The sequence below is a fragment of the Oryx dammah genome, unplaced genomic scaffold, assembly GCF_014754425.2.
Source record: "Oryx dammah isolate SB20612 unplaced genomic scaffold, SCBI_Odam_1.1 HiC_scaffold_26, whole genome shotgun sequence".
Lineage (NCBI taxonomy): Eukaryota > Metazoa > Chordata > Mammalia > Artiodactyla > Bovidae > Oryx > Oryx dammah.
The window spans coordinates 34,707,289-34,851,467 of NW_024070210.1; the positions used below are offsets into that span (position 1 = coordinate 34,707,289).

General features: G+C 37.6%; 1 protein-coding gene across 5 annotated transcripts; it reads right to left on the reverse strand.

Annotated features, from left to right (window-relative positions):
* Nucleotides 1-14,522: 14,522 nt before the first annotated feature.
* Nucleotides 14,523-121,261, reverse strand: KTN1 (kinectin 1). 5 transcript variants are annotated; one of them, XM_040226382.1, is made up of 44 exons: nt 120,884-121,261; nt 92,709-93,261; nt 89,466-89,603; nt 87,922-88,092; nt 86,247-86,377; nt 79,173-79,289; nt 77,228-77,368; nt 74,197-74,303; nt 73,237-73,369; nt 71,428-71,515; nt 68,718-68,884; nt 68,235-68,303; nt 66,943-66,980; nt 66,035-66,125; nt 65,596-65,664; nt 64,695-64,732; nt 64,468-64,549; nt 63,599-63,667; nt 56,324-56,358; nt 55,813-55,903; nt 54,799-54,867; nt 54,162-54,199; nt 53,399-53,489; nt 53,181-53,249; nt 51,939-51,976; nt 51,278-51,368; nt 51,132-51,200; nt 50,635-50,672; nt 48,758-48,848; nt 45,454-45,522; nt 44,421-44,458; nt 42,853-42,943; nt 40,774-40,860; nt 37,164-37,253; nt 32,735-32,815; nt 31,535-31,624; nt 31,321-31,413; nt 30,153-30,224; nt 29,849-29,932; nt 29,600-29,683; nt 26,571-26,654; nt 24,625-24,717; nt 23,672-23,792; nt 14,523-15,598 (listed from the first exon to the last, which is right to left on the reverse strand). In XM_040226382.1, exons 2-44 carry the CDS (start codon nt 93,229-93,231, stop codon nt 15,594-15,596), a joined length of 4,074 nt encoding a protein of 1,357 aa, XP_040082316.1. In that variant the 5' UTR covers nt 93,232-93,261; nt 120,884-121,261; the 3' UTR covers nt 14,523-15,593. The 5 variants fall into 5 exon arrangements, with proteins under 5 accessions (XP_040082316.1, XP_040082317.1, XP_040082319.1 ...); XM_040226383.1 differs by lacking the exon at nt 120,884-121,261 and adding an exon at nt 120,115-120,171 and having other exon boundaries at nt 15,122-15,598; XM_040226385.1 differs by lacking the exon at nt 40,774-40,860 and having other exon boundaries at nt 15,122-15,598; nt 120,884-121,027.
* Between the last annotated feature and the right edge of the window lie 22,918 nt (nt 121,262-144,179).

Consider the following 144,179-nt stretch of genomic DNA (forward strand, 5'->3'; position numbering starts at 1 on the left):
ATCTTCCACTGCCTCCAGGCTAACGGCCCTCACATGGTGCCTCTTCTGTTATCCTTGCTCTTGGGCTGCATTAATTGTCTCAGAAATCTGTTAGGCACAACCCTCCCGAGGCTCCTACTGTGTCCTACAATAGCTTACAATTCTTCACATTAAAAATGAGCATCTTCAGCTCTTCATTTCTTACCCTCAGCCCCCTGGGACATGTTTAAAACAATAATCAAAGCAGCAAAACCAGTTGACACAAGTCATGAATAAAAGCAGCCTGTACCTAATGCCATTCCTCTTGAGAACATTAAATGCTTTCAGTCTCACTTCATAAATAAAGCCTTTCTTTCCAGGTGTTTAGCATCACTCTCCTAGCTACCTGGCCCTTCCTTCTCATTCCTCCTGCACCCCCCTTCTGCTTACTCTCACCTCTCTCAACAGCCTCCTTAGTCTCTCGCTCTCCTGCCCCAACATTGCCAATGACAGTGACAACTGATAACAGCTATGGAACATCTGTGATGAGCTAGGCTCTGTTATGAAGAATCTACAGGTGCTAAGCACCCCACTCCAGTGCTCTTGCCTGGAGAATCCCAGGGACGGGGGAGCCTGGTGGGCTGCCGTCTATGGGGTCGCACAGAGTCAGACATAACTGAAGCGACTTAGCAGCAGCAGCCACAGTAAGCCATTTCCCTCCTACAACAAACCTGAGAGTGTGTTCAGTTCAGCTCATTTGCTCAGTCGTGTCCGACTCTTTGCGACCCCATAGACTGCAGCACGCCAGGCCTCCCTGTCCATCACCAGCTCCTGGAGTGTGTTGCTGTTATCCTATTGCAGATGAGATGACAAAGGTGCCAACATGTCTGAGTAACTAACCCAAGATCAGAGAACCAATGGACACTCAAACCCACTCCATATTAAGAGGCTCTCACCCATCCTTGCGGAGAAGGCAATGGCACCCCACTCCAGTACTCTTGCCTAGAAAATCCCATGGATGGAGGAGCCTGGTGGGCTGCAGTCCATGGGGTCACTAAGAGTCGGACACGACTGAGCGACTTCACTTTCACTTTTCACTTTCATGCACTGGAGAAGGAAATGGCAACCCACTCCATTATTCTTGCCTGGAGAATCCCAGGGATGGGGGAGCCTGGCGGGCTGCCGTCTATGGGGTCGCACAGAGTTGAACACGACTGAAGCGACTTAGCAGCAGCAGCAGCACCCATCCTTGAGCCTTCTCCCTCCCTCTCTTCCCCAAGTTCTTACTAGGTCCTGTCCCTGCTGTCTCCTGAATAACCCCTGAATCCACCCTTTCTCTTGTCTGCACAGTCCTGCTTTAGCTCGCACTCTCATTGCCTCTTGCCTGGACTCTCCCTGCTACAACCTCTTCCCTGGTCTCACTACCACTCATGTCTCCTTCCCCACATCACCCTTCACATGACTACATTTCGCACTCAGTTCTTCACTCACTTAACAAAGTGTTACGAGGTGGCTATTATGTGCCAGGCACTATAGTAGATTTGGGGTCCCTGACCCAAAGGAGCCCACAGTAATGGGAAAGTCAGACAAGCAAAAAATAATAGTCAGTGATAGTGGAATACAAGACGGCAAAACATGCGAACAGAAACTCAGAGGAAGGACTACTAGATTCTGCCCAGCATTGTGCAACAGGATTGCCTTGGGCTGCAAATCAACCAAAGTGGTTTAAACAAATTGGTTTTTGTTTCTGTTTACATACTCAGAAGTCTGAAAGCGAGATGTCACAGGGAAAGGTAAGAATTGCAAAGATTTGGGAGCCCTTGGTGCCATTTCTTTGGCTTGTCTTCCATGTCACAAAACGGCTGCTGCATCTGCAGCCACTGTGTCTATATTCAAGGCAGGAGAAAGGGGAAAGGAAAAAGGGTGGGACCAGAGCATGTGCTTGCTTGCTTTCTTTCTTTCTTTCTTTTTTAATAAATCAAGAGAGAACTTCTTTTCTTGGAAGCCCCTCTTATAGACTTCTACTTGGGGTTCACAGCCCAAATTTGGGTTACATGGTCACTCTAAGCTGTAAGAAAAGCTAGAAAAGTATTTGGCTTTTCAGCACCTATAATAGGAGGCAACAAAAGAGAAGGAAGTTGGGTGTGGCTTTTGGGTGGGCAGGCCACACATGGTCAGGAACATTTCAGAGCAGATATCATGCTTGCTATGGTCTGAATGTGCCCTCCCAAAATTCATATGTTGAAACCTAAGCCCTGAGGTGACGACATTAGAAAGCAGGCCTCTGGGAGGTGATTAGGTCATGAGGAGGAGCCCTCATGGATGGAGTTAGTGCCCTTATACAAGAGACCCTTTGCCCCCCTTCTACCACGTGAAGACACAGTGAGGAGTCCGTATGTGGCCATGGGCCCTCACCCCACCATGCTGGCACCCTGATCTCAGACTTCCACCTCCCAGAACTGGGAGAAATATATTTCTCTTGTTTCTAACCTACCCAGTCTGTGGTGTTTTTGTTACACAGTCTGAATGGGCTAAGACATGCCAAGTCTTGATTCCTAACTTGCAATCCATAAATGCGATTTATTTTAAAATGTGATTGCTCTGGTTCTCATTCAGAAATGCTTTAAGAGTGAAATTCTGTGTACAGAATTGTCATGTCATCATTACCACATACCTGCCCGACAATAGGAGGGGAGAGCCATTTAGATGAAGGTAGAAACATGCCTAAATCATCCATCACACTCTCCTATACCTCCTGCTTCACCCCCTCACCCCCTCACCCCCTCATACTACTCTGCCACACCCCACCCTAAATTCCCTTCTCTGCCTGTACCCTCCATTTCAGGCCTTAGCCGAGACCTTGTATTCTCCTGGGAGCCGTCCTTGACCTAGCTCAGGGGCCTGTCACTGGACTTTCCATGATCTGGAACCCCCATGGCCCCCTGAGCTCCGTAAAGATACCATCATGTCTCTCATTCCCTGCTCCCTAGACCTTCAGCCTGGTTCTTAGAAGACGTACAATAAAAACTTATTGAATGGATGAAAGTCACATATACCCCATAAACATCCTGTAACATACCCATATTTTTAGGAAGTACCTTGCTCCTACATCAAAAGCAGGCACATAAGCAAACAAAAACCATCCCAGAAATGAATTCAAGAAGGAATGGGCTTAACCGTGATGTAGCCAGTATAAAGACGCTGCTTCGTGTTCAGATTGGTAGATAGCTACAACACTGACACCCAAATTAGAAAGAATAAGAAAGACACACCAGCAAATGAGGCTGAGACATGTACTCAGGGAACCTAAACAGGCTTTCTGGCAACAAGGACTCAGTTCCTGGCCACAGATGTACTTCAGCACACATGCTGGTGCCTGCGTGCTGAGGGAGGCTCTGGTTCACTGGGAGGGGCGCGCGGGATCTCCATTATCAGGCCAGCACCCCGCTCTTCTCACCACAGCCCTCTAGGGTGAGAGGCTTTGCTGTATGTGGTGAGTAATAAGCCCTGGCAGCCACACTTGACAGCAGATCACGCTCCCTGTCCACACCGCATGCCGTGGGATGGGCTCTCTTCTGCATGGCTCTCCCCCAAACGCGCCTGGGGATCTGAGCTCCTTGGTGCAACTCTGCCAACCCCAACCTTCCCTCCCTGCCTTGGAGGTCATACGCCTGCACTTGCCTTTGAGGACGGGAAGTTGCTGGTTGCTTCTTCCTCAGCTCATAGGCCTCTGGTGGTATCTGCAGTTTGGTCTGCTGAGTCTTCTCTGGGCAGCATCCAAGGCAATCCCCCTGGATTTCTGCCTCACGTGGCTCATGTCTGGTCCATGGCACACACACATATCCTGCGTTCTGAAAAATGTGAGTAATGCAGACAAAATGAAACACTTAGCGTGTGTTGCAGCGAATGCTGGAAAATACCGTTCAACAAATGTATGTAATTATTACAATGCTATTATTCTTGTATTATGTTATCATTGATAAAATGATATGGTTAATTAGTTGCTTTATAGGGGCATCGGTCATAATCCAGTTAAAAGTTCGGTGGTATGGGCTACGTGAGCATATGTTCTAGGGTGCTGGGTAATGAATTTAAGGTGGTAGAAGTAGTTCATCCTTCTCTCCTCAGCTACTCAGAGTGACTGGAGAGCAGGCCAGTTGTTTCAGTATGGCCAGCCAGTTGCTGGTATGTCTCAGAGTATGCAGGCTACTCACAGCATTCAAACCAGGTACTCGACACCTATGAGAAAGTTTTGTATTTTCCAGGCAAATGTCAGAAGAAAAAACCCTGTTCCACCTGACTGGACACATTCATCTGTTTTAACAGAAGATCCAGTCCATAGAAACTGCCCCTTAAGGGAACATCAAGGCAAAGAGTCTGTAAGAAACTTTATACCTGGGTTTCTGTATTGTACTCACACTGTTGAGGACATAAGTCATCCTATCCTTGGTATCAAAAGTGAGAAAAACTTGTTGTCTCATCTAACTTTATTCCAACTATGTCTTCCTTTCAAGGGGCTACAAATCATAACCCTGGTCAATGGGAAGATAGCATTCATGTCTATAAAGAAAGTCACCAAAGAGGAGACAATATTCCTTGTGTGGCATAACCAGGAAATGACAAGAAAACCACCAATTAGCACTTCACCTTTTTTAGGCCTATTTTGGGAGAATTTGGTTTTCAACATGTTAGACTGAGTACAGGCTGCAATCTCTCCCTGCTCAAATTTGTAGAAATTAGAAAAGTAACATAAAAATATATTAGTAAATATTTAGCAATATTTGAAACTAAGAACTCTCATTTGACAGAAAAAAAAAACTGTGAAGAAATTAGAAAAAAAGGAAAGAAAATTGAAAACCATAATGCATGATTTTCCAAAGTTTGGTCCCCAAATCAGCAACATCAGCGTCCCTTGGAACTTGTTTGAAATGCATTCCTGAGGCAACCCAGAAATGATAAACTAGTAACACAGCTTGGGAACCATGGGAATTAATAAATTTGAATTTAACAGATAGAAAATACCCGTTCTTTTCAATGGCTTGGAACACTTACAGATATTGACCATGAACTTGGCAATAAAGTAATTGCTGAAGAATTAGATTTCATTTAGATTAGAATTTACTAGAGCCACAGTTTTATTTTACTGGCACAGCTAGCAAGAAGGAAAATGAGACACACAGGTTGAAAAGCCTGCACAATTTAGGTGGTGATGAACACACCTTAACACAATTCATAGTGTAAGTGAAGTTCCATTTTCTACAACTATAGTCTATGAATTACAATCAACAATACCATACTTCAGATATTTTGAAAAGAACACTGCATTCAGTAGATAAATGAAAAATTTGTACTTGGCATTGAATGAAATCTCAAGAACTTCATATTGAATAACTCAGGAAGAATCTGCTCTTTGCTCAAAAACTCATGATTTCTTGATTTTCCATAACAAAAACATCAGACAATGCATAAATATAAATGTAAATAAGACATTTCTCCACCTGTTTGACTCTGTTTCCTGTGTTCCTGAGATCACTAGAAAATAAGTATTCAACGTGCATGGCTCTCTCGTTTTCTAACCAAAGAGAATAACAACTAGCCTGGTAAAGTAAAGTGAAAATTCAAACTACTCTATAGATAAAATAATTTCCCACCAAATCTTAGCAGTCTTTCATATAATCTCTTTTGTTTTAAACCAAAACTAACTAATTTTTTTTTGGTTTATATTTTTCTTTCTTCTGAAGTCTCCACACATTCAGGAGGAAAAAAACAATAACCAAGTCTATATGACTTGTCATATAGATCATGTTCACTGACTTAAATGCAGTAACATTCAAAAACTATACTTTAAAAATCCATGATGTGGAAAATATACAGCTCAAAAAAAACAAAAAATCTCCCAGCTTAAAGGAAATCAAAACAAAAGTTAACATAAAAATGTCTATTGGCAGAGAAATGTACAAATATATTGTGGCATAGCCATGGTTAAAAATGAATGAATAAAAGCTGCCTATATGAATTTTAAAACTAATTCTGACCAAATGAAGCAAATGACAGAATGATTTATATAAAGTTTGAAAACACTATTACATGTTTCAGCATACATGCATATGTATTAAGCATATAGCAATATGAAATTAAGTGATACATATACCCCAAAACAATTAGAACTACTAAATGAATTCAACAAGGTTGTAGGATACAAGATTAGTATATAGACATCTGTTGCATTTCTATACAATAATAATGAAATATCAGAAAGTAAAAAAAAGAAACCTTTAAAAATTACATTAAAATATTAAAATATTTAGGAATGAAGTTAACCAAAAAAACTAGAGACCTATACTGTGAAAACTATAGAACACTGATGAAGGAAACTGAAGATGATTCAAAGAAATGAAAAGATATCCAGCAATCTTCAAATTTAATGCAATCCCTATCAAAATACCCATGACATTTTTCACAGAACTAGGACAAATAATCCTAAAGTGTATATGGAACCACAAAAGACCCAGAATTACCAAAGCAATCTTGAGAAAAAAAGAACAAAGCTGGAGGAATAACCCTCCCAGACTTCAGACTCTACTATAAAGCTATAGTAGTCAAAATATACACTCTTACTACTATATAGAGGGCTTCCCTGGTGGCTTAGCTGGTAAAGAATCTGCCTGCGATGTGGGAAACCCAGGTTCGATCCCTGGGTAAGATCCTCTGGAGAAGGGAATGGCTGTCCACTCCAGTATTCTTGCCTGGAGAATTTCATGGTCAGAGGAGCCTGGTGGGCTTCAGTGCATGGGGTCACAAAGAGTCAGATATGCAAAGAGTCTGACTGAGGGACTAACATTTTCACTATGTATAAAATAGATAACCAACAAGAACTTACTGTATAGCACAAGAAACTTACGCTCAATGTTTTGTAAAATGTATAAAGGAACAGAATCTGAAAAAAATAGATATATATGTATGTATAATGAATCACTTTGCTGTACATATGAAACACAAAATCAAATATACTTCAATAAAAAATTTTTTAATAAAAAAATTTAAGTTGCACAAACTTCTCGGATGATACAAAAAAATTTTTTTGTTAAACAAAATAGCACAGTATTAACACAAAAATAGATACACAGATCAACAGAACAGAGAGCCCCAAAATAAACCCACATACATACAGTCAATTAGTCTACAACAAAGGAGGCAGGACTATACAGTAGAGAAAGGACACTTTCTTCAACAAGTGGTTCTGGGAAAACTGGACAGGTACATGTAAGACAATGAGATCAGAGGACTCCCTCACACCATATTAAAAAAAGAAATGCAAAATGCTTCGAAGACCAAAACCTAAGACCTGAAACATAAAACTCCTAGAAGAGAACATAGGTGGAACACTCTTTGACATAAATTATAGCAATATTTTCTTGGATCACTCCCCTAAGGCAAAAGAAATAAGCAAAAATAAATAGTGCCTAATTAAACTTTTACAAACCTAAAAGTACCTTAAAAAAACCTTCAAACTACCGAATTAAAATTTTACAAAATTGATTACAAACATTTGTACAGCAAAGGAAAGCATGAACAAAATGAAGACAGCCTAGTGAATGGGAGAGAATATTTGCAAATGATGCAGCTAACGAGGGGTTAATATCCAAAATACATAAACAGCTAGTACAATTCAACATTTAAAAAAGCAAACAAAAAATCGGCAGAAGGCCTGAACAGACATTCTCCAAAGAAGACACAGGTGACTAATAGGTGTACAGAAAGGTGCTTGGCATTGCTAACCATCAGAGAAATGCAAATCAAAACCACAAGATACCACCTCAGACCTGTCAGAATGGCCATCATCATATTTTTTTGAGATCAGAGTTGGAGAAGATGTGGAGAAAAAGGAACCCTCTAATACTGTTGGTAGAAAGGGAAATTAGTACAGCCACTGTGGAAAACAGTATGGAGGGTCCTTAAAAAACTAAAATCAGAACTATCATATGATCAAACAATTCCACTCCTGAGTATATATCCAGAAAGAAAGCAAAAACACTTATTCAAAAAAATACATACACACCAATGTTCATAGCATTATTTACAGTAGCCAAAACAGGGAAACAACCCAAGTGTCCATCAACAGACAATTGGGTTAAGAAGATCTGGATGTGGGAATATTACTCAGCCATAAAAAAGGAATTAAATACTCCCATTTGCAGCAACATGGATGGACCTAGAGAATATGCTTAACGAAGTAAATCAGACAGAGAAAGACAAACAGTATACATCATCTATATAAAAAGCAGCGACATTACTTTGCCAACAAAGGTCCATCTAGTCAGGGCTATGGTTTTTCCAGTGGTCATGTATGGACGTGAGAGTTGGACTATAAAGAAAGGTGAGCGCTGAAGAACTGATGCTTTTGAACTGTGGTGTTGGAGAAGACTCTTCAGAGTCCCTTGGACTGCAAGGAGATCTAACCAGTCTATCCTAAAGAAAATCAACCCTGAATATTCATTGGAAGGACTGATGCTGAAGCTGAAACTCCAAAACTTTGGCCACATGATGGGAGATACTGACTCACTGGAAAAGACCCTGATGCTGGGAAAGATTGAAGGCAGCAGGAGAAAGGGACGACAGAGGATGAGATGGCTGGATGGCATCACCGACTCAATGGACATGAGTTTGAGTAAACTCCGGGAGTTGGTGATGGACAGGGAGGCCTGGCGTGCTGCAGCCCGTGGGGTCACAGAGTCAGCCATGACTGAGCAACTGCACTGAACTGATATGTAGAATCTAAAAAATAATACAAATGAATGCATACACAAAACAGAATCAGACTCAAAGATACAGAAAACAAACCTGTGGTTACCAAAGGGAGTCAGGAACAGGGGAGGGTTAAATTAGGGGTATGAGGTTAACAGATACAGTCTACTATATATAAAATAGATAAGCCACAAGGATTTACTGTATAGCACCAGGAATGCCCATTATGTTACAGTAACTTACAATGGAAGATGATCTGCAAAAATACTCAATCACTATGTTGCACGCCTAAAACTGACACATGGTGTACATTAACTATACTTCAAAAACAATTAAATGATAAACCTTACCTTGAGTGCAGTGGCTACCTCAGGAGAGGGACAGAAATGGGATCAGGGAGAGGTATACAAAATGCCTCGACTGTATCAACTGCTGTGTTCTTTTTATTTAAAAAAATATGATGTTAATATTTTATATTGAGTGGGGTACACAAGTTTTTTCAATTATTTTCCATGACTTTCTGTATATTTGAAATATTCATGATTGTAAAAACTGAAAGACAAAATTCCCACATAGCAAAATCCGTGGGATACAAAGAAATCCAAAAGAAAACTTAAAGCCTCTAAAAGGAAATAGAAAATAAGAAAAATTGGAAATAAATGAATTAAAATTTAAAGACAGTAAGTTGACAAAATGCAACAAAAATAAATGCAAAGAAAGTAAGAAGACTGATAAACAATAAAACCAGATGATTTAAAAATAAAATACAAGAAAGTGCTGATAGAACTGCCCAGTGTAATTTTTAAAACCATTGAAAAAGAATAGTATTCTAGACCAGTAGCCATCAAATTTTTTGTCTCAGTACTCCTTTACACTTTTAAAAACGTTTTTCTTATTTCTATTAATATTCAATGTAGTAAAAGTTAAACCAAGTAAACTCAGTTCAGTTCAGTCGCTCAGTCGTGTCTGACTCTTTGAAACCCCATGAACCGCAGCACACCAAGCCTCCCTGTCCATCACCAACTCCCAGAGTGGGTGATGCCACTCCAATTGAGTGGGTAATGCCATCCAGCCATCTCATCCTCTGTCGTCCCCTTCTCCTCCTGCCCTCAATCTTTCCCAGCATCAGGGTCTTTTCAAATAAGTCAGCTCTTCGCATCAGGTGGTCAAAGTATTGGAGTTTCAGCTTCAACGTCAGTCCTTCCAATGAACATTCAGGACTGATCTCCTTTACGATGGACTGGTTGGATCTTCTTGCAGTCCAAGGTGTTCTTAAGAGTCTTCTCCAACACCACAGTTCAAAAGCATCAATTCTTCAGCACTCAGCTTTCTTTATGGTCCAACTCTCACATCCATACATGACTACTGAAAACCATAGCCTTGACTAGATGGACCTTTGTTGGCAAAGTAATGTCTCTGCTTTTTAATACACTGCTTAGGTTGGTCAGAACTTTCCTTCCAAGGAGTAAGCATCTTTTAATTTCATGGCTGCAGTCACCATCTTCAATGATTTTGGAGCCCCAATAAATAAAGTCGGCCACTGTTTGCACTGTTTCCCCATCTATTTCCCATGAAGTGATGGGACCAGGTACCATGATTAGTTTTCTGAATGTTGAGTTTTAAGCCAGTTTTTTCACTCTCCTCTTTTCACCTTCATCAAGAGGCTCTTTAGTTCCTCTTCACTTTCTGCCATAAAGGTGGTGTCATCTGCATATATGAGGTTATTGATATTTCTCCCGGCAATCTTGATTCCACTTTGTGCTTCTTCCAGCCCAGCGTTTCTCATGATGTACTCTGCATATAAGTTAAATAAGCAGGGTGACAACATACAGCCTTCATGTACTCCTTGTTCTATTTGGAACCAGTCTGTTGTTCCATGTCCATTTCTAACTGTTGCTTCCTGGCCTGCATACAGGTTTCTCAAGAGGCAGGTTAGGTGGTCTGGTTTTCCCATCTCTTTCAAAATTTTTCAGTTTTGATCCACACAGTCAAAGGCTTTGGCATAGTCAATAAAGCAGAAATAGATGTTTTTCTGAAACTCTCTTGCTTTTTCCATGATCCAGCAGATGTTGGCAATTTGATCTCTGGTTCCTCTGCTTTTTCTAAAACCAGCTTGAACATCTGGAAGTTCATGGTTCACGTATTGCTGAAGCCTGACTTGGAGAATTTTGAGCATTACTTTTCTTGCGTATGAGATGAGTGCAATTGTGCGGTAGTTTGTGAATTCTTTGGCATTGCCTTTCTTTGGGATTGGAATGAAAAGTGACCTTTTCCAGTCCAGTGGCCACTGCTGAGTTTTCAAGTAAATAACAAACGTTTATTTTAAAATAACAAGGAACATGTTCTCAAGAAATGTAACTTCATTTCCTAAAACAAATAAATCAAAAAGATGCACTGAGAGGACCAGCACTGCTTTACATGAAGACACCTGTTTCTATTAATACACTGAATCTGTTGTGCAAGTCATTTTGTTTGAAGTATATGAAGAAAATATGGCCTCACACAGAAATGTCATTGGAAAACTGGCAAGTAGCCATTTCATATGTGGCAATTTCTTAAAGATTATTGTAATACAGAGTCTGAAAGTCTATCAATGAACTTTTTGCACTCTGTTACATTAAAATCCATTTGTTTATCTTGTTTTTTCAATGAATCCTTACCCAAGCTTGGTTTTGTAACATTGTATGTTGGTCATTTGTAAATTTATGGTTCACCTAGTTATGCAGATCTTCCAAATGTTGACACATTTCATTATATATACCAAAAAAACACCTTCATTAATACCACTACTGATCTCATCAGAAAAGACAGTCTTCAGTGAATCCAACAGTGTCTTTATGGGAGCGAATAGTGGTGAAAATACAGTAACTACTAACACAGTTTGGAGTCACTGTTTTGATCCTTGCGGAAGCACCAGCAGTTTTACCTACTTGTTTTAACGCCATCAGTGAAAAAGGCAAATAACATCTTAGCATTATCAAAGTAGTTTTGACCTTTCCGAGTTCTGGAAAGTACCTCAGGGAAGCCCAGGGCCCTGCAAGTCACACGTTTGAGAATCACTGAGGTTGAAAATCCCTTGGAAAGCACAATGAAGAGAAAAATGAGAAGGTATATAATAACATCAGGAAAAAGTAGGGTTAAAAAACTATACAGTATTTCTTCAATTATAAATTTATATTATGCACATAATTACACACACATATATATGTGAATATATTTAGCAGTGTGCCAATAAGAGAAGTAGGCCAGAAAGTTTATGTTGGAGGATGGAATCCTAGTTCTTCATCAGTAGCTGAGAGACCTTGTTTAATTGTCCAAACCGCCACCGCTGCCCCCACCCCCAGCATCTGTGTCTCAACTTATTTATAAAATGGGGATGATGATAAAAGCGCCCCCTCAATAAATTTTGGTGAGGATTAAATGACTTAATGCAAGTAAAGTGCTTTAAAAATGTCTGGCATGTGCCAAGTTGTATAAGTGATTATGTATCAGCTGTCATAATTGAATGAATATGAAATTTCCCAATTTCCAAGAAAAACAGAATCAAGAAGCTGAGTCAAGAAGAAAGAGAAAAATCTATCAACCAGTTGGTAAAAGGGCTTGGATCTGGCCTCAGCCTCATTTTCCCAAGCAGCATCTTCGAGCAGCACTTCCCTCTTCTCTCAAGCACATCCCGAGCACATCCCGACAACTCTCTTGTAACTGCAGTCAATTCAAGTACAGGTGAGTGTCACTGGCCTTACTGGCAACAACAAGGAATGTTAACTCCTTGTTTGCTCTGCCTTCTCTGGGGACCCAGATGATGAATGCCGTCAAGGGACACACACCTCTTTCCTCACATGAGGGTGCAAGTGCAGCCCTCCTCTGATGATCACTGCTCCTCCTGTGCCTCCGCCGACAGCGGTGCCCCAAGTGGCAGATGCCCATGTGCAGTTCGCCCGGGGATGCAAGATGTGTGGAAAATCTGGTCCTGGCTCAAACCCTCCATGGGCAAACACAGCTGCCTCCTTGCAGCTGGGGTGAACCCAAGCCTGGATGATTTACACAGTATGAGCAACCTCCCAGAAATATACTAGCTTTGCTACACCAAACTGAAGGGTATAGCCTGCTTCTCAGGTATCCCGTCACTCCCTTCCACAACTCTCCATTCTTTTTAAGGATCAAGATGCCTCTGTCAACTACACTGGTCATTCTCCCCTCCCAGCAGTTATTGCCCTTCTGACAGATTTTCTCAGGGCTCTGTGCCTCAATTGGCTACAACAGTGACAAGATGAGCCACTAGAGTCTGAGGACACGGATGCCCTGCTTTGATGCTCTCGCCCTTTCCCAGCGATTGGCATATAGCACACTGGGGAAGGAGGAACAGCTGGGAATGGGTAAGACAAGAAGGTTTGTTTAGCCTTTCATCATTCAGGACAACTAAGGAATTGAGGATATTTAACCTAGAGGGAAATGGACTTCAGAGAACATGGAGCTGTCTTGGCATATCTGAAGAACTCAAAGGGAGTGTGATAAGATTTTCCTATGTGATTCTGGAGTACGGAAGTAGGACAAACTGATGTAAGTAACAGGAACCAAACTTTCAATACAATAAATAACCACCAGCAATTACAACTACACCTAACTGCAAACTGCTTGCCACCTCAGAGGCAAAAAGATGAATATGAGATGTTGAGGGAGGGGACAGAAATTAATAAGAGATTACACCAAGTCCTCAAAATCTCTTGCAATTTTTTTTTCCAAATCAACATACGTAACACAATTGCGCAGTTCTGAGAAAATAAGCTCTGAAAGGACAAAAATAGCAAGAAGTTATAACATGGAATGCTGGATTTGTTTCTTCAGATGGCAGAGATATGAATACTTTACACCATGCTATGCCAAGCTAAATCGCTTCCAACTCTTTTGCGACCCTATAGACTAGAGCCCGCCAGGCTTCTCTGTCCATGGGATTTGCCAGGAGATAATACTGGAGTGGGTTGCCATGCCCTCCTACAGGGGATCTTCCCAACCCAGGGATGGAACCCGTATCTCCTGCAGCTCCCGCACTGTGGACAGATTCTTTACCACTGAGTCATGGGGGAAGTAAAAGCAATGGCAAAAGGAAAAAAGATAATGATGAGACGGTATCTGGCTGGCCTTCAGACCAATTTCCCATTCGTTTGCTGAAAGCAGCCCAGAAAGGCCTGGGGTAGCCCAAAGGCCATGAGCAGTCTTTTCAGTTTACCTCCACATACATTAAAAATACTATCTGGCGCGTGTGCTATGTGGTGAAGGCACCACTTTAGATAATCCTCAAGGTATAAAAATGAAGTTGGGCACTTTCCTAGTGATCCCGAGGACTTGGTGCTTTCACTGCACGGTTTGATCCCTGATCAGGGAACTAAAATCACATAAGCTGTGCAGCATGGCCAAATAAACAATAAGAATTAATTTCACCCATTCATTCATTGAAATATTTGAGCACAGTTAAAACAGGCACTTCCCCAGGGCTTGGGATAAAGCAAAGAACAAGAGAGATTATTCTGGCACTCCTGGAGCTTACTTTCTGATAGAGACGGGAATAGGGAATGACCCAGTATATACTAGAAGACCACTAATGTTATAGACCAAAACAGGCAGTGGGATATGGTAGAGGGGCATACTAGATGATGGTGAAGATCTGATGAAAAATGTGACATTTAAGCAGATTTCATGATGGTGAAGGAACAAGCAAAGACTGATATCCAAGAGAAGAGAGTTTCACCAGGAAGAAAACAAAATGGAAAGGCTCCATGATAGAAGCACAGCTGAACCAGCAAGGAGGTCACCATATGGTCAGCAGCTTCTTTAATACTCAATGGCATAAGACATTTGCCAATGCTTAGTTAGCATCTAAATGCTCAGTGTTTTCACCTAATTGTTATTATGTTATTATTTCTTTTACTTTATTTTGCTTTACAATACTGTATTGGTTTTGCCATACATTGACATGAATCAGCCACGGGTGTACATGAGTTCACCTAATTATTAAAAAGGAAAACAAAAGATAAAACATGGTATCAACTAGTCCAAAACAAAAAAGATAACATGTGTAGTCTGCGTAACAGTATCTGATAAGAAGGAAACTAAAAAGTTAATTATTACTTGAAATAACAATAGTAATAAAAATAAAGTAGAGCTCTTCTACCTAAAGTGAGGGTGGATAACCTGAAAGCTTAAACACTTGGCACCATCCTTTCTATAAGCCACAGAACTTCAGGCCACAATTTACATGGCATACAACCACAGAGAAGACCCAGAGCTCCAGCTGAGAAGGCACACACGCAACAAACCGACCTTGTCTGAAGCTGCGATTAATGACTGTGCTCTAAACTATGTTGCTCTGAAGTGCTAATGAAATGTGTTAAAGCCCAATGAAAATCAGAACACATTTGAATAATAAGCATCCCTTTATTTGCTGACGCCATTACAAAAACCGATTACATTAGCAACAAAAAGTGTTTTCTTGAGTTGAAGTCAGAGGCAGTTACTCCCCAAAATGTTAAGTAAAACAGTGTACAACATCAGTATTAAAATGTTAAATTTTACATTGTCTTTACCACTTTTCATCTTCTGAACAATTTTATTGAGCAAAATAAGGTAAAAGATTACATGTTTATTTTATCTTCAGGAATGTAAAGGTCTAATTATTCAAACAGTTTTTATTATAAAACTAAACTCTGAAGGTGTCTACAGAGTTGGCTTTTTTCTCTCTTTAAATCAGTAGTCTAACAAGGATTAGAAAAGACAAAACTCTGTTCAGTGTTTCTGACAAAGTAGAAAGGGTGAAAACATAAATAAGGCTTTAATTTGGCAAAATATAATACAATGCCTTCTGTTATCCTTGAATGAACAGCTTCCCAATTACTTCACTCTGCAAAAGATCAGAAAGAAACAAATTCATTTTAAAACAAAGAAACAAAAGATAATCAGAAGACATCTGTCAAACACCAAAGGTACATATTCCATTTGATCTAGCATGGTCCTTTCAACTAAAATCAGAACAATCAATATGAATGGTAATCAAAAATAAGAGAAAAATCTCAGGATTCAGAAGAAGTTTTCAGATGGATCTTAAAATCAGTTCAGTTCAGTTCAGTCGCTCAGTCGTGTCCGACTCTTTGCGACCCCATGAATCACAGCACGCCAGGCCTCCCTGTCCATCACCAACTCCCAGAGTTCACTCAGATTCGTGTCCATCGAGTTGGTGATGCCATCCAGCCATCTCATCCTCGGTCGTCCCCTTCTTCTCCTGCCCCCAATCCCTCCCAGCATCAGAGTCTTTTCCAATGAGTCAACTCTTCACATGAGGTGGCCAAAGTACTGTAGTTTCAGCTTTAGCATCATTCTTTCCAAAGAAATCCCTATGTGAGCCAAAACCTCAGACCAAACTGAGAATAATGTAGGGATTTTGAACCCTATTTAGAAAACATTTAAGTAAACAACATTGGGAATCCATCTGTATTACTGCTCCACTCAAGAGACTATAAAGCTAATAAGATGAATCAACAGCACTGAAAAGAGACTGAAATTTAGAACTCTCCACCCATGAATAAATAATTTAAGTTTTAGAGATTTTCTAAGGCCTTTTGAAGCTTTCCAAGTCAGATAAAATGACCACTTAAAAGGCATTAAAAAAACTAAAAGGATTTAACCTTATGCAACATGTGAAGGTTGACTGGATCCTGGTTTGGAAAAAATTAAGTAAAAAGATCATGAAAAACACTGGGCTGGAAGAAGCACAAGCTGGAATCAAGACTGCCAGGAGAAATATCAATAACTTCAGATATGCAGATGACACCACCCTTATGGCAGAAAGTGAAGAACTGAAAAGCTTCTTGATGAAAGTGAAAGTGGAAAGTGAAAAAGTTGGCCTAAAGCTCAACATTCAGAAAACGAAGATCATGGCATCTGGTCCCATCACTTCATGGGAAATGGATGGGGAAACAGTGGAAACAGTGTCAGACTTTATTTTTTGGGGCTCCAAAATCACTGCAGATGGTGACTGCAGCCATGAAATTAAAAGACGCTTACTCCTTTGAAGAAAAGTTATGACCAACCTAGATGGCATATTCAAAAGCAGAGACGTTACTTTGCTGACTAAGGTCCGTCTAGTCAAGGTTATGGTTTTTCCTGTGGTCATGTATGGATGTGAGAGTTGGACTGTGAAGAAGGCTGAGCCCCGAAGAATTGATGCTTTTGAACTGTGGTGTTGGAGAAGACTCTTGAGAGTCCCTTGGACTGCAAGGAGATCCAACCAGTCCATTCTGAAGGAGATCAGCCTTGGGATTTCTTTGGAAGGAATGATGCTAAAGCTGAAACTCTAGTACTTTGGCCACCTCATGCGAAGAGTTGACTCATTGGAAAAGACTCTGGTGCTGGGAGGGGTTGGGGGCAGGAGGAGACGGGGACGACAGAGGATGAGATGGTTGGATGGCATCACCGACTCGATGGACGTGAGTCTGAGTGAACTCCGGGAGTTGGTGATGGACAGGGAGGCCTGGCGTGCTGCGATTCATAGGGTCGCAAAGAGTCAGACACGACTGAGCGACTGAACTGAACTGAACTAAAAAGATATTTCAGGTATAAGTAGAGACACCTGAATATGCGCTTAAAAAAGGGGTGATATTATAGAATTGCTGTTTTTGTGATTTTGGATGTGACAGTGATACTGCAGATTTATAAGAGAATATCTTTGTTCTTGAGATGCATACTTAATTGGTTAGAGATAAAAGATCATGTTATCTTAAAGTTACTTTCTAATGGTTTAACAGCAACAAAATATGTATACAAAAATAAAAAGATGAAGCAGTTGAAGGGTGACTGAGTATTATATATTCTTTCAACTTTCACTATGCATGAAATTTTTCAAAAAGTTGAGATGAAAAGAAGCAATCAGAAAGTTAAAAGTAATCACTGGCTATCACATACTATAATTGAAGCAAGATTAACAGCTGATCAGAAAGTCTATGTAGGCCACTGGTATACATTAAACTAAGAAATGCTATGTAAACACATTACAGAAAATGAAGATCCATATGACAATCAAGTGTAAAGTATAGAAACAGAAGTTAAGTCTTTATCTGAAACATTAACTCTCATACTTCAATACACCAAAAAAGAACTTTTTTCTTTCAGAAACAAAAGACAATTGTATCATTTAAAAATCTATTTGTTTTTTTTTTAATGTATTTATTTATTTTTTATTTTACTTTACAATTCTGTATTGGTTTTGCCATACACTGACATGAATCCACCACGGGTGTACATGCGTAAGGAGGGCACATATATAACAAACACATAAACAAAATTTCACCTTTTTCCTGGATACCTTAAAAGTCTCTCCAATTCACTACTGACAAACTAAATATCAACTTCAGGAAAAAGCCAGGACTGAAGGAAGAAACTAGAAGAGGCTGGCAAGAGAGGGTTAGATAGAATGAGGAGAAAAGAAAGCAATGACAACAAGGATCAGAATACACAGTGCTTGAAGTAGGGAAGAGAAAAGTACAGATTAAGAGCACAGGACCTTGGCTCAGACCACCTTGATTTAAATCCTAGCTCAACTAGTTCTAGCTATGTGACTTTGGGCAATTTACAGAACCCCTTTGGCTCTCTTGTAAAATGGGAATTATAATATAATAAGGGATTATTATTAACAATCCCTACCTGGGTGTTCTTTGGAAGGAATGATGCTAAAGCTGAAACTACAGTACTTTGGCCACCTCATGCGAAGAGTTGACTCATTGGAAAAGACTCTGATGCTGGGAGGGATTAGGGGCAGGAGGAGAAGGGGACGACAGAGGATCAGATGGCTGGATGGCATCACTGACCTGACGGACATGAATCTGAGTGAACTCTGGGAGTTGGTGATGGAAAGGGAGGCCTGGCGTGCTGCGATTCATGGGGTCACAAAGAGTTGGACACGACTGAGCGACTGAATTGAACTGAACTGAACCTATCTACTGCACTGGGTTGTTGTGAATATTTAAATGAATGACCACATGTTAGAAGCATGTTCATTCTCAGAGGAACACTTACAAAGTGTTAGCTATTAAAACCATCATCCTTCTTCCACATGATTCCACAAGCAGGTTCCAGGTAAGGGATCCTGGGTGTTTTGGTCTCAATATTTCTGTCTCCCTCTCCCTCAAAATTCCTATGTTAAGAATCTGACCCCCATGGTAATGGTATTTGGAAATGGGGCCCTTAGGAGACTCCACTCATGAATGGGATTGATATCCTTATAAAAAGAACCCCCAAGAGTTCCACTGCCCCTCTTGCCAGGTGAGGAGAGAAAAGAAGATGGCCATCTTTAACGAGCAAGTGGGTCTCATCTGACAGAATCTACTGGCACCTTGATCTGAGACTCCCCCAGCCTTCAAAATTGTGGAAAAATAAATCTCAGCTGCTTAAGCCAGTATATAAGATTTTTGTTATAGCAGCAAAACAAAGAAACTAGGGTAATATAGTTTTCTGGTGTAGTCAGATATACATTTGGAACACTTAGAAACCAGGCAAATATACAACATAAGAAAAAGTAGCTATCCAAAAACAAAACAAAAAAAAACTTATACTACAGAATACTAGTGTTACCAGTCCAAAGCTATAAAAAACAATTACTTTAAAAAGCATGGGGGAGGGACGTCCCTGGTGGTCCAGTGGTTAAGAATTCGCCTTCTAATTCAGGGGACACAGGTTCAATCCCTGGTCTGGGAACTAAGATCCCACATGCTGCAGAGCAGCTAAGCCCATGTCCGCAATTAGAAAGAAGTCAGAGTGCTGCAACTGAGACCCAACACAGTCATTAAATAAATAAATATATATATATATATTTTAAAAAAGCATGGGGGAATGATAGCCTTCTTTTTGGAGAGGTGGTGGGGTGGGGAGAGAAGAGTAGATGAGTAGGCAGATCTCCAAGAGAAAAGAAAGGTTAATGTTTTCCAAATTAAGGATACAAGATAAATATACCTACCCCTACAGTTCACAGAAATGCTAAGTTCTGTGTATTAGGATTTAGAAAACTAAATTACTACATATTATTTCTCTCATTTTTGCCTTTTAAGAACAGCTTTTCCCATACTGAAAATGTACAGCACTACCTTAAACAGTTCATATGTACTTGAAATACATACTAAGAAGAAGTAAGATTCCTGGTGGGAATGTAAATTGGTTCAGCCAATACGGAAAACAGTATGGAGGTTCTTCAAAAAACTAAAGAGTCAACATGTTATTGCTGTTGTTTAGTTGCTAAGTTATGTCTGACTCTGCAACGCTACAGACTATAGCCCACCAGGCTCCTCTGTCCATTTCCCAGGCAAGAACTTCATGGCAAATAGATGGGGAAACAGTGGGAACAGTGGCTGACTTTATTTCTTTGGGCTCCAAAATCACTGCAGACGATGACTGCAGCCATGAAATTAAAAGACGTTTACTCCTTGGAAGGAAAGTTATGACCAACCTAGATAGCATATGAAAATGCAGAGACATTACTTTGCCAACAAAGGTCCGTCTAGTCAAGGCTATGGTTTTTCCAATAGTCATTACGGATGTGAGAGTTGGACCATAAAGAAAGCTGAGTGCCAAAGAATTGATGCTTTTGAACTGTGGTGTTGGAGAAGACTCTTAAGAGCACCTTGGACTGCAAGAAGATCCAACCAGTCCATCCTAAAGGAGATCAGTCCTGGGTGTTCACTGGAAGGACTGATGTTGAAGCTGAAACTCCAATACTTTGGCCACCTGATGCGAAGAGTTGACTCATTTGAAAAGACCCTGATGCTGGGAAAGATTGGGAGCAGGAGGAGAAGGGGACGACAGAGGATGAGATGGTTGGATGGCATCACCAACTCAGTGGACATGGGTTTGGGTAGACTCTGGGAGTTGGTGATGGACAGGGAAGCCTGGCGTGCTATGGTTCATGGAGTCTCAAAGAGTTGGACATGACTGAGTGACTGAACTGAACTGAATTTAATGGAAAAGATATTAAAGTGTATGTGTGTGTGTGTGTGTGTGCGCACGCTGTATACCATAAATTAAAACAAGATTGTAAATTAACTATACTTCAATGTTTAAAAAAGTAATAAACTATACCTAAATAAAATAGAGGGAAAAAAGAGAAGATTCTTGACATCAGACATTAACCTATAAATTCTGATGATTAAGAAATTTGTATTTCTAATTTAATCATACGGTAGTATTGATAGTTTTAAAAGAGTTAACAAGAGGGAGTATACATTGAGCAAAAATGATGGCTGAAGTTAAAAAACTAAGGCTAACACAAACATTTAAAAGGCACAAAGAAAGCTGCGGGAACCAAGGGATCCCTACAGAGGGGTAATCATTGTCAGTGCTGGATAGAACCTATGCAAGGAGAGTTCTCAAGTGCTAGCGGCCCTCTAAATTCATACAATCCATCTAACCTGCATGATACACTACTGATCACTCAACCGCCCTTTCACTTGCCAAACGTGGACTTATGTTCACCAGCTGACAAAAGAATGCTGAGTTATCACTTAGATAAGCTTCCTACCAAACAACAGTTCAGTTTCAGTTGTGTTGCCAGGGTATATATATTTCTTTTAACAAATTACACACTGTAATTTTACGAACCAGGAAGAAAAAAATCTGAAAAATAAAAGTGTTATTATTGATGATCAGTGTAAGGCTCAAATTTTGTATCAATAAGACCAAAGTGGAAACAGGCAGGCAAGCCAAAATGGTTCAAGACCACATGTCTGAGAAAAAAAAAAGAAGAAAATAACTAGAGAATACTTTTGAGATGCTAGTGAGATATTATTGACAAGGCTTAAAGGAAAAGGGTAACAGGACAGCTTATAATTTTGCAGGTTCTCAGAAATGAAACCCTTCTATGGACTAACCTCACCATATTTAGAATTCATAACTATTTGCAGTATCTTATATGCAAAAGAAGATCCTGTATCAGCTCCAGCAATTAGGCAATCACTAATGAATGACACAGAATGACAGGTCATTTCATCCAGTTCCTTGAACAGCAGAAAAAGAAGTCTTTCTCCAGAGCAGAGAGTAGCAAGTAAAGAAGTAGATACTGTGAGGATAGTTACTTCTTTTAAAAATTTTTAAGCAGTGAAATTAAAAAAAAAACCTAGGATGGTATCCTGAGGCATAAAGTTAAAATAAGATATTTGAGCATGTTTTCAAGACTAAACAGAAGCAGTACGTGGAGAAGAAAACAGGACTGAAGATGTGGGAAAGAAAGCTGCCCTGGGACACAGGAAGCAAGGTTATTTTCTCAGTTAGGGGAGGGTGGTAAAGTGGTAGAAGTTTAACTCTACGCAACTGAGAAGTCAGCTTACCAAGGATAAAACACTGGGATATAATTCTTGTTGTTGGCAAGTTAGAAGAATGAGTTATGTGCAAAGTCTTCTTAGAGGTAACTGACCTGAAATAGCAGTTTAAAGAAGAGTATGTACTAAGGCAGGCAAGAGGACAATCAATCTACAAGTGAGAGAGAATGCCCCTGGAAACAGGACGGAGGTCCCTCCCAACTTTTTCAGGGCACCCAACCTATCCTGGGTCTTCCCTGGGGGCTCAGTTGGTAAAGAATCCACCTGCAATGCAGGAGACCTGGGTTTGATCCCTGGGTTAGGAAGATTCCCTGGAGAAAGGAACAGCTACAAAATGGTATTCTGTGGATTGTATAGTCCATGGGATCACAAAGAGTCGGACATGATTGAGCGACTTTCACTAACCTATCCTGAGGACTTTGCATAAGCTAAGAGTTTGAGTGCTGAAAGGGAGAATTCAGTGTAAGTTGCCCCATGGCATTGCACAGGCCACTCCACTGATCTCCAGGACAGCATGCTTATTATAGAACAAACAGCTTCAAAAGAAGAATACCTAAAATATTTAGTGCATACCAGAACATCTTAATTACCAAAGGCATTGTGACTTAAGTCATTCTTAAAACAGGTAAAACCCAGGAACCAACAATGAATTCATCAACATGCATTCTCAGGTCATATGGGCAAAAAATTTCATAACATAGTTTGGCTAATGATGATTTATTTATCTTCAGCTAAGACTCTCACTGCAAGAATTAAACAATGTATTTCTTTGATTACCCATAAGCAACCATAAATAAAACCCAGCTTCCAATGTAAATTGTGATGACAATTTTTCAGTTCAGCATCTTATGTGAAAGGTCAAAGAAGAAAAGCATTTCTATATGAAAATATTAATTCAAAAGGGTATATACACAGCTCTGTTCATTGCAGCATTATTCACAATAGCCAAGATTTACAGAAACAACCTAAGTGTCAACTAATGAATGAATGGATAGAGAAGGTAAACACACACACACACACACACACACAATGAATTACTACTCAGCCATAAAAAAAGAAGGAAATACTGCCATTTGCAACAACATGGTTAGAACTTGGAAGTATTATACTAAATAAACTAAGTCAGAGAAAAAGACAAATAACATGATTTCACTAGTTTATAGAATCTAAAGAAAACAAAAAAAACAGACAAAATAAGACAAAACAAAAACTCACAAAACAGAACAGCTTAGTGGTTACCAGAGGGGAAGGGAGTTGGAGGGTGGGCAAAAGTGAAAAAGGAGGTCAACTGTACGGTGACAGATGGTAACTAGTCTTGTGATGGTTATGACCTTGCAATGTCTACAAGTATAATGCTATAATCATGAAACTTATATATACTTTAAAAAAAAGGTATGTATTTTCTTCTCTAAACTACAAGATCTAAGTGTGCACAAGATGGAAGTAAAACTCCAAGAAAGCTAAAGTTGTCACTTGGAGGTTTTGAGAGACACAGAGGGAAAATCTCCACTAAGGTAACAAGAGTTTCTGTATTTATGGTAAATACACACTGTATTATACATTCACACACACTATGTCAATTATCCATGGACAGACAGCAATTCTTCAGTTATTCTTACCTAATACCTGATAGTGTTCTTTCTCCTTTGTGAGCTGTTGGTTTACTGCCTGAAGCAACTGTTGTAACTGTGTTACAGTCTGATTTAGACTTACAGACATTGTCTCCTTCTCAGAAGACTCCTAAGAAAAAGATTAAAGAGATGAAAAACCCTAAGCATAAGGAAAAGGCATTTGCAACCAAAAACAGAAAATATTTTATTGCTGTTTTACACACAGATACAAAAAATCTGAAAGATGACATGAAAATTGACAATAAAAACCACATAGAGCAATAGTATTTGCTACCTAGTAGTGCAAGTTAGTCTGCACCTAAGAAGGCTTAATGTTATATAAATGTTGTCACTAGGCTACAAAGGGAAAAATAAAGAATCTATGAATATCAGACAAAAATCTTTTTCTGCTTTCATAAAAAAATGTACAAAGAGCCAAAGGAGAATACACTCACAACAACAGGAAAAAAAACATATATTGAGCTCTTACAAAATTTGAGGCACTGTTAGGTTACCCACTATTCTAACTGTTTTATATAGTAACTCATTTATTCCCTTCAACAATCCTACAAAATACGTACTATTATCATTACCTTTTATGGAGCAACTAAAGCCCAGAGAGGCTAAAGAGTTTCCCCTAAGTCAACAGAATCAGGATTCAAGTGCAAGAAGCAGAGTCTACAGTCTTAAGTAGTATACCATAATACCTCCCAACTCAAACCTAAACATTAATGTAATATCTCACCAAGCTTTAAAGTGAAAACAAACATTAATAAAAACACAGAATTTCAGATAAGATACCCCAAAGAAAAGATGACCTTGAGTTAAGAATGCAACAAAATTGATGGAAGCACATTACAAAGGCATTTTTTCAGTCAGAGATGGATCTTGTACATTTTTCATTCTTCACATAATTTATAAAGTAATTAGCCCAGAGATTTGGAGCTAAAGAAAATGCATACCGTTTCTTGGGAAACATCACTATTCTCAATAACAGTAGTGTCTCCAGCAGCTTTTACTATTTTTGACTGGATAAGATCTAGTGACTGTTGAGCCTGTAAGGAAAGCAATATAGAGCCTATCAATACTACAATTGATAGATAACTATATATATATATATGTATATGAAAAATGAGTGATTTCCTTATATATTTTGTATAAAACTAAAGTTCTTCTCACAATACAACATAAAAGTCAACCTGTTCAAGTTTTTTCTCCAAAATCAAATAGCTGTCTCCCCTACCAGATTATAAAAACACACGCTCACAAACAATGAAGAAAATGTATAAAGAAATTAAAAGCAGAAATAACCTCAGTGGTATCTAGGTTAGATCAAGATCACATTAGTGATATCAGTCTAGATCAGAGGCTGGCCAAATCTAGCCACACTCTGTCTTTGTACAGTTTACAAGCTAAGAATGGTTTTTACATTTTTAGAGAGTCATGTTAGACAAAGAGTATGTGAAAGAAACTATAGGTGGGCAGTAAATCCTAAAACTTTTGAGTTTGTTGATTCATGGTGTGAATCCCTCATCAGTGCGTATACGTCCTAATGGAAGATTGGTAGAAAATGTTCTGTAAGTGGGCTTTTAACATACACATTACTTCATGAAAAATTTTGTTATCTTTTTACATGTCAATAAATATTTACATGCATTTCCAATCACGAGTTACACAATATTTCTATTATATAGATATGGGGCAGTTCACGATCAACTACTGTTACCATTTTATGCCAAACAACATGGCATATCAATATCTTTGAGCACCTGTTTAATATCTTTAAAGCACCTTCTGAGAAAATAAATTGTTAGGCTAAAGCTGCATGTTTTATTAGTTTGTCCAATGTCAAAACACTAAAATCAAGTATCAAAGTAAATTAGATTGCTCAGTCTTGACAATGTATTATATATATCTAAGGCAGAGCTCCAAAATTTTTTAAGTTCACATTTTCTCTACTGGCCACAACATCAAAGAAATATGAACCAACTCTAGAGTCCTAGACTTTTGCATAATAATTATAAGCTATAATCATATAGAACCAACAGAAATTTTTCCTTCATTCTTTCAGAAAGTGACATATTTGTTTTGCTGACTATATATCCTAGAAAACACAATCACAGCTCGAAAGCAGCTCTGATAAAAGCATATACAAATTACACTATTAAAAATCTCAACAGAATTAAAAATAACTTGTCAAACTAATGCAAAGAATAAAAAACGTAATCCTAAAGATCATCCATCTACATGAGATTAAGAGAAACATACTTTTACAAAGAAATAAAGGTATAAATTTCTGAAACAGCAGAGGTCTACACTTCTCTTAGATACATGAAGTGAGATGAGGTGAGGTGAAAGTCGTTCAGTCATGTCCGACTCTTTGCGACCCCATGGACTGTAGTCTGCTAGGCTCCTCTGCCCGTGGAATTCTCCAGGCAAGAATACTGGAGTAGGTAGCCATTCCCTTCTCCAGGGGATCTTCCCAACCCAGGATTCAAACACAGGTCTCCCGCATTGCAAGCGGATTCTTTACTGTTTGAACCACCAGGGAAGCATGAAGATCCAAAGAAATATACTTTGTAAATGACTTTATAAGCAAATCCCAATGAAAAATATATAAATGTAACCAAACTTTTTAAGAGTAATATCAATTGAATTCAAAATGTAATCTGTATACAAAGCAATTAATTATATAAATATGATGAAAAGAAGTGAATTAAGAAAAATGGAAAAACAAGCCAAAAAGTCTAGTTCCAAATATGTAACTATGTAGCAAACAGCTTAAATTTAAGAACAAATTAATGGGATGATGCAAAAGAATAAACCAAAGTTAGCAGTATGTCAGCTTAAGACTCAAAGTACAAGACGTTATAATGATATGGCATCTCCAGGACAAGGAGGGTCTCACCTTATGCAAGTCACCAGCTACTTTCTGCCTTTCACTTTGTTCAGTTCTAAGTTTTGCGTGCGTTTCATTTAACTGTTTCTTTAACTGTAAAAATAAAGGAACACCACAATTAATTTAATTCACATCCTTCTGTGATTATGCTGAGATCCCTAGGACTGAAGAATGAATGAGAAAGAATGCGATCGCTAACAGTTATTATGCACAGTGGATTAGCCAATATGCTGCACCAGATGTATAGGAAAGCTGTAAGCAGTGGAGATTCCAATCTGTAAAGCTAAACTTAAGAAAAGCTACAGAAACCAACTAGAGTTTAGAAAACTGCAAATATAAAAGCAAAACCATAAAATTACAGTCGAGTATTACTATTTTAAGTACTGTTGTTCAGTCACTTAAGTCGTGTCCAAGTCTTTGGGACCCCATGGACTGCAGCACACCAGGCTCTCCTGTCCTTCACTATCCCCTTCACTAGCTCTGGAAGAAAGTGAATCAAGCTGTTTGAACAACAGCTTGCTCAGACTCATGTCCACTGAGTGAATGAGGCCACCCAATCATCTCATCCTCTGTCGGCCCCTTATCCTTCTGCCCTCCATCTTTCCCAGCATCAGGCCTTTTCCAGCAAGTCGGCTCTTCACATCAAATGGCCAAAGTACTGGAGCTTCGGCTTCAACATCACTCCTTCCAGTGAATATTCAGGACTGATTTCCTTTAGAAATTGACTGGTTTGCTCTCCCTGCAGTCCAAGGGACTCTCAAGAGTCTTCTCCAACACCACAATTCAAAAGCATCAATTTTTAGCAGTGCTCAGCCTTCTTCATGGTCCAATTCTCACATCTATATATGACTACTGGAAAAACCATAGCTTTGACTATCTAGACCTTTGTTGGAAGAGTGATGTCTTTGGTTTTTAATACACTGTCTAGGTTTGTCACAGCTATTTTAAGTATTATTCACTATTCATAAAGCATTTTATTCACATTTATTTCAAATTAAAAGGCAAGTAATAAAGTCTACTAATTGTTTAAAGGTTTTCTTAACCTATATAGTTAAGAATTATGTAATATTTTTAAAAACACTGAACAGAAAATGAAACCTTCAAAAATCCAGTAAAATGAAATCTTCAAAAATTTAAATGTTGTTCATCCTTTAAGATGTCACTAGAGAGATGAGTGCAAGACCACACTGACTTAACTATACCAACAAGAAACATCTTAACATATACATCTCAACCAACTTGTTGAAAGAGTTATAAAGTTGTATCAAATTCCAGCATCAATACATACTGCCTCTTCTCTCGGTAACTATTCTGAATAATTATGAATGAAGGAAATGGACTGACAAAAAATAACTTTTTAAATTAAACTCATCAAATTAATTGAATATGCCTCTTACCCATAAGCAAAGCATTCCAAAGAGTTCTGGAAACCCCATAGGGGAAAAATATAAGACACTGGCATTTCAAACATGTAGAAAGAATCAATGCACGCACAACATGCCATTTGCAAATTGATTTTGCAAACTCTATTCAAAATGCTTCAGTTTCGCTCCTTTATTTAACTCTGATTTCATACATCAGAGAGGTTATTCCTTTGGCCCAGGAACATACAATATATAAGCAAAAACAAAATTACTTCAATATATCTTAAAATGTGGAAGTTACCCTGAGCAAAAAACAAACAGAAAGATTAAAATGAAGACTCCAAACTCAAGGCAAAAAAAAAATTCTAATACCGTTCAAAATGACCTTTTGACAGAAGGGTCAAAATATACAAAGAAAGCACCAGGCTAAATGGAGACTCAACATAATCCTTGGGTTTGAAGCTACTATTGGAGTCAGCCACCAAGCACCAAAGTTAAACATAAAATCTCCAACAACTCTAGTTAGAAATGGATTTTTTAAAACCACATTATAGGATAAAGCTGTAGCATACCACAGTACCAATCTGCGCAATATATAGCAAGTGTACCTAAAATTAATCTTACATTGCAGTGGAAATGATTCAATTCAGGTAAAATGAAGGTAAATTTTATTTTAAAACTAGAAAGGGGTGTGTGTATGGACAGGGGGTCAGGGTGGGGACTTGATATGTACATTTCATAGACAGCCCTACTCTGAAAATTGATTCCCATGGATCACTGCTGTAACACTGCTGAACATGAATGAGTTAAGAAATTTTCTTTGGTATACAGCAATATTAAAAAGAAAATTCCCAATTTGGCAGCACCAACTTATAGTAAGGAGACAATCAGCTTATTGCGATTGTACTAGAGTTCATTCAGGTACTTTTTAAAAATCTAGTAACATTTTTAATTTTTAAAAGTCACAGACAGACATAATGACTATTGTTTGAAACATACAATAAGATAGTCATGTTTATGTAACAAATAAGCCTGTCAATCAGTGTAAATTTCCAGAAAATTTAAGAATGGGGGTACAGTATACTCTATGTCTTTATACAACATTTAGCTAACTCTGAGACTGTAGTTTTAAAATTATTATGCTCTGAATGATATGATGATGGTAAAGAATTCCATAAGCTTTGCCTTATATATAATGTATAGAAATGCCAGTTAAAATAAGAAGCTAGATTTGGATCACTGCCCTTGAAAGAAGAGTATGTATCTTCCACCTTCAATAATCTCCTTCCATGTTAGAATATAAGAGGCCCAGTTAACTATGGTAATTCTGAGAAACTTTACAATGCAGCCAGTCTTTACATTGTTTGTTTAATGTCTTTATTCACTGAAAATAATGCTGTTGAAGAAATTTGGTTTTATAAAACACAGAAAACTTTTTTGAAAAAGAGTTGCAAGCCATACATGCCATTGTTAGGAGCTAAGAAAAGAAGGATCATCTTAGGAATCAAGAAAAGACAGACCATCTTGAATCATCAGAATATGAAGATTATCTAAAACTTTAAAAATGCCAAGCTAAGGGTGTTAGCAAGGAGAAAGGTTTGGATGGCTTCTCCACATGTCAACACAAGTGTATTCAGAGCCTACTTGATACACAGTGGAGAACAAGCTTCTTACCAAATTTAGCTCTTCATTCTGTCTTACTGCTTCAGAATATGAATCATCAAGTTTTTTCTGCAATTCAGTCAACAGATCTTTCAGCTGCAATGAAGTTTAGAGTTTAAGATTGATCTCCTTATGATATCCCATGTTTGTATGCTACTTGGAAGCTCTGCCACAAACAACTTACACTGAGATATTTTATCATTCTGTTATAAATTTAACTTCACCTGAGAAGCAAGGTTGAAAAAATTCTATTGTAAGTACCTCTCTGACTTCTGTAACATAGGTAGATCGTTCCATTTCTGCTTTCTCTAGTTCCATTTCCAAATGCTCTCGTTCTCTTCTCAGCTAGCAATGCAACAAAGAAGGAAAAGTTAAGAAACATATTTAAGATACTTCTCTACAATGAAAAGTTACAACACTTACTGAATCCAAAACTATACCATCTCAATAAAGGTACAACAACCACATCATTAGATAAAAGAAATCTTAAAACACAGCCTGTAACAGAACCCTTAATGCTAAAAATGAGGCCATAGGTTACAAAACAATCAATGAGATAACATACATTTTCAGTATCTTTATTTTCTCTTCTTAACCGATCCAGCTCTTGCTCCAAAGATGTGAATGACAACTGCATCTGAAATGTGAAATAATTATAGGACCAAGTCAAACCACCAATGAATGATACAAAGGCTTTTCTATCTTGTAGACTTTTAATCAATTAGATACTTCAGAGGTGTTTTTTGGTTTTTTTGGAGGAGAAAGAGTGACTTTATTTCTTTGCCGGGCCAAGGGAAAAAACAGTAGGCTACTCCATCAAAAACTATGTCCCCAGAGGTTTTCGTTTTTTTTTTTTTAATGTATCTCATTTAAAGCCATAACTTAATTTTAAAAGCCCTTAAAAATGAGAGTGTCACATATAACTTGATTTAAACTGTGATCAAAACCTACCTCATTTGTATGACATTATATGAGGTCCAGCTAAAGTGCTTAATTTTTTAACAATTAACTGATAATCAGCTTCATCCATCCCCAAATGTATCATTACAGAATACCATCAACAATCCTAGATTCTGCACAGGTTGGCCCAGGAAAACAAGTGAGCAAGAGATGGCACTCTTTACCACACCCAAGTACTACTATCCATTTTATATGAGCATTCAAGATACTAGATTTGGGCATCTTTGAAGATTCTGAAACCACTTCCCTGATGGATATAGAGGGAAAACTATAAATAGAAGAAAAGCTAAGACTACATTAACAACATTCAGGTCCCATGAACAGAAAAAGGACTATTTCTTAAATACTATATCATGAGTCACAAATCAGTGTTTTAAAACATTGTGAACATCAAATTATTTGCCTTACATTATTGCACTGTGGTTCTTCAACACCACTTTACATTCTGTATCACTGTATCACTTTACATTCTGTATCACTCTACATTGGACGTCGGAGGCGGGGAGCTCTTTAAAACAGTGTTTCTAAAACTCTTTAAAACACTGTATCCTTGCAGGGGGTTGCTCTTTGAAATTCTGTGCTGGCCCCAGAGAGTTTCACCCTCAGTAAGCTATGGGTGAGGGCTAAAAGCATTTCTAACAAGTTCCCATGTGGTCCCGATGCTGCTGATCCAGAACCTCCACACTGAGAACTGCCAGTCTGTTTGGATTTTGTTTTTTTCAACAGTTCACACAACTCTTACTTATTTTTTTCCCTAAGCTTTCTTTAAATACCTGTTTAATAGTCTTCTGTGATTCATCAACCTTAACTTTCCATTTATTCTCTTCTTGCTCCACACTTCTCTGTAGCTTCTGTAAAATTCCTTCCTATGAACACAGTATAGTTGTTCTGAAAAAACTCAAGTTCTAATACAAAAATAAACTACTTAAGCCACTAAGTAATAAATTAATAATTATTTTAAGATGTAGATTAAAAATCATTTCCTACTGTTTCTGCAAGGACGGATTTGTATTTTTCACACTCTAGTTGTAATAATGTGTGCATTTCATCAGCTTCTTTCAACTTGTGCTCCAAATCCTGCAAAGAATAATATACATAAAAATTCTCTAGTTTTACCAGAAAGTTTTGTGCCTCAAATTTGTTTCTGTACTTATTGATTTATTAAGATAAATGGCTTCTGTTTTATCATTAATCACTACATTTCAACCTTCTCAAGTAGCAGCGAAATTCAATGACACTGTTAAGTCATTTGATTTTCCTAATAAAACTCCCAGTCTGGGACTTCTCTGGCAGTCCGGTGGTTAAGGCTCCATGCTTCCAATGCAGGGGACACAAGTTCGAACCCTGGCCAGGGAACGAAGATCTCACACGCCAGGAAAAAAAGTTTAGTCACTCAGTTGTGTCCGACTCTTTGTGACCCTAAGGACTGCAGCCTGCCAGGCTCCTCTGTCCACGGGATTCTCCAGGCAAGAATACTGGAGTGGGTTCCCATTCCCTTCTCCAGTGGATCTTCCCAACCCAGGGACTGAACCCAGATCTCCTACATTGCAGGCAGATTCTTCACTTTTCTGAGCCACCAGAGAAGCCAGGAGGAGTGGCCAAAAGATAAAATTTCTAGAGTACGTTTAATACAAAATATAATCATACAATTTTATATAAATAGGTTTGTCACTGTTTAGTGAGACAGTAAAATCAAAGCAGATCCTCATATGAAATAAAGTCACAATGCCACAGGGTTATATTCATGGCACTTGTGATACAAAAAAAAAATGAATCTCCCAAATTTTAGCAGTCAAGCATAAAAATACATCTAGGTTCTGAACACTCCTGAATAGTGTATTTGAGGATATGTTAGTAAACCAGTCAGGTTCTACCTATTAACTGATCTTTACTTCCTGAACACAAACTAAAAAGAGAATCAGAGATAAATATTCAGTTTTATAAATGACTAAGAAAATAGAGCTAAAGAAATGACAAACACCAGCTTTGTACACATATCAAATATGAGGAAGACAATAGCATTTGCACCAAAATGTACACAAAATGAAATCACCTTATACTTTCTGAAAAGATCACTATTCTACTCATAATGTAGTTATTACCTTTCCCAAACTTAAAGACAAATTCTGATTTATTCTTTTTTTCTACATTTGTTTAAAATATACATACTTTACTTCTTGAACTAACCTTAACCTCCTCTGAACCTGAAGCTCCAGCCACACATTCTTTTGCCTTCTTTTCAAATCCATGCAACCATTCACTATAACTCTGTGGAGAAAAAAATCAAATAACTAATTTTAAAAAATACCTAAATGAAGTAAGTAAAAGAAAGGTAAATAACCAAATTGAAGATTATAAAAAGAAATCTACGTAGACAAACACCATCCCTGTGGAAATCTCAAAAAAGATTATAGTTGTTAAGTAAGTTGTACATGACCTGGTCTTGAAAATAAACACTAAAAATATGCCTGTGTACTATATTACCATCAAAATCAAATATAAATTTATTTACCCTGTCCAAGGATATTTGCAAATAAATTCAGGCCATACAGGTAAGATTTGGGCTCAAACTAGCCTCTACCACTAACCAGTACTGGGACTAATAGATTTAATCTTTAAGACAGAGAAAGCCTAGATTAAGCAATTTTTCAAACTTTTTTTTTTTAGGAGATAGTTCCACAGAGATACACTAGTTAGAAGATTTCAGATTCTATGAAGGTATTCCAGGCATTATGAAAATACTTGAAAATAAATATGAAACATTTTAAACATCATAATGAGAAATAAGAATATACAAACATTTATGTGTTGAAAATCAACAAAAATTATATTTGTACTGTAAGGTTAGCTGAGGCAAACATAGGCATTCTTATAGTTTTAGTCATTATTCCAAATTTTAAAATAAATTATTCTATATTTTTTATGCTTCTTGTCTAAATTTTAAACTCTGATAAAGAGTGTTTGGTAGATACTTTAAAGCAAATTTCCTCTTAGGTCTTTTAGGTCTTTGAAAGTAAAAGTGAAAGTCACTCAGTCATGTCTGACTCTTTGGCACCCCATGGGCTATACAGTCAATGGAATTCTCCAGGCCAGAATACTGGAGTGGGTAGCCTTTCCCTTCTCCAGGGGATCTTCCCAACCCAGGGATCGAACCCAGGTCTCCCGTATTGCAGGCAGATTCTTTACCAGCTGAGCCACAAGGGAAGCCCTAATACTGGAGTGGGTAGCCTATCCCTTCTCCAGCAGATCTTCCCCACCCAGGAATCAAACTGGGGTCTCCTGCATTGCAGGCAGATTCTTTACCAACTGAGCTATCAGGGAAGCCCACTGATAGGTCTTTGGTTTAGTTTAATTCAAGATTAAAAAAACACACACATGAAATTTCTATTAATTGCTCTAATTAAAAGCTTTACTTATGTGGCTGAATCAGGATTCTCTATATTTCATCAAATAAAAATAAAAAACAAAGAAAACTGGATGCTGAGACCACCCTGTAGTGCAATATCCCATAGTACATATTAATCATAAAAGCCTCTTCATTTAAAAAGCCACTGAGCCACATTTCCCTGTGGCTCAGTGGTAAGAAATCCTCCTGTAATGCAAGAGATGCAGGAGACGTGGGTTCAAATCCTGGGCTGGGGGAGGAACTGGCAAACCACTCCAGGATTCTTGCCTGAAAAATTCTATGAACAGAGGAGCCTGATGGGCTACAGTCTATGGGGTCGCAAAGAGTCCGACATGACTGAGCACAATCATAAATTTGACTGATGATGTAAAATCCTACTTAGCTTCAAATACTAAAATTCCATATAAATTAAATTCAGTTGAAAAATTGTTTAGACACTAAAAGTATATAAACTTCCCTTCAATCTTGGTCATATAGTTTAGATCTCTTCTCTGCTGATTTTCTTAGCAAAAAAGCAATAGAAAACAGTTTATAAAAATTACTTCATGTATAAAAGCCCTTTTATATCTACTCACTATATTAATTCAATATTAAATTTAATTATTATTGCTTTATCTTAAGGTAAATAGTCTATTATCCATCATATCTCTAAAAACTTATATACTAGACTCTAAGTAGCACACAGAAACTTAATATATTTCTTAAATATAGACTACATGCAAAAGTATTCAACTTTTAACAAGCGGATGAATAGACACCAAATATAATCATCCATGTCTTACAGTGATTCATAAATATTTATAGTGTAAAAAAGGTTTGGTGGTTGTAAGTGGGTAATATAGCTGTTAAGAAATAATTTGTTACATTAAAAAGAATTTTTTAATTCTGGTGATCTTATACATTCTTTAAAGAAGAGAAATATAAAGCATGAACTCTTCTGGCTCATAAAATACTATAAACAAATCTCCCAATTTCATTATTTCATTAATGAAATATAGAATAGGAATACAGAAATAAAAATGACTTATGGCTACAAAGTAAAAAAAATATGAAATATAGGAAGAACAACTCCTCCTTTGTTTATTGTAAAAACAGCACTAGAACTGACAATTTATCCATATTGCCCAGAACAAGGTATTTCATCAATTCAACCAATTATCTATTAAGTGAGCAAACCTGAATATATCCTCAACAGTTACAATGAAAACAGAAGCATTTTTGCTTCTTCTGCAAGTCAGACATAGAATATACACAGATAAAACCTAAGAGAGCAAGCAGCTAAACTCAGACTGCACAGAGAACAGGTCATTAAGTTTACTTACACCACACCTGCCACCCAAAGCCCTCTCCTTGGAGAAATATCCTGATTCAAAATTTGGGGCAGGAAATGCATATGATAAATTCAGGAACATCTTATCACACCACTAAGCAAAGAAGCTACCAAAGATTAGCAGTGCTGTGTCAAAAAGATTTGGTAGACTAAATAGGCTCCAAAGGGCCAAAGAAGCACAGGCAAACATTGTTGTTGATTAGCTGCTAAGTCATGTCCATGTTCAACTTTTTGCAACCCCATGGTCAATAGACTCCTCTGTCAACAAAATTTTCCAGGCAAGAATACTAGAGTGGGTTACCACTTCCTTCTCCAAAGGATCTTCCCAATCCAAGGATCAAACCCACATCTCCTGCACTGGCAGGCAGATACTTGATCACTGAGCCTTATGACCCTCCTAATGGAAGTGCACAACACTGCTCCTGAAATAGTCCTACCTCCACCCTGTCGCACCCCTGAAGTGCTGAGTCTGAACCTAATCAGGCCTCCAATGATTACCAATTTACGAGATACACAAGGACAGAGGAACATACTGACATTATAGGGATACAGTCAGCTAAATCCAGACTGGGAAAATGAACTTGAAACCACTACATTATTAAAAAACAAAAAGTGGGAGAGAAGGTATGCTGACAAAAGGGGACCTGTGGAATAAAAAGGATCTAAGAGACATCTTAGATGTCTTAAAGTCACATGTTGACTTTATTTGAATCCTGACTAAAACAAACTACAGTAAATTGTTACTATTTCATTAAAATAGATTGTATCACAACTGAAGAAATCCAAATATTGTAGATGTAGGATATAAGAAATTTTTTAAAAATATAATAATAATATTTTTTGAAGGAATCCTTATTATTTAGAAATATTCACTGATGAAATGCTCTGATGTTTGACTTCCTCCAAAATAAAACTGTCAGTATCAATGCATGTCATATAGGTAATTGTTAAGGTGAGATACGAGGTACATCAGGCTCATTATGCTATTCTCTCTACTTTTGACTGTATGTATAATTTTCCATTAAAAGAAAAAAAGACCTATATTATCATTTTAGAAAACTACATGAACACTCACTGGCTTTCTTTCTCTGCCCTAAAATATTCATTATATTCTCTGAATCAAGCAAACTTTTCTCTCCCATTTAAAACACATACAATCTCAAATAAAACAAGTTATTTCGAATCATCGTCAAGACTTTCGCTTAAAAAGTTAACAGATGACCAAAATCTTAAGTTTTGAAATAAAAAGAGCCTAGTTCTTAGTATTAAATACTTTTAAAAATAAAGCGCTCCTAAAATTAAGAAGGAATCACCTAAAATTAAGTTCTATTTTTAATAAAGCCATTAAGAATATTACTGATTTATTAACCACTACTAAGTCTTCCCTGGTGGCTCAGACAGTAAAGCGTCTGCCTACAATGCAGGAGACCAGTGTTTGACCCCTGAGTCGGGAAGATCCCCTGGAGACAGAAATGTCTACCCACTCCAATATCCTTGTCTGGAGAATTCCATGGACAGAAGAGCCTGGTGGGCTGCACTCCACAGGGTTGCAAAGAGCAGCACACAGCTGAGTGACTAACACTTTCACTTTCAACCACTACTGACTTCTGAAGAAATATTTCTTTCCCATTTATGATGTTTATAACCCAAATAATGTCTTATATATAAACTTTATAGATTATAATAAAGTAGCAATTGAAACAACATAAATTATTTAGAACCAAGTTAACTGATTTTAAGTCCTCAAGACACCCTAGGTTAAAAATGGGAAAGACTGATAAGCACACCATTAAAACCAAGCGCAGAGTGCAAATGCTACTTATTCACAACTTCCTTAAATAATGATAAAGACGTCATGTTTTAAAAAATAATAATCTTACCAAATTAGAAGGGACAGACACCTTTGGAAATAATTTTTTGAGAACTTCTTTAGCTTCTAACTCAACAGCTTCCACGTGTTGTTGTCTTTCCTAAAGCAGAGGAAGCACCAAATCAAACTCAGAAGATTACAGAATTGAAAAATAAAAAAGCTACAGTCTTTTAAGCTTAAAGGAAGAAAAGGCAAATGTATTTTTTAAATTCTTATTACTGACAAATGTTCAAATTTCCCATTCTGAAATATCAAAATGCTTACATAAGAAAAAAATCTGCAAAATCTCAAAAGCATCCTAAGTAACAAGTAATGTCTTATATTAATCAAGCTAAGCCAATATCTGACAATATGAACATTTTCCTTGCCATCAAGTGATACCCCTCCAGGAACAATTCAAAAACCAAACCAAAACAAAAAACACTTCCTACAGCTAAAACAAGCTACATGCAAAAAATATGCATCTGAGTGATATAACTGAGGCTGGTAAGTCTCTTTCCAAAAAATACATCACTGATGGACAATAATACCATGGGATTAAAATGGCAACTTTGATACTTCCAGTTTCAAGGTCATGTGAAGCTATTTATGCTAAACAAAAGGGGAAAAAAGAACCACCAAAATTTGACAAGTGTACATATGAGAAAAGGAGTAAAGAGAAAGAGGAAAAATTAATGGTATACTACTTCACCAATGCCATACATCAAGAAAACTAATTCTGACACATATTCATGGACTCTGTCAGCTATAAATTTAAAGATAAGTATTACAAATGCATGTCTAGATTTGGTGATTTCAAATCCAAGTGTAATGGGTATCAATGATTAATTCAAAGCTGCAGTTTGTCAAAATTAGGATAATGATTTGATCACACAAAAAATAATATATAATATTCAAATTATCTCTACAAGATTAAAAAAAGACATCTATAAAAATACACATCTAAACAAAGCCAAGGAAATCATCTCAAAACACTGGTGAAGTTCAACAGGTGACAAGAAGGCAAGCAAGCTAGCAAGATCTCAAGCCTATCTTTCCCCCATTATTTAAACTGATCTTTCAAATCTATTATAGATTTAAGATCTGTTACAGATTTAAGATGCACACACTTCAATTTAAGAAAATCTAATAGTATAAAAAATTTAAAGTTATACAATAAGAAGCTAGAGATTAATCATATTCTGTACATACAAAATGCTGTTACTTTACTCAGAATAGTGGCAGGATTTTAAAAATGGAATATTTAATAGAGTATTTTCAATAATTCAATGAATTTTAATGGAATATTTTCAATAACTCAATAAAGCCCACTATTTTTCAGAAATATACCCATCTAACTGCATAAAATAAGGTACATTCATTTAAGGAAAATGATTAACAGCTAATTCAGAAACAATCAAGAGCTCATTTCCATCATCTGACCATAGAAGTGGTGGGTTTCCCTGATAGCTCAGCGGGTAAAGAATCCATCTGTAATGCAAGAAACACAGGAGACAGGGGTTTGATCCCTGGGTCTGGAAGATGCTCTGGAGAAGGAAATATTTTTGCCTGAAAAATCCCATGGCCTGAGGAGTGGTAGGCTACAGTCCATGGGGTCACAAAGAGTTGGACATGACTGAGCAACAAAGCATAGAAGCAGCAGAGCAACCTCTAAAGGAAATCAGTTAGAAAGAGAAACTGTGGGACAGAAAATTTTTTGAAAATTCCCCAAGGAAAAAATAATCTAAGTGAAGGAAATAGGTGTCTAATTTGTAACTAACAAGAACAAAGGTGTACTAACAAGTTAGGTAAAAAGTTTTCATTTGACGTAGTAGTTTGGTTGTGAATAGCAATTTCCATTCCACCTTAAAATCTGGAAAAGATAGAACTGAAAATTGCATCATTATCATTACTTCCTTACTATTACAATTTCCTTACTATTTTTATCTAAGTGTAATAGTGTGTGAAATGTCTTTCATGTGAACCTGTCATTTACAGTGGCTCCTCAAGAACATTTACTCCTTATAGTACAACTTGTAGTCTATAGGTTCATCAGTATCACTTTATACCTATGCTATCTCAGGACTGTCTAAATACACATATTAAAACAGAGAAAGAGTATAAAGTCTATGCTCTATAGATCACTAGCCATGCAAGAGGCCATCATGCATTTGGTGATGAGGTTTGAAACATGGATAAATTCTTATAGTCATCAACAAACACATGGTAAAACAAATTCTAGTTTTCTTTTGGAATCATAACATGCAAGAATGCCTATGACAAGTGGTATATAACTTCTTGTAGGAATAGCATGATATTAAGAGTTTAGCACTTTGTAGATAACCAGCCTCATTAACAAAATAAAAGCTAAAAGGGAGCTCTTAACAGTGAAAACCAAAGTTATAGAAACAATCAGAAACTATACAGAGCCCCTACTGCTGAGAGAGCTGACTGGGGCCCGACAGGGAAACAATAATGTCCAAGCTGGCCTGGATTTCTCTGTTCTCTGGCCTGGATTTCTCTGGTCCCAGTATTTGCTAGCTGTCTCAAATCAAGGTTTTAGTGAAAATTAGGGCCTGATGAGTAAGTATATAACTAAACACAAATCCATTACACTAAGGGAAATATAACTACAAACATATATTTAATTAAAATTTTTATTAAAATTCTACTCTGCTTTAAAAAAAAAGTCCTTCAAATGTCATAAAGAACTACATTTAAAATTCAATGTATTACCTTAGCACACAAAATATGTGCTAAGATACTTCTAGAATACTTCTAGATACTTCTAGAATGCTGAATTGAATAACATAATGAACTTTAACCCATAACAAAAATTCAATAATTCTGTTCCAAATTTATTCTTGGTAGGAATTTTCAAAATTCTTGAAACTGCCCCATTTATTTCTCTCAATCTTTAAATTCAACTTCTCTATTATAATTGATTAGAAATCTTCAAATCCATGGAACAACTTGAACTCAGGGAGCATTCTTAAATCATTTGTAAGACAGGGGGGGATATATGTTTCAGGAGTACTTTATATACTCCAGTTAAGAAAATTATCCCTTATACTAATACTGTATATTAAACACATATGCATCATTACTGTCCAGCCACTTAAAAACCTAGTTTAATTTCATCTCTTCTAAGGGACCATGCCCAACAACACACCCAAAATTGATGCCTTCCCTGTACTTCTGAAGACTTTCATCGTTTTCCACCTTGTTTGAGTCATCTTGGTATGCCTCAGAGAATCTAGCAGAGTCCACTGGGTGTGTGTTTGTTAATTAGATTAGATCTTTTTGGCTCAGAGTTTTCACCAAGTTCTCTTAACCAACCCAAGAGGTACACTCTGTCTGACAAGTGCTTACATGGGTAGCATAGGCCTCCTGAGACTCTTAAGCTTAAAGCAGTAATCACCAAAGCTCAAAAAATCAGGTAATCACAACAAAACCGCATGCCCAAAATTAAAGCTTCAAGGAGTAGGCGAAAAAAGCAGAGATGAGAGAGGTGGTAAGTATGGATGATAAGGAGATTTTATATTTAAATTGCAGTAAAATTAAATGCTTTAGTCGGATTTTAAGACAAGCTGCAGATTTTCTCTGTTCAATGGATCGTTTCTAGGAGTTAGCATTACAACCTTGGAAGTCTTGTTCACTTTGTCCTGCAGCAATTTTTCAGTTGATGCCAATGCTTCCATTGCTTCCCAGTTTTTCTCCCGAAGGTCCTAATCATTTTTAGAAAGAATGATTTCAGTTTATCCATTATTGAAATATTTTTGCTTTTTGCTTCATCAGTATTTTGCACTGCATTTAAATGCTGGTTATTGCAAAATTATTTCAATGGGAAAATATGTATATTAGCAAAAAAATAAAAAGCAATGTTTAGAAGTTTGAATGAGAAAATAAAGATGCCCACTTCCCATGTTTTAGTATACACACCAAATATGCCAGCTTTAAAGTAATTACTATGCACACAAGACAAAGAAGAAAGCATTCAAAAGTAAGCACAGAAACCAAGATTACAAATATAATTTCAGGTACATCGAATATCAAAGGATTAAGGACAGAACAAATACACAAGTATTACAAAAGGCTTTAAATATGATTTTTAAACAGGACCCAGTATCATTCATGGGACTTTCTACTGCAGCATAACAATTTTTCTTCTAAATATGTTTTATTGATTTAACAAATTTCAAGTCTACCTAGGAATGACATAGGAATTCACTGTATTTCTCTATCTTTCTTGGCATGGTCAAATGTGCATACCAAAAAACAACCTGACAGGAACTGCACAAGCTACTTGATCAAGGCAAACAGGAAGGCTAAAAAGCTATAAAACCCATTCTTCTGTAAGAGAAAGAAGTTGAGCTCTGAAAGATCTATTTTAACAGCATTTCATTAGCAAATAGTACTAAGGACAATCTGCTATATTTCCATCTTTCTTCAGATTTAGAAATCTAAAAAGATTAAAAACAAAAACTAAAAAGCCAATAACCACTATGTATTGAATGCTTACTTGTGTGTCCAACACGGTACCTGGCACTTCACATAAATTTTCATTAATCCTCATAACAATCCGAAGAGGTACGTATTCCCATTTCATAGATGGCAAAACCACAGCTCAGGTAAGTTAATAAACATGACCACGTGTACAAGGCAAATGAGGAGGCCGAAATAGAACGGACTGACGTCACAATCTGCTGGCCTCCAGTGTCCTGGCTCTTTTCACATGCTGCAATGCCTCCAGCACTGCTGCTGCTGCTGCATTAAACTGGCATTACTATGCCTTCCTTATCTTACAATTCCAATCATAAAACACAGTTAAGATGTCAACAGTAATACTGGCAAATTCATCTCAGGTTTTTTGGCCAAGCAATGCTATTAGTAACGTTACAAACACACAAAAGGCAATTCACGTACCTAATTTTGACAAACTCAGGGGAGCAGAAACATGTCAACTTGTTAAATTAACAAATTAATGCAAACTTTGAAAAATCAAATTTCATTAGAAAATACTGGCTTAGATTTCAATAACATTTCTAATGTTGCTTAAGTCTTAACAATGAAACTTGTGTGTGCAAAAATTCTTCATCTAGCAAAAATGCTTGTATTCTACTTAAAAGTGTTGTCTTCTGATCAGAGAGACTTAAAGAAACTTATCTAAATTTACTATTTGTCAATATTTCTCAGGGCACTATCCCATCCATTCTAACCTAAATGTATTCAGGTTGTGAGGCCTCTAACATGCTTAAATCACCAAAATTTGAAAACACCTCTCAGTTTAAAAAGGGAAGTGCCAGAGACTTCAAAAGATACATAAATATTGAAAATACTAAGTTTGAATTCTGGCATTATTTTTATAGTTTACAAAAAGGCTAGCCCAGTCAAAAAAAGAAAAGCCTTTAAGATAATGAGCTGAAAGAATAATTCTCCAGTAAAAGTTCAACAGAAAGTAAACTATAGGGTTTTTTTTTTTAAGCTGAAGCTATAATAATTCTAACTTGAATATTTAAATATTCAGATGTGTACAAATGGACTTTTCACTTATTCATTTAAAAAAAAAATCTACTCTCTAATAAAGTGATTTCCCCAATAATGTTCTCAAAAAACCTACACACAAAACAATACTTTCCTACAAAGATTAAAAGAATTCTAATCCATGGATTTCAGTGAAATAATAATAATAAGCTTTATTCTGATAAAGACTTGCTTACATTATTTTTCTTCCTCTGGTGTTCAACAGCATCCTTCAAAGAATCTAACTCATTCTCGAGATCAGTTATTTCCTTCTCTTTTTCTGAAATTCTAAACCAGAAAATGGATTTATATAACAGTATTTTAGGTAAACAGTGAACATAGTATTAGTTACTACAAAATAAAAACAGCAAGTAGGTGATGCTTTGAAAAATGCAGTAACCTAGGCAAACTCTTTAAGCTTAACTACAGTTACCACAGAAAATCCATTTTCAGAAATAAATAAAACTTTACAGTATGATATGTTGACATTTATGCTAAAAAGAAATCATCCCCTAAGAAACAGTTCATGAATACATGAACTGCTATAGTTGTAGTTACTTCTATTTTTAACTAGGGCAGTGAAGTAGCTATTTTCACAAGAGTAAAAAGTGATGTAGGTGCACTCCCTTAAATGTTTTTGTTCAGAAGGTAATGAAATGAATTATGACTTTCAGTGGCTAACTCACAATAAAAGTATGACATTAACGTAAGGTAGGTGTTCTCTTTTCACTTTCATAACAGTCTTAAGATTCATGTTATTTTGGTTCTGTCAAATGACTTAGTTACTTCCCAGAAATGCAGGAAGAAATGGCAAAGATTTACACTCTGATTCTGTTATAGCTGAGAAGTAGCTAGGGTAGAAAATTAAATTACAAATACCTCTTCCCTAAGAATAAGGCTCTATATAAGGGGTTAATAAACTAGAGTTCTGGGCAAGACCCACAGTCTAGTTTTGTATGGACCTCAAGCCAAGACCTGATTTTATGTTTTTAAAGAATTGTGGGGAATAAAGGAAAAAAAGAGTATGAAACTATGTGGCCCACAAAGCCTAAAATATTCACTATCAGGCCATTTATTAAAAAGAAGTTTGCTTGCCGACCCTTGCTCTACATAGACAAACTCAAGACCCAATTTAACAGTAAATAATTCTAAACTAGTAACTTTGTAAACCACCAACTTTGTAAACAAGTCAAGATGGAAGAACGTATAGATATATCAATGAATATACTTAATGTGGCTGACATTTAACATGTTGAAGCATACCAACTTATCTGAAATGACCTTAAATATAGTCTTTTAGAGAAAAATACAGACCCACAATAAAAATGTTTCAGCTTAAAAAAAAAAAAAACAACTCCTTAAAAGAGAGCAACCATAAAGATTACAAGATTTGTTTTTTTAATGCAGAAGCTAAATGAAAATTTGCATGGTTCAATTCTATAATGATACCAGTAGAATAAGTAAGATAATTTAAGGTGACTTAGCAAAGGCTTCAAAGTATAGCTATATGTGATTAGATATTTTCTGAATGCCTGAAAAACCAGTATCACACTCAACAAAATGTTCAAAGAAATCCAAATATTTAATACCATAAAAGGTACATTAGCTCAGCCAAAGACATAGCTAAGGTCTTTGATCTACTATCCAAGAAATCCAAATAGACCTATAGGGGAGTATTTGCAATTACATTAAATTGCTTATCTGAGAACTATGTAGTAACAAAAATTTACCACTTTTCAAATTGTGAATAAAAATTATTACTTACACTTTTAACAGTTCTTCATGAGAGGGAAAAGAAGATGCCTATTAAAAGAGTTCAATGTTACTTTAAAACAAAGCTTTCCAGAAGACTGCAAATAATTAAAACTCTTCTCAGACATAAATTAAGACAACACCAAAGGTAAAACTATAGAATAACTGATATGCCAACAAAAAGTAATTTTAATAAAAACATGTACACATTTATGAAACGTACTGAATGTTAAATCAAATCTTCATTGTCACTATATTCTTAAAACTTTTCACTTAAATATATATTAGTTTCCTATCAGATGCAAAGCACTAGCTAATACTTTAAATTTTCCTAATGCACAATTCATATTTGACTATGTTAAGTTTCCAAAAGTAAAAAAAATAAAACCATTAATGAAGGAAAGCTTAGGTAACTTGCATATAAAAAATTTTGCATAATATTTATATATTATGTACATAGTCCTTCATATACAGTATTCCTAATGACAATCTCCCAAACTAAACTACTATAAACTTCTTGTTGACAAGGATGCTAATTCTTTTGTCCTTCAAAACATACATAAGATAAATTAATTTAAAGACTATTTTGGTAACATTAATTTAAAAAAATACACATCATATTTTTACCAAACAGAATTATACTTTGAAAAAGTATTTTGAATAGTGGTAAATTATTACTTATAATATTACACATTTCTTAGTTTCTCTCCCATTGTAGATGTTCTGAGAAAAGGGGAAGAAGTAAGGCATACACAGTTTTAAACTGACCTCTAAAGGATTTTATCTGATTTCCTAAGGAAAGCATTCTAAAGGATCTGAAAACATAGACACAGATACAAAACAGAGCTGGAATATATATATATATATATTGTGGATACTTTATAAACTATAGATTACCATATCTTGGCTATGACATAGCAAACTGCTTTATATTTTAGGAAATTTGATAAACAGTTATAAATAAATAAAACAATGAAAAGGCAAAAGTCATGAGTCATAAAATTTTTACCACATAAATAAAAGGCAAGGCATCTAACAGAACCTACCTGTTGGTAGTTTTGTTGCTTAAGCTCCTCAATTTGGGACTTAAACAATTTGTTTTCATCTTGTACTTCCTATTTAAACAAAAATTAAACATGAATACAAAATTTTTTATTTTCAATATAAACTTTAAAACATATCACACAAGCCAGGGAAAATCGAAAATAATAAAGATTTTCAAACAGTATACTAAGCCCTATATTAAAACACTTTATAAAATTAGAATAGGGCTTCCCAGGTGGCAAGATGGTAAAGAACCTGCTTGCCAATGCAGGAGAGAGATGAGAAGCAGGCTTGATCCCTGGGTGGGGAAGATCCCTTAGGCCCAAGGACATGGCAAGCCACTCCAGAATTCTTGCCTGGAGAATCCCATGGACAGAGGGGCCTAGCAGGCTACAGTCCATAAGGTCACAAAGAGTCAGATGCTACTGAGGCAATTTAGCACACACACATGCATAAAATTGGAATAATTAAATTATTCTGTACTATCTGGGGAGTGAGTATGTCTCAATGGAAAAAATCCAGAAACAAACCCAAACACCTGCAGGAATTTACTACAGGGTGATACCTCAAATCAGTAGGGCAAATTCTACTGAAATTTTATACTGGATATGTCTTTGTGTGGGGTTTCTCCATTCTAAAGGAGATCAGCCCTGGGATTTCTTTGGAAGGAATGATGCTAAAGCTGAAACTCCAGTATCTTTGGCCACCTCATGAGAAGAGTTGACTCACTGGAAAAGACTGATGCTGGGAGGGATTAGGGGCAGGAGGAGAAGGGGACGACCGAGGATGAGATGGCTGGATGGCATCACGGACTCGATGGACGTGAGTCTAAGTGAACTCCGGGAGTTGGTGATGGACGGGGAGGCCTGGCGTGCTGTGGTTCATGGGGTCGCAAAGAGTCGGACACGACTGAGCGACGGAATGGAACTGGACTGTCCTACAGACTGTAGGGTGTTTAGCAGCATCCACAGCCTCCAGCCACTAGGTGCAGCAGCACTGCTCGACCAGCTGTGACAGCCAGAAATGCCTTCAAATACTGGGGCAAGGGCCGGGGGGGGACCAATGCAGTAAAGCAATAACAGATTACTTAAAAATGTAGCTTGTTTTTTGTTTTTTAAGGTTGAAATGCTAATCTCATAACTTAAATTACATGTGAATAAAACATCTAAGCAAAAATAAATAAATTATAAACAGTATTAGAAAAAAACATGTGAAAACATTCTTATGATCACAGAAGGAGAGATAAATTCAAGACTTCAAACTCAGAAAATTACTTATATCTGAGTACATAAAAGTTTTAAACTTCTAAGGTGGCGGGGGAGGGGACAAAGGAAGTCAAAAGAAAAACTTAAATTGCCCCACATATGACAGAAGGCTAATTTCTCTTATTATGTAAAAAGGATCTTACTAAATTAGTTTTTAAAAAAGTCAACCAAGAGGAGGAAATTAGGAAACTCGTTTACAAATACTCATATACAAATGAAGAGTGCTTAACTTCTCTCACTCTTGTTTAGTCACTAAGTCAGTGGTAGCATCCATGTCCAACTCTTTTGCAACCCTATGGACTGCAGCCTACCAGGCTCCTCTGTCCATGGGATTTCCCAGGCAAGAATATTTGAGTGGGTAGGCATTTCCTTCTCCAGGGATTGAACCTACGTCTCCTGCACTGGCAGGAGGATTCTTTACCAATGAGCCCACCTGGGGAGCTCTACTTCTCTCACTAAACTAAAATAAATTAAAATAATCTAACCATCTTTCAAGCAGAATATCAAATCCTTCATCTTCATCAGTATTGACGAGGATGAAAAGGAATGGCTCTCTGTTGCAGAATGTAATTTAGTTGCTGTAGTTCAGTTGTTTAATTGAGTGTAATTTAGTTGTTCAGTTGTAATTCAGTCTATTGGAGAGTGTAAATTAGTAAAAATACTTGAGAGGGCAATTTAGCATCATCTGACAAAATTTTAAATGAATCTACTTGGGAACAAAAGGGAATGTGTCAGAACCAACCCTTGGAGCAGAAAATGTGAAAACAAGTATGTGAGACAACGTTGTTGCTGCTCAGTCGCTCCGTCGTGTCAGACTCTTTGCAACCTGTGGACTGCAGCACACCAGGCTTCCCTGTCCTTCACAATCTCCCAGAGTTTGTTCAAACTCATGTCCATTGCATTAGTGATGCCATTCAACCATCTCATCCTCTGTCATCCCCTTCTCCTCCTGCCTTCAATCTTTCCCAGCATCAGGGTCTTTTCCAATGTGTTGGCTCTTCACATCAGGTGGCCAAAGTATTGGAGCTTCAGCATCAGTCCTTCAAATGAATATTCAGGATTGATTTCCTTTAGGATTAACTGGTTTGAAGGGACTCTCAAGAATCTTCTCCAGCACCACAGTTCAAAAGCATCACTTCTTCGGCGCTCAGCCTTCTTTCTGGTCCAACTCTCACATACATGCACGGGACAATGCAGACATCTCAAATCTCCTATCACTTCAAAACAAAGGTTTATCACGACTTTCAATACTAACTCCATGAAGATGACGTGATACTACTTTCTATTTTAATTATCACTTTCAAGACGAGAAAAAACCCTCTGCATAAAACTTTCACCCAAAAGTTCACTTGCAGGAATTTTAAATACAGATCAAGTACTGTATAAGACCCAGCCTGCCAAGGCAGGAGACATAAGAGACGTGGGTTCAATCCCTGTGTCAGGAAGGCCACCTGGAGAAGGGAATGGCAATTCACTCTAGTATCCTTGCCTAGGAAATCCCAGGGACACAGGAGCCTGGTGGGCTATAGTCCCTAGGGTAGCAAAGAGTCAGACACAACTGAAACAACTTAGCATGGCACTGTAAGTACAGAAGGTATGTGTATTAAGGATACTCACCACAGAATTGTTTTAATAGGAAACACAACTCTAAATAATCTAAGTGTTCATAAACTAAGACTGGTGGTATAAATAATAATACAATCATACAAAAAATATACCAACATCATTAAACATTAAGATAAAAATGTGCTTATGTGGGAATATCTCAGAAAGATTACTAACTGAGTGAGCAGAGAAGCAAAATACAAAAGTGTGTATGATTAAAAATACAGTGTATTTAAACACACACACACATTTTATGCATGGGCACTTACTCAAAAGATATATAAACAAGTGACAGTAGTTATCTGAGGAATGAGACCCAGTATCTGGGTGGGAAGGAATGTCATTTTGTATTCTATCTTCTTCTTTAGTAGTTAAAATTGTTTTCAAACATGCAAAGACAGTAACTCACATGATAATTCTAAGTAAATACATGTACCTGTAACAGCTTTGTTTTGCTAGTAAGATCACTCTCCCTCTCTTTTAGCATAGTTTCTAATCTCTTCATTTCATTTTCCTTTTCTTTCAACCTAGAATATTTACAAAGATGTTTTATTTAGTTAGGTGAACTGGAGGAGCATGGAAGAATTTCAGAACAATGAACTTTTCCTTTTATGATTCTATAATGATAGACACATCATACATTAGCCAAAAACCTACAGAATGTATCACACAAAACTGAACCCTAATGGATATTATGGACAGTTAATAACAATATACTGACTTCACTCATGAATTGTAACAAATTACCACACTAATATAAGATGTAAATGAGAAGAGAAATGAGAGGGGAGGGTATACAGAAATTCTCTGTATTGCTCTCTCAATTTTCTCTGTAAACCTAAAAGTGCTCCCCCAAATATTGCATTAATTTTTTAATGTGAGGTAGAAATAAATCTAAAATCATACTTTAATGATCTATATACCACTAAGAGGGCTTCCCTTGTAGCTCAGTCGGTAAAGAATCTCCCTGCAATGCAGAAGATCTGGGTTCGATTCCTGGGTTGGGAAGATCCCCTGGAGAAGGAAAAGGCAACCCACTCCAGTATTCTTGCCTGGAGAATCCCCGTGGACAGAGGAGCCTGGCAGGCTACAGTCTTTGGGGTCTCAAGAGTCGGATACGACTTAGTGACTAAACCACCACCACCATACCACTAACAACAGGCCTGAAACATGTCTCTCAGCTTTCTATTTGCAAATGACACAAAAGCACCTTGACAGTTACACAAGCCCACAAGATAAACAGTTGTACAAATGAGCAATATTAGTGCCACAAAGAGACATCCCCTTTTTCTTCAGGAAGACAAAGACTTAATAAATATCTTCAATATTTTACTTCTTTAAAGATAACAGCTTCAAAGAGCCACTTCTTAAACAACAATAAAGACTGAAAAGATCATATCTAAGCAAAAATCTCTTAAAAGTAATTAATAGAAGGCCAAAAAGATTAAGTCCAGATATACTTTTTACCACTTAGACCAATTTAAGAGAACAGACTTCATAGGATAAAAATTTTCTAGTATGAACAGATTAATACTTCCTTTGCTCACTGCATGTACGCTGCTGCTGCTAAGTCACTTCAGTCGTCTCTGACTCTTTGTGCCCCTATGGACTGTAGCCTGCCAGGCTCCTCTGTCCATAGGATTTTCCAGGCAAGAATACTGGGGTGGGTTCCTGTTTCCTCCTCCAGGGGATCTCCCTGACCCAGAGATCGAACCCACATCTCTTCTTGTCTCCTGCCTTGGCAGGTGGGTTTCTTTACCACTAGTGCCACCTGGGAAGCCCATGCTTTTTAGATTAAATATTTTTACTATTCGGCTCATTAGACTGAATATTCTTACTATTTGGCACAATATGACTGATGTGACAAAAGATACTACTTTCCCCAAAGTGCAAGTTACTTTTATAGAAAGATTCCATGTTGACTATCAAGATTATGGCTAAGATTATCTTCTGGTTAATTCAGAGATGTTGATCTCTCAAGTAATAAAAATGATTTTAATTTGAAATAAATTTAACCTCTCTTTATAATAATTTCATACTTCATTCAAAAATAGGGAGAGACAGAGAACTTAAAACCAGTCTATATTAATAGAAAATGCATTTGAAGAGTTTGGAAAGGATAGTCTCCAGGTATCTGAAAGCACTTGAAAGGTCTCTGTTTTATTACACCAAACAGATTTATTTACCCTTGGATTATAATTCCTACCTAACAAGAAAGTTAAAGACTTAGAAGAAACTCATCATAATATTCAAGGACATTCAAGAAAATATTGAAAATTTCCTCTTTAAAATGCTAGCTAAAAGTATACTTACACAATCTGAAGTTCTTCAAATTGTGATGCAGAACATGCCTAAGAAACAGATTTCACATTTTTAATTCTAATGTCAAAAAGATCAGATTCTACAACATATTATAGAATCAGTCACCAATAAAATAAAAACACAACTATCTGTGGTAGATTTAAGACTGAGCCATTCATAAAACAAAGAATGAATTTTCTTTAATTTTTAATATCCATTTGTTAACAGATTACAGATTAATACACCACTTAAACAACAAACACTTAAAAAGGAGAATGAGAGTCCATCTGAAAAAGTGAGGAGAGGAAATGCCTTTAGACTCAGGTTCACAAATGAGGCAGTGATAGATCTGACAGGAATAAAAGTTAATTTTATTTTATCAACAACAATAAAACTACGATACCACAGTAATTTTTATGGCAAAAAAAAAATCTCAGGAGAATATATTAACTTCTTTATTTTCTAGTACATTTTTTATAAAATATGCTGGCAATCTTTTTATATTATACCTCTTGAAACTTATGCTGTGCAAATTCCTGAACATGAGTTTTTAAAGATTCGTTTTCTTCTTGAAGATCCTGAAAAAGAATAAGTCTGAATAAAATTGATATTGAAATGTAAAAAAGGATGTTACCTTTTATCTTTAACTTCTCACCTGTAGCCGTCTCCCTCTATTGTGTAGGTCTCTCTCCTTCTCTTCTAAAACAGTCTTCATGTGACTCATCTGTTCCTCCTTTCCTTTTAATCTAGCAGTAAGTTAATAAGAACTATCAATGAAAATGTTACATGACCAAAGACTAAACAAAGTAAAAGTACTGGAGATTGGAAAAGTATATTTCAGATTGTACTCATAACCCAAATTGATTAAATAAGCTAAAAAAGTAAATATCTTATGTATAAAGGCATATAAGATTTTGGAGACATCAAGCTGAGAAGCAGCTCTATTCCCACCCATTAACACATTGTTTAAGTCAATACCAGCAAATTTAGCTTATTATAACTAGTCTGGGTATGAAATATATAACCAGTTTCACAGTGGCTATTAAAATGAGCAAAGAGCAACATATCAGTTTAAGGTCATATTTAGATTATAAACCAGAAAAATAAGACTTCCACTGTATCCCCATTCCCATCAGTAAACCTGTAGGTTAAAGTCTAATGAAAAATTTAAGACCTTGAGGCCTTTAAGATATAATTTGATGTTCTTTAAAATATTACTTTAAATCAAATAAAAAGGAGTTAGGATTTTCATTATAATTTTATATTTAACTTGTGGGAAAGAAATATTAAAGGGAAGTGAGGAAGATGATACTTACAAGTTCTGAAGTTCCTGAACTTGAGAAGTGATAGATAACTGAAATGCAAAGCAGCAGAAAAAAAGTAACTCATTTTCTTTCAGTTTACTTTACTACACTTATGATAAACCTTAAAATGTGTACATTTCAAATCACAAAGATCCTAGTTGAATTGTTCATGTCAAAATGAGATGACTTGATTTCACCCTCTCCTGACTCCAATGACAGTAAGAGTGAGAAATTTTACAAGGGTGTGTAGGGGGAGAAGAGACAAGCAATACGGTTATGAATGATAAGTCTAAGGCAAGTGACACTTCTAAAACTGTGAAAATTAGAATATTAACTGTCCACATACCTCCCACAATGTCAGAGCACTTTTCCCTCCCAGTCGCCAAGGCCAGCTCCTCAACAGTACTTTACGTAAGTGTGTGCTTAGTCTCAGTCATGTCCAACTCTTTGCGACCCCATGCTCTGTAGCCCGCCAGGCCCCTGTCCATGGGGATTCTCCAGATAATAATACTGGAGCATTCCTTATGCTCTCCTTCAATCTCCTCTTCTTATCATACCCAATACAACAGGATCTTTTATTCCCCACTGTCTTCTCACAGTCCCTTCAGATATTGGCTTAGGTATCAGCTCCTCAGGAGGGGGCTTTCTGAATTCTCAGTCTCTGTTAGGAGTTTAATCATTTCCTCATACCTCATTTCACTCAACACATTATCTCCAACAAATAATACTTGGTAAGTAGGAGGAACTGAATGAACATTTCTAAATTAATCTGTTGGATAAATGTATGAATCATCTCTTCCGTGCAATCTCAGTATTTCTTTCAATGAAACCTGATCAGATTAAATTCACCGAAACCACACATTCATTTCCAGTAACCACATCTACCTCTGAAATACCGCCATGAAATCTGTACTTTATTCTATAGGCAAAGGTTGAGTAATACATATAGTAAAAATATTTTGGAACATGCATTTAAAAAAAAAAGTTTACCAAAGTGTTTTGTTAAGTTGGCAAACTAAAATAAACATTACTACAGAAAACTTCCCAGAAAAAGAACTTTAACAATTAAAAGGTATATTGATTCAAATATTAAGAACATTTTCTCAAATCAGGCAAAAATAATAAGCACAAAACTCAACATACTTACAACACACTACTAAAAAGTTTTTTTCTGAGTAACAAGAAAAAAACCAAATAGTTCATAAATACGTATACACTAATAAATCTGTCATGCTATGGCTCTGGGATTTTTACCTGTTGAGCCTTTTCAAGCTGGATATTTCCTATTTCTTCTTTTAGAGCCTCTATTTCCTGTTTCAAATCCTTGACAATGACAAAACAGACAAGATTGGACAATGGAAACACAGAAATTGACATAAAATGCAATGTACAGACAAACACATGAAATTAAATGGTATTCACTAAAGTTGATAAACAAAAAAACAAAACACAGGTTTTATCTCTCTCAATACCTGAATAGTTTTCTCCTTATTAGCAACTTTGAGCAGTTCAGCTTCCAAAAGCTCTTCCACAGACTTGATCTTTCCATCTTTTTCATGGATCCTTAAATAAGGAAATGCAGTGTTAAACGTGGACAGAAATCATCAAGACCCACCACTAAGATACAAAAACAGCACCAAATCATGAACAAGTTCACCAAATCAATTCTCCCCATTTTAAGTAAAAGAACAACTTGCAGCCAGGAAAAAACACTTAAGAGTTCTTCCTAAACAAGAATTAAGCAGTAACTACTAGACGGTTGAAGCCTATACACACAAGGAGAAGCTGGTGACATGCTTCAAAAGAGCACAGGGAACCTAAGATTTGTATTCCAAAGAATACTGGAGAGAACTGAGTTCCTCTCAACAATATAGGCTTCTAGAGAGCTCTGAAAGCTATAGCAGAACTTATATACAATTATAGCATTAAACCTTACAGATACTTCAAGAAAACAACACATATAAAGAACTGACCTCTATTCAATATAACCTGTTTGTTAATAGTTCTTACTGCATTAAAAAATTAACAATTTGATACTCTAAGTTAATAAATGGCAGTCCATCATGGAAACCGATTTTTAACAATCACAAATTGCACTGGGAAAGCACAGCTAAGTGTCCTTATTCCAACAATGAAAAAATCCTAGCCACCTCAACTGCACAATAAAGTAAGACTTACGACCACGAAGAAAATGGAGCAAAAGAAAAAGCCCAGCTTAATAATGTCATTACTTACACTTTCTTAAGTTCTTCAACTAGAGATGCAAAGGAAACCTAGAAATAGGAGGGTATCCTACTTAGTAATATGCTCAAAATATAAATGGGCCATAAATAGAAAAGTATGTTATTTTTCAAATTAAAATTTCTACTATACCAAAATCTGGGAAAAATAAACCTGGGAATTAATTCTTTCCAGATTTTTTTGAATGTCAGAATTATGAAAAGCACTTTGAAAGTAAGGTGCTTTAAAGCTACTTATGGTAAGTGTAGGTCAAAAGAAAAATCAGTATATAAATATTAAAATTATTAACTCAATGATCCTAACCATATAAGGAGAAGATAAGTAACCTCTTTTACTATTATTTAGAATTTTTACTTTACATATGTATATTCAAAACCATCTATCATTACAGTAATGAGCAAGGACATGCTATCTAGAGTACTCTATCCAGTGTTTGCCATAAAGTCAGCGTTTACTAAATTGCAGCTCCTATTACTCACAATCAAGTCACCAATCAATCACAGATTAAAACTACAAATGACAAATGCCATGTTGGGGAAGGGAGGAACAAACAAGAGTTGCTACTGTATTTGATACCAGGTATGCCCACTGTTTAAAAGAGAACACTTATAGGGTCTATTTAACATATTACCTGATCATTTTGCTTGGCCTTTAAATCTTGAACTTCTTTTGTCAAAGATGAATTTTCTGCTCTTATTGCCTTTTTCAAAGACACATAAGTACAACATACTTTAATTTTCTGAAAAAAACAACTACCTTCAAAATACAGTAGCTTCTCATTTTTCTCTAGCTGCTTCTTTTCCCTTCTGAAGGCCCAGAAATCTCAGTTGCTCTACATGTCTACAATTCTATAACTTCCAGAGCCAGCCAAATAGAGTTTTAATTTGATTATCCTCTCAAGTATTTCTACTTATGTTTCCACAACCTGAAAACCACAAAGTATACCACTTGTCAAGTTACTTCGTGCCTTAAAATCAAATACACTGTTTACCCTATTTCTTCCAGCAATCCTATTCAAATTAAGTTACTTAAGGCTAACGATGGGGCATCCCAAGTGGTGCTAGAGGTAAAGAACCCACCTGCCAATGCAGGAGACATAAGAGATGTGGGTTTGATCCCTGGGTCAGGAAGATCCCCTGGAGGAGGATATGGCAACCCACTCCAGTATTCTTGCCTAGAGAATCCCAAGGACAGAAGAGCCTGGTGGGCTACAGTCCACGGGGTTGCAAAGAGTCAGACATGACTGAAGCAACCTAGCACACACTCAGGCAAGGCTAATGATAACCGTAAAATGGAACTTCATTCTCTCCTTTCTCTGGTCTCTAACACTATTTCATGAACGTATCAACTCCACTAGTTACTATTATAACTAGTTACTGTTTGGTTATAATTCAGGCGTGGGTGGAGGTGGGAAAGCACTAGAAACCATACTAACAGTATGTACTTCATTAAGGCAGTAAATGCTACAGTCAACCACACATTTTTCTATTTATAATAAAATCTTAAATTTAATGAAAAAAGAACATCATATAAATTCATTAAATGTGGGTAACTAAAAGCTATGGGAAAAATATTACACATTACAGCGAAAACTCTTCATGTCACTAAATAATCACAGGTAAAACAAATACACAATTTGCTTTACATTCAGCTCCTCCTCTTTCGTGGCCACCTGAATAAGTCCAGTTTCGAGTAATTCTTCTACAGTCTTCAACTTATCATCTTTCTCCTGAATGCTGAAATAATAAATTTAAAACACATGTATGAACTATATTTCAAGGAAAAATGACATGATTTCTAAATAAATATTTGACACGGATTAACTCTTATGCCCATCCTTCTTTATAAACTTTCAATTCTAGAAAGGTTTCTGATGATCTTCAGTCCTGGTCCAAGGGTTCTTCCTCTTTGCCAATAAATAAAATGTATTCAAGTAATGCATGCTCACATGCTAGCCTAAACAAGTAAATCATGGCCATACATGACTGTCATAAACCTAATGTAATGCCAAAGCAATCAAGAGTACATCACTCTCTTCCCTTTATGAAGTACAAAGAAAATTTTAAGAATTTACATTAATATAGTTAATCATTCTGTTATCTCAGACTTGGTAGAAATGAGTCATTAAAATATTAAAAATAATTTTAATCTCTTACCATCTTTCCATTTGTTCCAAAACATCTTTATTAGGCTAAAACAAAATCACCAAAAAAAAAAAAAAAAGATACTTTTACCAAGTTTGCATGAAATAAAACTACTTTAGAAATAGAATTCTATGAAAATTGTTTAGTATTAAATAGATCCAAAATTTAGGAAGATGATCCATATTTAAAGACTGCTAATAGTTAAAGAATTTTTTCATTCAGAAAATACAAGAGACGAGCTACACAAAAGACAAAGATGAAGTATAAAATGGGCTGGAAATGCCCAAACTTACCCTTGTGAGTAAGCTTTTATTTACCATAAAAGAAAATCTTAAGAATAAGAAGAGAATTTGCCTCTCCTTTACATTAATTCTTCAAATCTAAAATTCCAAGGCTCTAAGGCCTTGTAAGCCAAGAAAGAGGCTTTGCTCTTTTTCATTTTTGTTTTTCACCTAAGGTGTAACGCAAGTGTACAAAACCCGTGTTCAATTAAATGAATTTTTAACATGCAGATTTCACATAACCACCCACCACCTAAGTCAATATACAGAATGTTTTAAAATTGACTGTCAAGCGCAGAAGAAACACAAGCACATAGTCTCCTTGTTACATTAAAACATGACATGTGAGCTGGTCCCCATCTTTGACCCATCTTCTAGTATTCCCCCAAAACACACAAATTCCTCAATGTTATAGTTTACTGTATGTCCAGAAGTGGGGCACCCCCTTGGAAGTCCTAGGCCTTCAGGCAGCTAAGTAACTTGACAGAACAGGTTCAGGGTCTTTTTCCCTTCAACATTCTCTTCTACCCATTCTGTTCCCTACCTGCTTTCTCCTAATTCTACTAGTTTTGTAATTTTTTCCCATTTTACTAAAACCATTATTACAACCATTTTTCACAACTACTATTAATTTTTCTATTACCAAATCCTAGTCCTAAGATTCCATTTATTAAATATTTCTAAAATTAACTGTTTTCTTCAATACCTTAGGTTAAGTTTCCAGCTTTACACATCTCAAATATCATAATACCCTGCCTCTAGTTCACAAGGATTATATTGTGAGGGGTACAGGAGAACTTCTCAATGGGAAAAAAAACTTTCCTACCACTAGAAAGGAAAGAGATGTCAAAAATATATTAAATCATGATTGTAAACTGAAAACTAAATCATGCAATAAGTTTATAAACCTTTCATCAAGATGACTTTTGTCCATCTTTATTTTTCATGAATCCTATCTCACATAAAAACAATATAAAATTTGCGACCATGCATGATGATAGATGTTAACTAGACTTATTGTGATCATTTAACAGTAATACAAATGTCAAATTATTATGTTATACACCTGAAATTAATGTCAATTGTAACTCAATTTTAAAAAGATACTATTAAGTCTTAATTATATGTAGCTTAATCAATTAGTTGTACTACACCTTTAGTTCTGCATACTTCACTACCACATAAATTTAAACACCTCATGGACACCATTATGATTCATCTAACATAGCAGACAAATGCTTATTCATTCTTTCAACATTCTTCAGCAGCACAGCCACATAACAGATCAAGCTCATGGTCCTTACACAGCTTTCATGATCAGGCCCTAGCAAGCTCGTCTCTTCTTACACCTCCACAATACGCCCTGAATATGCCAACTTTCCACACACTGCCATGACTTTTAATACTGTATTCCCTTAGCCCTGATTTCCACTTAGCTGCTCAGCAAATTCTTGGCTTTTTTCAAAATCAGGTTTAATTGTCCCCTCTCTGCCTCTTCATCCTTATTCTCCTTCAGACAGAATTCTCTCTTCATCTAAACCTATCCACATTTTAACAATTTTTGGAAAAAAAGAAGAATTTTATCCATCACAATTTTCTGTGTATACAGCCATCTCCACCCATATTCTCAAACGCAGGAATCAAGTCTTATTCATCTCTATAGCCTTAGCATTAGAGCACAGTACCTAGCATACTCTCAGTAAAAATTTAGTGGACTGGATATACTTTAACAAGGTTACAGTTTAAGTACTCTTCGTCAATTGCTCAATGAATATTCAATTGTATTAAACTGACCCAATTTAGTATCAATCCAGTATTTTAACTTTATATATTATTAATCTAATCCAACCCAGTTTTCTCCTCCTTGGATGATCTTCAAAACTACATCTTATACAGTATGAAATTTTCTTCAATAAAATACAAGGCTGCAGGGCAAAAGAGGAAAAAATATTCTACCATCTTTACTTAATGATCTTGTTGTGGGTGTGTGTGTGTGTGTGTGTTAGTTGCTCATCCCTGTCCGAGTCTTTGTGACACCACGGACTGTAGCCCACCAAGCTCCACTGAATCTGGCAAAAGTACCAGAGTAAAAATAAAAAGTCATACTGTTCCTTTGCTCCAACCATCTCATCCTCTGTCGTCCTATTCTCCACCTGCCTTCAGTCTTTCCCAGCATCAGGGTCTTTTCCATAATGTGCCAAAAAAAAAAAAAAAAAGACAGCTCAGGACATTCCCCACCCAAAAAAAGTTTTGTTTTATTCTGAATAAATGAGATCTTAGTGACTGATTTATTTGTGTGATCTATTCACAAGATTGGGGGACTTCCCTGGTGGCTTCCCTTCAGATGGTAAAGCGTCTGTCTACAATGCGGGAGACCCGGGTACGATCCCTGGGTCGGGAAGATCCCCTGGAGAAGGAAATGGCAATCCACTCCAGTACTACTGCCTGGAAAATCCCATGGACAGAGTAGTCTGGTAGGCTACAGTCCATAAGTCTTTTCTTCTTTAGTATACAAGCAGGCTACCTTACCTGGTATTTGTTATCTTTCTGCTTCTTACACCCAAAGAAACAACAACTTGGTACCATTGTTGGTTTCTGCTTCAATAAGCTCAACCTTTTCCTCCAGGATAAAAATCCATGGGGCAAAGGGACTGAAATTTTTTCTTATAACTAAACTGCTCATCTCTCAACTGTCACTTGGAATTCTGACTGCTGGGTAGGAAGGGGTTAAACAAGGGTGGAAATGAAAGAAATTAAAATTATACTAATCTTTTATCTCTTCTTTCACTAGCACTGACAATAAAAATGACCAGAGGAAAAAACCAAACAGGTGGCTCTTTGGTCTGCCAAGATAAGACAGAAGTCATAACAACCAAAAATATATCACAGTCATATGCCTTTTTATTGTTCAGCCGCTCAGTTGTGTCCAACTCTTGGCGACCCCATGGACTGCAGTACACTAGGCTTCACATTTTCCCAGAGCTTGGTCAAACTCATGTCCATCAAGCGCTGTTGCCATCCAACCATCTCATCCTCCGCCATCCCACTCTCCTCCTGCCTCCAATCTTTCCCAGCATCAGGGTCTTTTCCAATGAATCAGTTCTTCCCATCAGGTGGCCAAAACATTGCATTTCAGCTTCAGCATCAGTCCTTCCAGTGAATCTTCAGGACTCATTTCCTTTAGGACTGACTGGTTGGATCTCCTTGCAGTCCAACAGACTCTCAAGAGTCTCCTCCAACACCACAGTTCAAAAGCATCAATTCTTCGGCGCCCAGCTTTCTTTATGGTCTCACATTCATACATGACTACTGGAAATACTGTAGCTTTGACTATATGAACCTTTGTCAGCAAAGTAATGTCTCTGTTTTTTAATACTCTGTCCAGGTTTGTCATTGCTTTTCTTCCAAGGAGAAAGCATCTCTTGATTTCATGGCTGCAGTCACCATCTGCAGTGATTTTGGAGCCCAAGAAAATCAAATCTCTCACTGTTTCCATTGTTTCCCCATCTATTTGCCATGAAGTGATGGAACCAGATGCCATGATCTTACTTTTTTGAATGCTGAGTTTTAAGCCAGCTTTTTCAATCTTCCCTTTTGCCTTCATCAAGCGGCTCTTTAGTTCTTCTTCGCTTTCTGCCATAAGGGTGGTGTTATCTGCATATCTGAGGTTATTGGTATTTCTCCCAGTAATCTTGATTCCAGCTTGTGCTTCATCCAGCTCAGCATTTCGCATGGTTTACACTCTGCAAATACATTAAATAAGCAGGGTGACAATATACATCCTTGATGTACTCCTTTCCCAATTCTGAACCAGTCCATTGTTCCATATCTGGTTCTAACTGTTGCTTCTTGACCTGAATACAGGTTTCACAGGAAGCAGGTAAGGTGGTCTGGTACTCCTATCTCTTGAAGAATTTTCCACAGTTTGTTGTGATCCACACAGTCAAAGGCTCTGGCATAGTCAATGAAGCAAAATTAGATATTCTTATGGAATTCTCTTGTTTTTTCTATGATCCAACAGATCCCAGCAATTTGATTTCTGGTTCCTCTGCCTTTTCTAAATCCAGCTTGAACATCTGGAAGTTCTTGGTTCATGTACTGTTAAAACCTAGCTTGGAGGATTTTGAGCATTATATATGCTGTCTAGACTTTTAAGAGTTTTCAGAACAAGAGAAAAAATTCTAAAAATTAGTCAAAGAGCAAATCTTAAAACATGAGTTTTCTCTGTTATCAAACAGTTCTTTTAGATAAATTTTAAAATGTGGCTATGGAATTCTCTTCTTTGGACTGTTCTTCATAAAACTCAACTTTACTTAAAAGGAAAAAAAAAAAACAACCCATCTTACGCTCAGTGTTATGTTAACAGAATATCTAAAAATACACAGAAGCTTTATAGAAGGAAGCCTGACCCAATAAGAAGATTAGATAAACAAGATCCTATTGTATAGCACAGGGAACTATATTCAATATTGTGTAAGAAACTACAATGAAAAAATGTAAAGAATATATATATATGTATAACTGAATCCCTTTTATTTACACCAGAAACTAAAACAAGTATAAATCAGCTATACTTCAATAAAAAGTATTTTAATAAAATACAATTCAAACCCCCCCAAAAAAGAAAGAAATTGGGATTTTAAAAAATATTAACTCCACACATACGATAGGGAATTTTATGTAAGATGTTAGAATGGCAGTTCTTAGGGTATCATGTTATCTTAAGGGAAAAAAAATTAAGGCTAATGGTTTTACTCTTATCTACTGATGAAGAGTATCATGTTAAACACAGAATAAAACTGAAAAGAAAAGATCCAGGTACTCTGTTGAAACCTAACTAAGAATCACCAGCACCTTAATTCTAGGGCAGATTGAAGTGGAGAAGGCAATGGCACCCCACTCCAGTACTCCTGCCTGGAAAATCCCATGGTCGGAGGAGTCTGGTAGGCTGCAGTCCTTGGGGTCACTAAGAGTCGGACACGACTGAGCTACTTCACTTTCACTTTTCACTTTCATGCACTGGAGAAGGAAATGGCAACCCACTCCAGTGTTCTTGCCTGGAGAATCCCAGGGATGGGGGAGGCTGGTGGGCTGCCGTCTATGGGGTCGCACAGAGTCGGACACGACTGAAGCGACTTAGCAGCAGCAGCAGGGCAGATGGAAGAGTTTCTAAGTATTTATTTTACCTCCCATGAAATTAATTTTAGAAAGTTTAAAATTTTACATATTAAAATAGATGTTTCAGAATCTCTGACAACCAACTGAAAAAAAGAATTACATTCTGCTTTTCTGGATAAGAATTAAGACAACCAAAAAATATCTATCATATTTTATCTAATCCAAGTCACCAATGCTATATCTCACAACTGGGAGAATCTTTACATAACACTAAAAATTAAAGATGGCTTCAATTAAACTGTAACCAGAGACTAAGATACATCCACCCTTCAGGAGATAAACTGAGAAGGAAGAAAAAAATCTGTAACTGATGAAATATTACATTTGTTAAAAGCCATACCACAACAAAAGGAAACAGGAGTAAGATTTAAGAATAAAAATGAAATACCAATTGAGCATTACATTGGCATGTAGTTACCTCCCTGCACTAAACATTATTCACTCAGCATTTTCTCTTCTATTACCTTTAGTTGGAAAAGATAAAGCATAAAGTAATAAAGCATATGCAAACCACTTAACATCATATTTAATGGGGAAGGAAAATAAGAAATAATGGATTAATTCTCAACAAGCCAAGTGGATGTTAACAAAATACTTCCAAGATACTTCCACAGCATTTGGCACAGCCACTTACACCAATTCAATACTTGCATAGATGTGAATTTTAAAATAAAAAGAAAGCAAGCATCTGCTAAAGGAAGTGCTATTATTACATTTCAGCTTCTAATAAAATGTGTCCAAATTTAACAGTAATAGAGAAACATGCAAGGCTTCTATCTTAATGTGTCATATAATATGACGTGTTTCTAGAATACTTTTAAAAACCAGAATTTGAAGAATTATATTTAGAAGAGTATGAATGCAACTCTTAGGAACAGCCATAGAACAGACATCACCTGGGGCGCGAGTTTATGGAGCCATGCTTATTCAGGCTGCTATAGTTTTGATGGCTTGCTATAAATACAAAAAGAAGTACCATGGCAGAAGCAGGTAGAGATGAGATGGGAAAAATAAATATTCTAAAGGAAAAGGAATTAAGGCTTAAGATGTCTGCTATACACAAAGCACTAGGCTACTCAACTATATATAAACTCCCCCATTTAATTCTAACGAGCTTAGAATGTAAATAAAATCTCAATGTAAACGACTTGGAATGAGAGGCCTTAGAAAAATTAAACAATTTGATCATCACTGCTTTTAAGTGCTGGTATTGGTTTCAAGGTCTTCCCAGGTGGCTCAGCAGTCAAGAATCCTCCTGCCAATGCAGGAGTCGAATTTGATCCTGAGCCAGGAAGATGCCCTGCAGAAGGAAATGGCAGCCTCCTCCAGTATTCTTGCATGGGAAATCCCATGAACAGAGGAGCCTGACAGGCTACATACAGTCCAAGGGGTCACAAAGAGAATCGGTCTCAACTTCGCAACTAAACAACAACAAAGTAGGTTTCAAACATATTCTCTTTTTAAGAATCCACACTGTTTGAGAGGAAATAACTGAAGCTCCCAAAGTCCAAGGATTATTATCCTGAGAGCTAAAATGTATCAAACTGATTTAAAGAAATTATTTTTATGCATCCTATTAAACTTTTTTTTTTGGTGTGGGGGTGGTGCTTATGAACAGGTTCACATTATAGCTTCTTCTAAGGAAGAAAATGTAAATTTTCCTCAATTTAGATACTTGACTAGCACAAGATGACTAGAAATGCAATTAAAAGACATATCTACATTTAAATGAAATTCCTAAAAATGAATGAGTTGATTACTATTTGAAAAGAAACATATCTTGTTATACATTGGATATTTCTAACTTATAATTCATGAAAAGCCATACCTGTTCAGAAACAAGAGTCTGTAGCATCTGAACTTCTAATTGTAATGCTTTGTTTTGGTCACTTAGAATCTAAAAGAAAGAATCTCAATTTACTGCTTTATTAGGAAAAATTAACAAAGCAACCATTTCAGTAAGTTTTTAAAAAATCAAAGCCATAAAATTACTATAAGCACTTATAAAGTAAGAGGTGAATCATATACTGACCTAAGAATGCAAATCTCATGGTGGCTTCATTTTTTGGTTTCAATGAATATATTTCCAGGGTATAGGAATACAGTAATGGTATAAAGTACATGTATGATATCTAAAAAGTAGTTTCTACTAAGCCCCCCTAATTCAGTCATGTGGTTTATCCCAAATGTTTTAACACTAGGCTTAGAACCCTTTCATATGTATTAAGTTTAACAATTTGTCCCAATGAATTCTGGGAAACCCTGCTTTCATAAGAGAGTACTTACAGGATTACTTAAGTAAGCAAAAAAAAAAAAAAAAACCCCACAAATTGAAAAAAAAAAAGCAAATCTTACTGCATGCAGAGATGCACCCATGCAATCAGAATACTTTACGGTAATACTCAAGATATTTGGCCATGAACAGAAACTAGCACTACATCAGCAGCAGAGGCAAATAAAAGCACCTCAAACTATCAGCTAAAAAGTGTAGAGAAGAAGGCTCGGGCAAAACAAGCATCGAAAGTCTACTATAAGAACAGAGCAATCAAAATAATAGATTAAGTCCCCAAGTAAACTATAGAAATACTATAGTTCAGAGTGATTACAGATAAAAAGTAGTTATTTCTACACTCACTTCAACTAAAAATTATACAAGGTTGTTCAAAGAAAGCTGAGTTGACAAGTTTAATTACACACCTTAAATTCTTCCATTTTGTTTGAAATTTCACACTGTAGCTGCTCTTCAAGCAATCGTATTTTATCATCCTTAACATGAATACTGTGAGAAAAAAAAATACTTCATACATTCAGAAAGCTTATGTAAATTATGTGCACAACCATCAGTTATTAGCAGTAATATTTTCTTCAATTACACTTCAACATAAGCGTATGAATGGCCTAAAGTACAGCAACCCTTTAATCACCTTTTCTGCATCTTCTCCAGTTCATGTGCAGCAGCAGCCTATGTTGGGAATGAGACGAGAATTCTATTATTTCTCAGGAAGCACTCAAACCTATTCTTTTACTTAATTTTACTTATTAAAGTTATATTTCATATAGAGTAAATATTAATAGTAAAATGAATATCATACATTACTATAATAACTTTTGCTGTCTAATATTTTATTTCTCACTGATCAACTTTTATCCTAGAAAAAGCTACATCCTTTTCTGATTAAATGGTAGAAGGCTAAAACAAATCAGCACATGAGTGTTATAATCAAGTCCTCCAATAATTCCCTGACAGCTCAGTGGGTAAAGAATCTGCCTGCAATGCAGGAGACCCCAGTTCAATTCCTGGGTTGGGAAGATCCACTGGAGAAGGGAAAGGATACCCACTCCAGTATTCTTGGGCTTCCCTTGTGTGGCTCAGCTGGTAAAGAATCCACCTGCAATGCGGGAGACCTGAGTTCAATCCCTGGGTTGGGAAGATCCCCTGGAGAAGGGAAAAGATACCCACTCCAGTATTCTGGCCTGGAGAATTCCATGGACTCTATAGGCCATGGGCTCTCAAAGAGTTGGACATGACTGAGTGACTTTCACTTTACTCACCAATAACTCAAAAGTTATCAATTTCTTTGGACCAAATATTAATTTCAACATGAATATAGAAACATTCAGGTGAGTTGTGAGGGTCATGGTCAAACAGAAGAGGCTTTTAACAACACATCACGCAGCCAAACACAGGTACCCATTATACTTAAACACAGGTAACCATTATACTTATCATCTACATGGATAAAACTAGGGCTTGTGATACCAATGAAAATAAGTATAAACAAACTGTAATTCTAAGGTAAATGCTTAAAAGCAATAAAGAGCTACCTGTTCATTTGCCAGGGCCTGTAATTTTTGCACTTCAGCTTTTAGTAAGAAATTCATATTCTGTATGTCCTAGAACAAAAGGAAAAATAATATTAGAATTATTTAATATAAAATTAGATTTGAAGTTGTGTAATGTCTCTTTTCTACCTAAGCAAAGGTCTCAAAGCATAAATCTCAAATTACCACTTCTTATCAGAAAGAAAATCATCAATTCCTGTTATTTAACATATTTCCCAAATTATTGTGAATATCATGTGAAAAAAGGCCTTTGAACTTCTCCTCTTAGAGGGCTAAAGAGGATTTTGTAGTTTAAAAAAGAGACAATTTCCAAATGAATTCTCGAGTATTTTCCAGGCTTCATAGACATGTGTACTGATGACAGGATCAGGATAATTCAATGCCTATGAAGTACTGTAGCGATTTTTAAGAAGTACTATACCTTAAGTTCCTCCTCTTTACTTGCTAAATGATCATGCTCATTTGCTAAAGAATCTTCAGTTTCTTTTATCTGCTTATCCTTTTCTGCAATCCTTTAAAAGGAAATAGATTTGTACATTCAATAAACATTTAGAAGTCAAGTCACAAAGTAAAGGATCAGAAGCCTCAAGTACAATCAACCTTACTTAAGTAAATTTTCATATAACTGTACCTTCAATCTCTACAGACCCTTTCAGTTAGTAGTTAACGGTCACATGCATTACTACAACTTCATAAAATACATACCCCTATTTTAAAACTTGAAGTCAAAGAAGTTAATAATTTAAGCTCACAAGCCTGCTAATGTCAAAAACATTTTTCAGGTCTTCTGAACTTATGTGATCCATGTCTATACAAATTATACAATACATAACAAAAAAAGAATTTTATTTTTGGCATATCCCCATATAGTTAAGATTGTTGTTGTTCAATAGCTCAGTCATGTCCAACTCTTTGCGACCCCATGGACTGCAGCACGCCAGGCTTCCCTGTCCTTCACTATCTCCCGGAGTTTGCTCAAACTTAGGTCCACTGAGTCAACGATGCCATCTAACCACTTCATAGTTAGATACAGAGTAGCTGTAACTACTTATTAGATACAAAAACTAACTTCCACTAATCTCAAATCACAGTGGTATCTTCCACATAACTGCTAAAGGAAAGAGTTTTTCCAACTCTTTTTATGACAAAGACATAAAAACACAGAATACACAATGCATAGGGGTAGAAGAGCTAAAGTTGTTCCAAATCTAGTTGAGAGTAATTTTTGAACAAGTTAGAACATAAAATCAATCACAGGTATAGAATCTAACAGATATAAGTTAGTGATGGCTAAGCAATTTTAAGAGAAATATAGAAAGGCAGGCTTACACTTTATGTAATTCTTCTGCTAGAGCTGAAGCGGAGGTCTAAGAAAGAAAAACAGTGTCAACATAAAAGCCTTTAAGAGAAAGTTCAAAAGTTGTACAATAATTGTCACAATAGGGCTTTAAAAATTAAAAGAAATAAATGTATATAAAGTTAAGGAAGTAGTTGGCTCATGATGAATGTTCACTAAATAACAGCTATTATTCTGAAAGTAAATTTGATCAACAGCTTCCAGTATTAGGGAATTAGCATCATAAGACATTTCTAATGAAATAAGTTGGCAGGCCTGAAAACTATTTAACTGACAAGCAACACATGCACAGGAAAAAAAAAAGGCAGCAAAGGCTATTTTTCATTTATGAGCTTCTCCTTAATAAAAACTTCTAGTGATGAAATGATACCATTCATGATTAAGTTTAACAAGTCATTTGATAAAGCCCATGTTCATCTCTACTTTTCAAAGTATTTAATTTCTGATAAATCTTCTAGAACTACCTCTCAGCTATAACTTAAGATCTCAATCCAATTTGAGTTAATAATTTACATACACACAAACATTCATATACACACAAACACCTATGTAATTCTTTCTCAATTAATTTTACACAATAGTTCCTACAAAGAAAACAATTAGGAAAAAAAAAGAAAAACCTGTTTGCAGTTTTGGGATTTTCAACTTGCCTGAACCTTAAAAATAAGCTTTTAATGTTAGAACTTCTTTTCACACAGAAAAATGACTTCTGTTCTATTACTTTTCCTACAAACAATTTTTAGAATTTTAAGTTGAAAAACTGAAATTGAAATTCACAGTATGTATATTATGGAAACAAGCTAACAAGTTAAGTATTTAAAAATTTCTTCTCTTCTTAATGTTATACTATTTATATTCTAAAGGCTATGTATCTATATCTATCTACCTACTTATCATGTTACACAACAATGACGCCAAAGAACAACAGGTTTAGTGAATATTTAATGAATACTTTTAATATATAAACTGTTATTCTTGACACCGTTTGGCCAATTCCTCCTTTTTTGTGAGAGGATGGTGGACAATTTTTTTCCCTCCTAAGGTTAAAAACTCTTTAACCCATCTTCCCATTAGTCAGATTTCATACTGTTCTCTCACAGCACTAAATGTAATTATCAGAGCACTTACCACTCAGGATCAGCCAGCTGATTCACTGACTAGTCACCCAACTACTAATCCAGTGCATAGCACTGAACAGGCACTCAAATTATTTACACAGCTAGGAAGCTATTAGTAATGACAAGCAATAAGAAAGCACCATTACCTGGGCTGCTATCTGGGAATGGAACTGTTGAATTTGAGCTTTCAATGCCTCATTCTGCTCCAAAATATCCTTTCAAAAACCAAAAAGGAGAGGGAAGAAGTATGCTATTAAAAATGCCAATGTATATGAACAAAATGAGTTACAGGTACATCTGTTTATCTTTTAAAGGTACTCTTAAGATTCCAAAAGGCACCATTTTAAATAACAATGATGAGGCATTCTATTCTCAGAGCTAATTTATAAAGCAGAAATTAAGAATACATTATACTGTTCCTAATCTAATACAAAAAGCATAAGACTGTGGGTAAAGGCATCTTTGAGCATATATTCAGACCATATTGTGACAACTGCTCAAAGATTAAATTTAAATTTTTCATCCCCACTCCAAAATTAAGATAAAGAAGGCTATCCTCTCTCTCCTACACAAGACACATCCAACCACTGCCCATCTTTATTATTTTTTAAAGAGGGAAAATTAGATACCTGAACTTGCATTTGTAGAGACTCTTCTTTGTTCACCCTTTTTTGCTCCGATTCCATTAACTGCATTAGTCTTTGCTCCAATTGTTGTTTTGATACCAAGGTATCTGTAAGCTTACTATGCAGACTCTGTACTTCATTTTCTTTGGCCACAAATTTACTCTGTAGATCTAACAAAACATTGCATTTTACAAAGGTCTCTTCCTTTGCCTGGTTACTGCTACTCATCTTTAGAGCAGGCTTATCTCCCCTGGACTATTTCCCTTTTGAATCTCTCCTGTGCTTTCCCACCTGTATATGGCTCCCCTGAGCAGCCTATGCTTACCTTTTTCACAGCACCTGCCACACTGTACTAATTCACCTCTTCTCCCAAAGAGTGAGCTTTTTGAGATCAGAGATTGCCTTTTCTCTATATCCAGAGCTTTGCCCAAGGCCTGACACAAAATACATAATTAATAAATGTGTTAACTGAACAGTACATGAATGTTTAAAACTGCTATATCATTTCTTGAAAACAGTCTTAACTTCCCCAAAGATGTTTTAGTAAGTTATTCAGTGAATTTCTTGTCAATTCCTCGTACTCTCATACCTGGAGAACAGAGAAAGATGCTGAAAGCTGACAAACATCCTGGTGTAAGATGAAGTAATTAAGACTTTTCTGCCTACTTCTATTCTTAGCAATAATCCCAAAACAAGAAAATGAGAAACAAAAACCGTCTTTGATGCAATTAGAAAATAAATATAACTCCAAATCACAAGAAATTAAGATAAAATAAATGGAGAGATGATCACTGACTTGACAAAGATGAGGAAGGGTAAAGTAAAAGCTCAAGAAAACAGAAACTCATGAGAGTTGCCTCCTCATTCTGTAAGACAAATAATTCTAAAACAGGGGAGGAAAAAACAAACAAATAAAAACATACCACACTACCACCAAGGACAGAGAGGCAAACAGAGAGGGAAAAATGTATATATGAGTGTGTTACATAGTTTTAAGAAAAGTTAAGATAATGTCATTTCTTTAACAAGACACTAATAATAGAATGGAATACAACTCAAGAAAGAACTCCTGAAAATTAAACATGTAATGGTAACATCCAGGATTAGAATCAGGAGAGCGTATTTTTTACCAAATTAGGAGAAGTTAAAACACCAAATTAATACCTTCAAAATTCTTGGGGGAAAACTATTTCCAACCTAGAACTCCACATCCAAACTACCCATTAAGCATTAAAGTAGAAAGACTAAAAACATTTTCAGATACTCAAAGCCTCAAGAAATGTACCTTGAGGTATATTCTTATAGAGCAACTAAAAGATAGACTGTTAAATGAGGGAGGAAAGCAACAAAAGATGGCGATGACATAGGATCCAGAAAACAGAGTAAACAGACTAAAGGAAGTCTCAGAAGACAGCTCAGGGTCAACCTAGAAAGCAACAAGTACTAGAGCAGAAAGAATGACTCCAAAGGCATAGCCTCAGGAAAAACTGGTAGCTTCACCAGTATCTAACACGTTGAGAGGCTGGGGGAAGCAGAGATGTTAAGGAGTTTAACCTTAGGTAAAATCTGAAACAATAAAACAAAGATCAAGCAAACTAAAAATATAAAGGACCACTTCCCTAGTGGTCCAGGGTTAAGAATCCACCTTGCAATGCAGGGGATGCAAGTTCAATCCCTGGTGGGGGAACTAAGATCCCACATAGCATACCACAGAGCAGCACAACTACTGAAGCCTGCACACCACAACTAGTGTGTGTATTGCAACAGAAAGATGCCACGTGATGCAAGGAAGGTCCCACATGCGCAACTACGACCCTACGCAGCAAAATAAACAAATCATCATATATATATTATATGTATATATGTGTATATATATATAGCAATAATTAACTTCAGGAAATTAAAAACGTTGCTCAAGAATTGTACTTTTATTTATCTTGACTCAACACTGAGTTACAGTCATACTGCTGTTAAAATCTAATGCTTTGTTGATTAAATATACTAATTAAAAATAAGCTAACATACTTAACAACAAACTTCATATATATTTTTTAAAAGCCTTCAAATATCTTAGATATTATCTAAATATTGAACCAAAGGGAAATGCCTAGGGGTAAAAAATATCAGAGGAAACCAAAGGTCTAATACAGAGCCAAAACTCTGTATGATCTACTCTTGTCTTTGGAACTGTATTTTACTATAGGCTCACCACCACTTTCATGGGAGGAAGGGGGACAGAGATAAAACACACTATTACAAGCTCCATTATCTCCTAAATGAATTCATCAAATGAAGAATAGTGAAAGCTAGCATTATGTAGATAGCTTTCAGTCAACTACTTGGAATGGTAATGCTCTCACCATTTTTCTCTTCACAATACAGGAATGAGTCCTTCTTAGAAAAAAAAAATTAAATAAAGACCTGATCATGGAATGAGAGAGAATAACCACAGAAATGGAACACACATAGATTCCTACTACCCTGTTTATGGACTATAATTTTATCTGCAACTTATTACCTCAGACAAAACCAGTAGAGACTTATTTTTAAAACCCTAAGAAATGTTAAAGAAATAAAAGTATTCAAAGTGTAAAAGCTATTTTTATTGAGCTATAACCAAAATGCCAATTTATACTTTCTTCACATATGGAGAGGGGAGGAAATTTTACCCAGAATTACACAGTAACTTTCTATGACTGTTTCTTTCCCTTACCCTGCTGAGCTGCTTCATGCTCTGCTGTCCTCTTCCTGATATAGCTCTGGACTTCTTCCCACCTCCTCTCAGCTTCTTGAAGTTGAACCTGGGGAAAGGATAAGTCAGCACAAACACAGGATTTCAGTTTACAGAAAAAAAGCATCCTCTATCTTTACTGTTGTGCCATAAAACTGCTTCTTCCAACAACTAGTCACTAGTCTCCCACATTTTAATAACATAGGCAGATGTGCTCAGCCTGATAATATGCACAAATATTATCAGTCACAGCCATTCTACCCACCAATATACAGGATTTACAGATTAGAGATTTCAGAAACTCGTTATTTGTGCTGGTGGATCAATATAGCTGCTGGTATGTATTTATCTGACCCACTTAGCTATGATGACTTTCCAATAGTGTTCCTTCAGGTGACAGGCTTTTCAAAAGACAGGATGATATCTTTATTGCTAAATTTTAGTAGGTTCCTAAAATTCTTATTTTGAGGTATGGCACAACACTTCAATTATGAATATAATATTTAATGTCATTAATCTACTTATCCGTATCCATAGAGCACAAACATCATATTTAAGAATGCCATCAGCAAATATATTAGCAAGACAAATATTTAATAAAAGATAGGACAACAATATCACTCTCCCACAGGGACCCATGAAAACTTCAAGAAAACAAAAATTATGCTACTTTCTACATTCAATTATCCTCAGAGCTCTTTTAACCTCTACTGCTCTGGAGAAGAATCTTGAGAGTCCCTTGGACTGCAAGGAGATCCAACCAGTCCATTCTAAAGGAGATCAGTCCTAGGTGTTCTTTGGAAGGAATGATGCTAAAGCTGAAATACTCTGGACACCTCATGTGAAGAGTTGACTCATTGGAAAAGACTCTGATGCTGGGGGGCAGGAGGAGAAGGGGACGACCGAGGATGAGATGGCTAGATGGCATCACCAACTCGATGGACATGAGTTTGAGTGAACTCTGGGAGTTGGTGATGGACAGGGAGGCCTGGCGTGCTGTGATTCATGTGGTAGCAAAGAGTCAGACATGACTGAGCAACTGAACTGAACTCTGGAACTGGTATTAAGGCATATCATCTATATTGATGACTTAGGTAGGAATCTATCCAATACATTTTACTTAGAGAAACTGAACTGTTCAACAAATCCTCTCCCCTGTACAAGGAGGAACAGACAATTCTACTCATCACTCTACTCAATATGCACAGGCTAAAATGTGCAAGAAAAATAAGTCCACTCCTTTCTCTCAGTCAGCCTAAGCAACCCCATGCATGTTTTCTCAGTATAAGCATCTAATAGCATCAAGTGCCACTCTGGTGTCTAAAGAAACTGTGTGATTTTTTTTTCTACTATGGCTCAAGTGAAAGCAACTGGAGTATTACTTGGCCTCGTGCTCAAGCAACAGAAAATCATCTATTCCAATGCTGAAATAAAAATAGGCTCTACTAACCTTACTTAAGAGATCCAAGTTATTGATAAGTGATGCTGAAGGTGATTTTAACTACCTATCAAAAATTTGATTTTTGTCTTACACATGCAAACCCTCACCTCCACACATAAGGTGAAATTCTACTGTTTATGCCTGTCAATCAGCTAATATCAATTTTCATATCTTCAAATAGTCTTTAACTTCAAACTCAAGCCTGTATTCAATTCTTTCATTAGTGTACATGTTTCTATACAGGCCCATTAAGCCTCAAACTTCATTTCTCAAAAGCTATATACATTTTCAGGTCATTGGATTGAAAAGCCACATTATTTATGAAATGATAAATAAAGGTAATGTTTCACCTTCAACTGAGTAACTGCTTGCTCAGCATTCTTCTTTTGGACTTCCTCTTGCTGTAGCTTTCCTGTTTTCTCAGTCAGCTCATTTACCAACCTAGCATAATCCTGGCGCAGTTTGTTTAGTTCAGCAGACTGCCTGAAAACAGTTAACTGGATTATGAACCTTCCATTATTACAAACACATGTAAATGAGTAAAGAAAATATGTCAGTTTTGCTGAGTTAGTGATTCCACTTATAGGTAAATGACAACGAACGCTCTAAGTGTCTACTAATAAAGAATTCAGTTGAATATAATCTCTGAATCATTCTGATGACAATAATACAAACACTAAAATTACCATAAAGTAATCGAGAAAAATGGGTAACCACACACCATGAGCATGAATCAACAGTATCACTCTCAAATCAGTGTTCTGAATCAACCAATCAGAATAGTTATTCTATGTAAGCATGCTACTAGTCTTCTCTAGGACTGTTTCTCAAAGTATGGCACTGTGCATGCTTGCATGCTCAAGTATGGCTCAGACCAACTAAATCACTATCACAAGGAATGTGTCTTAACATGCAGATTCCAGGACTCTACCTCAGAGCCACTACATCATAAACTTATAAGGAGAAGACTCAAGAATATGATTTGTAGCTAACATGCCAGATATTCTTCAGAATAATGAAGTTTGAGAACTACTGTTAAAGGAAATAGAAGGTTTAAAACTTGCTAATTCAGTCTCTTAAATTTGTAAGTTATTCCACTGGTGGCACTAGTATTTATCATACAGTTTAACTGAAGAGGTTCTTCAAAAGCAAGAGGATAGGTTTTGAAAATTTATTCATTTTAAAAACAAGTGTAAAAAGCAAAAGTCTAACCAATTACTATCAAACACATTTCGGTGACTGAAGAAAACACTCTACCATTCAATGAAAATACTATCATTTTATTAAAAGTAAAGCATTTGGGAACATACTTGCTTTCTAGTTGGTTTGTAGTGTTGCTTACAGCATCTCTCAGTATGCCATTTTCCTGCTTCAAGTGAGCTATCTCTGCCTCCATCTGCTCACGAACTTGCTGGAACTAAAATTATTTTACACACATAAGATTTAGAAAACAATAACTGCCAGAGCTAACCTCAAAGAAAATTTATCATGATGAAAAGTAAAAAAGCATCAATAAAATCTGGATAGCCTTCTCAAATAAATATAAGCAAATTTAAAGAATACATTTTGATAGTGACAAATACAAAGTAAATATAAGTTGTCACAGCATTCAAGAAAGCAAGTAAAGGCTGGCTGCTATCATATGCAAAATAAATACCTAAATGCTGTTTTAGAACTGAAAGATATTTTTAGAAATTGTTCCTACACAAGACTCATATAGAACTGAAACTGTATTGATCCTAGAATATGTCAATTAAGTTAACAATATTTTAATAAAAGGTTTTAATAATCAAAAGTTTAAAGACTGAAAATATGTTTGAAACATTTACATTAAGTTACAAATTGAGCCATATCCAAATAGATGGCAAATTCACTATACAAAAATCTACCTGCTAAAATATCTGGCTTCTAGTTTTTTATTTCAGAATTATAGAATCAAAAGACAAAAAACACTGAAACTTACATTCCCACATCCTCACTTTAGTATGTGAAAAACTCTTAATAATTTTTAGTAAACCTATTCAATTAAGAGGAAAAAAAAGTATACGTTGCTAATTCTCAGAAAACTTATCACATATAAACTATATCTTGACCTCTGTAAGCAATCAAGTTCAAAAAAAGAAATAATCACTTCAAAACCCTTAACTTTCAATAAAAGATATTGCTATAGCTATCCGACTACTTTTCAAATGAATGTAAGTCAGAATTAAGAGGTAAAAAGATCACATGAGGTCAGGAAAAATCAGTTCTTCAATAATCCAGTTAATGGAAAAGAATATTTCAAAAGGCTGGGGCTGGGAAGACGGAGGATTGAGCCAAATTAAAGCATCTAAGTAGTGGATGGGTTAAGAACCTGAGAAGAGATTCATTCACTTTTTTTTCATTATTAGTGGCATTTCCACAGAAAATACTACTGGAATTCTGATAACAGTAAAGAACTGTTCATTTTTCAGCAGACTACTAATGTTATCAAAGCAGTATTTTACAAATAAAAATCTTGTGCTAATTATATATTAGATTGGAAAAGAGACCTCTTAAGAATGCTATAACTGGGGCTCTGTAACAGCCTAGAGGGGAGAGAATGGATGGGAGGTGGGAGGGAAATTCAAGAGAGAGGAGACATATGTATATCTATGGTCAATTCATGTTGATATATGACAGAAATCAAACCAATATTGTAAAGCAATCAATCAACTTAAAAAAGTAAAAAATAAATTACCTTCTCTAAAAATAAAAAAGAATGTTGTAACAATGCTAGTAAGAAATAATAGACTAAGGTCATATCTAAAAACTGAATGCAAGAAAAACTAGAAATAAAGTATGTTTAAAATTTTAAAACAAGTTGTAGATTGAGCAAAGCAGAGAGGATTCAAAAATTCAAGCATAATAATAATAATAATAATGCTTCAAAACATTAGAAAATAAAAACAACCTGACCAAAATCAACAGTTTAATTTTACACACATGTTAATTTTGAGGTGACAATAAGCACTTACAAACTGAAGCATCATCTGGCAATGGAAACAATTTCAAAAAAAAATCACTGATCCACAAAGTTCAATTAAGGGGAGTATTATAAGCCCACTTGACAAGCAAGCCAAACCATATTCTTCAATAGTCTTTTTATCAATAATAAAGATGATATTTCAAGGGAAGGGAGGGTGAGGAAACAAGAGAAGAAAGAAAACAATGAAAAATCATTGATCCAGACCTAACAGAAATCATGAAAATGGATTAACACTGTAAAAATAGACAGTAAGCACTGAACCCTCTTAAGTGTTGAAAGAAAACAGGCAAAAATAAGAACATGAAACTGAAGGTCACTTAAGCTAAAACCATTATCATTTTCCCTCTCTTCTCCACTGCATCACCAAGCCCTATCTACTACCTCTCTTTTATCAAATAAATACCCTCATTATCAATGTCTTGACTTAAGGTTTTTGTTCTCTTACTTGGATTCTGGCAAAAGTCCTCCAACTATCTCTTATTCCACTCTTCACATTGCTATCACTCTCCATACTATGTCAGAGTAATAATTTAAAATACTATAAACACACTGCTGGGTTACTTAAACTCCTTCACTGGCCCACCAGTCTTCAGGTATGTTGTTCAGTTGCTAAGTCCTGTCCAGCTCTTAGCGAACCCATGGACTGCAACACACCAGGCTCCCCTGTCCTTCACTATCTTCTGGAGTTTGCTCAAATTCATGTCTGTTGACATGTCTTCAGGTATACAAGACCTTTATTTATTTCTCTAGATCTCTTCATTCCAGCCCTGAATGCTAAATACCACAACTATTACTGTATTTCTCATAAGCTGTTATCTCTAGACACACTGTATCAAAAATACCTGGAGTGCACTCATTAAAAAGCTCAATACTGGGCCCCAGTAGAGACCTACTGAACCACCAATCTCTCAGGATGGGAAGGAATTTCACTGGGTTAACAAGCCTTATACCCAGTGCCCATTCCTTCACTCTTTCCTGACAATGCCTAATTGTTTTCAAAGAATCAACAAAGTCTGTTTATCACTGCTAACAACTCTTCCCTAACACTCCTTCTGTTCCCCACCTCTCATCTCCATTGTTTCAAAGCACCAGATGCTTACCTCTATTGTAACAGAGTATTTACTTGACAGCTTCCAGCCTTCCCACCTAAAAAAGTTGCTTACTTAAGGAGAGGGAGTCAGTTTAATTAACCATTTATATCAAAGCCAGCACAGGGCACTCAAGTTTGCTGATAAATTGAATACAACTATTTAATTTTGAATTCAAAGAATGTGGGATAAAACATTACATTCTAACTTTACTTTCCCTTCACTTTTCAAAGAACAAAAATATACCTTCATCTGCATCTGTTGAGTCTCTTGATAACTGACATGCATTTTGTTTTGAAACACATTATGTTCCTTTTCTAACGTTCCAATTCGATCTTTCATCCTTGCTATAACGACACTGCTTCTTTCTTTTTCTGCCATCATTTCCTTGAAGAGTAAATCAGAAAAAAAAAAAAAAGTTACTTAAAAAAATAAGAACAAGGCTTTACTAAGAAAACATATTTAACATCTGCAAAAAAGATGTCAGCAAAACAATCATGAATTCTAAAATAAGTGCTTGCTTAAAAACCAAGGTCAAGGTTTAAAAAAAAATTGTCTTCTACATCTTACCTGCTCTTTATACCAATTCCCCTCATAAACACTTAGCTGCTCTGTTTACTCGTATTTCAAATGTACTTTTGGTCTAATAGTTAAAGAGCTGAATGTGGGATTAAATCCTACATCTAACTTGATTATAAAAAAGAACATTTTTAAAGCAAACCAGTTAATTCTTCATTATTTCCAGGTACCAGCTCTCTTCTGGAGTACAGAAAAGGGCCCCAGGGGGGGAAAAAAATCGTCAAGAAAAGTCTCTTTCCTATAGGAAGAGATAAGGATATGTTTATAGCAGAATAGGGAAAGTACAACTCAGAAAGTTTTATTATCTTCTAAGTCAAACATTAAAAGAGTGATTTCCTTTTGTGTTGCAAGTATTATGAACCCCTAGAAGAAATATTACTAAAATGCAAGAAAGCCAAGCAACTTTAAAGTTACCTACAGGTATGATCAGTCCATATCTTCTGTTCTAAGAAACTGCTTGATAAACTTTAAGATTTTTATTTAACTAAGAGCTGCCCATTTGCATGAGTTTATTTACATGTGCAAACTGTTTTACTGATGTACATAATACATTTAGGAAAAGTATACACAATACATCTTAAGTATATAGCTCAATGAGTTACACAAAAGTAAACAGATTCTTTTTCTAATTTTAAAAATAATCAGAAAATTATAGTTTCTAACCTTATAGAAATACTTATTTTAGCAGTCATAACTGATTAATATTAATCTGACTGTTTTCCATTGACTTTTATTCACCTTAAATTCACAGAAAAGATTCTATATTTAAATGAGGCCATTCTCATAATGTAATCAAGTAGCTACATAAATGACAGTGAAATAAACTTCATTCACTCTACTGTATTTAACATCTAAAAGGAGAAAAAGCACTTCAGGAAAAATGAGACTACATTTACTATAGAATTTCAATTACATTCTCAGTCTACATGATCTTTTAAAATGTAACTGACACAGAATATCATTAGTTTTGAGTATATAATGATTCAATACTTGTATTTATTTCTAAATCATCACCACAATAAGTCTAGTTAACATTATCACCACACGTAGTTACAAATTTTTTCTTGTGATGATAACTCTTCTAGCAATTTTCAAATATACAATTCAGTATTAATAACTATAGTCACCATGCTGTATATTACCTCCCCTAGACTTACATATTTAATAAATGGAAGTCTGTACTTTAACTTTTTTTTTTTTAAACCTCTCAAGAGTAAAAAGGGTTTAAAGAACTTCACTGATTAAAAACTACCTATGTAAGAGTTTCACATTTATCCAATAAATTGGATTTAAACAAGATCACACTGAGTTTTGTGCTTCTATAGAATAATTCTAGGTCAGAACCAATTGAAACATGCTCCCAGTGTCCAAATACTTCCATTATTCTGAAATTAGTATACCTAAAAGTACTGCCATTTTAAATTCACAATTTGACTAAAGGATATAATACCATGAAATAGTGGTATTTCCACCACTTAAATTCTAAAAGAAAATTACTTTCACTGGGTGTAAATTGATTACACAAATAAATGAGGAATTATAAATAATTTCTAAAATCCTTCACTGCCTCTGATTCAGAAAGTACAGCCCTTAAACACAGGCATGTCTTCACCTGGGTTAACTGCTTACACCGATCCTTCACAGTGGCAGCATCTTCCTTCAGAGCAGTAACTAACTTGTCTTTTTCTTGAAGCTGATGAACAAGTGCAGTCAACTCTCCTTTATTGTACTACAATTGAGAAATCAATACAGAATTGTTAATAATTAACAACGGCTAATGAATTTTATGAAAATGAATTATCTGATATGAAGTGTTCTTAGGCCAAGGCAGAGTTTGCTGTATAAAATAGAATGACTGCCAAACACTGTCAGTGAAATATCATTCAGAAAAATTGCTATATCATTACATGTTCTGATGTATACAATAGGACACATATCAATCAAGAAACAGATTTTACAAAGAATTATAGACTTCCATTTTTAAACACAAAGTCAAGACAGTACTCTCTCCCTCCTAAAAGATCAAAAAAAGGAACATGAAACCTAATGCAAACTGAACTAAAATAAAACAATCAACTGTAATGTCAAAGCATAATATCAGAAAGACTGCCCAAAGTAGCGGAAATCAAAGCAGATGCTCAGCAACCCTGCTGGAATATACCCAAGACTACAGAGGTGCCATGCGTTACATAGCTCTCTGAAGTTAACAAGCATACACTGAAAGGTAAAACCAACAAACCCCCATTTGGTATTAGGCACAAGAACAAAGATAGAAGGTAGGAATTTTCTTGCTAGGAGGTCTCAAGAAGCAGAAGTAGAAATACAGAAGATATTAGACAGATAAACCTATTTCAAAGAGGGCAGCTAAACAGTGAGGCAGTTATGAGAGAGTCTCTGCAGTGAGATACTCTGTAGTGACAGAAGTTTTTTATCTGAGAAGGAAAGGCTCATAGCCCAAGGAGAACTGTGGGGCTTGGCCCCTCATTATCAACCTCTAGCCACAGAGATGATGCGAGAGAAACACCTCTCATTGGAAAAGGGGTATTAATGAAAAAGAAATAAAACAGGGTCTATGTAAGATATGAGAAAAAAGCAAGAAAAGCGATAAGAAAAACCAAATGCCAAGTGCAGAAAAATAACTCTAAAAAGATGGTCAAGAACAGACAAAAACTGTGATTAAAAAATATCACCATGACTTTTTAAAGTCTAACATACCAACAATTTTTGAAAATAAGAGGAAGGAACAGACCTCACAAGAAATAATTCAGAAGAAAAATAAGACCACAGGATGAGATGAAATATGAGTTGGCAAAACCCAAAGTAGAAATAAAAGTAACACCATATGAGATATATAATCCAATTAGAAGCAGCAAACAGAAAAAGACGTGTTGCTGAAAACAGTAGAAGACACAGAGTTCACAGTGTAGAGAAGTAAATAAAAATATGAAATAAACCAACAGCTTTATCTTTTTTTACGACCAAAATATGAAAAAGACAGCAGGTAAAGAAGATCCAGTCATGTAAAGAAATTCAGTCATAAAGAAGATCAGTCCCTCAGTCGTGTCCGATTCTTTGCGACCCCATGGACTGCAGCATGCCAGGCTTCCCTGTCCATCACCAACTCCTGAAGCTAGCTCAAATTCAGGTCCATGGAGTCGGTGATGCCATCCAACCATCTCATCCTCTGTCACCCCCTTCTCCTCCTGCCTTCAATCTTTCCCAGTATCAGGGTCTTTTCCAGTGAGTCAGTTCTTCCCAACAGGTGGCCAAAGTATCGGAGCTTCAGCTTCAACATCAGTCCTTCCAATGAATATTCAGGACTGATTTCATCTCGGACTGACTGGTTTGATTTCCAGGCAGTCCAAGGGACTCTCAAGAGTCTTTTCCAACACCACCGTTCAAAAGCATCAATTCTTTGGTGCTCAGCTTTCTTTACGGTCCAACTCTCACATCCATACATAACTACTGGAAAAACCATAGCTTTGATTAGACAGACCTTTGTTGGCAAAGTAATGTCTCTGCTTTTTAATATGCTGTCTAGACTGGTCATAGTTTTTCTCCCAAGGAGCAAGTGTTTTTTAATTTCATGACTGCAGTCATCATCTCAGTAATTTTGGAGCCCAAGAAAATAAAGTCTGTCACTGTTTCCATTGTTTCCCATCTATTTGCCATGAAGTGATGTGACTGGATGCCATGACCTTCTTTTTTTGAATGTTGGATTTTAAGTCAGCTTTTTCATTCTCCTCTTTCACCTTCATCAAGAGGCTCTTCAGTTCCTCTTTGCTTACTGCCATAAGGGTAGTGTCATCTGCGTACCTGAATTTATTGGTATTTCTCCCAGCAATCTTGATTCCACCTTGTGCTTCATCCAGTCTGGCATTTTGCATGAGGTACTCTGCATATAAGTTAAATAAGCAGGGTGCCAATATACATCCTTGATGTACTCCTTTCCCAATTTTGAACCAGTCTGTTGTTCCATGTCCAGTTCTAACTGTTGCTTCCTGACCTGCATACAGATTTCTCAAGAGGCAGGTCAGGTGGTCTGGTATTCCCATCTCTTTCAGAATTTTCCACAGTTTGTTGTGATCCACACACTCTAAGGCTTCAGTGTAGTCAATAAAGAAGATGTTTTTCTGGAACTCTCTTGTTTTTTCTATGATCCAATGGATGTTGGCAAATCTGATCTCTGGTTCCTTTGCCTTTTCTATATCCAGCTTAAACATCTGGAAGTTCTTGGTTCAGGTATTACTGAAGCCTCGCTTGGAGAATTTTGAGCATTACTTTGATAGCGTGTGAGGTGTGTGCAATTGTGCGGCAGTTTGAGGATTCTTTGGCATTGCCTTTCTTTGGGATTGGAATGAAAACTGACCTTTTCCAGTCCTGTGGCCACTGCTGAGTTTTCCAAATTTGCTGGCATGTTGACTGCAGAATTTTCACAGCATCATCTTTTAGGATTTGAAATAGCTCAGCTGGAATTCCATCACCTCCACTAAGGTCCATCTGACTTCAGACTCCAGGATGTCTGGCTATAGGTGAGTGATCACACCATCGTGATTATCTGGGTCATGAAGATCTTTTTTGTATAGTTCTTCTATGTATTCTTGTCACCTTTTCTTAATATCTTCGCTTCTCTTAGGTCCATACCATTTCTGTCCTTTATTGTGCCCATCTTTGCATAAAATGTTCCCTTGGTATCTCTAATTTTCTTGAAGAGATCTCTAGTTGTTCCCATTCTATTGTTTTCCGCTATTTCTTTGCACTGATCACTGAGGAAGGCTTTCTTATCTCTCCTTGCTATTTTTTGGAACTCTGCATTCAAATGGGTATAGCTTTCCTTTTCTCCTTTGCCTTTAGCATCTCTTCTTTTCTCAGCTATTTGTAAGGCCTCCTCAGACAACCATTTAAAAATAAAGACAACAGGCAAAGAAGACCCAACTTATGTGTAATTATACCCATTATTTCAATTCGTTTAAGGGACACTGAATCTCCGGTTTGAAAAGACATGCTTTGTCCAAGAGAATATTTATACAAGAATCAATGCAAAGCCACATTAAATAAAGAAATTTATGACAAAAGAACTGATATCAAGCTTTGAACCCACCATTAAGCTGTAGAATTAAGACTGAAACAATCATAAAAGGTACAGTCACAAAACAAACATTAAATATATAAGTATCTTATAAACAAATGCTATAATTTTAAAAAGTGGATAGGAAAGGAAAAGAGAAAGTAGGAAAAATTTTAAATAGACTTCCTCTTATTATACAACATGGGGCCAAACAGTTAATAAGTTTGCATTGGAAGAATGAAGGCAAGCATATTTAAAGGCCAACATGAGGAAATTAATAATCAACTAAAACTTATCAAATACATTTAAAATATTTTCTTACTATTTATCACATGGAATTAACATTTTTGAGCAATTACTTTATGCTAGAACTTTAAGCATCTATTGTGTACTATCTCATGTAATTCTCAAAATCTTATTATCATTCTCATTTTAAAAACAAGGAAAGTGAGGCACTGAGGTTAAGTAACCTATCTAAAGCCACAAAGCTCAAAGTAGTAACATATAGATGTGAATCTTAGGAAATGTGACCCTATAGCCCAGGATCTTAACCTATACTCTAAACATAAAACAGAAGTGTCTTATAACTTAAACACAAAGTTTTTAAACACAATACGCCTTTGTGTTTAAGTTATAAGACACTTCTGTGTTACATTTAGAGTATAGGTATGTATGTGTACATACATACCCAGAACATCCCCTCTACAACTCTGTAAAACCCCTCTCGCTTCTACTCTGTTTTCCTCTTCCCAGCTATGCTTATTCGAAGGGGATAGTGTCACCATCTTTAGTCATCCACCACCTATTTACAGTCTAGTAGTACAATGAAAGTGCTTTCACTAAGGATATCAAATCCATTTTTTCAATCCTTATTCTCCCTGATTGCTCTAAAGCATGTCACTGGTAATTTTTACCACCACTGCTGAACCCTCTACCCTTCCTAAGCATCTGTGATTCCACTGTTTCCTGGTGTTTTCTCTCTCAGTATCCTTTGTGGTGGCTTTCCTTGACCTTTAAATATTGATGCTTCTCAAGGTTCATTCCTGAGCTTTCTTACCTCTCCACACATCCTCTCTGGACTAACATACACCCCCTATATGTACTGATGACAGTTGATTACTTTCCGAAACTACTCCCAATGCAAACTATTTTCAACTCCACAGAAATACATATTCAACTGTGAAATGATTATAACCACTTAAAAGTTCCAAAGTATGCCTAAAACAACTCCCTAAAAATTTTCAAAACCCTCTGCTCTCTCTTCTGCAATGTATTCATGAATAACCATTCTCACCACAATTTACCCAGTTACTCCAGAACAAAAACAAACATTCATTCTAGACTCTTCTTTAACCACCATATCTAATCAGTTTGCAAGTCCTCTAACTCCCCTATCTCTATCCCACACCTATGCTTGTATTCCTGCATTTATCTTCTCCCTTTCCCTGAGGTGGTCTTTATTAGATGTGAATATTCACCTATATCCAGGATCTTGAAACCTACTAAGAGGTCTGACCAAGACTCAATTTTTATGACATGAAAAGAGAGTAATTAAACTCACCTAGTCTTTTCCTGATATAGGGGATCTACAAGGGCACTGAGTCCCTGAAGATAAGAATAGAACCACTCCCTGAGAAAGCCAGAACAAGATTTAATGGAAAGCCAAAGCTTCCAAGAAAAAGGAAAAAATGTAAAGTTTCAAAATGTTCACTCTATTTCAAAACATTATCTTTAACAATTCCCAACTCCTTTTCCGCTATCAAGGGGAGTCTGACTAATCTCTAGAGTTCAAAGCTGTCCCAAGCGATAAAATGACTATTCTTGCACCCATAAACCACCAACCACAGCCTTAGCCAAAAGAGAAAAACCTGAACCAATTAATTTTAAAAAGGAGTAATTTCAAACAGTTAGTAACTAACTTCAGCTGGAGGTTCTTCCCTGCTAGGAGATTTTCTTAAACCTCTAAGAACTCTTTAAAGATATATTAAGATATACACTTGCAACAAAGTTCCTTGCAAGAGAATTATCTGACTTTGGATACAAAGTCATACAGTTATCACACTTATTCTGAGGATCCCTGTACACATCCTTTACTCTGAACCATTGCTGGCACCACAAGGAGACTAACAAGCATACTACATTGTAAAATGCCAGATTTGTAAAACACTGTCAACAGATACTTGGAAATATGGATAGACATAATGTCATCACAAATGCTATGACAAAAAAATTTAGATGGTTAGGAGAAAGTCTATGAGGGAGAATAATTTAGACTAGGAATTCAAATTAGCCTTAAATGAGGAAATGACATTTAAATGGAAAACTGAAGGAAGAATTAAACAAAGGAAGAAGTTTGGGGGTAAGGGCTTAGGGGTTTTATGACAATCCAGAGAGAACACTGGTATGCTTTAATGAGGATGAGGAAAATATCATGAGATAAGGCAACAGGGATAGACAGGCATAGGCCTTTGAAGGAATCTAGATTGTGTTTTAAGTGCAAAGAGAAAGGCATCCAAAATGTTTTTAAAGCAGTAAACAATATAACCTGATTTACCCCTTAGAGGTTACCTTGGAACTGTGTAGAAAAAATAGATTAAAAGGCTACAAGGCAATACGGAAACATCAACTAGGAGAATACTGACGTTAATCAAAAGAGAAGTGACGGTTTCGACTAGGGTGGTCTTTAGGAAAAAATGGAAGCCACTAAAGGTTTCAAAGCAGAAAAGTGGTAGGAGTACGTGTGCTTAAAAAATAAGTTTTAGTTGCTCAGCTGACTCTTTCCGATCCCATGGACTATAGCCCACCAAGTTCCTCATTCATGGGATTTTTCAGGCAAGAATGCTGGAGTGGGTTGCCATTTCCTTCTCCAGGGGATCTTCTCAACCTGGGGATCAAACCCAGGTCTCTCACATTGCAGGCAGACTTCACCGTCTGGGCCACCAAGGAAGCCCTAAGAATCGGTAAGTCCACTATCTAATATTGAACACCAGATACCAGGTCATCTTATCTCACACAAGTAACACTGAAAAAACTTGTCACCTTCTGCAATATGCCATAGTATACATGATATAATACTGAATATAATATAATGAGAAATTAAATAGCAGCTTCATGGATTTTTTTCAAATTTTAGTCAGTCATAGCAATGATTTTATCCTTCAAAGCATTTACTTTAAAAAAGTAATATCTCACACACACACAAGAAAAAGATTCCCAGATGCTTTGAATGGTGCTATCTTCAATCATAAAAACATTCCATATGTTATCCAGAAATCACCTGACCTTGCTTTCAGTGTTTACATTCACAACAAAGCAAGGTACAACTTAGCCATGTGTCAAATGACTTTAAAGTTATCTAAATCATCTTATTTATTATAAGCAATTCATTTCTGTCAAACCTCAGATGACTCGGATACCTGTCTGAACTAAATAGGTTATCTGATTAGTATGGATACATGAAATAACTTCTGAAGGCATTCCAGAGCTTTTAAATGTGACTAAGTGTTATTGGGGTATAAGATGGGAGTAGATTATAATTTATTGCTCTAGCAGAAAGTCTTGTTTGGTGAACTTCTAATCACTGCTCTCAAATAGGCTCATAATCAAAACTATGCTTACCTTCTTTAAAGCATCCTGTATCACACCAGACTTTTCCTTTAGCAAGTCTACAACACAAAGGGCCTCTTCTTCAGAAAACATCATAGTCTTCAAGGACAGAAGAAAATCTTTAAATTTTACTTCAGCATTTTCTTAAAAGAGGGGAAGAAAAGAAATTAACCTTTAAAAGATATGTGATAAGACAACAAAGGTAAAGCACCAAGAATTCTTGACCCAGAAAGTCAATAACTAAGAGAAAACAGACTTACATTTCAGGTCAAACAACAATAAATGCTCTAGTTAAGAGAGGAAAAAAAAGTGCTTATCACCTTTAATATTGAATAATTAACTAAAAAGTTGCTCAAACTGCAGAATATCTGTTTTTTAATTGAAGTATATAGTTAATTTACAATGTTATGCTAATTTCTGACATACAGCAAAGTGATTCAGTTATATATACAGATTCTTTTCCAGATTCTCTTCCATTATGGTTTATCACGGGACACTGAATATAGTTTCCTGAGCTAAACAGTAGGACCTTGTTGTTTACCACATATATTATGTGTATGAGCTGCCCAGGTGCAGTGGTAAAGAATCCACCTGCCAATGCAGGAGACAAAAGGGACTCAGGTTTGATCCCTGAGACAAGAAGATCCCCTGGAGGAGGAAATGGCAACCTGTTCTGGGATTCTTGCCTGGAAAATTCCAGAGGAGCCTGGCAGGCTACAGTCTATGGGCTTGCAGAGTCAGATGTGATTGAGCACACACGCACCCACACGCACACACAGAGGCATATATAATACATAGAGGTTTGCATACAAACTGCAGAGTATTAAAGTGCCACAGAACAAAAAAAGCATTCAAATGTCTAGTATGCTAGTATCTATACCAAATATGTTCACAAATATTCTTATTTAACTGTAATACTCACAAAATATGAGCCAAATTTTACAGACAAAAAAATAAGAGACCAATTAACAAAATGCTTATTTTACAAAAATCAACTATATAAAAGCAATCCTGACATTTTAAAAATCCATGCACCAAATACCTCACTTCAGTTCCCCTAGGGCTCTTATATTAGACAACACCTGTGTTTCCATAAAAGAAACAGCCACCTGTTAGACCCAAAGGAGCCCAGAGCTTATAATATTTCAGCTATATCCTAAGTTTAAAAAGGCAGTTGTGAACATGTATGGGAACAAGGGGTATATGGGAACTCTGTACTTTCCACTCAATTTTGCTATGAACTTAAACTGCTCTTAAAAAAAAAAAAAAACCTATTAAAAAAATAATAATAGGGAGTCCCCTGGCAGTCCAGCTGTTAAGACTCAGGACTTTCTCTGCCGTGGGTCTAGTTCAGTCCCTGGTCAGGAAACTAAGATCCCACAAGCCACGTGGGCCAAAATAATAATAGTTTTCTGTGAATTAACACAGAAAACTCTGAGACAATAAAAGAAGGGAAAAGATTATTAGACAGCAAAACAGCTACAAGACTTTAGGCAAGTCAAAGTCCAATGTCCAGCTCTATAAAACTGAGAGGACTGGATTAGAAAACTACCAATAAATCCTTTACCACAAAGACTCTATTAGCCTTCTGGAATTCATTGATTCTATGAGAAAATGCACTCATTTCATAAGAACTCAAAAACATGTTTTCTCAATACAACAGGTTGTTGCCCTCTGTATACATTACCTTTGTCAGTTTCAATCTTCAGTTTTTTAGCCCCTGTTTTCTGGATTACTTCTACTTGGTCAGGTTTAATCAGATCAATAACTTCTCTCTTATCCACCACAGGATTTGAATCAGCATTATCCATCAGAGGAATATAAGTTGTTGCATGAATAAGGGGTTCATTTACCAAAACTGCAATTTAAGTTACAAATCATAATTACACAAGGTTTTTTATAATGGAGTAAGAAAATAACATGTAAGCACAATTAAGTTTCATGATAAATGCAGTTATTACCAGCTCAATTTGGTTTCAAATTCCTATTTATCCTTTTTAACAAGTCAAAACACTCTTCAAAATAAGAAATATCCATTCAATATTATTTTACAGCATATCACTTAGGTTATCTACAGTGTATCACACATCTCTTCTAACAATATCTGAAAATTTCTTCTTATACATTCTTATATGTTTTGGTTCGATCTCATGTTTCTTCTGATTTAACTAAGAATCCATTCACATTTAACTAGTGCTCAAGGAAAATTCTTTATTTCTATGTATGTTGGTACTTTACTGACCTCTTATTCCAACTGATAATTCTTAACTGATTTTTTTACTTGCTAGATACAAAAATAGCCATTGTTCCTTGCAGATATCTTCTCATTTCTAATAGTTACGCCTCTAATTTACATGGCACATCTCACTACATTAGTTAAAACTTCCAAAACAACATTAAAAGTGAAGGTAGGAAGCTTTCTTAGTTTCTAGCTTTAATGTGAAGAACTGTAAGAGTTTAAGTAGTGTTCTGATATTTGTTGGTTAGAGACACAAACTTCCACACCCATATGGAAATCTCTCTATATACCTACTTAAAAAAAAAAAAAAAAAAACTTGGAAGCACATACAGTTCATTTAAAATCTGTAATAAATACTTGATATTATCAAATACTGGGGTGATTTTTTCTATACCTGATTGCTTGATATACCATAATTTTAATGCAAATAACAGAATTTCACCTTTTCCCTTTCCAATTTTCTAGCATAGGTTGCTATCACAGCCCAATATTATAAAAATTACTATTTAATCTACATAAATTTCATAGCTAAGGCGTTTTGTGGACAACTGAGAATAAAAATTGCTCCACCACTTTTAACTGGATGCTTCTCATATATACATGCACATTACATTTAATGATTAGGAATGCAGGGTAATGATAAATCTAGATAATGTTCTCAAGTATGATCTTTACATGATATTAAAAGTACATATATTTCAGGAAAACTTTTCTTCTATAGAGCTTGTATGCTATTTACATTATTTTCAAAACTCACTTAAGAATGAGAATATTTATAAAATGCCTTGTCTTTTTTAAATTTCAGATTAAGGTTTTCACCACAAACTTATACCCTGCCCATCTGTCAAAGCACCCTGGACTTGTATTAGTACTAAAGTTGTTAATATACATATTAAGCTGAGAATTAAGGAGCATGTGAGGTCTCTAGGGTCCTTGTCCTAGTAGACTTCTCTAGAATTAGTAGCTATAAAATACGTATCTACATGTTTCACCATTTTCAGTCTTTTGCTTCTTTGATGAAACTTTCTTCTTTCCTGATCCACTTTCTTGTTTAGTCTCTTGATGCAGAGGTAATGATTCTTGCTTTTTTGAAGGTGCCGTAAGAGATTCCACCTTTTTATCCTGATCATCTTTATTAAAAATAAATGAAAAAATCATAGTAGCAAACAACGAACACATCAGAAAAAAATTTATTAATGAATACTTCCCAGAATGCTTTACCACCAAAATTTTAAACTCTGATATACAATTCTCTCACTTATCATTCTAGCTTTCTTGCTCTGCTACACCTGCTCTTTAACTTCATCAGGATTTCCAGTACTTGCTCCTTTTATATCCCATTTCTCAGCCACTCCTAACCCTACTCAGCTTATAGGCATTGTCAAATATCTTATCTTAAAAAATAAAACCCTTCCCACCACTGTAATCCCTAGCCTCCCACACCCATTTCCTTCTTATATTGACAAAAGAACAGTCTGTACTTTCTTTTCTACCAATCATTTCTCAACTAATTGCAACCTGATTTTTATCTCCTCCATTATACTCATAAAAAATTTTACTCAGGTCCCTAGTGTCCCAAATGCCTGATTCTATCAATAATATCCCTGAATCCTTATTTAACTTCTATTTAGCATTTCAAATTATTGGTCTCCACCTTCTTAAATTTCTCTCCTCTCCATTAGGCTAAGTGAAATAAGCCAGTCACAAAAGGACAATCATTGTATGGTTTCCCTTATACGTATACCTAGAGCAGTCAAATTCATAGACACAGAATGTAGAATGTTGCTTGCCAAGAACTAGTGGGGGGGGAAGAGTGGGAAATTAGTGCTTAATGGGTACAGAATTTTAGTTGGGAAAGATGAACAGTTCTTGAGATGGCTGGTGGTGATGACTGTTCAAGAATGTGAGTGTACTTAATGCCATAGATCTATACACTTAAAAATGGTTAAAATGGTAAAATTTTTTATATACTTATTTTACCACAATAAAATAAATAAAATTTAAAATTCAGCTTCCATGAGAATTCTTTTCCTAAGCTTGGAATATTCCTTTGAGTCTTCTTTGTAAGCTGTTCCTACTGAATACCTTATATCTAGTATTTTTCAGGGCTGTGTTCTCGTTTTAAATACTTCCCTTAAATAACCTTCTCTACAACTATGACATCAACTACTACCTTCATGCTTAAGGCTTCTGAATCTGTGTTCTAACCTTATCCTCTGTACCTGAATTTCCTACTGCATCCTGACTTGCTCCCTATGTGAACAGCCCCCACAGGCACCAGAAACGCAAACTGAAAGCCTTCTCCTCTCCGTCCACATCCTCTCTCCCCCCAGTACTGCCTCTTAGTGCTACCAACATCTACCAGTAAAAGGTTGGTTAATCTTTCCTATAAAGGTCTGAACAGACAGTAAAGGTTTTGTGGGCCATTTAGACTTTATCACAACTATTCACCTGCTGTTGCATTGTGAGAGCCAGCCACAAACAGAAGTTAACACATGAGTGTTGTTGCATTTAAAAAAACTTGATTTAAGACACAGAGGTTTGAATTTCATATCATTTCCACATTTAACACAGTATTACTCTTCTTTTATTTTTAACCTATTAGAAACATAAAAACCATTCTTGGCTCATGAGCTATAAAAAACGAGAAACAGGCCAGATCTGGCTCCCAGGTTGCAGTTTGCCAACCCTGACCTAACTTAGAACTCAGAAATCATCTTTAATCCTGCTTCCTCCTTTTTATCTGCCATATCCTATCCAATAAGGTTAGCCATGTCATTTCTGCTTTGCAGATCTCTCTAAGCCCCTTTCCACTTCTTCTGTCACTACCACAGTTCAGTCCTTCAGCTTAACTTTGGAAAACAATACTCTTTTAACAAGTCTGCCTACATCAAACACTGCCCTATGAAACTTCTTTTCCCAAATTCTGCCAAAAATACCTTTCTAAAATGTAAATCTGTCAATGGACACTAACCTGTTTGAAAATCCTCAACAATGGCCACCTATTTAGCTCTGTACACAAAAATCATCATAATCTACCCACTCCATTACCTTTTCAATTTTGTTTCCTACCATCCCCTACCTCCCACTTCAGGCTACAACAACACTGCATTCTCGCACCTTTATTCTTTCATGCATGATCTTCTGCCAATGAGGAATAAAATCCCACTATTTCCTTGATGAACTGACTCATTTTGCAAACCCAGTTCGGGCACTGCCTCCTCTGCAAAGCTTTTGGCCCATGGGTCCCGTATGTACCAGTTGTTTTGGCTTCTGTACTACCTCTATACTTTGTACTTTTCCTATGTTAAGTCATATTTCATTATTGGCTCACATGTCCTCCTCTCCCCTTTACTCTTATTTCTCTAGTACCATGCTTGACATAGCTGGCAAGTAAATATTTAAAATCCAATATAACGATAACTTAATACTCCACAAGTTAAGATACAAAAACAACTTAATGGTAAACACAAGTCCTTTCACACAGAGCAAACGATTCACAGCTTCACCTATCAGCACACCATTTTTCATGTCCTTTCCTTTGCATCTGTTAACCCTTCTCCTTAGAACACCCTATTCACCAAGAAAAACTAGCTAATATTTATTCAACACTTCAGATTAATTTTAGGTATTATATGCTCTAAGTGATCCACTTTAGTACTCCTATACTGACTGAGACATATCTAGCCCATTATACTACACTTTTTATATCATAATAATGTATTTCGGCTTATGCATACAGTTTACATGTGACTACCTGGAAAATGCACTCTACCTCTGTAGTCCTAGCACCTATATAGTGACTAACACAAAACAGATATATGATAAATGTTTGTAAAGTAAATCAATCAAGGATGAAAATGATACCTGATTTCTCTTTTCATCTTTAATTCTTATCACACTGATTAGAAAGTATTGTTTGAAATAAATGTAAAAGCTTCTAACTACTGATATTTATAGGTCTTTAGTGGTTTTAGTAAAACACATTTTATATATTTCCACTTAAGGCCTTTTCCATATGTATAATGTGAAATTTAGCTTTAAATGCTGTTTTATGATCAATACTAACTCTTTCTAGCAACATTTAATGAAAACAAATAGTGAAAAGGATAATGATCTTGATTTCAAACTCAATATTTAACATGTGTGCACACTTAAAGTATCTGAACTTCAAACTCTATTAAAGTTATTAAAACAAATATAACCATGCAATAAAGTTTAATAGATTACAATACCGCTTCCATTTTTAGGCTTCTTTTGGCCTGGTTTCTTCTTTGAGGCAGCCACTTCTGAGGGGGGAGTCGGCTGGTTAGTAACTGGGACAGGTTCTACTTTTTTGCATGGAGTCTTTGATACATCACTTTCTTTGGTGACCTGCTCTTCTAGTACAGGCTTGTGTTTCTTTTCCTTCTTCTTTCTTTCTCTAACACTACTTGGACTTTCAACCACATTCAATGGAACAGGTACAACCTGCTCATCTTCTACAGCCAAGGCATCAGATAATTTAAAGTCCCGGGGTACACTCTCAGAATCGGATTCATGGAGGTTTCCATTTTGGATTTCTTTCTTTTTATTCTTTTTCTTTTCTGCCTTCTTTTTATCGGTTTTGGTAGGAATAAGCTTTTGTTCTCTTTTCTGTTTTGCAAGAACTTCATCATATAATGTTTCTTTCATGAAAAGCCAGAAGAAGAGGAAAATTACTGTAATAACCACTGAAGGAATAAGAACAATAAAATATGTTGACTCATAAAACTCCATGGTGCTTTTGTTAATGTGATCCTATAAAACCTAAATGTGGGGGAAAAAAGAAAAAACAAAAACTGGGTCAGTCTTATAAAAATTAAACACACAAAACCTCTGTTCTTTCAAGAGGTATTCAGATTTAACCTGATCTATGAATCTAAACAGATTAGTTTTTTAAATCATATACTTGATTACTTTACAGTTCAAATATACTATATACTGTAAAAAAAATTTTTGGCTAACTAGGAATGTAAGACATCCTTCTATTTTTCAAGCATGTGAAAAGATTCTGACAGAAAAAAAGTAGCCATTCATTTTTCTCCAAAATATCCACTTTTGATACTATTAGTATTTAGTTCTTCTCTTATTGTACAATGTTCATGAATATACTATACATGGAATAAAGAGGCCTTAACTATTAACACTCTAGATAGTCACTGAAAGTACACACTCTTAATAGCAAAGAAAATAAAGGGAGCTCACTCCTTCACTCAGCTGTGAGCACCTTTATTCCAGCTAACCGTTGCCTCATGATATGGTGGGATCCATCAAGAATATGAAAATAAAGTAAAAATCAAAATGTTAGGATATGTCATTTGGCACTAAAATAAATTACAAATAAGTTGCTTCTCTTGATTTTTTTCCAAGGTACCTCTTACTGCAAAAAAGTTATACTTCAAAAACAAAATTGGTAATCCCATTCTATTGCAATAATTTAAGCAAAATTTAAATGATATTAATATAACCCTGGACTACCAAGAGAAAGATTTATCAAGATGAAGGGGAAAGTGAATCACAGGTTAACAAAATACTAAAAAGAAACTTACATAGAATTGTTCTTCTCTAATAATTAATGAACTATCCAAAATTTTTTATTTTTTGTCAGATTTTATTATGCCTGTCACTGGTCAACCAAAAATTATTTTTAAAAGATGTTTTGCATTTGGATTTTGTTTAATAGTACCATCCACAGGCTACAAAGCCTGTTCAATTTTGGCTAAGGGTTAGGTTAGGGGAGAAAAAGGACAAAACAATGAGTTAGAACTCTATGGATTTTTGCACTGAGGAAAGAAAAGAGACTAAGACACTGAGCAGTAGCCAAAATGCTGGGAAAATGTCAAATCAAAGTCAGAAGGTCTTTGATGAATAGCAAGCTCCAGTCCATGCAACATAGGTCTTTCTTAGGAGACAAAATCTATGACGAAGCAGATAAAGAAGCAAACCTTCAGAGAAGAGAGGCCATGAGACCACAGAAACTCTGAAACACAGATTCCTGATGATTTTTCTAGCTCCCTTTTCTAGGTCTCATATGAGGCTGGAAGAATCATGATTTCAGTCTTAAGATTTTCAGGAGATTCCCTTCATACAATTCAATGCCCCTTCATTTGAGCTCTCTTTCTGGAATATCTAAGAGGAGTTCAACCAAAACACCAAGGCAAATTTAAAGTCAAGAAAATGTTTGCATTGCTTTAATCCAATATTCCTGATGCTTTATCCCAAGACATATACAAAGAAAAGCATATGTAAAGATATTCAGGGCAACATTACATTTAATAAGAAAAGCTGAGATTAAATATATAACATCAGAATGGGTTGAATTAACAACTATCAACTCAACAAAATATTGCTGTTAAAACTGTAAATACTGAGACTACTAAATTCAATTAAATATTGAATAACCAAAATCATAATTTTACTTGCATGATCAAAATATCTCATATTTAATAATGGGTCATTAAGATGAATACGTAAAGAACTGTGCAATAATCATGGGTGCAGTCTCACTTGCCTTAATACTTTAAAATTTGTTAGTTTAAGAGGAACTCATAAAGTTTTCAACCCCTTGTTTAAAAATGGCAAAATGAATAAGAACTATAGTAGTGATTAATATACCACAGTTCAGTTCAGTCGCCCAGTCGTGTCTGACTCTTTGCCACCCGATGGACTGCAGCACGCCAGGCCTCCCTGTCCATCACCAATTCCCACAGTTTACTCAAACTCATGTTCATTGAGTCAGTGATGCCATCCAACCATCTCATCCTCTGTCGTCCCCTTCTCCTCGTGCCTTCAATCTTTTCCAATATCAGGGTCTTTTCAAATTAGTCAGTTCTTCACATCAGGTGGCCAAATATTGCAGTTTCAGCTTCAGCATCAGTCCTTCCAATGAACACTCAGGTCTGATCTCCTTTAGGATGGACTGGTTGGATCTCCTTGTAGTCCAGGGGACTCTTAAAGAGCCTTCTCCAACACCACGGCTCAAAAGCATCAAATCTTTGGTGCTCATCTTTCTTTATGGTCCAACTCTGACATCCCTATATGACCACTAGGAAAACCATAGCCTTGACTAGATGGACCTTTGTTGGCAAAGTAATGTCTCTGCTTTTTAATTCGCTGTCTAGGTTGGTGATAACTTTCCTTCCAAGGACTAAGTGTCTTTTAATTTCATGGCTGCAGTCACCATCTGCAGAAATTTTGGAGCCCCCCCCCGAAAAAAAGTCTCTCATTGTTTCCACTGTTTCCCCAACTATTTGCCATGAAGTGATGGGACCGGATGCCATGATCTTAGATTTCTGAATGTTGAGCTTTAAGCTAACTTTTTCACTCTCCTCTTTCACTTTCATCAAGAAGCTCTTTAGTTCCTCTTCACTTTCTGCCATAAGGGTGGTGTCATCTGCATATCTGAGGTTACTGATATTTCTCCCAGCAATCTTGATCCCACTTTGTGCTTCATCCAACATGGCATTTCTCATGATGTACTCTGCATATAAGTTAAATACACAGGGTGACAATATACAGCCTTGATGTACTCCTTTTCCCATTTGGAACCAGTCTGCTGTTCCATGTTCAGTTCTAACTGTTGCTTCCTGACCTGCATACAGATTTCTCAAGAGGCAGGTCAGGTGGTCTGGTATTCCCATCTCTTTCAGAATTTTCCAGTTTATTGTGATCCACACAGTCAAAGGCTTTGGCATAGTCAATAAAGCAGAAATAGATGTTTTTCTGGAACTCTCTTGCTTTTTCCATGATCCAGCAGATGTTGGCAATTTGATCTCTGGTTCCTCTGCCTTTTCTAAAACCAGCTTGAACCTCTGGATGTTCACAGTTCATGTATTGCTGAAGCCTCACCTGGAGAATTTTGAGCATTACTTTGATAACGTGAGATGAGTGCAATTGTGCAGTAGTTTGAGCATTCTTTGGCATTGCCTTTCTTTGGGATTGGAATGAAAACTGACCTTTTCCAGTCCTGTGGCCACTGCTGAGTTGTCCAAATTTGCTGGCATATTGAGTGCAGCACTTTCACAGAATCATCTTTTAGGATTTGAAATAGCTCAATTGGAATTCCATCACCTCCACTAGCTTTGTTTGTAGTGATGCTTTTTAAGGCCCTCTTGACTTCACATTCCAGGATGTCTGGCTCTAGGTGAGGGATCACACCATCGTGATTATCTGGGTCATGAAGATCTTTTTTGTACAGTTCTTCTGTGTATTCTTGTCACCTTTTCTTAATACCTTCTGCTTCTGTTAGGTCCCTACCAGTTGTGTCCTTTATTGTGCCCATCTTTGCATGAAATGTTCCCTTGGTATCTCTGATTTTCTTGAAGAGATCTCTAGTCGTTTCCATTCTATTGTTTTCCCCTATTTCTCTGCACTGATCACTGAGGAAGGCTTTCTTACCTCTCCTTGCTATTCTTTGGAACTCTGCATTCAAATGGGTGTATCTTTCCTTTGCTCCTTTGCTTTTCGCTTCTCTTCTTTTCACAGCTGTTTGTAAGGCCTCCTCAGACAGCCATTTTGCTTTTTGGCATTTCCTTTTCTTGGGAATGGTCTTGATCCCTGTCTCTTGTCCAATGTCACAAACCTCTGTCCATAGTTCTTCAGAAACTCTATCAGATCTAGTCCCTTAAATCTATTTCTCACTTCCACTGTATAAGCATAAGGGATTTGATTTAGGTCATACCTGAATGGTCTAGTGGTTTTCCCTACTTTTTTCAATTTTAATCTGAATTTGGCAATAAGGCGTTCAGGATCTGAGTTACAGTCAGCTCCCGTTCTTGTTTTTGCTGACTGTATAGAGCTTCTCCATCTTTGGCTGCAAAGAATATATTCAATCTGATTTTGGTATTGACCATCTGGTGATGTCCATGTGTAGAATCTTCTCTTGTGTTGTTAGAAGAGGGTGTTTGCTATGTCCAGTGCGTTCTCTTGGCAAAACTCTATTAGCCTTTTCCCTGCTTCATTCTGTACTCCAGTTTTACATTATACCCATAGGTAGAGGAGTAATACAAAGCAGGGGGAAAGGTGGCAAGAAGGAACTGGGAATGAAATTCAGGGAAATACAGGGAAAAGATGAAGGAAAGATTTTTAGAGGAAGTAGTGGGGTGGGGGTGGCCAACTTAAAAGTGAAAGAAACGGGAAGGAGAAGTTGAGACAGAATTAATTTAACTCAAGATGATAGGAATCAGGTATCAAAGTCCATACTATCTAAGTCCATAGTAGCAATTCAACGTACATTTGTTGAGTTATTAATAGAAAAACATGCAGACAAGCAGAGGCTCAGATTATGAGATGACAGCAAAAGTCACCAATGCTAATTTCTTCCATATGATCACATTCCCTTTGACTTTTGGTCCCAATTCTGACTTGGTTTCAGGGGTCTCTTCTTACACAAAGCTAAAGCCCAAACTACTTACATGATCCTGGAAATGCCAAGACACCGTATTTAAGCGGTCCCAAGTCGGTGGTGCCCACAGTGCACGCGACAAAAACGAATGCGCATCTGCTTTGCTGGATTGCGCCCTCAAGCCAGGAAGCTCGAGATCCCCAAATACTGTCATTCAGATAAGCGCCCATACACAAAACGACAGAACACGAGATAAGCCACCATGAGCACGAGGCAACAGAAATAGACTATGGGACCGCATCCCTCAAGATTTAAGATACCTGAATTACTAGATATAGATTACAACCTACACACATAAAGTAACTAAGAGGAAACTGGGGAATGAGTAAAAAATAGAAACTATCAAAAGGAACTAGGTAGATATGAATCAATTAGGACTTCTACCAACAATTTACAATCAAAATTTAAAATCCAGGGGCGGTCCTAAGATGGCGGAGGAATAGGGGACAGGGAGACCACTTTCTCCCCCACAAATTCATAAAATCCAGTGGATAGGTTAACACAGGTGCAAGGAAACCAATTAAAATGACTATTTCAATAGGCTAAATAGATCTGATAGAGTGAATTAAGTCAATGGAGATTAGAGGATGGTGAAAGTTAGGAAGCAATCTAAGACAACACCAATGCTTCCAGCTTGGAAGAAATCTGTAAACTATGAAACCACATGTCAAGTTCAAGAATACAGGAGTAAGTTTTTGTCTGGGAGTTCTAGATATGATTTTGAGAAATATAAACTATAACCAGATACAGAAGGTTAGCAGTCAACTAAGTAGACAAAACTAGCAGTAAAAAGCCCACGGCAGATTCTAAATCGGGAAACCAAAAGGAGTGACTTTTTACGAAGTCCAATCGCCCCTCCTTCCTAGTATCAAACCCAAATAGTTTTGCCTTGTTCCTTTTATCAAATCTTCACTTATCCCTCAAAACACAGCTCAAATCATTACAATGAAAGTATCTTTTCAACTACCATCTTCCACAATAGTCTATTAATTCACTTTGTATAGTTATTTTATCATCAGTTATGTGTAACATTGTTACATAGTTTATACACAATTTATATACAGTACATGAGACAGGAACATACCTGACACATTTGAGGAAGAACAATAAAGACAAGTATAATGTACAAGAGGAAATGTAGTAAAAGATGAGGTTGAAGAGATCATTTGAAGGGGGCAGAGGACAATGAACAAAATCATGTAGTTTCTTACATGCAATTGGAAGGACCGTGGCTTAGAGAAAAAAAATCACCAAGGGAATGAGTATAAACAGAGCCCAGGTCTCAAGACGGAGCCCCTGGACAATTGAGAATAAAATAAAAAGAAAATTAGGAATATGTCACCCTGTTGCTAAATGAACAAAATATATCAAGAAGGAGATATTAATCAACTTTGTTAAATGGTGTTAGTAAATAAAGTACAACAAAAACTAGAAACTGACTACTGGATTTTAGCAACAGAGACATTAGTGGTAAGTTTGACCAGAACAATAGAGTGGTGATCATCAAAACCTGACTGAAAGGAATTGAAAAGTGCGAACTCCAGCAGATGAGACGACTCTCTGGAGATTTCCTGTGAAGTAATAAAGAAAAATGCAATGGAAGCTGGAGGGGAATATGAGGTTGGGAGTTTGGTTTGTACAGGCAGAAGAAATTACAGCATGTTAATACAGTGATAAAGACAATCCAGTAGAAGGGGAAAGCCTGATGAGGCAGGAGAGAGGGGGGTGAGCGACAACGTTTTCAAACGGCAAGAGGGAAAGAATTTGGTGCGCAAGTAAAGAGACTGGCCTTAGATGGAGCACAGACATCTAGGGAATATATAGGCACAGGCAAGGAGGTAGATACAGTGTATAAGTTTGTGTAAATTATCCTCCTGATACTACTATTTTCTTAATGAAATGGGAAAGTTATCAGTTCAGAGTAAGGGTTAAAAAGGGGGCATTGTTGGTCCTATAAAACACATTTTAATTATTATATGGCTAATATTTTATTTATAAATTTTGCTCACTTTATTCTCCACTTAAATTTAAAACCTGGAATGGAGAACACAAGATGTTTATCAGTATTGGACAAATAGATTCACTGACTTTAAATGAACCTATGATCTAGCTGATTAAGTACCTATAGAGCATCTACAAAACAGAGCATAGGACTTCCCTGGTGGTCCAGAGGTTAAGAATCCACCTGCCAACGCAGGGAACGAACACAAGTTCGATGCCTGGCCCAGGAAGATCCCACATGCTGTGGGGAAGCTAAGGCTGGGCACCACCACTACTGGAACCCACACGCCTGGAGACCATGCTTCACAACAAGAGAAGCCCCCAGAGGAGAGGCCAGCCCTGCGCAGCTAGAGCAAGCTGACACGCAGCAACAGAGACCCAACACAGCCAAACAAACAGACACCACAACTTTAATACTAAAACAGGGCATAAAAACCGAACCTCAGTGTCCATGAGATCTACTCTTCCAGCTCAAGCACCATGCCTACAGACAGCTCTCCTCCTCCTAAAATCCTAGAGCATTTAGTCTTTATGTACATGTTCACAGAATTCTATGCAACAGGGCATAATAGCCTAGCAATTATAGAAACATAATATACTGCAGTGCAACGAAGATAAATGAAGAGAGAATACTCAAAATCTGAAACAGATCCAAACTGATTTTTTTAATTTAGTTTATTGTAAATTATTTCAAATCAGAAGAGGAAAGGCTTGATCATTCAGATCAAATAAAGACATCCAGACAACTTTAAAAAAATGTATAAAGTACTTCAAGAAAACACATGAAAATAAGTGAATTCATCTTATATATTGCATTGCTGAAAAAGTTTAAAAGTTTACAAGTGTATTAAATCTACAATAAAAAATTTTTTAAACTTGATTCTACAAACCAATAAAAAAAAACTAATCAATTCCTGAAAAGGCCATCAAAATACAAAAACTTATCTAAATTTCTATTCTCTAGTCACTACAACAAAAGTATAATCGCCCCAGAGTCCATAATACAAATATAAAATTATCTTTTACAACAAGAGGAAAAGATTAAAAGCAATCAAAAGATAAGATACTCTAACAAACCGAACACTGAGTTGCCTAACATGGGAACTCCATTTACAACTTCCTAAAATTAACTTTACAGACTACACTGCAATCTTAAAAGCTGAAGTGCAATTTCTCCTTGTATACTGCAATACATACTTATTTCTATGACTCACACCTTATTAACACATCCCTTAAATTATTTCAGCAATACCCCATCTAGAGTACTGCTACCCTAATCTGAAACAAATCCAACTAAAGCCAGAGACGAGTAATGAAATTCAACTTCTCCATTAGGTATCATGTCACAACACATGAAACTTCTATTTTATTTGTTCTCTTTTAACCAGACTCATTGTCTTCCCTTTAATACAAGACTAGATAAATCAGTTTGAACAGCTTCTCCAAAAAACTGGATCTGCATAGCTGGTAGCTTCAAGAGTTATGCCAATCCTTCAGATTTCTGCTTATCCATCAAGCCCCAGCTAGTCCGTTTTCTCAGGAAAAGACACTGTTCATTTTAAAACATATCCTCAGGAAATAACCTGGTTAAGTTTATTCTATAAAGAAAGCTAACTTAAGTTAGACAAATTAAAAGCTTTACTACCAGAAACTTAATAATACATTTAAATAATTAGTATTTCAAATCAATACATAAAATCAGTTTCTAAAGATGAATATAAATCATCAAAATTGTTCAGAAAATTAACATTAGAACATGAAATTCATACCACTGATGTATCTATAACACAGTTACACCATATACAGAAGACTTCCCCTAAAATCTACAGTCTTAAAATCTACTTCTTCACAAGATCTCTAGGTTGGAAGAGGCCATCTAATTCAACTACATCCAGCTGAATGGTCAGCGATTTTAGGCTTATTAGGAATAAACACCTCCCATAAGTTCCTTCTATAAAGACATTAGAATATTCTTCCTAGTTTTGATCCACAGTCTTCCTCCCATAACTTCTCCTTGTGGCCCTCTAACCGCCCTAAACCTCATCAATTGTGTCCAATTCAACTACCATAAGGCAGTCCTAATAACTGATGCATGGTATTGATTAAATTTATCAACAAACAGAAAACATACTTCAAACCCTATCATCCTTTAGGAAAGTTTTTCTAGGGTGTTAAAGTGACAGCATTCATCACTCACTCACGTCTGACTCTGTGATGCCATAGATTAATGTGCCAGGCTCCTCTGTCCTGGAATCCTCCAGGCAAAAATCCTGGAGTGGGTAGCCATTCCCTTTTCCAGGGGATCTTACCGATCTAGGGATTAAAACCCGGTCTTCTGCACTGCAGACAGATTCTTTACCGTCTGAGCACCAGGAAAGTTAAAAAGCGTTAAGCTAAAGTGCATCACCTTAGGTCACTCATCAGTGAGGGTACTAAAATGATAATATATTTATTCTTGCCTATTCCCAAAAAAGACATAATACTTAATATCATTTCACAAACTAAACATGAAATGTAAATGACAGGACAAGAATGCCAAATACTATTCAAAAAACTCCAAGGGAACTATTGGAAAACTTCAATAGGAAATAAGAATGTTTACCTCTTGCCCAAAAACTGCCAAATAAATATAAAAAGCCCCAAATACGTAAGAAAATTTTAGTATAAAATCAGAGGGCCATTTCAAATCAATAAGTAAATCTATGATTTAATAAATAGTATCAGCACAAATGGTAGCCACTTTGGGGAAAAATTAAAGCCCCTAACTAAATTATATATGGATCAAAGTTTTATAGGTTAAAAAATTAAACCATGAAAAACTAGAAGACAAATGCATTTCTTTTCATGTAAAATAATTTTGTTTGTAAAAGTGTTTTTTTTCCCCCTATGTCTCATGTAATACTCAGAGCCAACAAGGAAAAAACAGGAAAAACCGACCCAGAAAACACTGTAAAGATTTTATGAAAAAATAAGGGACTAAACTCAAAAAAGACAAAGGTCTGGTAGCCTTAACTTACAAACATCACCAAAAATGTGAGAAAAAGATGAACACAAGACAGAAAGGTTAAAGGACACCTTTACAAGATTCCTAGAGGGGAAAAAGATATCCAACAAATATATATATATACACACTTTAATGCAACCTTACTCATATTAAAGAAATGCAAATTAAAACAATGTTACCTTTTCCCACTTAAATTGGCAGGGAAGGAACATGTGGGAATGAGGGATTACCAAACAGGAAGGAGGAAGCTTTGGAGGTGATACACACGTGCACCATCCTGACTGTGGTGATGGTTTCATCAGTGTACACGTGTCAAAATTTATCATACTGTACACTTAAATACATGCAGTTCATTGTGCATCAATTATACCTCAATAAAACTGTATTTTAAAAATTTGGCATGAACTAGGAAGTATGAAAACCAGTATTCTCAGGTACTGTTAACTTGATTATAACTAATGCAATCTCCTAGACAGATATAAGAATAGTGCATACTGTTCAACAGAGAAAACTCCTTCTCTGGTAGTTTATTGTAATCACACAAATACAAAGACACACTAAAAAGAGTGTTCACTGTTAGTAAAGCAACTTTAAAATAAGAAAGAACCGTATGTCCAACATTAGGGAAATGATTAAATAACCCTACAGCAGAGCTTCACATGTAAAGTGGCAAGACATTCAAAAATATTGTAAATAAACCAAATATACATAAAAAGCAAGTTGCACAAGGCTCAGATGGTAAAGAATCTGCCTGCAATGCAGGAGACCCAGGTTTTGATCCCTGGGTGGGGAAGATCCCCTGGAGAAGGTAATGGCAACCCACTCCAGTATTCTTGCCTGGAGAATTCCACAGACAGAGGAGCCTGGTGGGCACAGTCCATGGGGTCACAAAGAGTAGGACACAACTGAGCGACTAACACTATCACTACTACATACGGAGAAATTCCCTCTAAGTAACACAGTCATGCTCATGCATGCTTAGAGAGCTCCTGAAAGGACACAACAGAAACCATTAACTCTACGGTGACTTCTGGGTACCTGCCTGGCAACTTTTCATCTTAAATCTTTCAGAATGTTTACATTTTTTCCACCATGCGTATATTATTTTCATAATATAATTTAAGCTTAAACTGAATTTACTGTATTTTAAAATTATAAATTAAACCATGATTTTAAAGCTAACTTAAGGACTCCATTTCTTAAATTGGAAGTGAAAACTCTTTCAATTAAACATTACAGAAGTTGCTTTGTTTTGAAATAGACATGTTTTCCGGAAATTAAGGGAAATCCTGGGAGACAGGGAATATGATATAGGAACTGAAAGTATTAATGGCCACTCAAGACTATCACAGGAAACACGAGGCTATAAGTTGGGGAAGTAGAAATGAGACAGGTACATAAAACTGGGACTTTTTAAAGGGTCCAAGTCAGCAAATGGCAGCCCTCTCCAGTATTTTTGCCTGGAAAATCCCAAGGAGAAAGGAGCCTGGTGGGCTAGATAGTCCAGAGTCCCAAAGAGTCAGACATAACTGAGTGACTGTATACATTATACACTCCAAGTCAGCAAAGGGTAAACTAAAGGAAAAGAAACGGCCATACTGACACAAGGAAAAGAGAGAGCTTGCCTCCTTTGCCTACCACCCAACAGTTACACAAAAAGCTTTCATTAAGACTTTATAAGAGAGGAGGCTTCCCTGGTGGTTCAGTGGTCAGGAAGCCACCTTCTAAGGCAGGGAACACAGGTTCAATCTCTGATGGGGAACTCAGATCCCTCGTGTGACGGGGCAACTAAATCCTCACATCATAGCTAGTGAGCCCTCAGGCCACAGCTGGAGAGCCCACGAACTCTGGAACCCTCATGCCACAACTAGACCCCTGCACTCTACAGCCCACGTGCCACAAGTAGAGAGAAGCCCGAAAGCTGCAACAAAGAGCCCACATAAGGAAACAAAGACCCACGTGTCACAACAAAGACTCAACACAGCCAGAAACAAACATGTTTTTTTAATCAAATTAAACAAAAAAAAGATTTTATAGGAGAACAGCCAAAATGGTGGAGTAGAAAGACCCTAAACTCACCTACCCTCATGAGCATGCCAAATTCACAACTACCTGTAGAACAACCATCAATGAAAAAAACTGGAAACTACCCACAAAGATTTTCTATAACTAAAGACGTAAGGGCTTCTTCCCTGGTGGCTCAGACAGTGAAGAATCTGCTGCCAATGCAGGAGACCCGGGTTTGATCCCTGGGTCGGGAAGATCCCCTGTAAAAAGGAATGGCTACCCACGCCAGCATTCTTTCCTGGAAAATTCCATGGACAGAGGAGCCTGGCGGGCTCCAGTCCACGGCAGAGGGAAGGAGCCACAGCGAGACTGGCACGAGGAACAGAGCTGTGATACAATCAAAGCCCATAATATCCTGCGTGGGCAACCCACAAACTGGGAAATACCGCAGTGCAAAGGCTCTCCCAGAGGAGGTAAGAGTTCTGGCCCCATGTCAAGATTCTGGCAATAGGGAGATGAGCCATCCGGAGCCCTTGGCTTTGAAGGCCAATAGAGCTTACCTGCAGGAGCCCCCTGGGACTGGAGGAAAATAAAGACTTCGTTCTTAAAGGCTGCACACAAAATCTCATGTGCACCAGGATCCAGGGCAAAAGCAGAGTTGATAGGAGCTAGGCTCAGATCCACCTGTCAGTCTTAGAGAGTCTATGAGAGAGGCAGGAGGCAGCTTCAGGGGGAGGTGAGGGGAGAGTATCTAAGAAAAAGAATCAGACAAAATCTACGGTAACAGTGCTATAGCTCTATAGAAGCCCTGAGCCTGGAGAGGAAAAAGGGCAAAAATCCAGCCTCACAGCAAATTTAAAATTAAAACTAATCCCTTAATATCAAATATCAAGCCAGTATTCCCATCTCCCCAACTGCTGTGTAAATACTTTTTCAGTTATTCTGTACTGAATGATATGTTTATTTCTTGTCTCCTTTCATTTGTCATCCCTGTATCTCTTTTATTACTCAGTTTCTTGCAATCCGTAGAATTTGGGGTTGGAAAAATCAGACAGTTTTCTTGTAGAGATTCTCAGTATGAATTTTGTCAATGGAATCCCCACAGTGTTGACAAGTTTTTGCTTTGTTTTTGTCTTTTCTATTTCCTATAAATTGGTGGTTAAATGTAAAGGCTAGATCAGATTTAGGATTATGACCTCAGTGCAAGACTAAGGCACAGACAGCATGGCACATTTCCAAAAGTTTATTTTTTTATTTGGCTGCACCAGGTCTTAGTTGTGGCATGCGGGAACTTCATTCTTTTTGTTAAGCACGTGGGATCTTTAGTTACAGCAAGAGAACTCTTCGTTGCAGCACATGGGATCTAGCTCCCTGACCAGGAATAGAACCTGGGTCCCTTGCATTGGGAGCTCAGAATCTCAGCCACTGGAACACCAGGGAAGTCCCTCAATGTCTCCATGATATTACCAACTACTGGAGATCTTTGCCTACACATTATTTATTAGGAGATGCAAAATGGTGATATTCTAAGTCTATCCCTCTTTCTTTCTTACGTAGAATACATCTACAGAAAAAAACTCTTATGACCTATTTGGCTACCCTGAGATACAATTCATATAAGAAAAGTACAATAAATGCTTATTTTTCTTTACTTACCAAAATTGTTAAAATAATGAGTTAGTCCAACAGCAACTTTTTTTAATTTTCAGCATTACGAACTTAAAGATTAAACATACAATATTTGACTAGCTTCAATTCATTAGTTATTGTCTTTACTGATGTTCAAATTGTCCCCTTTTTTAATTTTAGTTTTTACACTGAAGTATAACTGAATTACAGTGTTGTGTTAATTACTGCTGTACAGCAAAGTGACTCAATATATATACACATTCTTTTTCATAGTCTTCATATGGGTTATCAAAAGATACTGAATATAGTTTCCTGCACTATACAGTGGACCTTGTTGTTTGTCCATTCCATATATATCAGTTCATATCTTCTAATCCCAAACTCCCAATCAAACCCTCTCCCAGCCCCTCCCATGTGTGTGTCTGTGTCTGTGTGTCTGTGTGTCTGTGTGCCTGTGTGTGTGTATGTGTGTGTGACTCTTTGTGACCCCATGGACTGTAGCCCTCCAGGCTCCTCTGTCCATGGGATTCTCCAGGCAAGAATACTGGACTGGGTTGCCATTCCTTTCTCCAGAGGATCTTTCCAATCAAGGATTAAACCTGGGTCTCCCACTCTGCAGGCAGATTCTTTACCCTCTGAGCCACCAGGGAAGTCCGTCCTCCTTGGCAACCACCAATCTATTCTCTACGTCCCTGATTCTGCTTCTTTTCCATAGATAGGTTCGTTTGTGTCATATTTCAGATTCCACATGTAAACTACTTCACTTAGTGACAATCTCCAGTTGCATCCATGTTGCTGCAAATGGCATTAATGCACCCTTTTTTATGGCTGAGAAGTACTCTATTATATATATGTACCACATCTTCTTTATCCATTCTTCTGTTGGTGGACATTCAGATTGTTTCCATGTCCTGGCTATTGTGAATACTGCTGCTATACATACAGGTGCATACAGGTGCATCTATCTTTTTGAATTATAAGTTTGCCTGGATATATGCCCAGAAGTGGGACTGCTGGGTCACACGGTAATCCTATTTTCAGTTTTCTGAGGAAACTCCATATTGTTTTCCACAGTGCCTGCAGTAACTTACATTCTCACCAACAGTGTAAGAGGATTTCCTTTCCTCTAGAAATTTTTTAATAATTATATAAAATATATACATGGTTCCAAAGTCAAGTATAAAGCAAAAGGGAAATTAAGAGCATAAACTGTACCCCTGTGTTCTTCTTAGGCTTCCCTTGTGGCTCAGATGGCAAAGAATCTGCCTGCAATTCAGGAGACTTGGGTTCGATCCCCGAGTCAGGAAGATCCCCTGGAGAAGGAAATTGCAACCCACACTAGTATTCTTGCCTGGAGAATCCCACGGACAGAGAAGCCTAACGGCCTGCAGTCCATGGGGTCACAAAGAGTACGACACAACTGAGCTGCTTGCTTTGACCCATAGATTTTTCTGTGCTCTTCTACACTATATTCCTTTCCATCATAGGAAACTGTCATTTTTTTAGATTTCATTCAATAATCCCCTAAACATGAGATCTCTCTACATACACACACACACACACACACACACCCCCTTACCTCCCTCTTTCTCAGTATATGATTTCATCTTTGAAACACTTCTATCCACCTTGCTTTCTCTTTTTAACTGTTTCAGAACAAACCTAGCTTGCAACTAGATGAAGAGTGAGACAGGTAAAAACAGTTAAAAAAAATAATTTTGAGGTGGGGGATGGAAATGGTCACTAATGGAAAAAAGGTTTAAAAAAAACACAACTCCACTCAAAATGTACTCAATAAATAAATAAATAAAAACACAGGAAGAAATTTAATAATGTGGGGAGGAAAAACATGAATCTGCACCAGATGGTATTAGTCTGACAAAGATTTTTAAATTTGAACATGTTGAAGCTGTCAGAGTGATAAAGGAATCTTTTTACAAAATAGCAAAAAGGTTATAAAACAAAAACTGAGACAAATGAAACAGGCAGGTGTATATGAAAAAGCAACTCCAAATCTAAGAAATGAAAATTGTAAATACTGCCATGTAGGCTCAATAGTCAGAATAAACTCTAGACCAGACAGAAGCAGAAGAAAAACATAAATTGCTACCCTAGTATAAGGCATAGAAAAATAAAGAGCAAAAAAACTGAAAGAACAATTGAAACACACAGAGGATATTAACAGACTCCAACACAGGTCAACCAAAAGAGAAGAACCTTGAAAATAATAGGAGTTATTAGTACATTTAAAGAGCTGAGACTGTTCCAAAACTGAAGAAAGATCTGGTTCCTCAAGATTGTATGTATACTCCGAAATAGGTCTACACTCACAGGGCACTACAATAAAACCATAAAACATCAAGCACAAACAGCTCCAATTTTAGGAAAACAACTACCCAGACTACTTCACAACAAATGTCCTTAATAACTGCAGAAAACCACAGGCAAACAATGGCATCACTGAAATGTTTACAAATCTTTAACTTCATATGGGGATTGGGGGAGAGTGAAGACTTCCAAGTTTACTAGACAACCATTCATACCTTAATGTTCTTACATAATATTTACCTATGACTCTAAAAGCAAGGTATGGACAGCACATGATACAATAACAAATATTTATTTCGAAAGTATCTACTTAATTCACATATTTTACTACTTAAAAAAAAAACTGAAATGAAAAGCAGTGGAATTTTGGAGAAAATACAGCAGCAGCACAAAAGGGAAAAAAGAATCAACTCAAGAAAGAATTATGAAATGTAACATTAAATTTCCTAAGACAACATGCAAGAATATCTTTATATCCTTGATGTAGAAAAGGATTTCTTAAACAAGACATAAACTATAAAACACAAATCCTCAGAAATTCTACTAAATTAAAAGGTTTAACTTTCATTAACAAAGAAACCATAAGAGAATGAAAAACACAAACCACAAAGTGGGAAAAGACATTTGTGATATGTGATAAGCAAAAAATTAGTATTCTGAACATAAAAGAACTCCTATCAAAGAGAAAAACAAGGACTTCCCTAAGTTCAGTTCAGTTCAGTCACTCAGTCGTGTCCGACTCTTTGCGACCTCATGGACCGCAGCACACCAGGCCTCCCTGTCCATCACCAACTTCTGGAGTTTACCCAAACTCATGTCCATGGAGTCAGTGATGCCATCCAACCATCTCATCCTCTGTTGTCCCCTTCTCCTCCTGCCCTCAATCTTTCGCAGCATCAGGGTCTTTTCAAATGAGTCAGCTCTTCACATCAGGTGGCCAAAGTATTGGAGTTTCAGCTTCAACATCAGTCCTTCCAATGAACACCCAGGACTGACCTCATTTAGGATGGACTGGTTGGATCTCCTTGCAGTCCAAGGGACTCTCAAGAGTCTTCTCCAACACCACCGTTCAAAACCATCAATTCTTTGGTGCTCAGCTTTCTTTATAGTCCAAGTCTCACATTCATACACGACTACTGGAAAAACCATAGCCTTGACAGACGGACCTTTGTTGGCAAAGTAATGTCTCTGCTTCTGAATATGCTGTCTAGGTTGGTCATAACTTTCCTTCCAAGGAGTAAGCGTCTTTTAATTTCATGGCTGCAATCACTATCTGCAGTGATTCTGGAGCCCAAAAAAATAAAGTCTGACACTGTCTCCACTGTTTCTCCATCTATTTGCCATGAAGTGATGGGACCGGATGCCATGATCTTAGATTTCTGAATGTTGAGCTTTAAGCCAACTTTTTCACTATTCTCTCACTTTCATCAAGAGGCTCTTTAATTCTTCACTTTCTGCCATAATGGATGTGTAATCTGCATATCTGAGGTTATTGATATTTCTCCCAGCAATCTTGATTCTACTTTGTGCTTCTTCCAGCCCAGCGTTTCTCATGATGTACTCTGCATATAATTTAAATAAGCAGGGTGACAATATACAGCCTTGATGTACTCCTTTTCCTATTTGGAACCAGTCTGTTGTTCCATGTCCAGTTCTAACTGTTGCTTCCTGACCTGCATACAGATTTCTCAAGAGGCAGGTCAGGTGGTCTGGTATTCCCATCTCTTTCAGAATTTTCCACAGTTTATTGTGATCCACACAGTCAAAGGCTTTGGCATATGGCATAGTCAATAAAGCAGAAGTAGATGTTTTTCTGGAACTCTCTTGCTTTTTTGATGATCCAGAGGATGTTGGCAATCTGATCTCTGGTTCCTCTGCCTTTTCTAAAGCCAGCTTGAACATGTGGAAGTTCACAGTTCACGTATTGCTGAAGCCTGGCTTGGAGAATTTTGAGCATTACTATGGTAGCAGGTGCTGGGGCTGCTGCTAAGTCGCTTTAGTCGTGTCCGACTCTGTGAGACCCAAGAGACGGCAGCCCACCAGGCTCCCCCGTCCCTGGGATTCTCCAGGCAAGAACGTTGGAGTGGGTTGCCATTTCCTTCTTCAATTCATCAAAGTGAAAAGTGAAAGTGAAGTTGCTCAGTCGTGTCCAACTCCTAGCGACCCCATGGACTGCAGCCTTTCAGGCTCCTCCGTCCATGGAATTTGCCAGGCAAGAGTACTGGAGTGGGTTGCCATTGCCTTCTCCAGTAGCAGGTGAGATGAGTGCAACTATGAGGTAGTTTGAGCATTCTTTGGCATTGCCTTTCTTTGGGATTGGAATGAAAACTGACCTTTTCCAGTCCTGTGGCCACTGCTGAGTTTTCCAAATTTGCTGGCATATTGCGTGCAGCACTTTCACAGCATCATCTTTTAGGATTTGAAATAGCTCAACTGGAATTCCATCACCTTCACTAGCTTTGTTTGCAGTGATGCTTCCTAAGACCCACTTGACTTCACATTCCAGGATGTCTGGTTCTAGGTGAGGGATCACACCATCGTGATTATTGGGTCAGGAAGATCTTTTTTGTACAGTTCTTCTGTGTATTCTTGTCACCTTTTCTTAATATCTTCTGCTTCTGTTAGGTCCCTACCAGTTCTGTCCTTTATTGTGCCCATCTTGGCATGAAATGTTCCCTTGGTATCTCTGATTTTCTTGAAGAGATCTCTAGTCATTCCCATTCTATTGTTTTCCCCTATTTCTCTGCACTGATCACTGAGGAAGGCTTTCTTATCTCTCCTTGCTATTCTTTGGAACTCTGCATTCAAATGGGTGTATCTTTCCTTTGCTCCTTTGCTTTTCGCTTCTCTTCTTTTCACAGCTATTTGTAAGGCCTCCTCAGACAGCCATTTTGCTTTTTGACATTTATTTTTCTTGGGGATGGTCTTGATCTCTGTCTCCTGTCCAATGTCTTGAACCTCCATCCATAGTTTATCAGGCACTCTGTCTATCAGACCTAGTCCCTTAAATCTATTTCTCACTTCCACTGTATAATTGTAAGGGATTTGATTTAGGTCATCCTGAATGGTCTAGTGGTTTTCCCTACTTTCTTCAATTTCAGTCTGAATTTGGCATTAAGGAGTTCATGATCTGAGCCACAGTCAGCTCCTGGTCTTGTTTTTGATGACTGTATAGACCTAGTGGGCAGGAATCTGCCTGCCAATGCAGGGGACAAAGGTTCAGTCCCTGGACTGAGGAGATCCACCTGCCACAGAGCGACTAGGCCTGCGCAGCTCCGCTCCCGCGCCCTTGCTCTGGAGCAGGCGAGCCCCAGCCACTAGAGCCTGTGCGCCGCAACGAGAGAGAGCACCGCGAGGAGCAGCCAACGCGCCACAACCCAGAGTCGGACCCGCTCCCCACATGCACAGCAGCGAAGACCCAGCACAACCAAAACAAGTTATTTTTTTGTAAATAAAGAAAAAAAAAAAAACCAACAGTCATTTCTGAGAAAAGGAAACAAAAATGGCCAGCAAATTTTGGAAAATACATCTCCACTCTATAAGCAAAAATGCAAAACCCACAAGATATCAATTCATGCCCAACTGGCTGTCTAACTTTATTATTTACCATTATAATGTACGGTAGACCCTTAAACAACATGGGAGTCAAATGTAAGGGTCTGATTCACAGATTTTCTTCAATAGTAACTACCTCAGTACTACACAACAGATGCCCAACCACAGTTTGAGAGGAACAGAGGATATGGAGGGCCAATTATAAATTATAGGATGAATTCTGACTGCACAGAGGGTCAGCATCCCTAACCCCCCAAGATGTCAAGGGTCAACTATATAGGAAAGAATGTGGAGAACAAACTGGTACTACAATTATACTGGAAAACAACTCAGCACTACCTAAAGCTGAAAATGAACCTCTCCTACAATTCAGCAGTTCCACTTCAAGCAAGATATAAGGTCCAAAACAATTCATTCAAACTGCTAATCTCAACACATTAGTAGGTAACAAAAATCAACTTAGTAGGTCTTGATTAGCAATCATACTTTTAATGAAACAAACTAGCAACACATAGGCTTCTTCCCCCAAGAAACTTAGTTTTATATATATATATCTGATAATGTATTCAGTCTCATAATGTGCAAGTTATTTCTTATTTTAAGTAAGAACAAAAAAATTTGTTAAAAACACCACCTAGAGACAGTATAGATGCAAGTGCACCCACAGAGCCACACAAGGTATTCATAACAGCACTGTTTATAATAGCAAAAGAAGACTGGAAACTACCCAAATGCCCATCAACAGATAATCAATTAAAAAATATACACACAATGAAATTCCATGTAGAAGTGAAAGCGAATGAATCAAAGTTATATACAACATGGAAGAAAAATATTAGGACAATAAAGTTGAAGGGAAAAAGGAAGTTGCAAATAAACTCATACAGAAGGATCCCATTTATAGTGTTTAGAAAGAAAAAAAAAATACAAAAAAGAATTATACACCACAGTAACTGAAACTATACCCAGAAATGAAAACACCAAATTATACGAGAAGCTTGAGAAATTCACTTCACAGAAATCATGTTCAGCCACCTGAGACATCCAGGTTACAAAAATTATGTAAAATAATTATAGAACACATTTCAAATAAACATGATTTCCCAATAAAGTAAACAAGTACAGTCCAGAAGCACATAAATTCAACCTGTGGGTGGATTTTTAAAATTTAAGGAAACAAGTGTTCAACAACACAGCATTCAGAACATTGGGGAGCTTTCAATGTAGCTTGTTCAAATTTATTTCAAAGATAAATAGATCTAGACATATGCAATCACTAAATAATTTATGTACATATTTCACTTAGAAAACTTACATTACTGATCAATAAGATTAACTGGTACTAAGCAGAGAAGTATTTTTGCTGAAATTCATGTATTAAATTTTATTTTCCATCCCACTCCCAAGAGTCAACTTGAAACCCTTATTCTTGAAGTCTCACTTTACATGGCATTCCATGTAAATCAACTAGTCATGCTAATGGAGGAGGAGGATGGCACCAATGACAAGGAAAGCAGAAGGCTCAATGAGCCCCAATCATTTGCAAACACCAGCCAACTGATTCACGTATTTTCAATGCATGAAGCAGGCCACCAAGAGCAGGTGCTCTGGGACAGCCTAGAGGGATAGGCAGGGAGGCTGAATAGGGAGTTCAGGATAGGGGGGAACACATGTTTACCTACGGCCGATTCATGGATGTATGGCAAAAAAACCATCACAGTATTGTATTTATCCTCCAATTAAAATAAATTAATTTTTAAAATTAAATCTGGCAAGCAGTACCTAAGTACCCAGAACACAGTTCGCAGTGGTGAACAAGACAAAGTGTCTGCCTCATAATGCTTATATTCTTACAGGTGAAACAGATATCAAACAAATAAATAAATAAGCATAAATTATCAGTTCAGTTCAGTTGCTCAGTCATGTCCAACTCTTCGCGACCCCATGAACCGCAGCATGCCAGGCCTTCCTGTCCATCATCAACTCCCAGAGCTTACTCAAACTCATGTCCATCAAGTTGGTGATGGCATCCAACCATCTCATCCTCTATCGTCCCCTTCTCCTGTCTTCAGTCTTTCCCAGCATCAGGGTCAAATGAGTTAGTTCTTCACATCAGGTAGCCAAAGTATTGGAGTTTCAGCTTTAGCGTCAGTCTTTCTAATGAATATTCACAACTGATTTCCTTTAGGGTTGACTGGTTTGATCTCCTTGCAGTCCAAGGGACTCTCAAGAGTCTTCTCCAACACCCCAGTTCAAAAGCATCAATTCTTGGGCACTCAGCTTTCATTATAGTCCAACTCTCACATCCACACATGACTACTGGAAAGACCATAGCTTTGACTAGATGGACTTTTGTTGGCAAAGTAATGTCTTTGCTTTTTAATATGCTGTCTAGGTTGGTTATAGCTTTATGATGTTAGGTTATAACTGATAATGCAATGAAGAAAAATATAAAGCTCAGACAAAAAGGACATGCATTTTGGTGATCAGGGCTGGCCTTTCCGAAATAACCACTGAGCAATGCCTACAAGATCACATGGCAGTAGCGTATAATGCACATACATAGGAATTAAGACTGAAAATTTTCTTATAAATTAAAAAGACCATAGTCTACCTACTGCTTTCTATATAAAATATTTTATAGCATTTGGTTTTAAGGAGCTTTTACTATTTTCTCCCCTTGGAAAACTTTAGGGCCTCAAATTTAAGTCACTAGCTTTCAGAGTTAATCCTCTAGCTCCAGGGGAAAGAAATCTTTATAACCTTAATCCAACTTTATAATACCTAACAACAGACAACTGCACATGAACAGTGCTTCTTTTTTTTCCAGAAACCATTCTTATAAAACAGCTCAATGAATGAGAATGGGCTCTAGAGTCAGAATATCTAGTTCAAATTCAGGTTCCTCCTTTTCTTTGCTCTGTGTCTTTGGACAAATTATTTAACCTGCCTCCATTGTTTCCATCAAATACCATCTCTCTCATAAGGCTGTGGAGAGGATTCAATATGATATTATACATAAAGTATTTACAAAGTCTTAAACAGCAAATAAGCACTCTAGCGTTAGCTATCACTTATGTAGCAACTGCTAAGATAAAATAAGCAAGGCAAATGAGTCTCAGGCAGGTAAATCTACACATACAGTAAGTGGTTTTAAGAAGCAAAGCCAAATTCAAACCCAAGTTCTTCAGAATCCCTAGCACCCACACTTTATCCACTTACACCACATATTACACAATTAAAGAAATGAGCAATAAGAAACTTGCATAGAAGATTAGAATTAATAAGGTCTAAGACCTACAGGTCTCCTAGTTACTACTGACTTTCAGACCAGACTGTTTCCTTGGCAACTTAAGTGACTCATGTATAAGAATAAATAATAATCATCACACATTTTCCATTGAGAATGTAGCACATCATCAAGGCTCTTGATAGACAATGTAATTACTAAAAATCATATAAGTTCTGATAACTAATTGCAGATGTCACTGAGAATCAAAATAAAGAAATGTGGATAAATGACGTTTTCTACTAGTAAATGGTAGACAGCTAGGGTCCTGTGAGAACTACTCAATATAGAAGCTATCTTAAAGGACCTCTCACTGGATTAAATGACATTTGTCCCCTTGGTTAAAAATACAGGGGCTGGTGTCTACAGAAAGCTAAATGCTCTGGCTAACAACCTACTCACTTATATATTTTATTTCTATAAATCAATTAAATGACTAACAAAGATCAAGCTTTCATTTCTACAAAACTAAGTTAAATCCTCTGGAAGGCCCTAATAAGGATTGGAAAAACCCAGAAGGGTTTTGAAGTTTGAAAGTTTCATTTTACTTTTTAAAGAAACAATACTAGAAATCACAGACAATGCTCTCAGGGTATGATGCATAGAAAAAAGATCAGGAGACCTCTACTCAAAGACAAGAGACTGATTCAAATAAAACGAGAGGCAAATAAAAGTACCTGCTTAAAGTTAAAACCAAGGGCGCAGATACCTTGAGTTCTTGCTTTAACCAACGTTTTAAATGACCTAACCAATGATCCTAATCACATGGGACAGGAAAGGTCTCCACCACAACTCTAACATCCCTTCCTCCATCAAGGTGTTCCCAAAGGTTCCCAGATACTTTTCTTGTGCTCTCTGTCTGCTCACAGGAAAGGAGCAAACTGAAAAACACATGTGTCCAAAAATGAGATACGCATCACAGTAAAAAAAAAAAAAAAAAAAAAAAACCTGCAGGAGATAAAAATTTTAATTCACTTGTAATAAACAAAACTTTAAAAAAATCTTTATTGAGATTATGTTATGTGCCAAGCACTGCCCTAAACCGCTGGTGTTGTTCATTAGTAAGTTGTGTCTGACTCTTTTGCAACCCCACAGACTGTAGCTCGCCAGGCTCCTCTGTTCATGGGATTTCCCAGGCAAAAATAGTGGAGTGGGTTGCGATTTCCTTCGCCAGGGGATGTTCCCGAACCAGGGATTGAACCCATTTCTCCTGCATTGTTAGGCGGATTCTTTACCACTGAGCAATTCTTGGAATCCACCAATAAACAAAACAGACAAAAAGCCCTGTCACAGAGGTTACATTATAATATGTCTGGGAGCAGAGAAAAGAGACAATAAGCAAAATCAACAAGCAAATTTTATAGCTTGTTGGAAGGTGACAATTGCTATGGAAAACAGAACAGGGATCACAAGCAGGGAAGTACAGCTTTAAGTAGGAAAGCAGACTTCCGAAAAACAATTCAAGAGCAGATATGAAGGAGACAAGTGAATGGGTCACAGAGATACCTCACAGAAAAAGTGATTCAAGGAGGGGAAACAACCAGCATAAAGTCCCTAAGACAGTGGGACAGGAGCCAAATATGCAGGAGGCAGAGTAGTCGCTCTCTTGGGAGAGGTAACGGGAGATGGGGAGAGTAGGATGATTCTCTAAGACCTTGTAGATCATAAGGACTTCAGATTTTCCGATGACTATGGGAAGTCACTGCAGGATTTTTGAAGAGAGAGGTATGATCTTGTTGCTCTGCTGAAAAAGACTGCAGAGAGCCAGGACAGAAGCAGAGAAACCCATTAGGAGCTTAACTGCAGAAATCTAGACAAGAGAGAAGACTGGTTTAGACTAGCCTAGTGAGCAATGGAGGTGGTAAGAAGTGACTTGATTCTGGATATATTTTCAAGATAAGACTGAGCCAAGAATACCAAGTGTGAATAAGTCAGGGATGATTCCACTTTCTTTTCACTTGAACAGATTACACTGTACCTTAGGCAGGTTTAAAGAGGAACATGGAATTTTAGTTTGAGTTTACTACTTCACATCCAAAAGGAAATTCAAAACAGGTTTTACAGAACACAGGAGGTAAGTCTGGGCTGGAGATATAAAAATGGAAGCCATCAGCATATAGGTATTTAAAGCCATGACGTTGGATGAGATCACCAGAGGAATACAGAAAGTAAAGTGAACCAAGAGTTGAGCACTTCAAGAGTGAGGACGAATCATAAAGACTAAATAAGGAGAGTAATTAGTAAGAAGAGAAACCCTAAAAGCAATACCCTGGAAGAAGGGGAGTATAAACAATTCATTTTGTGATAAGTCCCATGTAGTGTACAAATCACTTTGCTGAAACTTGACGTGAGGTTAAAGTTCTTAACTGTAGTAAAGTGATAGGTAATATACTTAAATCATAACTTTTTGAAAAGGAAGTGAAGTCTTCTTACACATTTCCTAGAAATAATAGATTTCCTAATAGAGTCATTACTGAAATTATTCTTAGTACTGAAAGTATGGGCTTTCCAGGTGGCTCAGTGGTAAAGAATCTTCCTGCCAAGCAAGAGACGTGGGTTCGATCTCTGGGTCAGGAAGATTCCCTGGAGAAGGAAAAGGCAACCCACTCCACTATTCTTGCCTGGAGAATCCCATGGACAGAGGAACCTGGCAGGCTACACAGTCCATGAGGTTGCAAGAGTTGGATAAGATTTGATACAACTTATTGACTAAATAACAAAAACTAAAAGTATACTGTTTTACCTATTTTTATCTTTTTAAGATGAAACCAATTAAAACCCTATACCACTTTAATAATTAATTAATTTTAAAAGCCTAAATGGCTTATGCTACAATGTATCTCAAAGACTGAGGGGTGGGGGGGAAACATTTAAAACACCAATTCAACAGCCTGGCATGCAAACAGTTATAAACTGCCATTACTTTTCTCTTTCAAGAGCTCAGATACAGAAGGTTAAGTAAAATCAAACTCCTTAGTCATGATACTAACAATTTTCCCCCTTTCTGCTTAATTTTCTGTTTATAGGGGAAAAAAGCTTCTATTCTTATCTAAACCAATGTTTTACCTGTGCTTTGTAAATAAACTACATTTTTCAGACCAGAACACACAAAGTCATATTCACAAATACTGAAAGCGGAAACAATGAAACTCTATTTATGCATGTTGTTCAGTGGCTAAGTCGCGCCTTTATGCATGTTGTTCAGTGGCTAAGTCGCGCCCCACTCTTTGCGACCACATGGACTGCAGCATGCCAGGCTTCCCCGTCCTTCACTAACCTCAGGTCCTTCATAAATGTCATATTGATTGCCATTTAATATCTAATTATTAGAATGTTCTCCCTACTAAAAGCAGATTAAAGTCTATAAACTCTAAGGAGGCTTGGAGTGACAGAATCAAGAAAACATCTGCATCAAGCAAAAGAGACTATGATATTAAAGGATACAGAAAAAACTACAGTGGAAACAAAATGGTAAATTAATGGCTCTTCATAATGTTGACCCTGATCCCATAGGAGTTATACAATACTCAATATTCTTTATAATTTTAAAGTGCTTAATTTTTTAAGAAAAAATTTCATCAGGCTTTGTTATATTTTAAGTTTCAGTATGAATCTCAGAAAGGCAAACAGAATGCCTCACTCTTTAAGTGCATCTGATAGAGACAGTTACACTGCTAAAGGCTGCAAAATTAAAAGAGACATTTCTAATTCAATGTTGGAGGCAAGGGGAAAGGGATGAATTTTCCCTAGAATCTACAAACAATAAACCCAGTTATTTCTTGTTATATCCTTAAAGAAGAGCAGGTGGGGGGTCGGAGACGGAGGGGCGCCTTAATAACACATTAAATATTAAAGTATTTATAGCAAGGCATGTCTACTCAAAACAGATCAACTCAAGAGTACTCTGGTGTTATTCCTGGGACAATCATACCAGTCTCAGCAGCAAGTAGTTCAGCCAAGCTGGAGACAGTGATACCATTCGCCTGCTAGGTGAGGTAGTGAAAAGAACAACCTAATTAACCAAGAATTCAAACTTTAAGAGAAGTCCTACACAATTCAGAGTGTTTAGTTCTTTAACCTCAAGATGTTTAGCAGAAAATGGTTGTCTAATTTCTCAAGGGTTTCCACAAAGCATCTCAAAAAACCCCACAACTCTGAACAGTTAACTTCCAACTGCAGCTTTTTAAGCAGTGCTTATTGAGATACCTGCTAAGGAATCCTCTCCTGGAATAGGCCCAACCATGAACTTAAGATTTCTCCTTCCTCCCAAAAGGAACAGCTAGTATTAATCCATTCCTGAATCTAATCAGGGTGCAGCTTAGCTGAGGTTAGGATGCCGCTCCCCGGTACACACACGCTCCTTCACCACCGACGCGCAGGGCAGCACTGCCCACGTCTGATTACCGTACGACTTCTCTAGGCTGCAGGTTAGGTTTTCTGCCGAGGTCCCCGAAGCCAAAAATCTCCTTGCTGGATAACCGAAGAGGGGAGGGAGAATCCGTAAGGAAGACACACCCCTCGGGGAGAGGAAGAATAACTTCCCCCTTCTCCCGGGCGGTCCCCAGATTCTTCCAAACTCTCCCCTCACGCTGCTTTCCCATCCTCAACCGCCCCACTCCGGGGCCCGGGGACAAGCACTGGTCGGCGGGAGGGGGGCCTGAGCACGGACGAGCGCTGCTTCCCCAAGCACCCCGAGAGCAGCGAGGGCTGAAATTCCAGCATGGCGTAAGCGTGGCCCAGGGCCGCCGCCGGGGACACGCTCCCTCGGTCCACCGGCCGAGGAGGCGGTAATCCGCCTTCCCTCCCGGGGGCCCTCACGCCTGGCTAAAAATAGGCTCCTCGGTCACCCCAGGGCCCTCTCCCGCCGACCTCGCCCTCGGGAGACGTCCTCGGAGGAGGCGCCGCGGCGGAACCGAGGTCGGGCTGGGGCGGCGCGGTGAGGCCGAGAGGCCCCTCGGAGCCCGCCCGCCCGGGCAGCCGGGCCCAAGCTGGAGCCCGGCGGCGGCGGCGACCCGGCGCCCAAGGCCTACGGCGAGGCGGCGGCGGGTGGTGTCGGGACCCCGCGGCCGCGCCCCCCGCCCAGCGCGGCCCTCCCGTCGGCCCGGCGCAGCCCTCCCCACTCCGCGGTCCCAGCGGTCGGAGCCCGGGCCCGGCGCGGCCTGCTCTCCCTTACCCTGTGCGGCCGGGAAAGGAGACCGGGAACACGCGGCGGCGCCGGCACTACAGCCCGGGCCGCCCGCGCCGAATCGCCGCCGCCGCCGCAGTTGCTCAGGTGCCGTCGCGCCGCCCGGCAGGAAACGGGCGGCTTCGGGGCGGGGCGGCCCCGGCACGTCCCGGCGTCTGGGCCCCGGCGGTGCCCGGAGACCGGCCCCTTAAAGGGACAGGCGTCGCCGCCTCGGCCCCCGCGCGCTCTCCCGCGCACTCGGGTAAGTCCCAGCGTCCGGCGGGCTCGGGATTCCAGGGCTTTTCTCCAGAGATAACGTCCCGCAGCCAGGTGGAGGGTGGGCGCGCGAGGCACAGCGGAATTCTCTTCTTGCAGGAACCCCCACCCCCCGCGTCCTTCCTCCAAAGCTGGTTTCGTCTTGCATGGCCCTCCTACCGAAGCACCACCTGGCCCCCCAGACTGGAATTTTTTTTTTTTTTAACCTTAAGCAAATGGTACTCGATTTCACCCAGCCCGTCCCAGATTCCTCCTCGGAAATCACTGGAAAACGAAATCTTCCATCCCTCTGTCTCCAGAGTTTCTCTCTGAATTCGTCGGGCAACCCTGGCGTCAAAGAGAGAGAAAAATTTTAAACCGACCTAAATAAATTGTGTGCAAATACTGTGAAGCTGTTGTGTCTGCCAGCCGGTGGCCATTCATTAAGCCCGGGTAAATAACTGGAAGCTGTAACGGAAAGGAGAGGCTGGCCAGAATTCCTGCCTATTAGTTTGCTCTTTGCTAAAAGAATGACAGCGATCTTTCTGGTCCACTGGCGAATGAGATGTGTTTATTATTTACTGCTTATCAATTTCTCGCAGAATGCCAGGCATTGTACAGAACATACACAAAACACTACAAACTCTCCTCAAATGTTATGAGCGCTCAAAATAATTCAAAAGCTTTTGGAGGGTGGATAGGGATACAAAAAATTAAGACATCACTAACACGTCCCCCTCCATACTGACAAAGGGGAACGAGCAATTTTTAAGTAATGAGCGTCAGAACAGTTCCTATACCAACAGGGTTTCCTTTGTATTGACTGGCTAAAAAGGTACTGTACCTCTATTTTTTTCTCAGAGGTTTCTAAAGACCCTCCAAAGTACAAACGAAAACTGATCAGTATGTGGTAGCCTGAGCTGTTGAGAATTCTGCCAGTCTCCAGCCCCTGTGTTCTCCAATGATGCATTCTGTCTTATTTTAACTCCGGAAGCGCCTCCTCTTTTTTTCTTTCTCAGTAGGGTTACTCAGCACCTCGGCGGTTCCAATGTCCTCAAAGCAGTCTGTCTCTAAGCCGCGGGCTGTCTCCTGAGGCTGTGATAAAGGATCCAGCTTCACTGAAAAGAAAAGCCATTAGTCTCTTACTACAAAGGTGGGGAAAATCTATCATTTCTGTAAAAAGAGTTTAAGGACTCTTGATTACCCTACCAATAACCATCTAATTTCCTCTAGTTGGTACTAAAGCAGGTTTTAGGTTAGAATTTTTAAATTCTGTAATTTTTATGATTTCTGTTAAAGCCAAGTGTCATTTTAGAGACTAATTTTTAGGTACACTTGTACATAAGACAAGAAACGAGCTTAGAGACATATTTACAGCAAATATGCCACTTCTTATATTCAGGAATCACTTATTTTTGTGTTCTGTAGTTTGAAACAAAGAAGTGTAAATGTATCAGCTATTCCAACTTCTCTGAGTTTTTGAACTTTGGCTTTTTAAAAGAAAGTGACTGGGTGCTTCATTCCTTATTATAAGCTTCATATTTATCCACATCAAATCGAAAAGATTTATTAGAAATGTTATGCATGATAAACCCTATTAGGAATGAAGACCTACCCTCTAAGTTTTGAAATATAATATAATTAACTATAATTAAACAGATATAATTAACCTTGGTTGCTGCTTACTACCCTCAGTGTTACTGAAACAGCAACTAACTTGCTAAAAACGATTAACACTCCCAGTATCTGAGCTATCTCTAGCTGTGACAACTTAGAAAATAAATTTTATTGAAAATGATAAAGTGTAACACTGTTAACTAAAGAGTATTCCCCCCACCTCTGTTTAAGGAAGTACAATTTATCTGAGAGTACCTTCCAATTTTTAACATGTAACAATTCTTTTTCTAATTTTGGAAAAGCTTTAAAGTCACACAGCACATATCTCTCTAGCAGACAGAGAGAAAGCAGGCTATTCCTGTTTTGTCTAGGGAAGACTTCCCAGAAGTGGTGAGTTATATAGAGATTTGAGTAGTACATGAGTAACAGATTACATCTCCAACTTCACCAGTGAAGGGATGGCAGAGATGAAACTATAACAGAAAAATTTCACAGAATTAAAAGTAAAAACAAGATTCCAGCTCCACCTTTTCCACCCAAATAATGGAGTGCGGCCATTCATGCAGACAGCTACAACTGCAAATCTAGAAATAACCAGGTATTCTAACAAAGTATCTGGTACTTAACTGCTTATCAGAGATCTGCATTGTTCATGTTCACAAAAAATCTCTTCAAGCATATGGCATTCAGATTCTTTCATAACAGACTAAAGGTGACCATGAATCATTTGCCATTCTTTGCATAGAGAGGTGGGATCCGTGTCCCTCCTTTTGATTCTGAGGGAGCTCTGTGACCGACCTGACCAACAGGGAATGCCAGAAGTAACACTGGGTCAATTTCTGGGCCCAGACTGTAAGAGACAGGCAATTTCACTTGCTGTCTCTTAGAACCATTGATCTTAAAGCCCTAAGCTGCCATGTGAGAAGTCCAGCTACCTCTTTGGAGAGACCATGTGGCAAGGCCTTGAGACTACAGGGGGAGGAAGAGAGGACCAGCTGGGCACAGCCTTCCAACTGCCTCCACCAAGGTGCCAAACATATGAAAGTAGACTTCTAGAAACCCCAGACCATCCATGCTACAAGCTAAATACCACAAAGTGATCCCAATCAGTACTTCATGGAGAGGAAAAACTACCCAGCCAAGCCCTGCTTGAACTTCTGACTGTGTTTAATTTTTTATGACTTTTGGATAGTTTGTTATACAATAATAGATAAGCAACACATCTTACTTCCATTCCTGCTGCTACTGCTAAGTCGCTTCAGTCGTGTCCGACTCTGTGCGACCCCATAGACGGCAGCCCACCAGGCTGTGCCGTCCCTGGGATTCTCCAGGCAACAACACTGGAGTGGGCTGCCATTTCCACTCCTAAATAGCTGCAAGAAATCTTAAAGTCTTATTTAAGCAGAAGGGAGTTTCCACGGTGCCTGTACAATCCTGAGACATAACTGGGGCCTTTGCAGGGAAACTTGGGCAGGATTGATTAGGGAGGTAAAGCTACTGTTGTAACATGCATGTATGCTCAGCCACTCAGTGGTGTCCAGACTCTTTGCCACCCTGTGGACTATAGTTCACCAGGCTCCTCTGCCCATGGGATTCTCTAGCCAAGAATACCGGAGTGGGTTGCCATTTTCTTCTCCAGTGGATCTTCCCGACCCAGGGATTGAACGCGTGTCACCTTCATCTCCTGCATAGGCAAGCAGATTCTTTACTGCTGAGCTGCTCGCTCAGTTGATTAGTATTAGTTGTTCAGTGAGCCCTAAATTTTAAAATGTGGTCAACATGAAGGCAACTTAGTCACACAAAGGAGAAAAAAAGTTGCTCTCTTTCACCACTGCTGTTTGTACAAGCTTCACCCCAAGCAGCTAAGTTGCAGGGAGGAAACTCAGCCTGAGGAATCGGGCAAGAGAACATGGATATTTCAGCATAACCATCACCACTCCTGCCCAAATAATTCTTAAGAGCATGACCTGGTGAGGGCAGATCAGTAGCAACAAATCAAACCAGGTCAGCAATATTTGCAACATGCACAGCATCATGTTAGGTGTTTGAATATAAATCATGCATTCAAACAGAGAAGGCAATGGCACCCCACTCCAGTACTCTTGCCTGGAAAATCCCATGGATGGAGGAGCCTGGGAGGCTGCAGTCCATGGGTTGCTAAGAGCTGGGCTTGACTGAGCGACTTCACTTTCGCTTTTCACTTTCATGCATTGGAGAAGGAAATGGCAACCCACTCCAGTACTCTTGCCTGGAAAATCCCATGGACAGAGGAGCCTGGTAGGCTGCAGTCCATGGGGTCGCACAGAGTCGGACACGACTGAAGTGACTTAGCAGCAGCAGCAGCAGCATGCATTCAAAAATATGTGTCCCACAGAATAGTGCCTGATTTTGAAACCACACTTCTATTTGCTTGTTCATATTCAGCTCCTCTTGATAACTCTAAGATCCCAGTCAGTCCGTGCCCAGTGTTTCTCCTCCCTATGACAACCCTGTAATTAACCTTTCCCAGGCTTTGTTCCATTTATTTCTGACCACATCTCCAATTTACCAATTTCCTTTGATCCAGGTCAAAAATTTTTTAAAGCTATCTTTTGTTACTTCCATACATTGTTTTGGAAATGTTATATTTGTGAGAGTGAGTAAACAGACTGCAAGCTCCATTATGAATCATTAGTCTGTGAAGGCTGTAGAATAATTCTTCTGAATGCCAGCTCTCATGACAGAGACTTCTGGATGTCAGCCCTCTGGGCCTCCTTGGGGACCTTAGTCCATCAGCAGTGCCCTTTCTGTCTGAATCTTCAACCTTTCCCTCTCCATCAGTCATGAGTGTATTCAGGAATCTCTCCACTTAAATGAGGGGGAAAATAGTTCTTTCAAACTCCAGATCACCCCATCTACCCATTTCCTTCAAAACTAGGTTTTTGATTGATTGGTAGATTGATAAGCAACTCACTTGGCTGTATTCTCACTACCCATTCACTCACTGCTTATACTCCGGGAACCTACTTCTGCTTCTGCACCAACTAGATCCTGACACACCTCTCATTGAAGTCACCAAGGATCTCCCTTCTGCTAACTCCTCTCTGTCACACATCACAGCTGATTACTTCCTGTAAAGCTTCTCTTTCCTTAATCTCCGTGACCTCACCACACGGTTCTTCTGGCCCCTCTTTTCCGTCTCTCCAGCCTGAAGCTCCTCAGGTTTTGTGTTTTTCTTCTCTGTCTGGATTAGGGTTAGGGTTAGGTTACTTAATTATCTGCTTCTAAAAATTTTGCTTCTGATCTCTGCAGCTTTATAAGGTCTTAATTCCCAAGGGAGGAAGGCTTCTACCAGGAGACACAGCATAGTTCTGTTTGGGCTGAATGCAGAGGCTTCCAATTAGCTGTTTTGTGTTTTCTTAATTCTATCAGTTTGCCTGAGATTTTCCCACATTTGTTATTCGAAGTCTCATATCCCAGGAAACCCCCCAGTTCCAGGAATTCTGGTACAGCTGGTCACCCAACTAAGTTCCCTGAGACATTGAAATAATTCAAAACATTTGCTGTAGCGTGGATCTTGTTTATGTCAGGCCCAACCCATCTCGACTCTCCTCACATATCCTTGATGACACCCGGGCTTATTCTGTATCCCAGAGGGAACTGTCTGACAATGGCTTGCCCATTCATTCACTAGCTTCTCTTCACAAACATCCTGTTTACATGTCTTTGGGGACAGTGCTTTCTTGGCAAGTTGAAGGGAAAACTCTGACTGTCATGCTAATGTGTGCTCTTTACTCATATTGTCCCATATTTTCTAGGACATGAATGTGGTACTCTGATCTTTATCTTTTTGTGTGAATTCTCATTAATCTAATTTTTCCAGCAGTATGAAAAATTTATGTTAGATCTGCAAGGGAGGATAGAAATCATCTAATCCAATGCAAATATTTCCTGCAATGCTCTGTTATTTAAGCCTTTTTACTTTTGTTTTAGTTTACAATATGTCATGTTCACCAAGCATTCATTTCCTTAACTGACCAAAAATTATACATACCCGTTTAATCGAGTAATTTATTTTTTGCTTGTATGATTGTGAGCTCTGACTTTTCTAGAAAAAGCTCAGTGTTCTTTAGTATCTCATCAGAAGTCACTCTCAATGAGGGTTTGTTGGTGAGGTACTCTAATCTTCTAAGTATTGAACATCACTGTCATTTTCTATTGTGTCTGGGTAATGACATCAGTGATTGTTAAAAGATCTGTTCACAGATGGACTGAGCTTACAGCACCAATCACAGAGTAGAACTCAAGATTAAGATTTATTTCATTTCAAGTCAGAAACAACTGAGATAAAACAATACCCACCCACAAAACCTCTATTGGTACTATCCTCAACCATATAATGGGGTAAATAGATTGCTAGTCTTGTGTTATGCTCTTATGAATCAGTTCTTCTGACTTTTCAAGGATAACAATAAAGAAGAGCAGAATTTTCAAAAAACAATGAACTGTGAATTTAAATACTAATCAAGAAATATTCATCATGCTTAGAAACTCAGAGTCTACCTCCTGTGAAATTACTAGGAGAGAAAGGAGATGTCTACTGTCAGCTAAAGGCCAATGAAAGAGATTTTTTGTTTACCACTTTTTTCCTTCTTTGACTTTAAATTTTATTTTTCTATAACTGTATTTTCTTCTACTGAGTGTATCAGGACTGTTATGAGAGATCTGAATTCCCATTGGTTCAGGAGATTGAAAAGAAACTAAATTACAGGAGCATAAAGGTCAACAGTAACAAACTGCTTTCAGCTTCTAGCCTAGCAATAGAGGATATAATGTCAAGATTAGTGAACAGCTCAGATCCAAGCACAGATACTTCACTGAAAAGTTCAATGAATACTTTTGTCAAAAGTTATTTAGTATTGAGAAAAGGGAAATAGCGTATGTCTGAAAAAGAAAAAAAAATGTTTTGATTGAAAGAAGTACAAATCAACAACTGAGGTATTACACAAAGCATCAGGTTTGAATGATTCCTAAACTTCCTTCCAGTTTCTTTTCATAAATTTTGTAGTCAGTCTTGTCCCATCAGTTGTAGGAATCTATTGTTGATGGCGAACAATTTTCAAATGACTTCAGAGCAGAAAGTAAATCTAGGCTAGAACTACAAGATTCTTTAGCAAGAAGTCAGAGAGGTTTAAGGTGGAGCAGATTAGATCCTTAAATCTAAGGATTTTTAAGAGCCTACCTGGCAGATGTTCTCTGTTTAAACAGTGGGGCTTCTAAAAATCTAAAGCCATTGTCCCACCACAGCTTCACAGAGAGTCCAAGGTAGATAATAGCTTATTTGAAAGAGATTTATGGGCCTGCTTTTTTTTCCCCTTAATATTTGTTTATTTATTCATTTGAGTGCACCCAGTCTTAGTTGCAGCAGGCACATGGGATCTTTAGTTGCAGCATGCAAACCCTTAGTTGCAGCATGTGGGATCTAGTTCCCCCCACCAGGGTCCCAACCCAGGCCCCCTGCATTGGCAGCATGGAGTCTTAGCCGCTGGACCACCAGGGAAGTCCTCTGACTTTTATATAATGAAATAGATTATAAATGGACACTTGGGAAGTCCACAGAGTTTTTAAAGTAATTATATCAACATGATCTAAAGAAGAAAGAGACCTACAGTACCTGCCATGCCTTTACTAGCATTTCCCAAAGTGTAGTCCACTTATTATGTATGATCCACATCAGCCCACGTGTTCTGAATTTTGGGGGAGGATGGGTGGAGGGAGGTTTATTCAGGACTTAATATTTTTCATAGGTAATACTTATGAATGTTAAAGTTTGCTATAACCCTACTTACTCATTCCTAATTATATTAGTCCTGTGGCACTACCTTTCAGGCCCTCAGGTTGGAATACTACCACCTTCCATCCCTCACATATTATCTGTAGTTGAAATTTTACACATTCTGGAAATTGTGCCATTTCAGCAATACGGATGGACTTGGAGGGCATCATGTTAAGTGAAATAAGTCGGACAGGAAAAGACACATACTGTATGATATCACTTATATCTGAAATCTAAAAAATACAACAAACTAGTGAATAAAGCAAAAAAAGAATCAGACTCACAGATAGAACAAACTAGTTACCAGTGGGGAGAGGAGAGGAGAAAGAGGCAGTATAGGGGAAGGAGGGGAAAAAAGGGTTTTTACGAACTATAGAAATCACTTGTGTGACACTTTTGAAGCTTGTAAAGCACTGTAGAATTTAAAGAATCTTTCATTCAATAAAGAATATATTAAATAAACATTTTTATATTTTTCAGTAAATTAGTGGTGGATCAATTGGTCAAGGAAAGTGTGATGCCTCCCTCATCATATACACACAAAAAAACTTTTATTTCAAACAGATTGTACCCCTAAATATGAAAATTAAAATAATGTTTTTAAAAGAAAACATAGGAGAATATCTTCATAATCTTGAGGTAGACATTTGTTACATAAGAGAAAAAGTATAAACATAAAACAAAAGATTAAACATTTCACTTCTTTAAAATGAAGAACTTCTTTTCATCAAAAACATCATTAAGAGAGTGACATGCAAGGTAGAGCTGGGAGAAGATATTTGAAATACATATAGCCAACAAAATACTTATTTCCAGATTATGTAAAGAGCTCCTACAACTCTAAAAGGAAAAAGCAGACATCCTATTTTTTTAACAGAAAAAATACCTGAACAGGCACTTTACAAATGAGGTTATCCAAATGACCAATAATCGTATAGAAATATGTCCAATATAACTAATTATCAGAAAATTGAAAATTAAAGCTACATTGATTGGCAAATAAGAATTGAAGATGTTCGGTGTTATTAAGTCACTAAGGAATTGCAAACTTAAAATATAATTAGATCCCTCCACACACTTACTTGATAAAGATCCTAATGCTGGGAGAGACTGAAGACAAGAGGAAAAGGGAGCAGCAGAGGATGAGACGGTTAGATAGCATCACTGCCTCAATGGTGAGTTTGGGCAAACTCTGGGAGATGGTGGAGGACAGAGGAGCCTGGCGTGCAACAGTTCATGGGGTCGCAAAGGGTCGGACATGACTTAGCAACTGAACAACGATAGCAAGAGCACACCTAGCAAGATTGCACCAAGTGCTGACAAGGGTGCTAAGCAACTGAAACTCTCATACATTGCTGGTGAAAACGCAAAATGACACACTACTTTGGAGAAGAGTTTCTTATAAAATTAGATATTCACTTACTTTATGCATTAGTTTGCTGCTGCTGCTACTACTGCTAAGTCACTTCAGTCGTGTCCGACTCTTAGCGACTCCATGGACTGCAGCCTACCAGGCTCCTCTGTCCATAGGATTTTCCAGGCAAGAGTACTGGAGTGGGGTGCCATTGCCTTCTCCGTTAGTTTGCTAGGTTTTCCATAATAAAATATCACAGACTGATCGGCTTAAACAACAGACATTAATTTTCTCACAATCTGGAAGCTAGAAGTCCAAGATCAAAATGTCAGCAGGTTTGGTTTCCTAAGGACTCTTTCCTCAGCTTGCAGATGGGCACCTTCTTACTATAATCTCACATGGTCTTTTCTCTGCACTTGTGCCCTGACCTCTTCTAAAAGGACGCCAGTCAACTGAATTTGGGCCCATTCTAATGACCCCATTTTAACTTAACTGCATCCTCTTGGACTTTAATAATAAACGTATTATCTGATTTTAAAAAATTAAAATGGAAAAGGAATAATAATTACCACTACACTTCTGAAACGCCTAAAGACCAGCAATCCTAAATGTTGGCAAGGATGTGGAGCAACTGAGAGATCCGCCTTCACTCGGTGGTGGGAGTATCAGTCAGTTCAGTTCAGTCGCTCAGTCATGTCCGACTTTTTGCAACCCCATGGGCTGCATGCAGCATGCCAGGCTTCCCTGTCCATCACAAATGCCAGAGCTGGACTTGGTAGGAGTATAAATTGGTACAAACACTTTGGGAAATTTATAGTACTTAAAACTAAATATGTTTATACTCTACAACCAGAAATTCCACTCTAATAAATATATCCAACAGGAATGAGTGCATATATACACCAAAAGACATGTACAGGAAGCTTCATGGGAAGAGCTAGAAGCAACTTCTATGTCTATCAACAGTAAAATGAACTAAAAAATAATGTGTCCCCTGGTGGTCTAGTGGTTAGGATTCCGTGCCTTCACTGCCATGGCCTGGGTTCAATTCCTAGTCAGAGAACTGAGATTCTGTAAGCCATGTGGGTCAAAATTTAAAAATTAAAGTAAAAAATAAACTTTTAAAATTACCAAAAATTAAACAAACCAATAAAATAATCTTCATTATGGTGTATCCACATAATGAAATACTATAAAGCAACAAAAAAACCAAACTACTGTTACATGCAACCATGTAAATCATTCTCATAGACATGACATTGATTAAAAGAAGCAGGACACACTATACGATTCCATTTACATAAAGTTTAAGAACAGGGGAAACTAATTTATAGTGAGACTGATTAGAATAGTGATTATCTTGTGGAGTGGGGCGGTGATGACTAGAAGGGGACATCAAGAAACCTTCCAATAAGTAAGAATATTCTGTATGTTTTTTCCCAGCTTTATGAGGTAGAACATTCTGTCTTGATCCAAGTGATAGTTACACTGGTGTATACTACGTAAACTTTCACTGACCTGTGTTGCTAGATTAGTGTTTTGCTGTACCTAAAGTACACTTCAATTTGGAAGAGAAATAAAAAATAAAAACCAAACAAAACTGTATCCGTATTTCTACGGAGGGCAGTACATGGGACTACAGATGATGAAACTGACCTCGTGTTGATAATTGTTGAAGCTCAGGGATCCATATATTGAGGCTCATTTTATCTCTCCATTTTTTTTTCCTCTGAAGAGAAAGCTTTTATCCATTACAGGCCCATTTCAAAGCCACTTATAGGAAGCCATAAGATTTTCTTTCTTCCTTCAAGCTTCTAAAGCATTTTGCTCAGTTAGTAGAAACTCTCATTACCAGCCTCCTCTTAACTTGTTCTCCAAACTCAGTGGCTCTCTCCATTCTCTCTGTACTATTCACTGCTTTGTAACACCTGTGCCTATAGGCTACACACTAGCACACCCAAGAACATCTATGCTGGTGAATGAGTATGCTTACCAAGGGTCAGTTATGTTTTCTCAAGTCAAATTTCTGTCACTGCATTTACATGATTTAATCAAATACTGAGTGCAAAAAGAACTGTTAATTAAAACTGTGTCTATTACTTTGGAAAAAGTTGGTAAAGACAAACAGAAATTTTAATGTTGAAGTAGGTGTGTGTGTGTAACTGTGAATTTTATTTAAAAACCACTAAATTGTACAGTTTATAGGGGTGATTTTATAGTGTGTGAATTATTTTAATAAAGCTGTTATAAAAAATTAGGTGTGCGTGAGATGAATACAAAAGATTACAAGGACCTTGAAAAAAATCTAAAAGACCTTTGCAATTACCTTGCTAATGTCTTTAATTTCTTATTTATCTTTTAAGAAAAACGTATAAGGAAAATCACATGCAACTCTTTTGAGTGTGATTTATGCAAGAAAAGCAATGTGGAACTTCAATCACTAAACTTATACTCAAAGAAATGTTGACCCTACATCAAACTATTGGAGAATAAATGGTCATTGATATGGTTTTGGGCTAAAATAAAATGTTTAAAAATTAATGTATTTCTTGTTCCTTTCTTGATTCCATGTGTGTTGTATATAATTAATATATATATTTTATTGCAATGTAATTCACAAACCATACGATTCATCCATTTAAAGTATTCAAGCCAATAATTTTAAGTATATTCAGTTATAAAACCGTCACCACAGTCAATTTTAGAATATTTTCAATATCTCAAAAAGAAATCCTGTAGACATTAGTAATAAATCTCCATTTCCACCGAAGCCCTTTGGCTCTTGAAAACTACTAACCTACTTTGTGTCTTCATTGATTTACCTATTCTGTACATTTTATGTAAATAGAATCATACAAAATTTTAATTGTGACTGGCTTCTTTCACTCAGCGTAATTTTTTCAAGAGTCATCCATGTTATACCATTATTAGTACTTCATCCCTTTTTTGACTGAATAATATTCCATTTTGTGAATATATCATTTAATTTATTCATTTATCAACTGATCAACATTTGAATTGTTTCTGGCTAAATAACACTGCTATGAACATTTGTGTGCAAATTGTGTTTTCATTTCTCTTGTATATAGCTAGAAGCAGCATTGCTAGCCTCTTATGGTGATTCTGTTTAATCTTTCGAGGAACTGTCAAACTGTTTTCTGCAAGAGCTGCACTAATTCCTACCAATTATAGATGAGGGTTCCAGTTTCTCCATATCCTCACCAACATTTAAAATCATATGCCTTTTTTTATTATAACTATCTTAGTGAATATGAAGTGGTATCTCATTGTATTTCTGATTTGCCTTTCCTGATAATTAATGATGTTGAGCATCTTTTCATGTACCTGTTGGCCATTTGTACATCTTCTTTGGAGAATTGTCTGTTTGAGTCCTTTGTGCATTTTTAATACGCATTGTTTGGGTTTTTTGCTATTGAGTTGTATGATTAGAAGAATTAATATTATTAAATTGTTTATACTACCCAAAGAAGTCTACAGTGTCAATGCTGTCCTCATCAAAATCTCAATGGCGTTTTTTACAGAAATAGAAAAAAATCTTAAAATTCGTATGGAACCACAAAGGCTCCAAATAGTCAAAGCAATCTTGGAAAAGAACAAAGATGAAAATATATTTTAAAACTACAGTAATTAGAAGTGTGGTACTGGTATAAAGACAGATATGTAGACCAATGGAAGAGAATAGAAAGCCCAGAAAAAAATCCATGCATATATGGTGAATTGATCTTTGACAAGAGTACCAAGAAATATACAATGAGGAAAAGATACTCTTCAATAAATGGTGCTAGAAAAACAGGGTATCCATATGCAAAAAATGAAATTGGACCCTACTTTACAGCATACACCAAAAATCAGTTCCAAATGGATTAAAGACTTAAATGGCATTTCCGTGGTAATCCAGTGGTTAAGAATCTGCCCGCCAATGCAGGGGACATGGGTTTGATCCCTAGTCTGGGACAATTCCATAAGTTGGGGGCAGCTAAGCCCACAGGCCCTAAAGCCCATCCTCAGCAACAAGAGAGACTACCACGATGAGAAGCCCACGCTGCAACTAGAGAGTAGCCCCCACTCACCCCAACTGGAGAAAGCCCATGCTCAGCAAAGACCAGCACAGCCATAATTAAATAAGTATTTTTTTTTTAAAGTTACAGAACCATGAAGTCTTTCCCCCATACAAATCATGCAAGTGCATCCAGAATAACACGGAGCCCACAGAGCATGGACCCAACAGTCCACTGACCGCTCAGGATCAGGTTCCTGCTGAGTCAAATCTCCTGGCACCCAGGTGCCCAGAGCTCTGACTTGAGCTGAATGTAAGTGCTATAAGCACAATAGGAAAGAAGAAAAATAACAGAGGGAGCCATTGACTTTGAGATGTGAAATAAAAAGGAACCGATAATACTCTGCCCTCATTCACAGACACCTCAGTGTGCTCCAAAACGACCATTCCAAATATTAAATAGGAATCTTTGTTTGGAGATTGGCTCTGATGTGCCCATTAAATCTCAGTTTGAAGCCTTTTCTGCCTATTCCTCCCACAGAAGTCTCATAATGCATGGCTCTGGGCCCACAGCTCTGTATCATGGTGCTTTATCACACTGAAGGATGATGCTGAACAACAACAATATTACCCAAGACTGTGAGCGTGGTTGGACAGATTAATGGAAGGTCTGTATTTGGGTCTGTGGCTGTGGTCGCTGCTTGCAGCTCTGCCTCTCAAGTTGCCCATTTCAATTCAAATTAAGCAGCGTTTCCGACTGTGTGTGCCAACATGCCATGCGTGCAGCTGCTGCCTTCCATCCGTCACAGCCCAACTTACCCCTCTCAAGTTCCAGGTCAGCATTTTCCTGATTGCATTCCTTGTCCCCGTCATGCTTCGAGCTGCCCTACTTCCAGTCATTCATCACCCAGCAATTGTTGCTGTTAGCTGTCTTTCTCACATGACCAGTCCTGCAAAGTATACCAGACAGGAAGGCCAGAGGGCTGGCTGCAAGCCAGGATGTTGCCCAGGCTTCTTTAGTGATCTGAAATATCATAGATAAATGCCACTAGTGAAATCTATGCTGAAGCTGAAAGCAATACACGAGGAGATTGAAGGCCTAGCTCTTTCTCTACAAAGGGAGAAAGCATCCTCGATTCCATGCTTGGGCTGTTGTATGGACTAGTGCTTAAGTGCACAGGCTTTAGAGTCCAAATGCAGGGGTCTGCTACAAACTTGAGAGGTGACTTTAGCTCTGCTCAGTTACATAACTCGTAGGGTCATTGCAAGAGCTGAATGAGTTAATTTATACAGAGCAATTAGAACAATGCCTGTCACATTAAGAATCCTGTAAGGGTTTGCACATTAAGGGTTTCCCTGGTGGTGCAGAGGTTAAAGTGTCTGCCTGCAATGTGGGAGACCTGGGTTCGATCCCTGGGTCAGGAAGATCTCCTGGAGAAGGAAATGGCAACCCACTCCAGTACTCTTGCCTGGAGAATCCCATGGACGGAGGAGCTTGGTGGGCTACAGTCTACGGGTCGCAAAGAGTCAGACACGACTGAGTGACTTCACTTTCACTTTCACTTTGATGAGGACTGCCAGGAGAAGGCAATGGCACCCCACTCCAGTACTCTTGCCTGGAAAATCCCATGGACGGAGGAGCCTGGTAGGCTGCAGTCCATGGGGTCGCGAAGAGTCGGGCACAACTGAGCGACTTCACTTTCACTTTTCACTTTCATGCACTGGAGAAGAAATGGCAACCCACTCCAGTATTCTTGCCTGGAGAATCCCAGGGACAGAGGAGCCTAGTGGGCTGCCATCTACGGGGTCACACAGAGTCAGACATGACTGAAGTGACTTAGCAGCAGCAGCAGCAAGGGTTTGCTATTGCTATTTTCCCACTCACTCAGCTTAGTATGCCTAGGTTGACTACTTGGGATTATTTATTTACTCCTCAGATCAATTTTAGTGTTTATGAGTGTCCAGGCCCTGTGCACAATGACCCAGCTCCTTCACAGTAAGCCTTGTCATGGTCTCTGGAAGCCCTTTTGCGATCACAGATATGCTACTTCCTATGGAGGCAATAAGACCTCAGAGAAGAAACCACTGACCAGAGACTGGCAGATCCCTAAGAGCCTTTCTTGATTTCCTCACACATAGCACAGCCTGGGCTTCCCAGGTGGCGCCAGTGGTAAAGAACCAGCCTGCCAGTGTAGGAGATGTAAGAGACGTGGGTTCAGTCCCTGGGTTGGGAAGATCCCCTGGAGGAGGGCCTGGCAACCCACTCCAGTGTTCTTGCCTGGAGAATCCCACAGACAGAGGAACCTGGCGGGCCACAGTCCATAGGGTTGCAAAGAGTCAGAGACGACTCTTTGGATGAGCTCAGCACAGCCTACGAAGAACATAGGCAGAGGACATGGAAGGCACAACATCGTCTTAAATAGATCCTCTTCCCCTTCCCCAAACTTTCCATTCACCCTAGAACTTTGACGTATTCTCAGGTACAGGAAGAGGCTGGAGGGAGGCCGGGAGTAGATGAAGGGGGGAGTGTAGAGGAATCCTGCGTACGGCCTAGATTATCTTTCCAGTCAGTGGGACAAGATGAAGGTTCTAAATAGAATTAACTTGATTTAGAGAAAATTACTAGAGTAAAGCATACGAAATTGCTGATGTTTCACAGTTTTGACTTACAAAACATAAATTTCATATGGTTCATCCTATAAGTTACAGTGTTTCTTGTGTCCCCTCAATTTGCAAACCTTGTATCTGCCACACCTGTTTTAAATTGTTCATTGTCTCAGAAAAGCTCAGGCATAAGAAATCATCATCATGAGAACTGGGCCTCACATTGAAACATGAAGACAAATTTGGACTACCTGTGCTAGAAATTGAATAAGGTCTCAAAAGCCTATTTAACAACAGAAACATGGAAGACTTATTTTCTACTCTATAAACCAACATCAACTAACTGGATTTTCTTGGATGGTAGTAAGATCATGGCATCTGGTCCCATCACTTCATGGGAAATAGATAGGGAAACAGTGGAAACGGTGTCAGACTTTGTTTATGGAGGGGGGCTCCAAAATCACTGCAGATGGTGACTGCAGCCATGAAATTAAAAGACGCTTACTCCTTGGAAGAAAAGTTATAACCAACCTAGACAGCATATTCAAAAGCAGAGACATTACTTTGCCAACAAAGGTCCATCTAGTCAAGGCTATGGTTTTTCCTGTGGTTATGTATGGATGTGAGAGTTGGACTATGAAGAAAGCTGAGCACTGAAGAATTGATCTTTTTGAACTGTGATGTTGGAGAAGACTCTTGAGAGTCCCTTGGACTGCAAGGAAATCCAACCAGTCCATTCTGAAGGAGATCAGCCCTGGGATTTCTTTGGAAGGAATGATGCTAAAGCTGAAGCTCCAATACTTTGGCCACCTCATGCGAAGAGTTGACTCATTGGAAAAGACTCTGATGCTGGGAGGGATTGGGGGCAGGAGAAGAAGGAGAAGACAGAGGATGAGATGGCTGGATGGCATCACTGACTCGATGGACGTGAGTCTGAGTGAACTGTGGGAGTTGGTGATGGACAGGGAGGCCCGGCGTGCTGCGATTCGTGGGATCGCAAGGAGTTGGACATGACTGAGTGACTTAACTGAACTGAACTGAACTACAGATAAATTTGGTGGGACTTGATATCTGTACATTATTGAGTCTTCCCACTTATGAGCATAATATATCTTTACATTTAGTCAGTCCTTTATGTCTTTCAATTAAGTATTATAATTATCTCCATAGAAGTCTTTCACATCTTTTGATAGATTTGTTATGAGGTACTTTGTAGTTTTGTTGTTCATTTTTTTATATTATATGTAATTAAATATTATATATTTATTTTTTAAATTTACTTATTTTTAATTGGAAGATAGTTGCTTTACAAAATTCTTTTGGTTTCAGCCATACTTCAACATGAATCAGCCATACGTATACATATGTCCCTTCTCTCTTGAAGCTCCCTCCCAATTACATATATTTAAAAGGGTGACTCTGTATCACCAGTATTACAACCATTCCATCTAAAGTGAATACCAAGACATGTCCTACACATCTTAGAAACAGATACACCCAATGTCCTAGCAAATTCTTCATCTAGAAATTTATATGAAGAATATAATTAAATATACATAAAGATTTAAACACAAAGCTTGTATAATATTAGTGAGAGAACAACAACTAAGATGATTCAAGTGGGATTAATTTACAAATACATGAATAGTTGCAGGAAAACCACGAGCGATGGTGTAGGTATCCAGGGCTTCCAGTGGCAGAAGAGGTGTCAGCATTAGGCCCAGTAAAAAGGGACAAGGGAGGATGGTTAGGAGATCTGGAGAGAACAGCTTGTGTAGGGTTGGCCACCTTGAGGATAGTGACTTCCAGTCAAGGAGAAAAGCCAGCTCTAGGAGACCTGACAAGGAAGGAGCCAGGATGAATACTCTGATCTCACTCTCGTCCTTCCCTCCAGTCTCCTGCTGGGGCTTCGTGTTGTCTGAACCTAACAGGAAGCCAGAGGGCAAAGAAATCAGTTAATGTACTTCCTAAAGAGAGTGGAGCTGAGAGGAGAGAGGAGGGTAGAAGGTAAATCTGGAGGAATAAGTAAGAGATTTCCAGCATAAATATATTCATTCCATCATTGTTTAAGACATAAGATTAGAAATAGTCTGAATGTCCCAAACTAGGGAAATTTTTAACAATTTAAGGTGTACAAATATACCAATGAAGTACTTTGCAACCGTTACAAATATTAATGTCAAAAAGCTCACAAAGCTGTCTGTATAACATGCCTTAGTAGTAGTGTCCAACTCTTTGCAACCCCATGGACTGTAGCCTGCCAGGCTCCTCTGTCCATGGGATTTCCCAGGCAAGAATACTGCAGTGGGTTGCCATTTCCTTCTCCAGGGGATCTTCCCGACTCAGGGATTGAACCTGCGTCTCCTGCACTGGCAGGCAGATTCAATACTACTAAGCCACCAGGGAAGCCCCATAACATACTTTACCTTTAGTTTAAAAAAAAAATACAGACACAATTTTTATATGTGTATATATACACATACAACACATGCATACACACTCATGGAAAAAAAAGGTTTAAAGAATAGGCACCAAAATGTTAATGATGGTTAGGGAGAGCAGAGTTACAGATAATTTTATGTAGGTGGGCTTTTTAAGCAAGAAAAATTTAATATAAGAAAAATTATTAATTATAGCAGGGGATTGGAGCAACAAGAATTAAGCTAGTAAGAAACAAAGAGAATTCTAAAGAATATAAGAAGGGCAGAGATAAGGAGCAGCCACAACCCCAAAGTCTGAAACAGAAGACTCAAGGACCCTCCCCACTCCTTACCTCCACATTTGACCACAGGATGGCAGGGAAGTTACTGAGCTACTGTACTCTCAAAACTTACTCAAAATCTGCTCTGTAGGGTTCTGGGGAAACCAGAAGCACTCTGCTGCAAAGCCACTGGAGGGGTCAGGTGGGGCTGGTGGGGGGAACTTCTGGCCACAGGAGTCTGCCAAGGCAGTATATTGTAACAAGGGAGGAAAACCTCTTTCTATCTACATGGAACCTCCAGCTCTCTGTACTGATAAAGTTTAACTCATGTGCCAGCTGGCAAAGAAAAAATGCGTCTCTCCATTTTTGCAGAACAGGTAATGAAGTATGAATTTGAAGCTGAAAGGCAATGCGTTGATAACTGGCACTCACTCCAAAATCTACCATCTAAGGGTACTTCTTATGAACACACACAGATCTGTGTGTTTATAATCTGTTGTTTTCTTGTTGTAGATGCTGTGGGCATCTTCCTATGTCAATAAATATAGATCTACATCAACATTTTTCATTGCTGAACAATATATGTACACTTTGTTTTATATAATTTATTTCCCATTGGTAAACATTTGAATTGTATCCTACTTTTACTTTATGAAAAACATTGTGTACTTTTAAAAATACCTTTTAAAATAATTATTTTTTAAATATTTATTTTCTTATAATAAATTACTAAAAGTTAAATTGTTAGATTAACAGTTCTGTGTTAAATTCATCTGTTGGATGCATTATTTGATTTAGTAAAAAGTGCATTTTTCATTTCATACATTTCTCAAGAATGCGTGAAAAAGATGTAACTTAGACATCTGAACCGGAATCCGAGTTAAATAAGGTCAGATACCAATGTGGTTCCAGGAAGAATTTCTCTGAGAGCTGTGTATCCTGGCCAAGAAAGAGAATTGTCAAAGATGGCACCTACTCTGGCTTTTTACTAAAATAGCATATAGTATTTTTTAATTAATAAACTTTATTTCTTAGAGCAATTTTATTTAGCTTCACAGCAAAACTGAACCAAAGCACAGAGTTCCCATGTACCCCCATCCCCACACATGTACAACCTTCTCCACTGTCAACTATGCTCACCAGAGTGGGACATTTGTTACAATCAGTGAATCTAAATGGACATATCGTGTGTGTGTGCTAAGTCACTTGAGTCGTGTCCAACTCTTTGCAACCCTATGGACCATAGCCCACCAGGCTCCTCTGTCCATGGGATTCTCCAGGCAAGAGTACTGGAGTGGGTCACCATGCCCTCCTCCAGGGGATCTTCCTGACTCAGGGACTGAACCCGCATCTCTTATGTCTCCTGCATTGGCAAGTGGGTTCTTTACCACTCCTGCTTCCTGGGAAGCCCCCAACGGATAAGTCATTATCACTCAAAGCTCACTCTTAGTGTTATACACCTGTGAGTTTTGACATAAGGTTTATTTTACTTGCTAGTATGCATTTAAGATTCCTCCTTGTCTTTGCATGGCTTGATAGCTCCTTTCTTTTTAATATTTCGTTGTCTGGTTGCACCAATTTATTTATCCATCTTTGTGCTTCCAAGTTTTGGCACTTACGAATAAAGTTGCTAAGAAACACCCATATGCAGGTTTTTTTTGTGGACATAAGTTTTTGATTAATTTGGGTAAATACCAAAGAGAGCAATTGTTGGATCGTATGCTAAGAGTGTAATTTGTTTTGTCAGAAACTACCAAGCTGTCTCCCAAAGTGCCTGAATCATTTTGCCATTCCACCAGCTATGAATTAAAGTTCTTGCTCTACATTCTTACCAGCATTTGGTGTTGTCAATGTTTTGGGTTTTTGCCACTCTAACAAGGAGATTAGCCCTGGGATTTCTTTGGAAGGAATGATGCTAAAGCTGAAACTCCAGTACTTTGGCCACCTCATGTGAAGAGTTGACTCATTGGAAAAGACTCTGAGGCTGGGAGGGATTGGGGGCAGGAGGAGAAGGGGACGACAGAGGTTGAGATGGCTGGATGGCATCACGGACTCGATGGATGTGAGTCTGAGTGAACTCCAGGAATTGGTGATGGACAGGGAGGCCTGGCGTGCTGTGATTCCTGGGGTCACAAAGAGTCGGACACAACTGAGCAACTGAACTGAACTGAACAAGTGTGTAATGGCATCTCATTGTTGTTTTAATTCTCTAATAATATTGAACTTCTTTTCATGTGCTAGTTACCATCTGTATATCTTCTTGGTAAAACATCTGCTAAAAGCTTTTGCCGATTTTTAAATCAGGTCTTTTGTTTTCTTATTGTTGTTCTTATATATTTTGTATAATAGTCCTTCATAGATATATCTTTGGCTACTATTTCCTTCTTGTGTTGTTGGCAGAGGGTGTTTGCTATGGCCAGTGCATTTTCTTGGCAAAATTCTATTAGTAGTTACCCTGCTTCATTCCACATTCCAAGGCCAAATTTGCCTGTTACTCCAGGTGTTTCTTGACTTCCTACTTTTGCATTCCGGTCCTCTATAATAAAAAGGACATCTTTTTTGGGTGTTAGTTCTAAAAGGTCTTGTAGGTCTTCATAAAACCGTTCAACTTCAGCTTCTTCAGCATTATTGGTTGGGGCATAGACTTGGATAACTGTGATATTGAATGGTTTGCCTTGGAAACAAACAGAGATCATTCTGTCGTTTTTGAGATTGCATCCAAGTACTGCATTTCGGACTCTTTTGTTGACCATGATGGCTACTCCATTTCTTCTGAGGGATTCCTGCCCGCAGTAGTAGAGATAATGGTCATCTGAGTTAAATTCACCCATTCCAGTCCATTTTAGTTCGCTGATTGCTAGAATGTCGACGTTCACCCTTGCCATCTCTTGTTTGACCACTTCCAATTTGCCTTGATTCATGGACCTGACATTCCAGGTTCCTATGCAATATTGCTCTTTACAGCATCAGATCTTGCTTCTATCACCAGTCACATCCACAACTGGGTATTGTTTTTGCTTTGGCTCCATCCCTTCATTCTTTCTGGAGTTATTTCTCCACTGATCTCCAGTAGCATATTGGGCACCTAATGACCTGGGGAGTTCCTCTTTTGGTATCCTATCATTTTGCCTTTTCATACTGTTCATGGGGTTCTCAAGGCAAGAATACTGCAGTGGCTTGCCATTCCCTTCTCCAGTGGACCACACTCTGTCAGACCTCTCCACCATGACCCGCCCATCTTGGGTTGCCCCGCAGGCATGGCTTGGTTTCATTGAGTTAGACAAGGCTGTGGTCCTAGTGTGATTAGATTGACTAGTTTTCTGTGAGTATGGTTTCAGTGTGTTTGCCCTCTGATGCCCTCTTGCAACACCTACCATCTTACTTGGGTTTCTCTTACCTTGGGTGTGGAGTATCTCTTCACAGCTGCTCCAGCAAAGCACAGCCACTGCTCCTTACCTTGGTTGAGGGGTATCTCATCACCGCGGTTCCTGACCTTCCACGTGGGATAGCTCCTCTACGCCCTCCTGCGCCTGTGCAGCCACTTGCCACCGCTCCTCGGGATGCTCCTCCCGGCTGCCGGCCCTGGCCTTGGGCTCGGGGTGGCTCCTCAGGGTCACCGCCCCTGACCTCGGGCGTGAGGTGTCTCCTCCCAGCTGCCGCCCATAGCTCCTCCTCTTCCAACAAAACAAGAGAAGACTCAACACATGGACATCACCAGATGGTCAACACCAAAATCAGATTGATTATATTCTTTGCAGCCAAAGATGAAGAAGCGCTATACAGTCAACAAAAACAAAACCAGGAGCTGACTGTGGCTCAGATCATGAACTCCTTATTGCCAAATTCAGACTTAAATTGAAGAAAGTAGGGAAAACCGCTAGACCATTCAGGTATGACCTAAATCAAATCCCTTATGATTATACAGTGGAAGTGAGAAATAGATTTAAGGGCCTAGATCTGATAGATAGAGTGCCTGATGAACTATGGAATGAGGTTCGTGACATTGTACAGGAGACAGAGATCAAGACCATCCCCATGGAAAAGAAATGCAAAAAAGCAAAATGGCTGTCTGGGGAGGCCTTACAAATAGCTGTAAAAAGAAGAGAGGTGAAAAGCAAAGGAGAAAAGGAAAAATAGAAGCATCTGAATGCAGAGTTCCAAAGAATAGCAAAAAGAGATAAGAAAGCCTTCTTCAGCAATCAATGCAAAGAAATAGAGGAAAACAACAGAATGGGAAAGACTAAAGATCTCTTCAAGACAATTAGAGATACCAAGGGAACATTTCATGCAAAGATGGGCTTTATCAAGTACAGAAATGGTGTGGACCTAACAGAAGCAGAAGATATTAAGAGGTGGCAAGAATACACGGAAGAACTGTACAAAAAAGATCTTCACGACCCAGATAATCATGATGATGTGATCACTAATCTAGAGCCAGACATCTTGGAAAGTGAAGTCAAGTGGGCCTTAGAAAGCATCACTATGAACAAAGCTAGTGGAGGTGACGGAATTCCAGTTGAGCTGTTTCAAATTGTTAGGTAGGTAGAATAGGGAAAAGGAGTCCAAAATGGCGGTGGCTAAAACACAAGGAAGGGAAAAGCTGGCGAAAATAGAACAAAAGAAGGTCCGAGCACCAGAGTGAAGACTTCAGGTAGAACAAACAGCACTCCTGGCTAAGCCCAATTTGCATAGGGCAGGCCCAGGTGGAGGCAAAAACATATAAAAGGAAGAGCCAAATTGCTCTCTCTCTCTTCCTCTCCTGTGTGCATGCGCTCTCTCTCTCTCTTCCTCTCCCACGTGCATGCGCTCTCTCTCTCTCTCTTCTGCGTGCATGTGCTCTTTCTCTCTCTCTCTCTTCCCCTCTCCCACACTCTCCTCCACTCTCTTCTCTTCAAATCTTTGGGTTGGCATGCCCCCACGCTTCGAGGATGGATTCTCCTG

Bases quoted from the DNA above. Each gene is read 5' to 3' on its own strand.
- KTN1 (XM_040226382.1), bottom strand. From the start codon at position 93,231: ATGGAGTTTTATGAGTCAACATATTTTATTGTTCTTATTCCTTCAGTG. The intron at 54,868-55,812 runs GTAAAGCAAATT...TCTTTGAAAAAG, and splicing joins CGAAAGAGGAGGAGCTGAAT to GCAATAAGAGCAGAAAATTC. The intron at 53,490-54,161 runs GTAAGTAATGAC...TCCTTATTTAAG, and splicing joins GTTGAAGAACTTAAGAAAGT to GATCCATGAAAAAGATGGAA.